The sequence below is a fragment of the Grus americana genome, chromosome 21 (assembly GCF_028858705.1).
Source record: "Grus americana isolate bGruAme1 chromosome 21, bGruAme1.mat, whole genome shotgun sequence".
Taxonomy (NCBI): Eukaryota; Metazoa; Chordata; class Aves; order Gruiformes; family Gruidae; genus Grus; species Grus americana.
In genome coordinates, this window is record NC_072872.1 from 787,331 (window position 1) to 925,103 (window position 137,773).

Here is a 137,773-nt window from a genome sequence, read left to right on the forward strand (position 1 = left end):
GGGCAGCCCAGCTTCAGCAGCACATTTTCACCCTCCAAACGGCTTCAACCGTACGTGACCCCACAGGAATCAGGTGCACAACTGCTGCAGATCCTATAGCATGCCAAGACATCGGCAAGAAGGCTGTAGCACATGGGATCTGCTGCCTGGCCCCGTCTCCTGACATTACTTGCTGGCATCTCTCCACGGTCCCTCTGGGGAAGGGGGGACCAACGAAGAGGCAGCTCAAAGGGACAGAAGGCAAAATGGGGGCAGAAAGCTGTGATGGAAGGGATGGATGGGGAACAATTGCAGAGGATATGAGACAGGTGAAAGGAGTTAGAGGTACAACAAAGAAGAGGAAAAGGGTCAGAGAATACTGGGAAGACACATGGGGAACCAAGACATGGGAGAAGACTGCCAGGGGAAGAAGGAAAGGCAGCGGAAAGTCAGCAGGAGCTTTCCCTTCCTCTTCTCCAGCTTCCCAGGGACAGCTTGTTGCAGCTCAGGGCTCACTTGGGATTAGCTGGAGCAGTGGCACCCCCCTTTGGAAACACCTGGCTGGTGTTAACTGCTCCTTTCAGGTCACCAAAGATTTGCCAACTAGCCCACAAGGAGCAGGCAATAAGCATCCACAGAAAAGAAGGGGTACCTACCCCTGCAACCCCATAACTAACCCAGATGTAACACCCCTGTGGTTTATCCCACCAGGATCTACTCGCATCAGAGGCCAGGCTTGCACCACCTCCCTCGGACACCGCTGCCCCGAGTCCCTTCCAGCTTCACCCTCAGCTCTGGCAATGGTGCCGCAGCCACCCCACATGCAACAGGAACACGCAAAACCTCCATCCCAGATGCTGGGTTTGATCCCAGGGAAAAGCCACCATGAACACAGAGGAAGGGGACAGCACCATGGTTGATGGGACACCACAGTGAGGTCAGCTGCATGGGCCCTAACAACCCATGTGCCGAGCACCAGTAAGAAATTCCAGATTATTTCTTGCAGCCAACTCCGTCCCTGCACATTCCCCCACTGCACGTAGGTGACAAATTACCATCTTTGTTATTCGAGCACATACCAAATTAGGGTGATCAGTATTTGTCAAATAAGGGAAGAAAAATATATTGTGCAAAACATTTCAAGGTTTATTTTAACAGGGCTTTAAATATCAGTCAGTGCCAGGTTCATAAGCACCTCTTGGGACAGTTGGCCCTGGTTTGCCATAATAGCCTTATTTTTCTTCTCCCCCCCCCCCCCCCGCCCTTTTAATTCAAAGAAAATTTTAAAAAAGCCTGCTGCCTCCAGGGGCAGCAACAAGGATGCCTAACCACACGGCCTGCCCTGGCCTCCACACAAGCCTGATACAGGCAGCAAAGGTCAAATCCCTGCCTGTACATGGAAGGCAACACTTCTCAATCCCCAAACAACAGGGCTGGCCTTGCCTTGCCTCACCCTGCACTAGCGGGCAGAGCTCCCAAGAGATGCCACTTTGCACCGCAGATGCTCTCTATGCCTGTCAAAAGCTACAGACGCTGGGAAACCTCACCCACATCTCCCACTGGTGTCAGGTGTACTCGCAGCGCTCACAGAGCTTGGGTACCACCAGCAGAACCAGTGCAGCAGCCTAGATTTATCTGCCTCAGATAAACGTGCAGCTGGCCATCCTCAGAAGAGGCTGGTGGGCTCATTTCTTTGCCCTCAATCCAATAACTGCCACAAGCGCTCCCCAGTCCTGCAAAAACCATGTCCGCAGCAAGTTATCCCTGCCTGGTTTACACCAGAGCCCCACTCCTGATGCGGAACATGAGCAGAGAAATGCAGTGTCATGGAAAAAAACTTATTCTTGTGCTTCAGAGCTGGATCTTTGGGTCTAGAAAGCTGCAATTGCTGTCACATGCTCTGGTTAGATTGGATGAAGGCAATGCAATACAGGAGAAGCTTCAGAGCTACCCACAGGCAAATCCTGACAGCGAGCAAAGGCTGCAGTGCCACATTATGCCGATTATATCTCATTTACTCTACAGAAGCCACTGAGTGTCCAGTTCCTGCTACGCAGCAATGCACTGTGCCTGGAGAATTGAGCGGACCCCATCCTCTGCCAGGATGTGACCCAGGGCCAGGACAAACTCATAGCTGAATCAGTCCCTGTTAGCTCATCCTTTGCTGGCACAGGAGGCTCCTACTCCTAAGCAGGGCTAGGATCTGCCATAACCGCCTCCTGGGTTGCCGAGTATCCCCTGCTGTCAGTGGTGGCCTCAACAGCCACCACTTTGGAAGACGACATGGATGTTGTGCTCCAGGCTGGGCCAGCCAACACCTCTTAAAACCAAACTTTGGATAAAAACAGAGAGCAGCAGCCACACAAGCGTATCGTAGCCCCCCTCCCACCTGCCAGCCCTTCTGCCTCCTCCCACTTCCGCTTTTCAGAAAGCAGAGTGGCTTTTCCTCCGCATCCCCATTGCTCGGACACAGCCAGAGCTCCCCGTCAGCGCAGGAGCGTACCAGAGACCTTGCATCTCCTTGCAGGAAAATGAGCAAGAGCCTCTTGGCTGCCAGGACGATGCCTCAGCAGTTTCTAAAAGCAGTACCCAAGTCAGACGCTCCCCAGGAGAAAGGGAGAAGCCAGACGATACTTACAGGGCAAGCCCGTCGCATGGTGTTAGCTCCTACGTATATTCAAGCATTCCCTCTACGCCCAGCACAACCTGCACTGCACACATACAAGGCATGAAGGGAGGAGCTGCCTGTGCTGGAGAAGGATGAAATGCTCCTCAAGGGCCAAAGCAGTCACTTACCTCACTTGGGAGACATCAGATCTCAACTCGCATGTGAAGGCAATGAGACTGCGAGCTTCCAACCATCATTTGATGTTTCTGGTTTTGCCTGCGTTAGCCCTGCTCTGTGCCCATGGTTGCATTTAAAAGGAATTGCTTCTCACCCTACACCAACCCTTGGATGCAAGGAAGGTACAGAGCCCAGAACTGGGACAGGCAGGTGAAAGACAGCTTCAGAAACCATTGAGAAGTAGCAGACCGCTCTGGTGAGAGCTCTGGGAAGCATGCCGCTCTGTGCTGGCATCTCAAGTTGTGAAAGGTGGGAGGGAGGAGACTTGGGACACAAATGACCCAAACTAGGACTAGCCACAGAGCAGGGGTGCAGGGCTTTTTGAAGGCTCCCACCTGATGGGAAGGGGAAGAGAATCGCCTTCAAACCAGCACAGCATCATGAAGGAGGTGGCAAGATACCTACCTGCTTCACTCACGCAGCAGCTGTTGGCAAGGGGAACCTCCCCACCTATCTGGTGCTCCCAAAACATTCAGGAAGGGACAAGAGCTGTGAGTTTCTCCTGGGTAAACGTCCTCCAGCTGTGACCACATCATTGGGAGCACAGGGAGGTCACCTCTGTGTGAGAAATAGGATCTAGAGTTTAGGGTGCTATGCTAATTAAAGGAAGACGCATGCAGCACTTTGCTTACTACCCGTCCATCTTTCCAGGGCTCTCTGTCAGATAAAGTAACCGTTCCCCTCTGTGCGAATGTGAGACATCCTCTCCCCTCCCCATGCAATCACAGGTATGCTTTGGTGAGCACCATCACCCCAAAATAAGAGATGCTGATGTCCTCCCACACGTTGAGTGTTGGCAGGTCAGTGTCCCGGACTTGTGCAGAAACCACTTTTATTCAGCAAAGAGAAGAGCTGGACTTTTCAGCAGCAACATTTGCTGAGATGTCCGCACAGTACCTGCAGATACCCCACATTTTTATACAGCTCATCCACTGTAACTGCTACCAGGGAAATACCATCCCATAAGACAACAGGCAGACATATCCGGAGTCAGCCTGGCACGAATAAGCCACACAAACCTGCACAGTGTTCATCCAACTCTGACCAGTGTCTCCAGTGACTGTACAGACAGGGACCAGTACACTCCTGGTACTGCAGGGTTTAGACTTTTTGCTCGCACGCTTACAACTATCTTTCACACAGGCACTTCTCTGGCTTGAGAGGTGCAGCAAGTAGAGGCACAGGAGCGAACAGATGCACATCCCATATGTGCAGGCAGTAACCCCAGGCTGTGCTACACAACCCTCGGCAGGGTCCTGATTTCTTCAAGACCAAGGAAAAGCTGAAAATTCAAACCTAACCAATATTTTCACATATGCATAACGTCTAGAAGTCAGGAACTTAGTAAATATCTAGTTCAATTTTATGTTTATGTAGTTTATCCCAGGACAAATACTGATGGCAAGGGATTAAAGGTAATAGTAAATCTGTGCTTCATAGCTCCAGCCCATTTCTTATCAGAGAGCCCATGAAGAAGCTGCTGTAAGGCCTTCAGCCTGCGTTTTCCTGCTCCAGTTCCCCACCACCTCACCCTGAAACATCCAGTCGCCTCCCATGCAGATACCACGCTGTGTGACCCTTACAGCCCATTCGTTTAGTCCCTCATCAGGCTCTATCAGCAGCATAGATGACCAGGACACCGCTGCAGGCCATCCAGGATGCCCGGAGGACTGCCGGAGTTGCACCCACCATGTCCCACCCTGCCAGCTCCTGCTCTGAGCATTGCTCAGCTCCAGAAGCTCCCTGGGTGTGGTGCCGAGAGCGCTCAGTCCAATTTGCTGCAGAGGCTCTTACGAGTGGCTGACGTCAATACCACAAGCTGATTTTTCATCTCAGTCCTTCCGTCCAAAGCCACCAGAGGGCAGTTTGAAACATAACCATTTACGGGCTGGGCAGTGTTAAATACTCCGTTTCTGAGCACTTAAACCTGCTCGCCCAGCTACTGCCCCACAGTACCTTAAGAGACACCTCACCACACCCTCTCTGCCCTTTTAGGTGGGCTTCAGGCATGATGAGTGTTAACTTCTCGGGGAAGCCCTCTTCCCTGCTGCAAAGCAGTCCCAGTGGCCTGCCAGCACACATGGCAGAGGGTCTGTGTCGATTCGGTCTTTAGCAGTACGCTCTCAAGGCTAACATTGACAATTCAGGCCCAAAACCTCCTTGGGGTAAGGAAAAGACTTTGCTAATTTCTAGGGACCACTAGATTAGGGGTGATCAGACAAATACACTGTCTTCATTACTCTCAACCTCTGAGAATCTGAGAAGGCAGAGGGCAGCAGCATCAGGCTAGGTCTAAAAACATACAGAATCTATACCCAAGAGAGTCCTCAAAATCAGACAGGAGCCCTGCTGCGACATCAGGAGTTTCCTTCCCCTGCCACTCCTCTGAGCTAAAGCCAGTTTCTTTTTTATCCAGGCTTTTTATCCTCATCCAAGCCTGTGATGATATTCTTATCTCACCTCACTATAGCAAGGAGTTGGTGGGTTGGCACCAGCTTACCAGGGAGAAGGTCCGGGACTTGCCGGTGTGTTTATGACAGGGCAGCAGCTCTAGGGAAGATAACCTCGCCACCAAGCTCAAGCCTGTGCCCTGCTACCGGTTTCTTGCGCAATCCTGGACAAGTCATTTAAGGCAGGAGTTCACAGGAGAGCTCCAGCCAACCAACAACTCCCTGCCTACCGTTTTTTTTTTTCCCCAGACTAGGTTTCAGGAACTGATTCAGCTCATGAAAGGGACAGACCACCACCGGGACTAAGGTAACAGAGTCAGCAGAAATGCACCCTCAGGAGCAGGGGCCTGTTCCTTTCACCAGCTAGAACTAATTTATTCTTAGTTTAACCACTTCAGGATTCTTCTTCATAGTTTTTGAAGTAGTACTTTCCTCTTTCATGCTTGATCTTCTCTATTTGTTTTACTACTCAGTAGCAGGAAGGTCTCTGGGCACCCAAACAGTGACTTGCAGTCATCAGACAGGAGACCAGGGGTTGAAGAGGAACAACAGTGAGGAATGTTTCTCAAAGGAAGTAGAGAAGAGTATGGGCAGCAAGGGAAAGCAAAACAGCGCACCTCCCCAGCACAGGACCCCAGAAGAACCCCACATAAAATAGCTGCATGGAGAGAGAGAGGCTGGTTCGTGTAAGTTAACAGGAAGGCTGCGTCAGGGGCAGTGCTGACACAACAGCTCTCGCAAATCCCACTCAAAGTCTGTTTTTAAAAGGAGGCAGCTGCTACCAGCTGCAAAATGAGACCTAGATGGTGGCCAAGTAACAGAGGACATTGCTGCCTCTTGGGAACATGCCAAAATCATCAGTCTGTTTTTAGCTGTGTCTACAGCAGCAAACAGCAGAGGCAGCAGCAGCAGATCTGCCAAGTGAAACCATACCCAACAGCAACACTGCACGCTTTTCAGGGGGCCCTGCAAACCAACTCTAGCTGGATCCCAAAGACCCAAACTCCAATATCCATTTAGACTTTACCTAGTACAAATCCAACTACCGCACTACAAAAAACACTCTGGGATGTAAAATAGAGCACATCAAGTACAGACCACTTGCAGACTTGCACAGCGATCTGACATAACAATAAAGGAGCTGCACCTTATTGAATCTCCCTTCTGGGAGCCCCTTAAGAAAGGGCGAGCAGGCAGACATAACCCAAGCAGAGGGAGTAAATGATGAAGAGGACCATCCCCAGGTGAGATGAGATAGCACACTGTTTGGAAAGAGTTTCAGGCAATGGGCAGCATTTGCCTGGTGGTATACCACAGTTTGGGCAATACCATGAAAAAAAACTAAGGAGCCTGGGTGACTCAGTGATGCTGGTAAAGATGCAGTTGCTCCAAAAAAGCTCTTCTCTGAGAGGTCTTATCAAACATGCTCATCTTTCCTTACATGATACCCTACCTGTGTTTTAATAAAGGCCATACCTAGGTCAGTATAATGCACAGTGCTGACGGCAAGAACTAGTGCGTTACTGGGAAGGAGAGGAGTAAAGAACATGGCTGAGCAGAGGAACATCCTCCTGGGAAAGCTGCAGAGCTCAGCCTGTCTGTCTGATAAAAGCCATCTCTCCCACAGGCTTAAGAAAAGACGACCCCAGCTGGCATCTGTTGTTCAGCAGCACCATTTCTTTTAAGAAATAAGTTTCCCATTGTCCCACAGGGAAACTGGCAAGGGAGAGAAAAAGAAAGCTCACATCAACACATTCCCAATAGCATAGCACAGGGAAGCTTGGAAAGGGGAAAAAACCCCAGCCAGTTTGACACAATCTTAGCACCAGCCTGAGTTACAGCAGCCATGCAAAGACCATGCCTGCACCAGGAGCTACAGAAACAGCAGGGTTAGATCAGCTTATACACAGGGGGAAACTTCCACATATTAAGTAAATCAGCAAGGGAGGGACTGAGCATAAGGGTGTGCTTCAAGTTATCTGCTGCTTGGGAAAGCAACTGCTGCCCTGGAGCACTCTTCCCACCAGTAATCGACCCTGGAGTCCAACCTCTGGTTTTGGATTTCTGATGCAAGTACATCCCTTACAAGAGAGACGGGACTTTTCTCCACATTAAGTACTCGCCTATTTAGCCGACAGTCCTCAATTTCCATATTTCAACTCTGTTGACAACAGCACAGTGGGAAAACAAACTGATTCATGCTATTTGTCACCGTGACATACGTGTGTTTACCTAATACAGCTGAACTGGTCAGACTGTGTGGACATTCCCACCTCCTCCCTAAGCCTCTACTCGAGATCTGCTTTCCTACCTCCTCCCTTGCAGTCATTTTGGTAGAAGCTTGATCATCAAAAACAGGCAAATAGAGTCCACTAGTTCAGCAGGAAAGTATCCTGCAAGATGATACATTTCCATGCAATTAGTGAATGCAATTGTCTCCTTGGACAGCTGAATGGAACTAACATGAAGGATAGTGTGGGAACACGCAGCCAAGGCAGGGAAAGGGGATGATCACTGCTGCAGAGACAACAAGCAACTGCTAAAGATACAGAGCTGCTTATTTGGAGTAGCTAACAGAAGCAAGAGCTCCGCTCACTACCTGCTTTTAAGCAAAACTGATTTAGTATTAGGAACTAGAGGTGCACATGAGAGCCAACTGAAACCCAGAAATCACTAACCTAGTCTTTGTGCAGGGTAAGTGGCTGTTTAATAGAAGTTACATGAATAACAAAACATTTTATTAGGAGACTGCTGTGCGTCCCAGCTATTAAAACAGGCTGCTCTTCAGTGTCCATGCAGCCTTCAGTCCTTGAAGCAATTTTAATATGATTCTCAGATTCCTTCCCATCAGAGATTTCTGGTGCTTTACAAGAGACATCATTAACACGTGTAGTACACGAAGTCTGGGCTGGCTATCTGTGCTAGCAAGCTACTGCAGGTACCTCAAGAATCCTCGGATGTAAGAAGGAAGACAGCACTGAGCTGTGGGTGCAGCTTCAGATAGAGTCCTCTATTGTAAAAGCAGCACCATGAGGCAATCCCAGCTCATACCACATACTAGCTTGCCACACCAGAATCAAGGGAAGTGCCAAGTACTCCCACCTGCCTCCAAAACCTTTGCTTTCAAACCTGCTAGCTGAAAACAGCACTCCCAGAAAGGGAAGAAAGTGGTGGGGTTTGCCCGCTTTTGCCCGTTTTCCATGCCTTCACACAGGGAGACAGTCACTGAGTTGCTCTTGTGCTCGTATAACCAGCACGCATCTCGCACACCTGGCTTGAGAGAGACCTCACCACTGAGCTCCAGAGAAAAAGAGCATGGTGCTATCAGCCCACAAGCTAAGCTGTTTGAGCTTGTCTAACCAAATCCAGCATCTCCTCCTCTCTCTGGACTGGGACAGCTATGTCCTTAGCAGATTCATGGAGCTGTCAGACTTTTGCAAAGCTAATGCAACACAGAGGAAGGAAGCAGCACTGCTCCGTGAAAAGGATGTTTTTCCATCATCCAGTGCCTTCAGGATTCCCTCCAGAGCCAAATTTAACCTCATGGCACCAATTTAACAGAAAATTTTTTTTGCTTAGCCAAACGGGCCTACATTAAAGGACTGGCACAGGTCACTGCTGGAAAACATATGAAGAGAGACCAGATAGCTATAGGCAACCCGCATGTAAGGATGCATCCAAGACAGAAAAAGCTTGACAGGGTAACCCTGCTACTTAAGGCAGAAGTCCTAAAGGGTTCTCCCTCCACTTCAGAGGCAGTTTCCTGCCTGATCTCATGCAGACAATCCCTTGGTCACCAGTCTTGCTGCTGGCTTTAGACATATGAATTAGGTTTAGCTACTGGAAGGTGCAGAAGCCTATTTTGGTCTGCTCTAAGCACATGGAGCAGCCACCAACGCTCAACTGTCACCAAGCATTACAAGTACCAGCAGTACTTTCAACTGGGAGAACCAGACCTACAGCCAAGCCTCCTGACAGAGGACAGCAATTAAAAACTGAACTGCAAAGTTGAACAGCAGCACTAATCACCACAAAAAGTGAAAACCCACACATTTTACACTAAGCTTTTAGATTACAGTACCCACAAGTCAGCTTCTTAAAATAAGTGACCTTTAATGAGGCTCTTTGGAATGTGTTTTAATAAAGAATACAAATTACACATCAACAGTGTAAGACCTCACCATTTCTTTGGAGAATTAACAAAAAAGTGTAATAAATCCTGTGTGGTTTTGGGAGGGAGACAGGCATGTGATGTCATTTGTCCCTTTAGGGTTTTTGCTATCTGCCCATGAACAGGGAGCAATGGGAAGCTTCCACAAAGATTGGCTTCTTGACAGAAGAGGTACAAAAGCCCAATAACCCCCAAAAGCCAACTTTTAATATTTGGGAACATGCACAACGACGAGTATTCCTTTCGTTAAGAACCACCATGCCCCTCTCTTCAGAGCTGGGGATGATGGCGAGGACATAGCATCAAAGATTAGAGCAATCTTGACAGAGCTGAGGCCAGCAGCGGAGATGAGGGAAGACATGAACTGACAGGATTAAGCATTAAGGAAGGACCCAAACTAACTTGCAAGTTGGGGAGTGGGGATCACAAGGAATAAAAGCGATATTTACAAGTCCTTTGCACTCAAGAGAAAGACAAGGGAAATAACTACCCTCAGGCAGGCTTGTGAAGATACTTTGTTTAATACATCTGAAAAGAATGCATATACAAAGAACTTAGACATGAAAAAGCATTGGTTCAACACTAATGAGTCTACAAGAAATCGGAATTTTGGAAGATGGAGAAGATTCCCTAAGTCTTAAAAAACTTTGAATTTGCAAGCCAAAATATATTTTTGGTAAAATCCCTACGACACTGCAGTCAGTCTATGTAAAGACCCTGCACACAATCCTCAGCAGGCTGGAGCCCATCTTACAGGTTCAAGGTTACTTACAAGCAAACTGCAGAAAACAGGGATTCCCTTAACTGGTCCCTATATGGTGCCACACTAAACACTAGAAACCCCTCCCTGCAGTTCCTTCCTACTGACACAGGTCTACCTTTCCACCCTCCAAGCCATCCAGTAAGAGATGCACCACCAGGGCCAGCTCCAAAACTCGTCTTAACATACACCAGATCCTTTCAGAGTGTTCAAACAGCAGTGTAAACGCTGGTCATTGTAAGCGTTTCTCTAATAATTAAGGACTGGCAGAAGATGGGTTTGTTAAAAGCCAACTGAATCAGTTGGGCATGCTTAAAAAGGTGCAGTTATTTCTTCATCACAGGACAAAAGCTTATGATGTCAAAGATTAAGGAAGAGACTGGCAAGCTAGTTTCAAGCCTGATGGTGCATCCAGAGAGAAATATTCTCCTATTCCTAAGGCTTCATAACTTAGAGGATGGGGTAGAAATTTATGACCTGCACAATGGAAAGCCAAGGGAAGAGATACAAGGCAACTTCAGAGGAGATGCAGATACATTTTCTACACTCCTCCTTAGAGGAGCACCAACTTGGGACATTTTACTTTCCTGTATTTGTCTTCAGTACGAAAGTCTGCTCACACCCAGGCTGCTGGCTGGCTGCAGAACAGCCCTAGAAGTTCTTAGAACCAGAACCAAGTCTTGCCAGACTAGCGTAAGGGACAAGGCTTCAGTAAAACAGCCTAGAATTAGTCTGTTACAGAAAAAGTCATCACAAGCATGCCTGGATTTTAAACCAAAAAAAATTAGAAACAGTAAACAAAATAAAAAAACTAGTACTGATCAGTGTTTTCTGATAATACATAATTACTCAAAATTAACTAGTTTAACTGAATTGAGGGGGCACTGGGGAATAAACACTAACATTCTCATCTCACACAGGGATCGTGTGGGGGAGATGGGAGTGCAGGGCATTTGTCATTATTGCGAAAACAAATTTTAAAATTTGTATCTTTAGTTTGATTTAAACATTGCTTTTAGTATGACATCAAACACCAGCTTTGCAGAAGGGGCTCTGGAGGGACGTTCATAGCAGCACACACCTGCGAGTCTTCTTCGGCTCCGGAGGCTCCAGGGCAGCCAATATCGCTTCGTCAAATACATTCTTTAGGCCTTTCTGAAAAGGGGCAAAGAGAGAAAGGGGCAATCTCATTTTTGAGTTCACACAAACAAAACCACAGAAAGCCAAGTGGAAGGCAAATCCCTCTAACAACAAATCAAGGTTTGCCATCTACCACTCCCAGAGTCTCCTTTGCTCAGCTAGGCTCTGTCCAAGCCACGTTGCTGTGGTTAGCAGTTCCTCAGCACAGCATCTGATTTTTCTGAACAGGAACACGAATCCTTTGACACCAGACCAGTATACTTCACAAGAAGCAAAACACATGTACCAAAGTCATTTCCTTAAGGCAATTTTTATGATTAATTGGCTACTAGCACACCTCACATGCTAATGACAAAGCAGAAAGTGTTGCATTCAAATGGAAGAGCTCGAACTGGAGCACGCCAGGTACAGCAGTGCAGACACCCGTGTGTCAGGAGAGAAGAGACAAGGCAAGCATGCAATGATAAATCAGTCCGGTACACGCTCTGGTCAGGCTTCTGGCCCCAAACACCCGACGGTTAGAAGCAGCCAGGTGGAGCCCAGAAGCTGTGCATGGTATCAGAGAAGTCAAGAAGGGAGGAGTACGAAGCGGGTACTGTATGCTGCGTTAAGTGTTAAGTGAAGCCAGGAAGTGCAAATCAGAATAAAGCTTCATCAGTCATTTATACAAACAACTGCAATTTTTAATTTCAAAATTTAAAGACAAGCTACAATTGATGTTTTCTCCTTAAAACAATAAAAATCAGAAGCATGAGAGTAAGAAGCAGCTTTACATCTTACAGTAACAGGCTTTAAGGATCTATTATCGAAATGAAGAGGTCTACCATGTTAGTGAAAGCAAGAATTTTAACAGTTCATAAAGCAGTAGCAAGTACATCGATATTTCCTTCCCCCCAAGGACTGACAAATACTCCACTACAGCACAGACAGCCAAAGCAATAGCAACAGAAAAACATCTCACTGCACAAAGGAGAACCAGAAAACCCTTCACATTACAGCGTAACTTGCAGATCACTGTTTCATGTACTTTTGTCATGCAAATACAGTTAACAAGAGTCACAAGTAGAAATTGAAAAAACACACATCGCTTCTTCCAGCTGGATTCAGGAAGATCCAACATCACGTCTTATTCGTTTGATCTTTCTTTAATAATGATGTAACCAGATCCTTTCCCCCAACAGCCTGAATTATAAAGCTACCCACATCTGGCAACCCAAGCAGCAGAGAGTTAAGCGAGTCCAGTTCGTGTTCCACGGTCACAATGTTTTACTAAAGATCTTAAGTATTGTTTTCAGTCCAAGAGCTAATACAGAGGTTGCTCTAAGATGGTAAGCAGACACAACAGCTTTCAATCAAGGTGGTTTTATTCTTTTTTTTTTTTTTTTTAACCAGGTTTCTACAGTAGTGGGACAGAGGAAGCAGCAGCAAGAGGGGAAGGAGAAAGTTTAGAATATACAGCACTTCCTTTTGGGCTGAGTTTCCGGAGGCTCGAGGGCAGCTAGGATAGCCTCATCAAACACATTCTTCAGACCTCTCTACAAGACAGAGGGGAGGAGAAAAAACAGCAGCCAGGTTAGAGGATTAGAGAAAAACAAGCAGATACAAAGAGCATTCAGGATAGACCAGGCTGAATTCACAGAGGCAGTAAACAGATTTACTTTGAAAAAAAAAAAAAAAAAAAAAAAAAAAAAAAAAAAAAAAAACAAAGTAGATCCCAGGAGAAAATCTCATTTAGATGACCCAGAAGTCAATGTCAGAGACAGACAGAACATGTGACAGACCGAGTTAGACAAAATGAACACCCAGAAGGGCAGAGGCACAAACACAGCAGCAACTGGCAAGAACACAGGAGCAGGAGGGGCCGCACAAAAGACGGTGGTTTCCACTCAAATGCTGAAGATACACTTAGGGAGTTTACAGGGGAATAAACACAGCAAGAGCAGCTTGCCCCACCACAGGGATCGAAAAGGTCAGGGAAACCTTTTTTAGTCACCCCTGTGGATAAGCAAGCACATCAGATGCACGGACTTACTGCTCCCAACCACCCCAGCAGCAGCTAAGTCCAGAGCAAAGGTTCCCAACAACTCCTCTGCTTTGTGAATTCAGCCCCTGAATAACTGAAGATCCCCAGACAGCTGGGAAAACAGGCTCTGGCATTGAAGCAGTACCTCTCTGGTAAGCCATCGTCACCTTCAGTCTTTTAAGAAGCAATGCAATACCTTACCAGTGCTGCTATTCTGACACTGAGAGCCAGCATGGAAATGGTGCATTTCAGTTATTCAGTTTAGTTACCAAAGCAAATATAACCACTCAAGTCACGGGAAGACAGATATGGTGTTAGGAGTGGAATAACTGAGATCCAACAAGCAGTCACAGAGCTGCGAGGAGTCTGCAGGGATTACACCGGAGCATGAAGCATGCATTGCATTTGCTATAAGCACAACAGGAACACTGCAGTCTGATACCACTCCCACACAACTCTGCCAAGTTACACGTCACACCAGAAGTGAAACCTGGCTCAGTTTATGCTAACTGGACTCGCCTAAATCTACTGTCATGAGTGCAACCTTCAAATTCAGAAGAACTACTTTATCCCAGCTAAAGACAAAGAGAAAACCTTAAATTACTTTCTGTAAACAACTGTAGTCTTTGCAAAATAAAGATTTTTTTAAAATCATTCAAATATAACCGGTTTCTCCCTCACAGGTTAGACTGGATATATCCCTTTTAGAAAGTCTTTAATCTTGTTTTACTGAAGCACATATATGGAAGATCTCTAAGGCAATTCCATCTGGAAGCATTTAAGTCCATCATGTTACATGCAAGATTATACTTGAAAGAACAGAAGTTAAGGAAATTACCATGTACAATCATTCTGTACATCCTCCCCAGCAACTTTTTTTTAACAAGTTGCAACCCCGGCTGACAAAAGAGCTAGAGACTTCAAATAAATAATGCCTATGTGAAGTCTGAGTACTAATTAGATTTTCCTCCTCTGCAAGAATAAGGCTGTAGTATAAACTCAATTATGTACTGTTAGACAGATTAAGAACCCAGGCAGGGCAAGAGTCAAGAAAACACGCTTCCTTAATTCTCCTACTCAGGGACTCTTCATTTGTTTTCCTGTTGCACAGGAGAAATTAATTTGTTCAAGACAACAGAATTTGGGATTTGTTTTGAAGGACCTAGCAAAAAATTGGGATAAGGGAAGAGGAGAAAAAAGACGAGACAGGGACAAAATTGTTGTGAAAATGGAAGTGGGGTGAAAAGCCTGGATGATACAAGAGTAACCACGTAAAGGGAGCTGTGTTTGGTACCACTGCACACAGGCCTCCATATGCTATTAAAGTAACATGGCTCCTGTGCTGCACTGGGAAGAGGTTGAGCTCAGGCTCCCTTTACCCTCTCCACTCATGGACAGTTTAAGACATTTTATAAACCTGACTGCATCAAAACTGCCAACCCAGCATCCAGGGGCGGGGGGGAGGAACTGAATTCACTCTTGTGTTAGGTACTAAACTCGTAAGTGTAACAGAAGCAACAATCACTTTAGTTGTAATCTGTTTCAGTCACCCTTTGTTATCCACTTTTTACAGGTACTGGGTACTATTTTGTAGAGAAGGGTTGAAGACAGACATTGAAAGTGCCTTCATCACAAAAAGGGATTCCACAACCTCAGGAAAGGGGGAATGGAACAACTGCAGTACTGAGCTGTCAGTTCTAACTCAGGGAGAAGATATTCTGTCTTCACAGCCAAGACTCAAACTCAGCCTCTTACTACTCACCTAGTACTTTCAGAACATCAACTCTTCCAGAGAGACAAGCAAATTCTTCCTCCCAGGGAAAAAAAAAAAAAAACCATACATGCTCTGGCTCCATCATTTTATGATTATTGCTACTGTGGTGTCAAAGTAATTTCTAAATTAATTGGGAAAGAAAAAAACACCCTAGACTACTGAGGTGAACTGTGTAGACAGAAGCCAAGGTAAAGAGAGACTGAACTACCCAGTTGAGTCTGGCTTCAGTTGAAATCAGCTCCTACAACATTGCCTTGCAGGTAGGAAAACAACCCTCCGGGCTAGGAAAGCCAGCCGACTGTGTTTAGCAAGCAGCCAGCTAGATCACTGCCAGGAACTTCAAACAACCCTTCACAGATAGCCTGTGTTTTTTTGGCAGCTGTTACTGAAAGACTGAGAAAAAAAGGTGTTGCGGGGGGTCAACAACAAATGAAGGAAGAAGAGTAGAGCAGATGCAAACCGACTCATCTTCCAGGTGAGAAGGCTTCTGAACCCTCCTCCCAGGTTACTCTTGATTCCTAAAACTATCAATGGATACACAAGCACTAGTGCTCTGGAAGAAAGTCAGGCTGAGCTTCCAAGTGCACAAAGCTGTTCTCTGCAACAGATACAGTTTAGTCTATATCCATTCTTTTTATTTCCAGAAACACTGAAACTTCTAATCATATCAACTCGTACTCTGGTAATTCTAAGTGCTTCTGTCCAATGTGAGCAGACTAAACAAGGCAAGTTTAAAGCTACAGAGGAAAGGGTCTCGGTGAGCGATACAGGACAGAAAGTCCTGGTATGTATTTAACCAGCTAGCAGGTTCTACAGCCTAGTTAGCAGCAGCATTCAGGGTGTGTCAGACATCATCTAAAATGGTATTTCAGAACTGAATGGATCTAAGAGAATTACAGCTCAAGCACAAATAACCCTGAGCTTGCATGTAAGGAAGCACAGCCAAGACCACCTTTTGATCAGGGATTCCCAGGATGAACTGCAGCGTGCCTCGCCACACCACCTCCAGTGCCAGCATCCTGCACAATTCCATCAAAAGCCTCATCCTTCTCAGCAAACACTCAGGCAAAGCTTTGTTACAAAGAGTCTCAGGATCCCAAATGGAAGAGCCAACATGCAATCTGAGCAAAAGGTGCAAGATAAGTAGAACTTCAGGCTTCATGAAGTTTAGCTATAAAGCTTTGTGCTCAAGATACTAGAGATGAATGCACAACAAAACTGAAAAGAGTGAGGGACTTGATACTGTGCACCCCTACTTCCATGAACATTGGATAGGGACAAATTCTTTACAGAGCAGCATTATGGAAATGGTTAAAGAGTTGTAGTAAATTCTGCAAGAGTAGGCAGGCACACAAGATTAAGTTCCCAGGGCATCCGAAGTCAAGGCAACAGGCCAGCAAGCCAGACAGTGGTTCCCATCCACCCCACCCTAGTGTTCCTACCTTAAAGGGAAAGGATAATCAGGTTTCCTGGCCTCAAATCACCTATTTTAGTTGGCTTTAGACTCACGTTCGGAAGTTAGTTCACACAATATCATTATGTTTATGTCTGAAGAACTATTTCACTGTTATTTGCTGTTTCAACAGAACTTCCATCTTAAGGCGGACACAGGAAACATAGCTCACCACCAACTGCGCAGGAAGAGAAAGCAGCTTTCACAATACAAAGGCTTCTAGTCTTAGAAGTACCAGAACTGACTTTTCTGACAAGTTTTTTCTTCGCCTGCTCTCTTCAGTAGTGATATGCATTCTGTGTCCTAACCCACTTATTGTCCGTAGCATGCCTTCTAAGTTTTCGATAGCTGTTTTCCTCCAACACAAAAGCAAACACAGCAAGCACATCCTCCTCCATAACCCCTCTACACTACACCTGATCTTTACAGCCTGACTTTCTTTGTACCACTGCCAACTCCTTGTGCCTTAGAACAACAGGACAAAGAGAAACCTACAGTGTCAACAGCAGAAACAGACCTCATACCCTTTCACATTGATATTCAGCTGGTTTTTCCTGTAACTGAAAAAAATGTATAAGCTAAGATGGTCAAAGACCAACCCTCACCTGCGTAAGTGCAGAGCATTCCACGTATTTGACAGCCTTCAGGTCCCGGGCCAGTTTTTCAGCTGTCTCTGGAGTTATGGGCTTCTGCTTGTTCTTGGCAAGTTTCTCAATTGTTGAGGGATCATCTCTAAGATCAATTTGGGTCCCAACAAGCAGGAAAGGAGTCTTTGGACAGTGGTGAGTGATTTCAGGTACCCACTAAAGACAGAGAAGACACAATATTTGTGATATTGCCATTTAAGATAACTCCTGACCTGTTTCCAAAATCACTGCAGCTGCCCCCTTTTTTTAGGCAGAGTTCAACCAACCTTTTCTTTCACATTTTCAAATGAAGAAGGAGACACCACTGAAAAACAGACCAGAAATACATCTGTCTGGGGATAGCTGAGGGGTCGTAATCTATCATAATCTTCCTGACCTGGAAGAACAAAAATTAACACAGTATTAGACCCAGACAATGAAATACTGCCCTTTACAGGTGGTTAGAATGCACATGCCAGCACAATAGCATTATTGTGATTAATCCTGACTGTTAAGCAAACACCCATGCCCTGAACCCAAACATTCAAAGATCCTAGTTTTCAAATACAGAATTCATTTAGTTGCTGTGTAACAATGAGCTACTTAAAGTCACAGGACAGCCGGGAAATCTGATAGGAGTACCCTCTAATAAATGTTTAGATTTAATACCCTCAGACTGCATAACACTTTCCTCAATTATAACAAAAGTTGCAGAACATGGATCTGGTTATAGATGAGGTCTTCTGCCCCTAGGGCACTTCTGCCCCTAGCCCATTCATTAAAAGTATTATGCCACCAAGTTTCATCACCCTGCACTTTGAGGAGGGGCGGGGGAAAAGCAGTTTTGTTCACTAGAACATTCTGATTTATACTCATGAATACTTAGTGAAGTGTCCTCCAAGCAGTAAGAGAATGCTGCTGTTACCGGGGAGTGTGTTCAGGCAGTAAGCGTGCTTCAGAGGAAGCCAGCCTCTTCCCTTTGGATCCCTAAGAGAGCAGGCAGTCCCTGCAGGCCACCACCAGCACTGACCCACAGCCCGACTCTGCCTGAGCTCATTCTTAAAACTTCCTCCTGCTCAATTCAGTAGCACTCTGTTTTTAGAGAGCAAACCTGGCACTAAAGGAGCTGCTGTACTTGCTGGCAAACAAATCAGAAAGACTTGCTCAAAATGCCTCAGATTTCAGCTGATGCTCCCTCACTTATCATACAAGACAGAGACCTCTGAGATCTCAAAGGAGGGTACTCAACACCTGGGACAGCTCAATGGAGGAAGACCTACAGTTTGAAGACAGAGGTCTAAACAGCTTGTTACAGCTCTCATGCTTGGCTGGACACAGGGGAGCTAAGCACTGACCAAAATACATTGTTGTGATTAACAGACTACTCCAAAGAGCTTTGTCTTTGTTTTGAACTTGTACTATGAAGACTTTTTTTTTTTTAATTTGACAGTTAGTAATAGGGGGTTTATCCATTATTAAGTTCTGTAACTTGTGCTGGCTACTATTTAGCAAAAAGCAGGTGACCTTTAAAGAACAAAAAGCCTCCCACTTAGAAGCCCAGCTCTGAAAGGAAAGCCTGATTTTCTACACGTGCGTAGAGTCACCTACATGCACTAAAGCCACTTGGTAAGTTTTCAAGTTTTCAAGTTTTCAGAATTACTCACTGGATTACTGCTCTCATGTTGATAGACAGTACATGGATATTCATATCTACACACGCAACAGTTTCCAGAGGGCTGAACCCAGAGGATGTCAGCAGGAACACAGGCAGAGAAGGACCAAACACAGCTTTTACCCATGCAGCTACCAGACTGCTGTAGTTGAGACCCACGTGAGTACGGTCCCTCCAGCAGCCTACACAGTGTGTGCCAGGAACTCTCCCTAACTCCTTATCCATGAAGTAGGGAGTTTGCAATAACTAACACACAAATCACATTTGGGAAAAGAATGTGAGAGCTAATTGAAGCTATAACGTTTAATTGAAAGCCTAAGATTGTTTTGTTAATCAAATTAGACACAAATGATGCATCTGTAAGATTACAACTGGAAACAGTCAGATTAAGTTCTATCCAGACAATTTTAGATAACAGCTTATCAACTAAGCTCTCTGGAAGGACTCTCTTGAAGGAGAGTTTACAATACCAGGTGCTGCTATACCACTTTGCTATTATTATGGGTTGGGGATGGGGTAACTAGCAGTTGAACCAGTTTCTACCCTTTCTTGCTAAGTTTTCACACATGCAAAGTGATGTGTGTAGCTGTTTAATCACTGTACATTTCTCCAGCCAGAAACTGAGATACAGTCTAATAACAACAAAGAAGCCTACAGATTTATTTTTAATTTTATAAAAGCCCACAGTTAGAGGGCTTATGAAACTCCACACAACATCCTGATTTCATCCATGCTAAGAACACAAACACATGCCACATGCACATTTGGTCAAAAAATATGCTATTTACTAAACAAAAACCACATACAACCCATAAATTTTATTCAATACAATTTTCTCCTTTAATTTTGTTTAAAAACGTAGAAACCCCTTATCCTTCAGGTATCACCTGGATTAGAGGTGAGAGTTTGAAACCTGTCATGTGGTGTCACAAAATAAAACAGCTCTAAAAGTGGAAGGTTTTCTTGTTTTGTTTTGGGTTTGTTTGGTTTTTTGGTTTTTTTTAAATAAACTCAATTTAGCAACTCACCAAAAAGGTTAGGAAAAGAGAATCAAGAAAGATTTTTCCCTTTCATTTAAAAAACTGTATGTCTTCACATTCAACATCATCTGAACTAAATCTTGGGCAGGTACAATAACACAAGCACTTGATTTCTCACCCGCAGTATCAAAGAGGCCTAGGGTGTAAGGCTCTCCTCCAATCATCACTGTTACAGCATAGTTATCAAAAACCTGGAAAGAAAAGAGAAACACATTTAAAAGGATGTGAATAAGCCATCTTTCAAACCATCATCCTACACACCTTGCCAGACCACCTCCGATTTGTACAAGAGTCATCTGCGCAGGATAACAGAAGCCATTAGGCTTACAGTGCTATTACCATTAAGACTGTTAATAGGACAATTCAATTTTGAATAGGGATGCAAGGGCTGTTTCCATGAGGTATCCAGAGCAAAGGCATACTGGGTATACCACTCATATAACAGGGTAGAAGCCACTGAGCAAAACATCTGCAACAGCCCTTGCCTGTAATTGCAAAGAGGCTTCCCACATTGCTACAGAAATTTCAACCTTCACACTTAGTCTGACACAGTAAACATGTCCCCACAAGGACAGAACTGATAAACTTCAGCCTTGCCCTTCAGGACACAGAGCTATGGGACTTCTCACAGGTCTGGAGTCCTCTGAAGTTCATCTTTCTGAACGTCTAGGGAATTCAATACAGAGTCCATCTTTTCAACAGGAATTTATCCTCCATCTTTGGAGGAAGCAATATAGTCAGTCAAAATCAGTCTGTGTCAAATTCACTCTCAATCTAAATGGAGAATCTAGCTCCAGAAGACCAAGTTATACTGTCTCTGTACAGCATCTGGCACAACAGTCCTGTCCTCAAGGGCAGGCCTGCTACACAGGTCAAAAGCTAACACTACCAAAAATGTTTCACCCAGTTACTTGTTTACAACACAACTGAGCACAAGGACCTACCAAAAGCCTTCTTGTCAACACCCACATACTCAGCAATAAGGATACTGTCTGAGGTCAGTATCCTTAATTTCAATAACTGTTTTATCTTCAGAACTGCAATACACAGTATTTCGGAAAGTACCTTTAGCAAAAAATCCTTCCCACTGTAAAAAATCCCCACACCTGTCCCTCCATACTGTGCTGCAAGGTTACTCAGAGACAGCCGAGATCTCCAAGTAAGAACAGGGAAGCTCTGCTTCAACACGAAACTGAGGTTGAGCAGCTCCTGCAGCTGAAGTAAACTGCAATATTAAAGAGGCCAGCAGTCATTGCAAAAACTTTTCATGGAAGTGAGGAGGGAGGGACATGGAGAAATAAGCAGTCACATGCATCTATTAACAGGGCTTTAGTAAGAGCTTAGATCCTTGAAAAAATCCCACTAAAAATTGAGATAAGACCAGCAAGACAGCACTTCAAAGCTGAACTTCCAAGAGTTCAGATCTGTCTCCTTTCCAACTGACTGTTCTCATTAAAGCAATACCTGACACCACACTAATTTTTTCAGCTTTTCACAACTCACAGTGATTGAGAAAGCAGTTATGGCCACAGCATGCTGCATATCCCCAGGAACATCAGCTAGAAGCAGAAGTCCACCTCTCATACTGTTTTGGATTAGCATTCAAGCTTTGAAATTACTGCAAGAGATTTCAACACTCATCTCCATTACCCGCAGCCCAATCCTTTACACATTGCACTGAGTTTGCCTTACTGAACACCCCAGAAAGCATCCACCTACAAATAAGACCTTCAAGCCGGAGGAGGGCAGAAGGCATTTCACAGGGCATATTCGATATGCCACGACTACTACTTCAAGACTCATCCTGACCTGTCCTTTGGAGAACTCATCCATTGCTAGGCACAGAACAAGAAATTTCAATGCTCAACGCTGAAGGTCAGAGCATTTGCTCTTTCAGATGTCAGAAGATGGTTTGCAGCTTAATCCCCTAAAGATAGCCCCTCATTTTCACCCAGTGAACAGCAAGTCAATAATACTACTTGTAGGTGCCCTTTAGGGGGATTAGCATGCATGGTCCCTCATCATGATTTTTTTCCCTTAAGCTCCCTATCTGCAAAATGGGACTTTTTTTTTCCCCAAGGTACAGCCACTATTGAAAAGGTCTGGGGTTCAGTCCTAAGGAGGCCAGGGCTACAAGGCTAGCCTTCAGACAACTGGCAACTACAGTCTCATAGCATAATCCACAGACAATTTCATCCTCAGTTGTGCCAAACAGGCTAAAAACCAGAGCAACAATTAGCCCAACAGAAGTTTCAATTCCTGCCAGTGCCAGACAGCCCATTGCAGCAGGTGGCACAAGCTTTCGTGTTACAGGACTCCCACCTGATCTACCACTGCCTTTCCACAGACATGCCCCTCACTGCCTTTTTTGACAATGGCAGTGACACCAAAAACATGCAGGTGACAAAGCATGTGCAGCACCAGTATGAAACCCATCTCCCACCGAGAAATAGCCTCAAAAAAGAGAAAGCTGCAGAACAAAGAGCCAAGAGAAAGAAACTAATCTCTCAGAACTGGTGCATTCTCCATTGATGTTTTGGCCATGCAGCTGCATGAGTACAGCTACACAGGGCAACAGCACAGGCAGTTTACAGCAGCCACTCCAGTGCCTGCTCGCACACAGAGCAGCTCAGTTTGAAGCCAGAGTGTTACTACTTCGCTAAAACACCCCTACCTTCTACTAATTGCTTTGTGCTCTGTACCCCTGGACACTATCAGGGAAGAAGGGTGCCACCTTCCTCTCAAGTGGGACTTTGCAGTAGCTGCTGCAGCTGGATTCACGGTGTTTGTTGGTACACTGGCCTTGAGCTACCTCCAGTACTTACCATGTTCTCAAGGTCAGAAATTTATCTCCAGGTTCTTTTCCTGCTTAAACGTTTTTTGTTAAGCAGTTTGAATCCTACCCACTTTGTTCTAGGGTCCTTCCTATTCAGCCACAAACATTCGGGAGACATTAAAGCTTGTCGACCTTCAGACAGCTTGCTTTCATTTTGGGAACAGTGCTATCTGTTCTATTTCTTTGCCCATTTATTACTAGAAGTATTAGCTGGAATATGAGAGGTTACTTACCAGTTTTCAGAGTATGCAATATGCCTCCAGGCCACCTACAGAATTAGGAATAGGCCTGTGATATCCCCAGAACAGTGAGTTCCTCAAGCCATGAGGTTCAGAGGTAAATACTATTCCAGAAACATGGGACAGTTTTAAAAGATAGTATAAATAAGCCTTAGCACATATTAAGCACACTTTACTGGCAAGTAACGTTGTTTCTCCGAGTAGCTTTTCCACATTGCTTGTCAGCAGGGATTTATAGACAGTACTACCATCTGCAAGATAGCAGACAAACTTGCAAGCTTTCAAAATACATTTTAAGATTATAACATTTTCCAACAAAATTAAGGGTCATTTCACTAGGGACAAGTATAGAAATGCTCACTGCCTGAACTCACTGACCACTTTCATTTTGTCTTGACCATACAGAACAGCTTAAATAGGGCAAGCAGGCTTCCACAGGTTCAGCATGGGAGGTGACTGTCCTAGAAGCATCACAGCAGGATACTTAACACCACTCTCAAGAACTTGAGAATGGCAAAACACAGTTTCAAACCCAACTTCTTCCCTACCAGTCCACAATGAGAGGACCTCCATGACATGAACTTAGGTCTCCTCCATGTCTACAGTATAACCCTCAGGTTCCTAACAGTGGTCACTGCATCCAACCTGAACACTCTCAGGTTTGGGAGGCCTTTCATCTTAAGTTCCAGATCTACAACTGAACACAAACATTTTCGTTCTGTGGAAGTCTGTCCTATTCTTAACAAACCTCAAATTTGGCAAGTTGAAGATCTCCAGATAGTGTACAAAGCCAGTACCTCAAAAGGAGGCAATGAAGTTCACTGCAATTTCTTTTCCACAAAGAGAGGACATTTTTATAAAGAAGTAGCTAGTCTAAAAGAGCTCTCAGGCAGAGCTACCTGGCTTCTCAGAGGAGCTACCTGTTCTTTTAAGTTGCTTTATAATAACAGAAAATATCATTAGCCCTTTCACCAACAGGCATTCAACCTCTTTGCAATGCATTTCCAGATCCACATTTGTTTGGGGGATCTGGATAAACTCTTCAATTTGTGTATGTGTAGAAGGTGGCCTTTTCAGGTCCATAACAGAAAACTAACAAAAAGAGCATCCAGATGTCAAAGTCTCTTGCAGCAGCCTCACTAAAAAACTGAACCAGCTCAGTGTCAGCACACTGATCTTGCATATGCAATATTAACAAGAAAAGCACTTTTCTGTTAGAAAGATAACACGCATGTGCCTCACTGGCAAACTGCTCCCAACTGATCTTTAGATAAGCCAAGGGATTCAGTATCTGAGAAAACTGAGCCCATAAAACTCAAAAAGGTTACTTCGAAATAGTCAAGGACTATTCAAAAGTTGACAAATGTTTGAAAGTAGAACTTGAATGAGATTGCAGTCTAGATCCAAACATGACTTCAGCTAAGCATGAGAAATATCTAGCAACACTCCATAGTTCATTGCATGACCTCTGGATCTTTCAGAGTTGCAAAGCAAAAATGACCATCAGAAAATGTTAGTTGTTGTCACTTACTACTCACTTTACAACATAAAATACTATACTACTTTCCGTAAAAACGAAGATGTGGCAAAAACTGAGAACACAAGCTGGAGAGCAGGTGTTCCTGCTGCTTGCCCTCCACAGTCCTAACAACTGCAATCTTGTTCACAGGACTCAAATGGCAGCCACCAAACAGAACTGACCAGACACAGGAAAGGCATCCCAACACTACCAGGTAATGCAAGAGATAGGTAGCAGCACTGTACCAAACACACTGATCATTACTTTTCCACGACGTATTAGTTAGTCTCCAACAGGAAAGCAGGCTGTAAGAACAAACATTATGGCGTACATGCCACAAAGCTTAGTTAGGAAGGAAACTCGCACTGCCCCACCATGCCCAAAGAACAACTGGAACCATTCCCTCACTTACCGTTGGTACATATTCCGATGGGAATTTATTTGTTGTGTAAGAAATTAAGAGACAGGTTTTACCAACAGCACCATCACCCACAACTACACACTTGATCGTCTGCATAGCTGAAGTCTACTAGAATATCAACTCCAACGAGAACCTAGAAGGAAAAAAAAAAAGATATACATATATTTAGATGTTTCTCATTCTCACTGGATAGCAGTACATCATTGATGAGCTTCAACCAGAGCCCAAACCGCTAACAGCATGTACGGGATCTGAAAACAAGACATTCCTAGATGAGTTGGTAGATCCGTTCTCCCCATCACACACACAGGATGGGAAGCTGCTTATTTTCATAAATGCAAATACCTCCTCCCTACAGCTAGACCGCTCCCACTGCATTCAACTGCCAAACACCACCTAAAACTATGTTTGCCTATAGTCGCTTTTCTACACTGGGCAGAAGGACTAGGTAAATACAGTGCAATTTTTACCTAGTTACCTAGAGGTGGGCAAAAAAAGATTTTAGGCTTTTCCAGACCATTTTTAATGCATGGAAGCATCCAGCCTTAAATGCACTGAAAGCTGAAAGTGCAAGCTTGGGTCTTGATAGCTGCTAAGTAACATATATGCCTCCCAAGAGATCTTCCCTCTGGAGAACACCTCAGTAAAAGCTCAGCAGTATGAGCTTTGAAACAAGTTTATGGGATAAATATAAGCAGGTACAGACAGAAGTAAACACAATTAATTCCTCCTCCCCCTGCCTTTTTTTTTTTTTTTTTTTGAAAGCCTAAGTACAGTTCTACTGTCTTTTGGTTACTGTTGCTACTTAACACATACTTTTATCCCCACTTTGAAGTGGCTAACAGCACTGAAGCTCAGCAGAGCATCAGGTTCCCAAAGAATAACATTGGTCTCCAGACATTACAAAAGTCACAATGCACCCAGCTACGTCAACGTTGCCCCAGCACAGACTTTAGCACATGAACTAAATCAATACTTGCCATCCATACCTCCTCCAATTATTTAGCTACCTCCAGTGCCAGACACAGCTGCCCTTCACTAATATATTAGTTTTAATTAGAAAAGTACCAGGCCTTTGCCCATTCAGTCACATATAGGTGTGAAATCCTGACCCCAGCAATCCTACTGACAAAAGCTCCCACTGACTTTCAACATTTCCATGTTATTGGAAATACTTTCATATACAGCAGCAAAGAGTTGCAAACTGAGTTACCCTCTGCCAGGGTGTGGGGGAGAGGACAAGAAGAGACATCCACTGCAGCAAATTTACTGTCAGAATGGTGGCAATGCTTTAGCCCAGCAAGGATGTTGCCATGGCACTCTGTGGTGGGTTGAACCTGGCTGGGGGCCAGGTGCCCACCAGAGCCGCTCTCTCACTCCCCTCATTCACTAAACAGGGGAGAAAAGGCATAACGAAATGCTTGCAGGTCGAGATAAGGACAGGGAGAGATCACTCACTAATTATCGTCACGAGCAAAACAGACCAAACTTAGAGAGGGAATTCATCTAATTTATTACTAGGCAAAACAGAGTAGAGGAATGAGAAAATAAAATCAACTCTTAAAACACTTCCCCCCACCCCTCCCATCTTCCCGGGCTCAACTTCACTCCCGGCTTCAACCTTCCCCCCCCTCAGCGGCACAGGGGGACGGGGAGTGGGGGTTACGGTCAGTTCATCTCACGGTGTTTCTGCCGCTTCTTCATCCTCAGGGGGAGGACTCCTCTCATCGTTCCCCTGCTCCAGCATGGAGTCCCTCTCACAGGGTGCAGACCTTCAGGAGCAAACTGCTCCAGCGTGGGGTCCCCCACGGGGCCACAAGTCCTGCCAGCAAACCTGCCCTGGCGTGGGCTCCCCTCTTCACGGGTCCACCAGTCCGGCCTGGAACTTGCTCCAGCGTGGGCTTCCCACGGGCCGCAGCTTCCTTCAGGTGTCTCCACCTGCTCCGGCGTGGGGTCCTCCACGGGCTGCAGGTGGAATCGCTACACCCCCTCATCCTTCCTCCATGGGCTGCAGGGGGACAGCCTGCTTCACCATGGCCTTCACCACGGGCTGCAGGGGGATCTCTGCTCCGGCGCCTGGAGCTCCTCCTCCCCCTCCATCTGCACTGACCTTGGTGTCTGCAGAGTTTCTTACATCTTCTCACTCCTCTCTCCGGCTGCAAAAGTTCTCTCTCCCAGTGTTTTTCTACTTCTTAAATATGTTATCACAGAGGCGCTGATTGGCTTGGCCTTGGCCAGCGGCGGGCCCGTCTTAGAGCCGGCTGGCATTGGCTCTATCAGACACAGGGGGAGCTTCTAGCAGCTTCTCACAGAAGCCACCCCTGTAGCCCCCCCGCTGCCAAAACCCTGCCACGCAAACCCAACACACACTCATATCTGGGTAGCTGCATTAAAGAACTGAACCAATCCCTACTGAACTATGCATTTGGGCACTTCCTGGGGATTTCACTTCTCAGAGTGATCTGGAAGAAATACAATGCAATTCCAGGTTTTTGAGTGTTCTGGTCATAGCTAGCAATATGATTTGATACTGCATATCACATCGCCACGCCTGCAAGGAAAGGTAATTGCTAGTGACTCAAAACCGACCTTATACCACTAGCTTTTCTTCAGATGCTGCAGGGATGCTCAATAATTTGCACACAGCCAGCTACCTTCATAATGAACATCCTCAACAGTTCCTAAAAAGAGAACTTGTAGGGAAATACTAATCACCACCGTTCCCAGAAGCCACGGAAAGATCCACAAGCAGTCGATTTTAGGAAACGGCAAAGACTCCTTCTCAGAGCAGCACATCAGCCAGCATCTGGTACGTCACACACTCACAACGCTGCTATCTATACATCTTCTTTCAACATATACAGAGACAATGACGGATTGGCATAGGCATCAGGTGTTATCACCAGTCCTGCACTTGGTGCCGTATTTCAAAAATCAAAATAATAAAGTCTGTTGATTTATGCAGCAGACCTCAGTTTCACACAGGATGATCAGCAGCATGCACAGCAAAGCCGTATCAACAGGCCCTTCATTAATATTACAAAAAGCTCTGAAATTTGGCCCAGTAGCAAACACATTTACTCAGAAGGACAAAGCAATCATTTCCATTTCAAAAGGCATTTTCGGTGTTCAGGTCAGCTCAACTGTTTGTATCTAAGTAACATTAGTCAACATTGCCTCAACTGCTAAGGTGCTCACACAGTTCTGCCTTACCACGCTGGTGGCACTGATCACAAAGTCACACTTTTAGAATAAAAAAAGTCACCAGAAAAACCAGGCAATGGAGCAGAGTAGCTCAATCCCAAATTAAGAAAGGCTCCATGCTCAAAACAAACGTGGAAAGGTATGAATCACTTGTTAAACAGATTTATTTTAAAAGGAAAACAGATCAAAACAAGTATCAGGGCTCGCTAAGAAACTCAAGCACACTCAAACTAAAACCAGCTTAAATTACCAGCACGCCTCACTAGCTTGCCAGCCTCACCCATGCAATAAGGCACCATCATCAGCCTTTTGTTTTGGGATTTGCCCAAACACAGCCATTCAGCTGTGTCGCTGCACAGCACAGGTAACAACCTTTGTGAATTCCTTTCAGAATTAATAAGTTTAATACAAAACAACTCTCCACACTGGGTTTCCCAGCCACTACTTGTATGCTTTTTCAGTTTCAACTGGAATTCCTTATGCTGTCCACCCAGACTTGGGAAATCCCTGCTTCAGCTGCCCTTGCTCACCCCACGTTCTATCACAAGAGGATAAGCCCAGGTTAACAGCAGCCACCCCTGAAGAGGAACCTAATCTCACTTTCCACCCTGCCTTCCCCCAGCAGACACCTCCTTCACTCTGTATTCCTCCCTTCCTGCTCTACCTCCTCTTCCACCTTCTTGCCCCACATATTTGTATTTCCGTGTTTACTCATAATTTGCAGGTTACATATGTGCTTCAAGACAGTGTTTCCAGAAACAGGAAAGCACTCTAGAGGAAGAATCCAAACTCTGAAGCACTTCCTATGCATTGCAACATACCAATCCTGTAAATCTTAAAATGTATATGCACTCATACAAGAAAAGCTCACATATGCCTTTTTTTTAAAAAAAAAAAAAAAAGATGTGTCTAAAACTCATTACTCCAGAGAGCATCAAGCAAGCAACAAAATAAAACCATGGTATCAGAAAGCACATCAGATCACACGGCTGTACTGCAAACCTCCATTTTTTCCTGTCCCCAGACACAGCTACATCCCCATGCTGGCTCTGGGAGAGAAGCTGCTATACTCTGCTAAGGGCTCAGGTCAAAGGCTCCAGCTAAGACAAAGCACAAGCTATACACACACGCCTTGCACGCAGACTGCATCATTCCTGCAACAGTCAGTGCCGACTCTTGCAGTGAACAAGCAACTATCTACATAATTACTCTCGTACAGTAGAGAACACCAGCAGTTCAAATTAAGAGTATTTCCCATAAAAGCACTGCTTACTCTTACCCTGCACCTCAAATTCACTTAAATTCACAGACTTGGTATGATCCACATCACTGATTCAAATGTGTACCACCCTACACTGGGTGTGAGGCAAAGGCTCCAAACTCAAACCAGGCACCAGCTTTTCCTACCAGGTGACCCAATCCTTTCAGTTTTCTGGCAGTGGGAACAAAATAGAGTGCAAATAACCTAAGGCCTCACTCTGGAGCATAAAGCAGAACCTGAACTGCACAACAGGGGACCTGGAAAAGCCTGCGATGGATGGTGGGTTTTGGTTTTTTCTTTCTAAAATGAAGTAATTAATAAAACTTACCATGAAAAATATTGAACTGGCCCACTAGAAGTTCTCTATGTGCCAAGCAACTACCACTTCTCTCACGCAGCTCTTTAACTGCCCACCACCTTACATTAGACACTTCAGGATCAGAGCTTTAAAGGCCTAAAATCATTCAAGCACATATTTAGGTAAAGGGATCCCCTCACCCCTTTTTTTTTTTTTTTAAATGAATATATAGCTTTATCCTTAAATGCTGAAATAAGATAGTCTAAGTTTTAAACAGATTTAGAGTCTTAGGCATAATCCTCCAAAGCCTTTCTTACCAGTAGGAAAGTGGAGTTGTTGAATAAGTTATTTTACTTGGATTAGTAGGCTTTCTAGGTTAGCTGGATGAGCTACTTTGTTTTCCACTTCTAAGAGGTCCACAGAATACAACTGAAAACAAGCTGATTTTTCCATAGGAAAAGCTTTAAAGACACATACATCATTGACTTGTGGTTTAAAAGTAACTTAGTCCAGTATGAGATATGACTAGAGAATAACTCACCCCTGGAGTGCAGTGCCAAGGGAGGGAGAAACAAGGAAGTTAAAGAGGTTTGGGTTTGTTCCCCCTACAAAGTAGCCTAATAAAAGGAAGTCTACATATACAACACCCAGCAGGACTAAAGGCACTCCAAGTAGTTTTAACTATCTGAGGGAACTGAAACAGACTGGAAAGCGCTGAAGTCATCCCAGTTTGAGTGCAGTGCATGGATTTTGAGCCATGTAATTGTGAGCCATCTGGCCAAGCCCAGAGAGGAGAGCTGATTGACTTGCATTACATTCCCAGTCTATAAGACTTAGTTCTGTTCAACAAGATCTAAAGACTTAAAAAAAAAAAGCAACAGTGAATTGATTTAATTTCTCAAACCTCTCTGTATTGTAATCAAAAACTTCAGTGCATCAATACACATTAACTGACCATACTTCTAATATTTTTTGATTTTATCCTGTTTAGCACATGATCGCACCAGCGGGATTTCACAGAACTCAACACTATCCTGGAGCATCCTGGAAGCTGTGGATTACAAAGCCTTGTAAACTACTTCGTCAAATTCATCAGATGGCCCTATTCCAGACTGAATAGGCCCATTTTACAGAATTTTGCTTTAAATCTCGGTCACACTTTTATGAAAGACAGCTGATCTGCATTTAAGATTAATCTCAAAAAAGTGGTAAGACAGATGCAAGTGTTGCAATGAACAGTTCACAGAAGTCTCCAGTGGGATGTTGTATAGATAGGTAATCCTTCCTAGGGCAAACAAAAATAGGGAATTATGCACTTTCTTCACACAGCCCTGTGCACATATACCAAAAGACAATGACAGATGACAAAAGGCTGAAGAAATCCATGGTACCTATGGCAGGTTCCCATTTACTAAGCACAAGTTGCAAGAAATGCTGTCCCAAACACACCCCGACACCAAGGGCCACAACCCCCAAGCCTAATTTTCCCATTTTAATGGCAAGCACATGAAATGTTACTATGGGAGCTCTTTAGTTTTTAAAACTGCCTGTAACGCAAAGTAGTTGCAATATATTTTAGCAGCTGTACGAAGTACTGCCTGTGAAGAATTAAGTGATGTTTTGCGGGTCTTTGTACACAATCAGTGTTCCATTCTAAACCAAGAGGTAATGATCTGCATGATCTTGTCTTCACTCTTGCTGTACGAGCAATGTGAAGTAGAAACCACAAGCCTTCAAGCTTGCTAAGATTCCTTTTATTTTTAAGCTAGTGAAGTCTGTTTTCAGGTTAAAAACGTGTACATTCTCCTAACCAAAGGAAACGGAGCGGTCAAATCTGTCTACACATCCTGCACTAGTTTCCTGTCGAGCCTCAGCAGCATGACGACTTCCTCTTTCAGGCAGGACTGAAACTGCTGCCATTTCATCGCAGGTACCAGCTAAACTCAGCATGCTGCAAGCAACTGCCAGCTGATGACCAAGAACCATTTCACGATGCTCTTTAGTACACACCATTAACTCACGAGCCTAAGCTTAAGCAGCCCGTCACAGCTTCCAGATCCTGTTTGACAGCCAGCTACACGTTACAAGAAAACAGAACCATTTCTGAAGACTAAGACCATTCCCCCCTCCCCCAATATAACTGTACAGTAAACAGGTTATTCATCTAACTCCTGCAGGCACAAAGCACTCAGGAGTCCACAATGAAAAGAACAGTATCCACAGGATTTTACTCATGCTGATCTGTTAACCACTTTCACCCTTCCACCTTACTTTCATTTCCTATCTTATAAAAAGGCCCACATTTCTAAAAGTATTTGTTTGCATTTGATAATTTGTTCCTTGATTAAATCACAGCCACTTCAAGGCACCCTTGCCCTACCATTTCAAGGTACTTGCCCTCTCCCACCTCCTCTATCCCTACTACAAACTAACACTTTTAATTTTCAAACTGACAAGTCTCCCAAATCAGGGGCACCAAAGAGAGAGAATCAGCTACTACGATGCAAACAATCAGGTTTTCCCCACCAGATACCTACCAGCATTATACGGAGAAGGTACTAATTGCATGCCTGTATTACAAACCTGGCGCAGTAAACGCTTCATCACAAAGACCACCACGTACAACACACCAGTTCTCTGCAAAGATCACAAAGCACTAATGAAGAGACTGTACAAGTTCAGCTCTCAACCATAGAATTAAAAGACCCTGGACTTCCCGGTACACTGATAGTGTTGCAAACCCATGATGCAAAACAGAAGCCACTCTCTGATTAACAGCTGAACTCCAGAAAGACTAATTGGCACAGAAGGCAAAACTGGTTTCAAGAGCAGTATTGCCATGGCCAGTATTCTCCCAGGTGTACAGCAGCCATTTACAAAAGTTATCTAAACCTTCCAGCCCAAAGCCCACCTTTCAGCCTGCTAGGAATCATCTTCTTAATGGAGATCTCACCCCAGAGCTAAACACATCTGCCACTTCTACACTAATAATGAGGTAAATGAAATTTAAAAGAATATATTATGCTCTAAACCACCTGGCGCACAAGATCACCTGCCTGTCTTCCCCACAGCTCAGACTGCTGCAGGCACACAAGCTATACACAGAAATGCATTTGCTCCCAAAGGTTTCAAGTTGAGCTTAAGGCCTGGGTATTTAATTTCTTAAACAGAGCTTAAAGAGGCTGTCAAACCACAAACCAGCACAGGAGTTAGACTCCCTTAGAACAAGGCAAATCCTCAAGTCCAAGGCAAACCCTGCAAAAAGCAGAAGGGACAGACTGAAGAAACAATCTTGTATCATATCAGTTCAGGATCTTGAAAAAGATATTCTTTTTAAGCATCGGTTGTTTGTTTGGGTTTTTAACCGCCACTAACAAGTCAGACAATTCTTTAAATACTATCTCAGAATTTGTGCTCCACAAGGGAGAACTGTCTCCAAAAAACAGCGTTGCTATTTGGTTTATATGGAAGGTGTCTAATTATGAGACACAGTGCCAAAAAAGCTCAGTTGCACTAAGCTGGTGTCAAGCCAAACACAAGGATTTGGGCAAAGATCCAGATCTGCAACCCATGGGTCTCAATCTGAAGCTGAAGAGACTTCACAGTAGCAGAGCCCACTGGCGGGCTCCATCTCACATGCCTGCCCACACTCACTCTCAACCTGGTGATGGACACGAGAATGGAAAACATACAGGCAGGCCCACAAAAACAAGCTGTCTGAAGAGACACAGGATCACCAACGTAGCTGGACCTAATTGAGCTCTCGGGCTGATGTTGTTCTTGAAACCCATGAAGTTTGCTATCATTATGGGAACCTCTGTTTGAGCTAGGGGTGCTCCAAGATCCCAGGTGCATACTCTAAGTCTGCCACTCAACGGAGCTTGTGTATCCCAATGTCTCTGTCATTTTGAAGCACCCGTTTCTGGACAAGTTACTGCAAATTACCAAGGAAGACGAGATCTCTTCTCAAAATGCAACTAAGATCAACTGGTATTTTCTAAACTTAATGCAACTTTCTTTGTCTAATTATGTAAGAATTGACAGCCACCTTGCACATCTTCCTAAAGGCTCCTTACAACAAACTGCTGAAGCAGAGACATACACAAGATACGAAGTGAAGACATCTGGGCGGGGGAATTTTACAAGCCTGAACCTAAGCTACCACCTGTAACATGTGTCAAGTTCTGTAACTTCAAAAAAAGAAGGGGAAAGCCTTGTCGTCCCATTTTAGTCCTAAACTCAAAACAAGAACGCTGCCCATGCAGCCTGGTCAGAGTATGACTCAGTGGGCTCTTTGCTACCACACCAGTTAGACTGCAGTGCCCACCTGCCTTTAGCGCTGGCGTTGCCTGTCTATCCCACTTCACCACTCAAAACAACCACCTAACTTAACTTTATCATGAACTCAACAGAAAAAAGCAAAAGCAGCAACTTCTGTTATCACTCTGGTTAAGGTTACATTGTCAAAACCAGCCGTCAGCACTGGGAAAACCTGCCCCAGATTAAACACTGGGAAGTATGTGGGCTTACATTGCCCTTTTCTGTAAAAGGCATTTTAATCTTACCTTATTGCTCTTCCCTTTCATATTCTACAGGAAGCTGTTTTACTCTGCCATGTAGCAAAATCCTGTTCAGTATTTTAGTACTGCATTAAAAGCCCCATCTTTTTTAGCTTAGTTTCATACTGTTAATATTTAAAAAATACGAGCTGTACCTATACTCCTATTCACACATACTACCAAAACATGGCACACACTGGCCTCGATATTTCTCTCCCCATACCCACGGCCAACTACATTTAACAGTGGTAAAACAGACACTGGCAGAAGTTCCTCTATTTTAAGGCATATTTTTGCATAATGGGAAGCACCCTGCATGCACATCAGTTGCAACAGATCACCCCTCATTCCTGTTATGCTCAGGGAATGGGCCAATTGTGGGGGCTCCATGCGCACAGCCTGAAGGGTGCAGTGTGTTCAGGGGGAATAGCTCAGGCTGAATAGCAACATACTGTCCGAAGACTAAAGAGATAAAGCTTTGTTTTTAAAAAAAAATAAAATAAAATTGCAAAAGCGACTTTTCCCAGCCATTGAGCTACCTTGGTGTTTCTGTTAAAACTAATGAAGTAGCTGAAAAGCTCACAAACAGCAGGACAAAGCAGGAGAGGTTGCTCTGCACTCACCTAACCAGAGGAAGGAACCAGAGCAGCCAGAACCACCCTCCCTGACCATGGCGGAAAGATCAAGAGCCTGTTGGGCAACTGGCAGCTTCTCAGTGGTAGGTAAATGCAGAAGACACTCACTCAAGAAGAAGTAACAGCCCCCACTCCAGGACATGGAAGAGGATCCTTCTGAGAGGAACTAAGCCTTTAGCTCAGCAACAGCTCACAAGCACTAAAAAAAGTCACTAAGCTCAAGCAACTGCTCAAACACACCAAGGTGAACCACAACCAGAGCACGCCCGCTGTCAAATCCAAGCCCAGTACATCGCCCTCCCACAACAAGTCCTTTTGCATTCAGCTGTTTACCAGCCACAGCTGGCCCAACACAAACAGCTCCACCAGTTTATGAAGTGGCAGATGCTTTCTTTCCTTACATCCCAAGCTGCAGGAGCATTTTTGGGTTTGTTTTTGGTTTGTTTTTTTCCCCCAAAACAGAACGCTCATCATTGGCCAAAAACACAGCACAGCATCTTTCAATTCGAGAAGAGCTGAGCAATTCAAAACAGCCTGTTACAAACCAAGACAATTCTGGCAGCCTTAGCTATTGCTGGGAGTCTGGCACCACAAGCGACAGCAATCCTCTCCCGTTGCATGGTCTGCCTCTGGGCCTCAACTACTCCCACTCCACAGTTTAAGGTTTGCTCTAACACTGTATTAGCTTGGTAAAACCTTCACCCTGCCATAGTTTAGTCTACACTTAGAAAACACGCACTGATACCACGCAATCTGATCACAGGCAAAGAAGTCTTGATACAGATGAGGGCTCTCTCAGTGCAGACAGAAAGGCTCAAAGCAAGCTCCTGCACTGCCATATTAAAAAAGGCTTTGTTTTTTTCAAGAGATAAGAGAACAGTGCATGGAACAACTCTCCTGCTAAGAATTATGCCATAACATTCAAAAGTAATGGGGTGAATTAGCAGCACAAGAGCTTAAAATAGAACAATTTTTTAAAAGCTTTTGCAAAACTAACTCTTTGTTTTCTCTTTATAAAGTGTCATTTATTTAGAAGAAAAGTCAATATATCAAGAAAAGAACAATTCTCTCACGGCTGAGAAAACAGGCCAAACAGTAATTTGAATTTTTAAAACTCTTTAAAACAGAAGTCACTATCTGAAACTCAAAGGGAAGATTATAAAGATCAATTACATGACAGCAACATTGAAACTCTGCTTCTCATATTCACTATTTTCACTTTACTGCACACCTAGGACTGGATAAACAAACCCAGTTCTTCCACCCAACAACAATCCACCACCAGAAGCTGGGAATACCTTGCCTTAATGCCATTTTGGTCACTTACCTCAGGCATTTACATGCACACCATCACAAAGATGCACCAGGGGCTGCAAGAGGCAGCTAATCACCACCTATGCAGGGCCATACATACTCAGGGAGGGATAACTTTGCGCCAGGCTTTAGCCCTAGGAGATACTCTGGTGAAAGGGGTTTACCTACCATTTCTATGGGTAGTCCTTTCTGCTGGATACCCTTGGCTAGTACAGTGTAAGCTATTTTAAACAAGGCTTGAAGGAAGCCACCTAGTTAAATTATAATAGGCTGCAGAAGTGTAAAGATACCTTAATTTCTTTAAAACTTCAGCATAAAAGCTTATCTAGTCAATACATTGTTTTATTTGTCATATATTAAATACTAAAAATAAGGGGGGGTTCACTTGCATTTAGCATAATGGGGTGAGAGGAGCCAAGGGAGAAGTCTACAACATGCTAAGCAGTTAAAGAGAGCTTCTTACTACCTGGAGTACCAGAAACCAATTTCACTTCCATTTAATTTGACAACACCTTCATCATCTACAAAAAAGGTGGTGTTCTTTCCTCAGGAACGGAGCGTCAAGAGCGAGGATAACTACCTCCTCCTACAAGTCCTCCTTACAGGCTATTACTCTAGAAGCTCGGATTATTGAAATTCATATGATCGAGCCTAATGACAGCGTGAAAGCTTGGCTGACCACAAAAAGCTGGCAGAGGAAATAGAGGGCAAAGATACACAAGCCCATGGATGACTTTTAAAAGCTGTGAGCGCTCACATTAGCGTAAAACAGATTACACACACCTCAACTGCAATGATGCATATTCATTTATTGTACAAGTTCTCAGGAGCCAGATGCGGGGTTGGAACCCAGCTACATCATATGCTGCATTAACTTTGAAGCTTGTAGGGCAACAGATAGCTGTTGAAAAGATTTTAATTAAGATGTCCGGCTGTCTATGCTCATAAGACTTGGAAATTTATTTTACTACTACAGCTGGATTTTAACCAGAAGGAACTTTTGCATCAGGATTAGCGGTCAGTTTCATGGTGCACTTCACATAGGCCTTTCACATGCTTTACAGGAAAGTAAGAAAAGCACGTTGCACACTCATCAAGGAAATCCCTAGGAGTTTCAGATGGGCTCCATTTCTGTTTACTATTGTTCTTTTAGTAGAAGATCTACAGTTTCCATTTCATACACTCCAGTCACCCTAGGACTTCCAGAGCATTTCTATTCAACAGTGTAAACATCATAAACTTCCCAAAACTTGCCGTCAGTTTCAGGCAAACAACCAACCCCAAAGCAGTGCATACAATGAACTAAGAGCATCGGTTGCAGGCCATGAATAACCAAGTTCAAAGTATGCAAATCTAATGATTAAAATTTCTGCCCAGAACACGTTACCAAACTGCAAACATGTTTTATCTTGCATCACAGTAGTTTTTATTCCTTGCCAAGACTTAAAAATCCTTTTCCTCATTGTTAGTGAAGCACACAAGTGAACAGTTTAAACACAAAATCATTTCTACAGTTAGCAATATGCTGATTCAAGACTTACATGCATCCACAAGACCTGTTTCAAATACACATCTGCCTATACTGCCTTCCCTGTAATCCTACGCTAACAAGAAGGAACAATTTACAAAGCAGAACAACAGATTTTCCATGTATAGCTAGCTGAATACAAAGGCTTTCTATCTAAAGTTGGTTTTGCATAAGACCCTTTTGCTAACTGAAAGAGAGAAGCTTTAAGTGCTTTACTGAGTTATTCCGATTAGCAATAGGAGGAGCTTGATTCAGGTTTTAAATATCCTTCCAAAAAAAAGGATATTTGGAGCACTGCAATTTAACACTTTGAATAAAGACAGCTAGCACCTCTTTTCCTAGGAGAGAAGCAGCACAGATGAACACAAGACAAAGACAATCACAGATGGCCAGACCGAACTACTTCTGACTACACAGTTGTCATCTAACATGGCCTCCTCGTTAAGGCCTTGTCTTCCCCGTGCTTTTGTCAAAAGAGGGTAGCAAAGCCGCTCTGGCTCCACCAGTTGCAGTGCCCACACAGACAGGGCAACAGGAATTCTGACCATTTTGCAATTCTTCATTAAGCACAGGTTTCAAAACGTCGGTTGCTGAGTTCACAGCTACCTGTCTGTTGCCACCAGCTGCAAGTTCTACCCGTTTATAGGAAAATGCACTACTCAAGTCCAGATCACTAAAACAAACCTTTAAGACGCAGCTAGGTGACATGGCACTGTAGTACATGCATCTTGATGACATTTCAAAGGAGAAAAAGAAATGCATGCCAACAGCAACCCTCGAAGTAGCAGTGGCTCCTACCCTAGCCAAAACCAGCGACATCACTGGCACTCTATAAGGACAGCTACGAGACAGTCTTCAGGTAAGCCAATGACCGCACACCTAGGGAAGCAAACGTGAAAAAGCGCCTCCAACTCCTTTACGTGTAGGAACTGACTTTTTTGCAGTGCATACAGCTTAGGCTAAGCCTTTCACAGTGCACTGCACCCCCGCTACGGTTCAGAGCACTCTGGTGCCCGGCGCCGTTCGCCTGAAACAAGCCAAAGAGCCCAACCTGCAGCCCACAAGCAGCAAGCTGACCCTCGGGGCTTTTCCCTACAGCCCCCGAGCGCAGCCAAGCTGCACGGAGGAGCAGGAAGCCGCCGCCACAGCCAGGGCAGGGCAGTCCCCGCGGGGAGCGAGGCCCGGGCCCCCCGCGATCGCCGATACACCCAGCCCAGGAGCGGGAGCGCTTCCTGCCGCCGCTCCCGACGGCCGAGGGTCCGGCCCCCGCCCGCCGCTCCAGGAAGCGGGGGAGGGGAAGAGAAGGCCTGGCACCGCCGCCCCCCGGCAGACCCGACCCCACAAAGGCCGAGCCCCCCACAGCCGGCACCGGAGGGGAGCTCAGCGTGAGACCGCAATCCCCCCCACCACCACCCTGCCCCGCGGCGTTGGGAAAGGCCCCCCACACCCCGCTGGCGGCTGCCCGGGGAGGCCCCGCACAGGCATCGCAGGCCCCAGAAGGGCGGCTCCCACACGACGGGCGCACCGGCCGGCTGTGCGGGGCCGGACGATGGGGAAGAGGGGATGGGGGGAAGGGGGGGGGGTCACGGCGGTACCGTGCCCGCCCAGGCGCCGCCGCTCACCTCAGAATCTCCGCCGGGCGTTGGCAGCTCGCTGCGGGGTCTCCTCGGCTCAGGCACAGGGGCACGTCGCCGTGACGTCACCACGCACCAGACGCCGGGCGGGGCGGTGGCGAGGGGCGCGGCCGCCAGGGGAGGGGAAGGACGCGGCCGGCAGGGGGCGCTGCTCGGCTGGCACGCCCCACCCCACCGCGGGCACGCGCCGCCTCCGAGGGGCGCGCGCGCCGGTGCCTGGGGGTCCGTGCTGTGCATGGGGGGGGGGGGGGGGCGGGGAGCACGGCTGCCGGTCTGCCCGCACCCGGGGACCCCGTCCACCCCGGGGCCGTGCCCGCAGCAGCCTCCGTGACAAGCACGCGCCGCCGTGCGTGCACCCAGGGGCTGCGGGAGCACGCGGAGGGCATAAAGTCTCCCCTACAGGGTGCATCCCTGCATCACCGTTTCCAAATTCCCTCAATTTTTTCTTTTTTTTTTTTTTTTTTTTTTCTCCTGCCTGGAGCTGAAGCTGAAACAAAAAGGGCCAAAAAGCCACAACTGCTCTTGTTGGGAGACTCCTCCTGGCTGGGAGACTCAGGGGGTGTTACAACCCCTAAACCCCACAGATAAAATAAAAACTACCCTTCAGGAAGAAGGGCACAAGAAGAAAATCTCCAGGCGCTGCCAAGTGGAAAAGCAGGAGCCAAAATCTGGCCTGAAACAGAAAATCTGTTTAGACTTAATTCAATTTTTAAAAGCCAAGAAGACCTGTGAGTCTTGTAGTGCAGCACAAGAAGGTGATGTGGAAGCAGCAGAAAGCCTGTGGTTAAAAATCCCTGCTCTGGGCAGCTGAAAACCATCTGAAAAAGACTGGAAAAAAAAAAACCAAAACCCTCTATATCTTTTTTAATTTTGCCTGCAGTGCCCGGCCCTGGCTCAGTGCCTCCTGCAATTTTAGCACATCCGAGAGATGTTTTCCTTCACTCAGTTATTGTTCTCACCATCGAGCCATTAATAAATCCATCTCTCAGGACCAGAAGAAGACAAGGCAGCTCATGGCAGCCCTAAGAGTCAGCAAACGTCAGCTCCGGGGAGCACCCAGGGGCAGATCAGACGTTAAGAGCATCTCTCTGCCAGCCCTTCTAAACGAGCCCTGGTTTATCTGCACGTCCAAAGATGGAGCAAAACCCGCTCTGCCCAATGTTAATGGTGTCAGAAGCCCATCTCTGTCTTCTCCTGTAAATATTGCCCATCCCTGGGGATTTTGGAGCAAGCCATTGCCTTCAGACCAGGTTCACTGCTGTCCTGAGTGCTCACAGAGAGGAGAGGAATATTTTCAAAATGAATTTTCAAGATGAAGCCATGAACTGAAACAAAGCCTTGCAGGAGACAGCTGATTTTTAACCTTTTTATCTGGGAAATGCATTCTGTACTGCAGCAGGAACAGAACATCACTGCCCCGTCCAGTCAAAAACCCAGAAATGCAACAGCTTGGTAGAGGGTGAGCCGAGTAGACGAGATCGTGAGCCTTGAGTGACTCAGGGAATCCTCCACCAAGCACCAGCTCCTTGGCTCTCCAGAAACTCATCCTCGCTGCAAGCATTACAGGAGGCTCCAGCTCATCTTTCTGCCACCAGCTCCATCCTTGCCTGGCTACTCAGGTCTGCAGCAGCACCTTCCAGTATTTCTGATGTTGCCTCAGCTCTTTGGGTTTAATTAGATCAAAAAACAACCAAGATGGCAATGCTGGGCAAGCTGTTTTGGAGGAACGGTTCCCCCTTTCCAGCATCACCTCCCTGCATCGCAGTGGGACCATTCAGCAGCCGTATCTCCGCTTCCTGCAGTGCGGACAGCATCGAGCATGAGCCCACCATCATCTCCATGTCCTACCTCTTCATACCTTCTGTGTATTTTCATACAAAGCTGGTGGGTTTTTGGGGGAGAAATCCAAGAAAAAGACTTGCCAGCACCCAGAGGAACTGCAGGATGCTGGAGAGTTACAGGGTACAGAGGGTCAGGGGTGTTTGCTGGAGATGTAGGAAAGTACGCGTGGAATCCCACCAAAGGCCAGCATATGAAATCACAAGCTACAAAGGTCTACAGACATCACCTTGATCCCCTCACACATGTCATTGTACAGATTTTAATGATGGGAAACAGAGATAAAACTGGGGCAGGAATCCCCTCTTCCCAGAGGAGCATAAATCAACACATGTGAACATCTCTGATGTTGCTGTAATTAGCACCATGGCAAAGCCCATGCAGTAATTAACTTTCTCCCTTCCAATTTAAGATTTAATAACATGCAGTAAAATAAGACCGGGGCGATGAAACAAGCAGGAGGAAAAACCCATCAAATTAGACACTTGTGACTCGATAAGGAATTAATTATACCCTGGTCTAATAATAATAATACTACATTGCTTTTAACCTGCCCTTGCACTCCAAGTGAGGGAGGGGGAGCTGGGAAAAAGTGCTTGAAACGTCCCGCATTGTCTCCAAGGAACAGGAGGCTGAACCATGCTGGGATGGGGCTGAGCCACGAGAAGAAAATCCAGGACAAAAAAAACAACCTTGGGCTGCCAGAGAGCTGTCTCAAACCTCCCATCCTAGCAGGGAACGGGTCTTCCCATGGGGAATCGGTGCTGCCAGCAGCCCCAAGCATCTCTGAAGGCAAGTCCCCAGGGTGTGCCAGGGTTATGGGAACCAGAAGAGAGGGAGGCTGGAGGAGAGGGAATAAATTACAGCAATGGCAAGCCCCAGTGATGGTGCTGGTCCCCAAGGGCTCAACTACAAGTGTGGGTGGAGGTGGTGCTTCTCGGTGGAGCCCAACCTGCTGTTGTGGTTGGGCTCCACCGAGAAGCACCACCTCCACCCTTGGTAGACCCAGACCCCCAGGTCACAATTCCCCTTCCACAAATGGTCCCCAACCTTCACACATCACCAGAGGAGGAGGCGGCTAAGGCCAGCGTGCACATGCAATGCCTTGAGCGGCAGATAAGGTCGCCATCTCATCATCTCAGGGAGGTGAACAAGTCATAGATTTGATGTTACATGCCAGGATCCAACCTGGACATCTTCTCCATCAGTACATTCCCACCTTGGCGAGCTCCTGGAGGAGCCCTGTCCGGCAGGGAGGACATCTCCTGAGCAGCTCTGATCTTTGCCTCTCCCCAGTTCTTGCTGGAAAAAAGAGAAGCTGGACATGTCCTACCAGTCCCACCGAGTCTCCCTGGTAAAGCCAAAGGGATGCTTGCCGTGCAGACAGGACACAGGGCCTGTCCCAGAGGTACATCTGAGATCAAGACTGATTTATCTTATTTCCTCCACCGCTCTGGCACAGAGACATTCAGTGTCCCTGCACGTTCCTGGCAGCCAAACCACTCGAAGCCAAGGGGAACACACCAGGACTGTGAAACACCCACCTTCTGAAGAGCACCTGAAGCCTGCGTGGCACTTCTGAGGATGCTCTTCCCAGAGAAGAGAGCTCCAGGTCACCCTGTGTGCCACACTCTGGGGTTCGGACCAGCTGGGACACAGACCAACAGACTCAAGTCACAACAGACAGGGTTTCAGCCGCTCTTCCCAGGCCACAGAGCTTCCTGAATACCGGCATTTTAACGAGGGGCAACATCCAGCCCTGAAATCATTACCTGCCACAGGCAGTCACAGTGAGGCACACCAGAGCCAGACAGATAGGACATATTTTATAGCATTATCACATCTACCCCAAGGATTTTTACTTTTTGCCCCAAGCCCTCTTGGAACTGACTCCACCTGATGTTATCTGCCTCTCGCTACAGCTTGGCATCAGTCAAAGAAATAAATTACTCAATTACTAGAAAATCCAGTAAGGCTGAATGCAGAATTAGTCTCATTAAAGCACAGAGCAAGTACTGGCAGCATCAGCACTTTTGTTTCTTGGTCTCGTTCCTTGCTCTGCCTTTGGCAGCGTGCAGGCACCGCGTGTCCTCACACAGGGACTCTGCTCGGGGGTCCCCTGTGGTCACTTGTGTCACTTGGTCAGGCCCTGGAAGTTGGGCTCTGTACACGGCGGCAGTGCAGCTTGCCGGCTCAGCAGCTTATCCAGGATGTTTATTTCAGCATCTCGTCTCTCAATGTCCTCAAATGGAGTCCAGGACATGTCGTGCTGGAGCTTATAGGCACCGAGAAATTCATGGGGACTGGTCCCCCATTCCTGGAAGAGAAAGGAAAGGTTCACGTGGCTGCTCAGTTTCCCTTGGAGCTGGGCTGTGCTGTCCCTCAGCCCAACCTCTGCCCACGCTGGATAGCCCTACTACCTTTGAAGAAGACCCAGCTACGTGATTATCCCTTTTTCTAACCTAAAAATAAGCTCAACTATCCCAAGTCTAAGACCAGGTGCTGCTGACACAGGCAGGCTTGGGGATACAAGATCTCCCTGACCTGCACAGAGCTCCTCTGCATGCTCCATGCTTTGCTCTAAAGCCTTCACCCTACACCTAATAAAACAGGTGGCCTGGAAGGAGGATACCTCCAAGACCACAAACTCACTCCCTAGCCTGAAGCCCCTGAGAAGACCGTGCTGCCAGACAGCCACAGAGGACAGGGAAGGCCCAGGGCAGGTTCGCAGTTCTTCCAGAGAAAGAACTGCAGGGACCAAGAGGCAGAATTCAGGTCCACGCACCAAAGGTCGTCTTGCCCACCATCCACCAAGAGCTAAGAGAACTTCATAATATGGTTCTTACACCAGCAGAGTATCTCAGACCAAGGACAAACGCCAGCTGAGCAGGAGCCAACAAATGCCTCCATCAAGTTGGTGCTTTTGTCTGAGGTCCAGAAGTGCCCAAGCACTACAAACATGTTTTTTTTCCCCTCCCTGCTTCCTCAAGGGCTGCTACCACCCACCTTGGGAGACAGGATGGAGAAGTATCGCTGGCCGCTCTCCCGCCTGTACATGTAGTAAATGTTTCCTGGCTTCTTCACAAGGTTGCAGGCCACGTGGTGCAGATCAGCATCTCTGTTAGCTTCATCCAAGACCTGAAAATCAAATTTAAAATTTCCACACTTGAAATAAAATGACAGCACACTGTCACCTCTCAGCCAGAGGCCCAGATACATCGTTTGGCACACCGCTTGCAAGGCCTTGTCCTCCTCGGCGCACATCTGGCTTCACGCAGCCCATTTTCACTTGCCCCAGGAAGCAGATATTTTCCAAAGAGAGAAAGTTTTCTCCAGGTTTTCCCTGTCAGTTGGACCTCAGAGCTCCAGCCCCCCTCCACAGAGGCAGAGATACCACCAAGCATCAAGGACATCTTCACCACAGCCCCAGGTTCACCTCTGTGCCTGACCCCACCACGTGCAGGACTCGTTCCTCATCTCACAGCTGCCAGACCCTGGGGACTTCCCCACTGCAGTCCCCCAGGGAAGGGACAGCAAACAAAGGGGAATTCATCTCCCCAGCTTGACCAGCTGACAGCTCCACCAGTTAACGATTACATGACGTAGTGGCCTTGATGGCAGCGGGCCAGTCGCACTGACTGGCAGATCCTTTCCCACTCAGGCTCTGAGATTTCATCCCCAGGGTGAAGTCTGAATTGAAGAAGACAGCCAACTCCCCTGGGCTTGCTGCTGGGGCCACCTGCTCCAGCAAATGAGCTGGGACAGACTGGAAAGCCAAGCCCGTCATCAGCTAACAGCTCATCTTCTCCCAGGCACTCAGATCCAGCCAGAACCACGTCGTCACCCCACTGCGCCGAGTCCTCCCATGAGCACAGCCCACACGCTGCGGTGACAAGTCGCCTGTCCCAAAAACCAGCATCATCCCTCTGTCCTTCCTGACACCCGAGCTGCTTTTGACTGGCCACTCTCGCTCCTCCACCTTAACAGGAGTCCTCCCTGATGTGCAGAGGACTCGGGGAAAGCACCAAAACCAACCCTCCCCCATCCCCAGCTGATACCAGACAACAAACCCTCGCTATTTTCCCACTGAATCTTCTCTACTTGGCTCCTGGCCACGATTGACATCCAGGCCCCAGCTCTCCCCGAATGTCTTGCAGTTAAGACAGATGTTAACCTCCCTCACAAGCACAAGACGACAAGCCTTCTGCCCAGCTCGCAGAGGCGTCCTCACCTTCCGAGCCTGCTCCTGCAAGTACCGGATCTGCTCGGCAATGACGGTCAATTTATTGCAAGCGTTCGCTCGGATGAAGTCGTCCGCCTGCGAGGAAGAACAAGGATTAGTCAGAACGGGGAAGAGCCACGGCCCTTCGGACCACACTGGACGTGGCCTCGCTCAGGGCTTTACCGGGGCCGTGGTGGTGCAGGAGCTGCCCCATGCGCAGCTGGGGGGCGGCCGTGGCACCCCCGGACATTGGGGTGACAGCCGTGGAGCAGGGACTGGGCGCTGGGAGCTGCCTCACACGCTGGGCGGCAGTGGAAGGGAGCACCGGAACGGACGGGGAGGCACCGGGACAGACGGGGAGGCACCGTCGGGGGAACAGGAGCTCTCGGGGGGTGCTGGGACGGACCAGGAGAGGCACGTGGGCATAGCGGGTGGACTGAAGGCAGCGGGACGTGTCGGGAGGCAGCAGGGCGTACCGGGATGTTCCGGGAGTCACCGCGGGGCTGCCAGGCACAGCGGGAGGCGTTGAGGGGCCGCGGGAGGTACCAGGGCGTAACCGGTGTGGGCCAGGAACACGGGAAGGTACGGGGGCGTACGGGGAGGGAGCACCGGGACACCAGAGAGCAGCGAGACGTGCAGGGAGGCCCCGGGCCCGCCGGCGGCTGAGGACGGCGGGGCGACGGCGGGGCGACAGCGGGGCCCGACCCTCACCTGCTGCACCTGCCGGGCCAGGGCCACCAGGTCCCCGGGGTCGGCGACGCGGGCGGCGCGGCCCGTACTGCCCTCCACCAAGGCCAGAGCCAAGGCCGGGCCCGCTCCGCCGCCGCCGCCGCCGCCGCCGAGCTCCGCGCCGCCCTCCGCCGCCATTACCGGCCCGCCGCGCCACGCCCCTTCCGCCCAGCGGGGCGGAGCTTCCGCCGCGGGGCGTGACTACGAACGGTAGCGGGGCGGGGCTACAGGCGTCGCGGCTGCGGGCGCTGATTGGTCGACGGGCGGGGCGAGGCGGGAGGGGCGGGGCATGGTGCGCTCCGGTGCCCGGTTCGGGGGCGGGGCGTCCGCGCGCGCGGGGCGGGACGGGTGGCGCGCGGGCGCGGCCCCGAGGCTCGGCCATGGCGCTGCGCGCGCTGCTGCCGCTGCTCGTGCTGCTGGCGCGGGCGGCGACGCCACCGGAGCCGGGACCGGGGTCGGTACCGGTCGACCCCCCCGCTGCCTGCCCAGCCACCGGATGCTCTGTTCGCCGCCGGCGCCGAGGCGTACTCTCGGGGCGACTGGCCCGCCGTGGTGCTGCAGATGGAGCGGGCGCTGCGGGCCCGGGCCGCCGTGCGGTCCCGGTTGGTGCGGTGCCGCCTGCGCTGTGCCAACGCCACGGCCGGACCGGCGGAGGGGGCCGAGCCCCAGCCCGAACCGGTGCTCCGCGACCTGCTCTTCTTCCGGGGGCTGCTGCGCCGTGCCGCCTGCCTGCGGGGCTGCGGGCCCGCCGCGCCCTCCCGGTACCGACTGGGCGACGAGCTGGACCGCGAGTTCATCAAGCGCAGCCCCTACAACTACCTCCAGGTCGCCTATTTCAAGGTGCGGGACCGGCGGCGGGACCGGGGGCGTGGGGGGGGTGTCTGGGGGCGGCGGGACCGGCAGCGACCCCGGGAAGGGTAGGGGGGGGGTGTTCCGGTGCGGGGCGGGGGGTGGGGATCCGGGATGGGCGGGATGCCCGGGGGGGATCCCGGAGCCGGAGGGGGGTGATGGTGGGGTGAGACCGAGAGAACCAGATGTGGGTGATCCGGGGAGGGGGGGGTCCCCGGGACCCGGGAGGGGTCCGATTGTCCGCCCCGGTGGGGTGGGGGGTGTCGGACGGCGGCCCCGGGCCCTGCCCGTCCCTCCCCTGCCCCCCCCTCCCCCCGCAGTGCCACGTCGGAGCTCGCCGGAGCCGCCCCCCGTCACCGCCCTCCATCCGGGCTGCGGGGACCCCCGGCCACCGTGACGCCCCGGGGACGGGGGTCCCCTCCGTACCCCGCGGGGGGTCTGCGCCGCGGGGCGGGCGCTGTCTCCCCCCCCCCCCCCCCCATCCCGCCTAGATGAACCGGCCGGCGCAGGCGGCAGCGGCCGCACACACCTTCTTCGTGGCCAACCCCGGGCACCAGGAGATGAGGCAGAACCTGGAGTACTACCAAGCCATGGCGGGCGTCCGCGAGGATGATTTCACCGACCTGGAGGCCAAACCTCACCTGGTGAGACACCCCCCCCCCCGCCTTGGGCAACCCCTCCCAAAACACCCATCCACTGCTGGACCTGGGGGGGGTCGCACCACGGCTGTTGGCTCAGCAAGCTCATGAGATGCCACCTTGGTGCTGGAGGTCCATCCCCACCCCATGGGGACAAGGTGCCCCAGGCGCTTCATCACAGGGAGCGGGGCGTTGAGCCCCCACCATCACTTCTCATCCCTCCGCAGAGCGAGTTTCGGCTGGGTGTCCGGTTTTACACGGAGGAGCAGCCGGCTGCTGCCATCCTGCACCTGGAGAAGGCACTGGAAGAGTATTTTGTGGCGGACACTGAGTGCCGCGCGCTCTGCGAGGGACCCTACGACTACGAGGGCTACAACTACCTGGAGTACAATGCGGACCTTTTCCAGGCCATCACAGGTGGGAGCCACCCGTGCTGCGTCCCTTCTCAAGAGCTGGGGACAGTCCTGGGGTGGGGGGGTGGTAGTCCCCAAAGACCAGGGGGAGTGGGTCCCCAAAGAGGGCAAACCCCATCCTAGGTTTTGCTAGGAGTGTGGCCAGTAAGTGGCTGGAGGTGTTTGCCTGTGCTCAGCACTGGGAGTGATGCCCAGGAACCACCCCAAATTCCAGAGAGATGTGGGGAAGCAGGAGAGGGACCAGCAGAGGGTCACCACGACACAAGGGTGGGAGGCTGAGGATGGTCACTCCTTCCCCAGAGAGCAGCACAGAGGTGGACAACCACCATCCTTGAGGGTTTCCACCACCAAAAAGCTGTCAACAGCCGTGTGGCAAGCAGGAGGTTGGAGTGGAGACCCCTCAAGGTCCACCAGCCCTTGGGTGACCACAAGCAGTGACATGGGGTTTTTCTCTCCCAGATCACTACATGCAGGTGCTGAGCTGCAAGCAGGGCTGCGTTACGGAGCTGGCCTCGCAGCCCGGCCGGGAGAAGCCTTTGGAGGATTTCCTGCCCTCACACTTCAACTACCTGCAATTTGCCTACTACAACAGTAAGCAGCTCATTGCCCTGTCCTCTGTTGGCCATCAGCGCTGGACATCGTGCTCTGCATGGGCCATTATTCACAGGCAGAAATCATAGACTCATAGAATGGTTTGGGTTGGAAGGGACCTTCAAAGATCATCTAGTCCAACCCAAGATGCAGGGACATTTTCCATGAGACCAGGTTGCTCAAAGCCCCATCCAGCCTGGCCTTGAACACTGCCAGGGAGCCAGGGGCAGCCACAGCTTCTCTGGGCAACCTGTGCCAGGGCCTCAGCACCCTCACAGGCAAGAATCTCTTCCTCAGATCTCATCTCCATCTCCCTTCCTGCAGCTTCAGGCCGTTCCCCTTGTCCTGTCACTCCCTGCCCTTGTCACCAGCCCCTCTCCAGCTTTCCTGGAGCCCCTTCAGGGACTGGAAGGGGCTCTAAGGTCTCCCCGGAGCCTTCTCTTCTCCAGGCTGAACAACCCCAACTCTCTCAGCCTGTCTCCACGGCAGAGGTGCTCCAGCCCTCGCATCATCTCCGTGGCCTCCTCTGGACTCACTCCAACAGCTCCATGTCCTTCTTGTCCTGGGGACCCCCGAGCTGGACTCAGTACTGCAGGGGGGGTCTCACCAGAGTGGAGCAGAGGGGCAGAATCCCCTTCCTCGACCTGCTGGTCACGCTGCTGGGGATGCAGCCCAGGACACGGTTGGCTTTCTAGGCTGCAAGCACACACTGCCGGCTCATGTCCAATTCTTCATCCACTGCTATCTCCAAGTCCTTCTCCATAGGGCTGCTCTAAACCCATCCATTCCCCAGTCTTCACTGATACTGGTGGAGGACCTTCCATCTGACGTTGTTGAACTTCATGAGGTCCACACAGGCGTGCTTCTCCAGCATGAAATGTTCCCCAGGAGGTCTGGATCTCGCTGTGCCTGGCTGCAGTAATCCTCCATGTCACTTCAGATGCCCAACTCCTGGGCAGCTTCACTTTCCAAGTAAAATAACAGCCTGCAGAAGCATTTTTTTTTTTCTCTTTCCACCTCTTGCTCCAAACCTCAGAGGCACCCTCCCTCTCCAGAACAGTTAGTTATAACCCAGGCAAATATGCCTAATTTTATTTTAGTTTTTAATCACCTCCTTAGAAAATTCTAAACTGTTACTGTGCAAATTTCTCCAAAAGGAGGAAAAAAATATATGAAGTCCAAGAAGATCAAAAAGCTGCCATCCTGTAGATGAAAGTGGGTCAGGGTGCTCAAGTGGCTGAAAATTGCAGGTTAGGCTGGAAATGGTTGGGTCTTGCTGTCTGGAAATAGGCTTCAAGATGTTTTCCAAGCCATAAAACTACCCAAGCAGTGGCCCTGATTTCTGGTGAGGTGATTTCTGGAGGCAGGAGAGCACCCTGGGCTCTTAATTTTGCCGTTGTGGCAGCAGTTATCTTTGCTCCAGGGTATCTGCCCTACTTAGGAGATCCTTTGGAGAACAACAAGGTCTTTCTCTCGTTTCTCCTCCATATCCGTGTTTGCCTTGTCTCTGATGCTCTTGGTCGTGCCATAACGTAACGTTTCTCTTTGCAGATGGGAATTACGAAAAAGCCATTGAATGTGCCAAAACGTATTTGCTCTTCTTCCCAAACGATGAGGTGATGAACCAGAATTTGGCCTATTACACTGCCGTCCTGGGGGAAAACCTGGCAGGACCCATCCAACCCCGAGAGGTGAGCGGCCAGCGGGGATGAGCCATCCAAGGGACATCTTCTGCCCTCCTTGGGGACCTTTGCAGAGGTTGTGGCGTCTGCTCTGGATGGGTCTGCTCTGGTCCAGCCGCCCTTTGGTGGCAAGGTGGAGAGGAATGGATGGATGCAAGAGCCAACAAGCTGGAAAATAGCTGAGAGACTGAAAAACATCACTGGCAAAATATCTTTGGCCAAGTGAAGGCTTGATGGCTTGCACAAATGGACCAGCTCTTGTGGGAGAGGTCTGCGAGAGGCAGACGGACAGACTTTTTAGGAGGATCTGAGCCCACCTCTGCTACAGACTTCTACAACTGAAGTGAAATTGCTTAAAAGGGGAGGATGTGGCTTCAAAATAGCTGGATCCAGATGCTTGGGTGCTGCCTGGGAGGTGGTAGGCAGGGATGGAGATCTCTGCCCCATGTCAGCTGGAGCAGGGAAGGGAATCTGCTTCTAAAGAGCTTCCTGCAGGAGGGACGTGCCTGTGCCTCTGTCTCCCCCGTCCTCTCCCCAGGGCTCATCCACACGGGACAGGGAAGGTCATGCATGATGGGGAAAGCCACTTGCTTCCCAGCTGCCGGAGGGACCGGGAAACCAGGGCTGCGGGTCCGGCGCAAGGACCATGGGAATGATGTAAACCCAGCACCCTCCTGCCCTTGCTTGGGGTCTTTCCAGAGCCCTCGTGCCGTGCCCTCACCTGGTCCCTCTGCCCTTCGCCACAGGAGATCCAGGCGTACCGCCAGCAAAGCCTGATGGAGAAGGAGCTGCTCTTCTTCAGCTATGACGTCTTCGGCATCCCCTTCGTGGACCCGGTGAGTGGTGGTTTACCAGGCTGGACGCAGTGGTGATGGAAAGGGGATGAGGGGTCTGCATCCCAGCCAGATCCTGATCCAACTTCTGATGATGTTGTTCTTCTGGTTGCAGGACACGTGGACACCCGAAGAAGTGATACCAAAAAGGCTGCGAGAGAAACAAAAGTGAGTGTTCTCCCAAGCTGATGGCCAAGACTACCCAATGGGGGGACCAATGGGACGTACCCCTCTTCCACTGTGGTGTTTGGGCCAAAGGCCGTGGCCATGGAGCTACTGCCATGGAGGGTTTTTTGGTGTTGGGGCTGGAAGAGGCTGCTGGAGGGCAGAACTTAGCTCCCCATCAGCCCTTGGGGTGATGGGGATGGGTCAGTCATCCTGAGCAGCTCGGGGTGAGGGATGTGTTGAGATGACTCTGTCCAGCCTTGAGCTTTGTCACCAGCCCCTGGAGACAACTCATCCTGTCCTTTCCCTGGTGCCCCTTGTTCCCAACATGGGAACAATGGGGCAGTGGAGCTGATGGCTGCTGCACACACAGGGTGGAACGGGAGACAGCGGCACGCATCTCGGAGGAGATCGGCAACCTCATGAAGGAGATCGAGACGCTGGTGGAGGAGAAGGCCAAGGAGTCTGCAGATATGAGCAAGTTCATCCGAGAAGGTACAGGGAGCCAGGAGGGGAGGTGGGATGGGGACCTTCATGTCCCTGCTGCCAGCCCACAGTCCCTCCACGCGGGTGGTGGCAGGACCACAGCTTCTCCCAGTGCTGTACCCCAGGGTTGGTGGCACCCATCCCTGCATCCTCCTGATCCCTTTTGTGCCACAGGTGGCCCCTTGGTGTACAAAGGAGCCAGTGTCACCATGAACTCCAAGACCCTGAACGGCTCCCAGCGGGTCGTGGTGGACGGAGTCCTCTCTGCTGAGGAGTGCCGGGAGCTGCAGAGACTCACCAACGTGAGCATGGGGACGGGAGGAGCGAGCAGGGATGGGGCAGGGGCTGCTGAAGGGTCCCATCCTGTGGCGCAGAAGTCAGACCGGTAACACCAATTGGGTTTTGCAGGCAGCTGCCTCGGCCGGGGATGGCTATCGTGGGAAGACATCTCCTCACACCCCCAGTGAGACCTTCTACGGCGTAACTGTCCTCAAGGCCCTCAAGGTTAGGGTGGCTGCAGGGGGAGAAACAGGCTGCAGACACAAGGGAGGGGGGTTTGAAGGCAGGCAGCTGCCCGTGCTTGCCCAACCTGCCTAAGGTTGAGCATGCGTCCTGTTCGTCCCTCACAGCTGGGCCAGGAGGGCAAGGTGCCACTGCGGAGCGCCTACCTCTACTACAATGTGACAGAGAAGGTGCGGCATATGATGGAGTCCTACTTCCGCCTGGAGGTCCCGCTCCACTTCTCCTACTCCCACCTGGTGTGCCGCACAGCCATCGATGGTGAGCATGGCCTCGGAGGAGCACAACCCAAGGACAAGAAAGTCTCCTTCAGCCTCTTGTCCTGTCTGGGTCCCCTCCAACAGCTGGGGTGTTCTGGTCTTGGACCTTTCCTTGGAGACCTCCTTGCTGCTCCCTAACCTGCTCCTTTTCCCAAAAGGAAGGTGTGGGAAGCTTGTCCCTAAGCCTGGTTTGGGAAGATGAGCAGCTCTGTTGGTTGCCTCCAACGGGGCAGGTGGCTTCATACCATACAGGATTTCAGCACTCAGAGGCACTTGGGATCAGGTGCTGGGAGAGGCTGTGTCTGGAGGGCCATGGAGATTCACAGTTTCACAGATGGGAAAGGGTGGGTTGGAAGGGATCATCTAGTCCAACCCCCCTGCTAGAGCAGGATCACCCAGAGCATGTTGCACAGGATTGCATCCAGGTGGGTTTGGAATCTCTCCAGAGAAGGAGACTCCACAACCTCTCTGGGCAGCCTGTCCCAGTCCTCAGTCACCCTCAGAGGGAAGAAGTTTCTCCTCATATTCAGATGGAACTTCCTGTGTTCCAGTTTGTGTCCATTGCCCCTTGTCCTGTCACTGGGCACCACTGAAAAGAGTCTGGCCCCTTCCTCTAGACACCCACCCTTTAGATATTGATAAGTGTTGATCAGATCCCCTCTCAGTCTTCTCTTCTCCAGGCTAACCAGCCCCAGCTCTCTCAGCCTTTCCTCATACAGGAGATGCTCCAGGCCCCTCATCATCCTCGCAGCCCTCTGCTGGACTCTCCCCGGTAGTTCCCGTCTGTCTTGAACTGGGGAGCCCAGCACTGGACACACAACTCCAGATGTGGCCTCACCAAGGCAGAGTAGAGGGGGAGAACTTCCCTCAGCCTGCTGTCCGCACTCTTCTTAATGCACACCATTGGCCTTCTTGGCCATGAGGGCACACTGCTGGTCATGGAGAGCTGCTTGTCCACCAGGACTCCCAGGTCCTTCCCTGCAGCACTGCTTCCCAGCAGGTCAACCCCTAACCTGTACTGGTGCTTGGGGTTGTTCTTCCCTAGGTGCAGGACCCTACACTTGCCCTTACTGAATTTCATTTGGTTCCTCTCTGCCCAGCTCTCCAGCCTGTCCAGATCTCACTGAATGGCAGCACAGCCTTCTGTGTGGCGGCCACTCCTCCTGGCATAGTGTCATCAGCGAATTTGCTGAGGGTACGCTCTGTCCCGTAGTCCAGGTCATTGATGAATATGTTGAATAGGACCAGACCAAGCACTGACCGTTTGGGCACACCACTAGATACCGGCCTCCAACTAGACTCTGCGCCGCTTACCACAACCTTCTGGGCTCTGCCATTCAGTCAGTTCTCAACCCATCTCAGACCCCTCATCCAACCCACACTGCCTAAGCTTGCTAACAAGGATGTTATGAGAGACAGTATCAAAAGCCTTGCTGAAGTCAGGGTATACAACATCCACTGCTTTCCCTTCATCCACCCAGCTGGTCATGCCACCATAGAAGGCTATCAGATAGGTCAGGCATGATTTCCCCTTGGTGAATCCATGTTAACCATTCCCAATAACCTTCTTCTCCTCCACGTGCTTATTGATAACCCCCAGAATAAGTTGCTCCATCCTCTTTCCAGTGATGGAGGTGAGGCTGGCTGGCCTGTAGTTCCCTGAGTCCTCCTTCTTGCCCTTTTTGAAGACCAGAGTGACATTGGCTTTCCTCCAGTCCTCAGGCACCTCTCCTGTTCTCCATGACCTTTCAAAGATGATTGAGAGTGGCCTAGCAATAACTGCTGACTCCCTGGGCACTTGTGGGTGCATCCCATCAGGGCCCATAGATTTGTGGATGCTGAGTTTGCCTAGGTGTTCTCTAACTCAATCCTCCTTGACCAAGGGAAGGTCTTCCTTTCTCAAGACTTTCTGTCCTACCTCCAGGGTTTGGGTTTCCTGAGGGCCGACCTTAGCACTAAAAACTGAAGCAAAGGTGGCATTCAGTAACTCTGTCTTCTCTGTAAGGGACAGAGAAGGCCATGGGACAAGGCAACAGAGGCTTGTGCCACCCAAATGGCCTTTCATGGTCTGCGCTCCAGTGAGTGGAAGGGTTTTAGGCTACAGGTGACTTTCTTGTCACTTCCAAGCATGTGACACTGTGGGACAGACCCTGGTCCTGCAGGGACAAAGGGGTCCTGACATGCCAGGTCTCATTCCACCCTAGAGAAGCAAGAAGGCCGGAGTGACAACAGTCACGAGGTGCACGTGGACAACTGCATCCTCAACGCAGAGGCACTGGTGTGCGTGAAGGAACCTCCAGCCTACACCTTCCGGGATTACAGGTATTGGTGGTGTCTATCAGCCAGAGCTTCCCCACCTGAGGGCACCATGGCTTGGTGGCACCTGAGTTGGGAGGAGCAGGGTGCGGTGCACGGACAACCCAACCTGGGCTCTCCTGCCTCTGGCTCTTGCCATGGTGTTGGGGGAGCTCCAGACTCGCCTGCTTGCTGGAGCTGCAGTGATGGTTGTCACCTCTGCTTGTCCCCTGCTTCCTTTAGTGCCATCCTCTACCTCAATGGGGACTTTGAAGGAGGAGCTTTCTACTTCACTGAGCTGGATGCCAAGACTGAGACCGTAAGTAGCTTGGCTCCCTGAGGATCCACGTGCAGCACCAACCCCAGCTCCTGCCTGCTGGCCCCATCCCCTGTGCCACCCCAAGGGATGAAGTTGGGTTGGGGGAGGACCAACTCATCCCCTCACCCACCGGGCGCATCCTCACCGGGGTCTCCCATCCATTGCAGGCGGAGGTTCAGCCGCAGTGCGGCCGTGCCGTGGGCTTCTCCTCTGGCTCGGAGAACCCCCATGGGGTGAAAGCCGTGACCAAGGGCCAACGCTGCGCCATCGCCCTCTGGTTCACCCTGGACCCTCGGCACAGCGAGCGGGTAAGCTCCCTCCCCGGGCAGCGGGTGGGTTTTTTGGGGGGGACAGCGGCCATACTTATCCCCGTGGGTCTGCCCCACAGGAGCGCGTGCAGGCGGACGACCTGGTGAAGATCCTTTTCGGTGCAGAAGAGGGAGATTTGCTGCAGGAGCCGGAGCAGGAACCACCAGCTGCCATCGCGGTAGGGAAGGACGAGTTGTGACGTCCCACGGGGACCAGGACGTCCCTGCCGGGACCAGTGACACCAGCGTTGTGGCTTCAGGCTGCTCAGCCATGGGTCTGCCGGATGGGACCCCCTCCTGTCCCCACCCCACATGGGATGGGGAATTGGGGGATGCCCTGCACCACCCCTGTGGCATCCAGCATCCCCCCTGCAGAGCTGACCTGGGGGGGTCACAGAGACTCTGGGGGGTGACATGGGGGACAAGGGAGGGATGCTCTTTTAGGGGTGAGGACCCGGTGCCATGGTAGCAGACATGTGCCTTTCCGCTCACTTGAACCTGCGGCTATTTAAGTGCCTTCTGCAGAAAATGGGTAAATAAAGGTGTTTTTTTTCTAAGCTGTTGCTTGCTGGGGGTGGGGGGCTGGAGGCTGCTGTGTCCCCCTGCCCTTTGGCTGTCATCTGGTGTTGGGACGCGTCCTTCCCTCCTTGCAAACATTTAACCAAGGGTTTTGCAGCTGTGCAACCCCTCAAAGGTGTTTGTGGGGACAAGAGTGACTTTTTGGGGGGGCCAGCAGGTCCCATGGGTGCCAGGGGATTTTTAGCAGGGGCAATGCAACCCCCAGCATCTTGGAGCATCCCCTGGACCCTGCTTGTGCTGCGTGGGAAGGGACCCATGATTTTGGGGAGGAGGGAACTGTCCTTGAACAAGAAGGACATTGAGTACTGTGGCACCCCCGAACAGGGCATCGAATTGTTCCTGCCGGTGTCCAGCCCCGGCCATTTCCATAACCATCCGGGGAATGTGAGTAAATAAATCCTGCCCCACGCCGCCGGAGCCGGACACCCCCATAATATTTGGAGAGGGCGTAGGGCAGGTCCCGTTCAGCATTGGGGTGGGATAGGGGGGGTCCTGGGGGACGGTGTCTCTGGGATGAATGGCTGGTCCCGCCAGCGGCTGCCCACCATCCCGGTGTCCGACCCCGGCTGGCCAAGCGCGTGAGCAGACTGCTGATGAGGCCAGGGCGGTTAACGATTGCCAGGTCCCGGGGCTGCCGCTTGTTTGGTGTCACCGGGGCAGTGGCACGTGTCCCCCCCACACCCCGTGTCCCCCTCCTGCAGGGGGGACACCGCCATCAATGCCGGCTCTTGTTGACGCCGTGGCGGCGTGCCCAGGTCCCCCTGCGGAGAGGCAAGGGTCAGGCCCGGCGGCGTGGGGGGCACAACCCCCTTCCCCGCTCCCCTGCTAAATTCCTGGAGCCACCCCCGGGGCCTCTGTGGCCGCGGCAGGGGGTCCTGGCCACTGCGGGGGTGCAGGCAGTCATGGATGGGGTGGGGGCTCACCTCCCCCAGTCCCCCCTCCCTGCCTCCCTTGGGGACCCCCATTTTCCCATCTCCCTCCACTGTCACTTGGGGGTTCCCCATCTCCCTCAAGACCCAAATCCCCCCCAGTCCCCAAATCTCCTCCCAAGGACCCAAATCACCCCCCTCAACCCTCCCCGCCCCCCTCCATCTCCCGGGGGGCGTGGCCGGGGGCGTGGCCTGGAGGGCCGTGGCCGCGGCGGGCCGTGGCGGGGCAGCGCGGCGCGGCCAGGCGCGAAGCGGCGGCGATGGGCGGTGGGGCGCGGGAGCTGGCCGGGTACCTGGCGGCGCTGGGCGGGTGGGCGGCGGCGCTGGCGGCGGCCGTGCTGCCGCAGTGGAGGCAGAGCTCGTACGCCGGGGACGCCATCATCACGGCCGTGGGGCTTCACGAGGGGCTGTGGATGAGCTGCGCCGCGCAGAGCACCGGGCAGGTCCAGTGCCGCCTCCGCGACTCGCTCCTCTCCCTCGACGGTGGGTACGGGCGGGGGGGGGGCCCGTGGGGATGAGCCCCGCTTCCTTCCGTGGCATAGAGCCGCCCCTCCGTGGGTCTGAGCTCCCCTATGTTTCTGAGCTGCCCTCACGCCCCTGCAGGTCTGAGCCCCTCTGTGGGTTTGACCTCCCCCCGAAATGGGTCTGAGCCCCTCTGTGGGTTTGACCTCCCCCCATTATGAGTCTGAGCCCCTCTGTGGGTTTGAGTCCCCCCCGCAAACAGGTCTGTACCCTCTCCATGGCTGAGCCCCTCGTGGGTCTGCACTCCCCCGCCCCCTCCAGTGGTCTGAGCCCTCGGCAGGTCTGAGCCCTTCTTGCATCCCCTCAGCCATGGGTCTGAGCCCCTCTAATGCGCCTGAGCCCCCCTCAAAAGTGTCTGAACCCCTTTTGCCCCTCCATTGATCAGAGCACAGTATGGGTCCAAGCTCCCCCCCCTCCAACCCGCGGGTCTGAGCCCCTCTGGGCCCCTCTTGGCCCCCAAGCCTCCCTGTGTCTGAGCCCCCCCCCCATGGGTCTGAGCCCCTTTGTGTGTCTGAGACCCCCCTGCCCCTGTGGGTTTGAGCTCCAGGGTGGGCATCACGTTTGGGGACCGACAGTGCCCCATGGGGACATCACAACCCCCGAGGCTGTGCATCACCCCCGGGGCATTTGGGCACTGCGGTGCCGCTGTGGGTGAGGTGTTTCCCAGCCCGGGAAATCATGGCGAGGATGAGTGTGGCAGGGAGGAAGGTCAGGGAAGGGATTGGGAGCGGTGCCTTGGGTCGAGGCTGAGGTCTCCCCATCAGCCGCGTGGGGAAGAAGTGACACAGGAGCCATGCAGCAAGAACAGGGTTAAGGACGGGTTCATCCCCAGCGTGGGACGAGGTGACCTTGCTTTCGGAGACCGGCTTTGGCTGAAAGCACACGCTGGCGAGTGGCTTTTCTTCCCCCTGCCCCCGCCTTGCAGCTTACATACAGACCTCCCGGGCTCTCATGGTGATTTCCCTCCTCCTGGGCTTCTTTGGCATCATCGTGAGCGTGGTGGGCATGAAATGCACCAAAGTTGGGGACGAGGATCCCGTTACCAAGAGCCGCATTGCTGTTGCTGGAGGTGTCCTCTTCATCCTCTCCGGTAAGGCAGCTCCAGCCTTTGCATCTCTCTCATGCAGGAGACCTCAAACACATTTTAAAAGCTGTTTGATGGAGGAAGGGGAAAGGTTTGGTGATGGACTGGGTGTTGCTGCTGTTCAACATTTGATGTCTAATTCAAGTTGTCCCTGCTCATTGCGGGGGCGGGGGTTGGACAAGTTAACCTGTAAAGGTCTCTTCCAACCCAACCATTCTATGATTCTATGTCCAGGTCTGTGCACGTTGGCTGCCGTGTCTTTGTATGCAACACAGGTGACCTACGAGTTCTTCAAAACCAGCAAGGTCCCCATCAACGCCAGGTAAGAGCCCAGCTCAGGAGATGCTCTTTATTTGAATCCCAGATTGTCCCTGTTCTTCCCACAGGACCTTCCCTTGCCGGTTTTGGCAGCGTGCAGGTTCGTAGGCAGATGTGCCACACGGGGTGGGACCTATGCCACCCCACAGCTGCCACGTTGCAGAAGATCTCCCCGATGCTAAAGCTTTAGTTGGTATCACTGCCGACTTTGCGCTGGGACAGAGTACGAACGTTCACATGGAGTTTCAGCCCAAGGGACGATTGAAGTGGGGGGAAGCCTAGTAGCTGGATCTGGCCAACATGAAAGGTGGGGATGGCTGGAGAGAAGAAGATCCAACATTTGCCTCAACATCACCCGTAGCCTCATCAGGGCTTTAAGCATCCTTGTGCCCACCTCAGTTTGCACCTCTGCCTTTGCTACCCTCCTCCCTGATGCTCTCCTCTATTGCCGTAGGTACGAATTCGGCTCGGCTCTCTTCATCGGCTGGGGGGCCGCCAGCCTCATGCTGCTGGGGGGCTCCCTCCTGTGCTGCTCCTGCCCTGCCAAGGACCGGCGAGGACAGCAGTACTACCGGCAGTCGCAGCCTTCGACGGCTCGGGAGTACGTCTGACCCCTAATCCTGCCCTCCTGCCACCCAGCGCCTCCCTCCCCTCCCAAAAACAGGCAAGACCCTGGCGGTCCCACCCTGTGTGGTCACCGGATGCCCCACGAGACCTTTCTTCTCCTCCTCATCTTCCAGGTTTCAGCATCGTTTGCAGCGCCAGTCTCTAAAATAGGGGTTTTTTTGGGGTCATGGCTCTGTATCCGTCATTGCCGGCCCCCCCCACCCCAGCCAGGCGGGTCGGCCTCCCTGGGGACCGTGGGTGGCTGGACCGCGTCCGTCTGTCACGCGGATGCTGCAGAGCGACGGGGCGATGCCGGTCCCATGGGGGCATGGTGCTGGTCCTGCGGGGGTGTGCCGCACAGAGGCGCTTTGTGCTGTGACCCCCCCACTCTGCCTCCTTTTTTTGGGAGCAAGCGGGGAGTGAAGCTGGCGCTTGGTTCTCCCAGGATAAAGCTGCTGCCCACCCCCATCAGACCCAGCCCAACCCCGGGCTCGAGCATCCCTGTGTCCCGCTTTTGTGGGCAGAGGGATGCTTTCAGGGTGCAAGTGTACCCCTGCCTCATTGCTACCCAAAAGCAACATTTTTTTAATTAGTATTAATTCTTAATTCGAGCCCGGTTGCTGGTGCTCCAGCTGAGCTTTGCCAGCTAAAATCAGCCCTGGGCTTATTTCTCACCAGGCACAAATATGTGGCCTTGTTAAGCAGAAGAACAAATGGCGTTGTGCAAATTAAAGCAGGCAAAAAGGGGGCTTTGAACACAAAGCAGTGGTTTGTTTTTATTTTTGGTGCCCAGCACAGCTATTTTGGGTAGCAGATGGACAGACCCGTGAATTTTGATGCCTCCCCGCTGTGTCCAAATCCCTCTTCCCCTGACAGGATCCCCTGGAGCAGGCGGTGAAGTCTTCAGACGCGACATGCTAATTGCCTCCGCCTCCCTGTACCTCGTCTGGACCGTTACTAACTGCTCTGCAAACGCCGTAGCTCCAATTTCATCTGTAAATCCCCCAAACCTCCCCGTACCTCCATCCGTCCATCCGTATTGCATGTGCTATGCCAGCTAACCTGCGGGAAAAAATAGTAGAAATCAACCAAAAAGAGCTTGATTATATATTTTTTATTATTATTTTAATTTTTGTAATCCCAATTAGCTGAAGGAGCTGATTTTTTTAAATTTTATTTTACTCCATTTTATTTTATTTTGCTCTATTTTATTTTATTTCCCTGTATTTTATTTAGCTTTCCTCCATTATTTTTTATGCCCATGTGCTGCTTTGGGTCCTGGTCCGTGCTGGAGGGGAAGCGATGCTATTTTTGCTTTGGGGGGGGGGTGTGTGATTTTTCTCTCTCTCTCTCTGTCATGTGGGACTAACAGCCCTCTTTCTCTTTTAAATTGCAGACCCCCTGTAAAAATGTCTTCTTCACCCATCAGGGGAGAGCAGTGCTTATAGTCTGTCTTCACCCATCAGGTGCTTGGTTGGCTGAACCCAACTTACGGGGTTCCCTTCCAAAAATACACACCAAAAGCTACTGCAGTGAGGATTGAAAAGGAAACACGTGCTTTAAAAAAAAAAAATCAATCAAAAAGGCGTTTTTATATCAAGAGCACAGCATTGTGTAGAAGAATTTTTTTTATTCTTTTAATATAAAATTGCATTAACTTTTCTATGGGATGCATGGCTGTGGGAATGGGACCAGCTGGGATTTTTAAATGCATTTTTTTGCTGATTGTTTGTACTAAAAATTGTGACTCAGTGGTATTAAAATATTTCCTATCATGGGCATCTTTCTAAAATCGTCTCTTTGTTCTTCCCCTTTCCAAATCTGCACCCGTCCCCTGCAAGTGACTCCTTTGCTGGGACAAAACAACTTCTGCAGCGTGGTCCAGGCAGGAGATTCTCCCCCATGCTGAACGTTTTTTTGCCCTCCTGGGCAGGTGCCGGCTAAATATCTCAAGTTTTTTGCCATGTGTCACTCTCGAAGGAGATGTGGCCTTAAAAATTGCCTTCTCTGACCAGGTGACCCTTAGTGGACGAGGGAAAGGCTGTGGATGTTATTGACCTGGACTTCAGCAAAGCCTTTGACATGGTCTCCCACAGCATTCTCCTGGAGAAGCCGGTGGCTCAGGGCTTGGACAGGTGTGCTCGTCGCTGAGTAAAACACCGGCTGGAAGGCCGAGCCCAGAGAGTTGTGGTGAACGGAGTTAAACCCAGTTGGCGGCCGGTCACAAGCGGTGTTCCCCAGGGCTCCATCTTGGGGCCACTTGTGTTTAATATCTGTATCAATGATCTGGACGAGGAGATAGGGTGCATCATCAGTCAGTTTGCAGATGACACCAAGTTGGGCAGGAGTGTCGATCTGCTCGAGGGCAGGAAGGCTCTGCAGAGGGATCTGGACAGGCTGGATCCATGGGCCGAGGTTTAACAAGGCCAAGTGCCAGGTCCTGCTCTTGGGTCACACCAACCCCAGGCAACACCACAGGACTGGGGCAGAGTGGCTGGAAAGCTGCCCAGCAGGAAAGGACCTGGGGGTGCTGGTTGACAACCGGCTGAACATGAGCCAGCGGTGTGCCCAGGTGGCCAAGAAGGCCAACAGCATCCTGGCTTGTGTCAGGAGTAATGTGGCCAGCAGGAGTAGGGACGTGATTGTGCCCTTGTACTTGGCACTGGTGAGGCCACACCTCGAGTGCTGGGTTCAGTTTTGGGCCCCTCACTACAGGAAGGACATTGAGGTGCTGCAGCATGTTCAGAGAAGGGCAATGGACGTGGTGAAGGGTCTGGAGCACAAGTCTGTTGAGGAGCGGCTGAGGGAACTGGGGGTGGTCAGCCTGGAGAAAAGGAGGCTGAGGGGAGACCTTATCACTCTCTACAGCTGCCTGAAAGGACGTTGTAGCCAGGTGAATGTTGGTCTCTTCTCCCAAGTAACTAGCGATAGGACAAGAGAAAACCGCCTCAAGTTGCATCAGGGGAGGTTTACATTGGATATTAGGAAGAATTTCTTCACCAAAAGAGTGATCAGGCATTGGAACAGGCTGCCCAGAGAGGTGGTGGAGTCACCATCCCTAGAGGTGTTCAAAAACCATGTAGACGTGGCACTTTGGGACATGGTTTAGTAGACATGGTGGTGTTGGGTTGATGGTTGGACTTGATGATCTTAGAGGTCTTTTCCAGCCTTAATGATTCTATGATTCTAATTCAGGGCTAAACCCATGGAAAATCCCAGATGTCCCATGCAGGAGGGGTGTGTCCAGCATTGCGTGCCTGCAGCCACCACTTGATTCCTCTGCAGGGCTCTTCCCAAGGCTGAAATGCCACCAGCATCCTCCTCTTATGGACCCTTCAAGGCTGGGCTCTCCTTTATTTTCTCCCATTTTCCATTCATTCAGAGCTGGCTTGTGCCTAATGGGGCACTTTGCTCATTTAAGCTGATTTGTGCTTTCCCCACGGAGGGGCAGGACCCCTCGCCCCATGACGCCGTGCCTGGTTTTCCTTCGGGAACACTGCTTTCCATCCAGGTTTTTGCACAACCAGTGTCTTATCTCAGCATCCTCATCCTGCCCGCAGCACCTGGTCCACAAATACACTCCATCCCACCTCCAAAAGCAGGGATTTGGGGTCCTTGGTGGCTCCCGTGACATCTCCAAGGGTCATCCAAGGGCTCCCTGCGGATGGCTGCCTGGGCTGGAAGCACATCAAAGGGGGGGGGGGGGGTGGGAAAATAGCTGAGCGGTGATAATGGGTTCAGGGGTATAAAGAACCCCACTGTCCTCCGGACAATCCCTCATGTGTTTTGCATAGGGCAAAGCAGGATAAAATACGGGAATGGGACGCTGCGCTTGCTGCGATACGTGGGATCTGCGCCCGTCCACATCACATCCAGGCTAAAACATGGGGTTTTTTCCCCCCCAACACGCTTCTTTTATTTAATAAAACTGGTATGAGGAACAATATTTAGGTTTCTGGTCATATCGCTTGCATCTAAAACCCTACAAAATAGTATTCATTTTTAAATAGGCAGAAATGAGGGAAAAGGGAAAATGACCCCCCCAGATGCCAAGATCACAGCAAATCTCACCAAATTGCCACGGCACCAAAATTCCATATAAATAATAGAGTAGAAAAAAAAAAATCACATTTTTTCTTTAAAAAAAAATTATTAAAACAATTTTTAAATCCATTTCAGCGCCCATTGTTATATTTAGCACAAAGATGTTTCTGTGGCAATGCTGCCCTTGGCCGGGGCCCCGCAGCCGGTCCACACGCAGAGGGGTTTTTCTCACGCCTCTGAGCCGTGACTGTTTTAATTGTTTTAATTTTTTCATTTTTATTCATTGGCCTGCCCCAACGGCATCTACAGAGTCCTCTCTCTCCACTTCTATGAGATGGTCCCATAAAAGAAAACATCTTTATTTCTCCTTTTTTTTCCTTTCAGCCATAGCAGGTTTATGCTGCACAACATGTGCTAAAACGCAAAGATTTGGGTCTCGTCAGCACCATTTTTTTAACACATGGGTTTTACAAACGTAGTGGGACACAAGATCTGATTTTCACCTTCATTAACCAGGGAAATTATCTTAATTATTCAACGATTGATAGATCTACCCCCTGCCTGTATCTTTTTAACCCTCCAAAAGGTTTCAATTGAGAATCGACAAGGCAGATTAGTTTGATATATAATAAACTGACTGTTTAGATGAGCAGAAAATAAAAATAAATCTATTTTGTAGGTGTCACCAGGGCATGCAGCTGCAGTTTTATATTGTAGAATTTCACCTATCATGGATGTCCAAGTACCATAAATTTTTGAGATATAAATGTTGGAAAATGAAGGTACACAAACTCTCCTGGACGTTTTCAGCACTAATTCACCACTACATGCCCAAGCGTTGGACCTGCCATGGGTCGAAATCCTGGGGAAACAGGAAAACCCGAAACAGAGCCTCAGCAATAGCAGACACCAAGCACCTCGGTGCCTCCGTGGGGCTGAAGCTCAAGATTTGCCAAGAGCCTGGTGCGTTCCCAAAATCCCCACAGTTCGACGCTGTAGAGGATTATCTAGAGGAAAAAAAAACCCAACCAAACACCAAAATAAACCTAAAAAACCCAAGTGCATCTCTTAAATATAACCCATGAAATGGAAATACGGATGTGTTTTCCACGGGTGCAGGAGATGAGGGCGTAGTGACGTCTGGGAGCCACAGGGCACAGCTGAGCCCAGGGATGCTCAGAGGATGCCGCAACATGATGCTTCGCAAGAAAGTGAGAGCAAAAAGGGGTTTTTTTTCTAAATAGCAGGGGATCAGGGAACAAACCTGCAGTTTTTAGTGCAGCTCCAAGTGCCAGACAGCTGGGGTACGACTTTCCAGGGCCACAAAAAACCTCCTCGGGCGCTGACCAGGCACGTTGTCTGAACCATAACCACTGCAACCATTATCACTTGTTTTCCACTTAATGGGGGAAAAAAAAAAAAAAGAGCTTAATTATTGGCTGCATGCCTGGCCAAAGGGTTTTAATTATCCTTCTTGTATTTTAGCTTTTTTCTCTGGCCACCTCCACCCCTCTGTTTCTCTTGCACAAGTCCTGGGGACCCAATATGTCTTAGGCCACTCACTCCAAGGCAGTAATTAAAAGGTCTAATTAAAAAACATGGGATATTGGCCCAGGACACAGAGTTCCCCACCTGGGGAGTGTTCCCAGTGGGTTCCCACAGGTTTCCCCACGTGATATTTTTTTGGGAGGCTCTGTTTCCAACCTATTACCGTTTTAACCGCAGGGATGCCCATCATGCCGCGGAGCACAAAGCCCATCTGACATGTCGTGGAAAAACCTTAAATAGCCCAGCACGGCTCCGGCAGGCGTTGCATTTCCCCGACTCCATCAGGTGGGTCAGGATCGAATCCCATCAGCACTCGAAAACCTTCATACCCACATCCCCAGCCCCAGTCATCGGTGACAAAGAGCTTTTGCCATCATCCCACCCCAGCAAGGATGAGCCTGCAGTGAAGGTAATGCTCCCCCCCCAAAATTTTTGTTGCTAACAGGGTTCAGAACTAGTTTTTGCCGCGGTTAAGGATTTCTTTCTTTTTTTTTTTTTCTTGCTCATATAACTCAAATGGCTGAACAGATTTTCTTCAAAGGCTCCAAAACAGCCAGGGTCTAGCAGAAAAAAAAAAAAAAAGGTTATGGAGAGTTAGCTCAGAAGGGAGCCTGGGAAATTGAAAAAATACTATAAATTGGGGTCTGAGAGACTGCCTGTTAATAACATATGCTCTCAGAGCAAAGCTGATGGAAGCGGTCAGAGACAGGGTGAGGGGCACCTCTGCTCCCAGCGACATCCAAGAGAGGATGTCATGGGAGATGTTGCTCACTGGGTGTGGGGATCATGACCGTCCTCCCGCCTCTGCCCAGTGGGAAGCCTGTGCCATGCCAGGGTGGGTAGCATCTGGCTGAAGGTCTCAGATCTTGCCATGGTGAAGAGTCATCACCCTACGATAATTAACCCATGCAGCTGAGACACCCATCCGGTCTCATTAATTAACCCAATCATGGGAACTCCTCTGCCCAAAGGGCTGTTTAACTTCAGGCACTAAACCATTTAGCAACCCGGGTTGCAAAACACAGCGAAGTGAGATTCCTGGCCAGGCTGTGGAGATACCATGTCCTCTGCTCCATCCCTTGGGCACAGCTCCCCTCTCTGCAAAGTCCCTCCATCTCTGGCTAGGATGGAAAACAGATGGTCCCACCTCCTCTGGTCTTTGGAAAGCCTTTGGCAGCACTCAAGGGCACCCACATCCAGCCCCAGCAGCCGTCATCCATCTCCATAAAGGGAGATGCTTTCTTTGAGCTCATTGTTTGAGATCAGGACACCTCCATGGGACACTTGCTTGTGCTCCAGCCTGGATGTTTCAGCACTTCATCGCTTTTCTGGGGGAAAAAAAAAATCAAGAAAAGGTGGGTGATCTTCCCACCAAATCACATGGATGCAGGGATGGAGGCATCAAGAAAATGGTTATCATATCTCAGGACATCAAGAGACACATGCTCAGATCACAGGCCTTGACAATAGTAGTTGTTTGACAACAGTTTCCAGCAGCTTTTGATTCCTAAAGGGCAAGTACTAATGGTTGGCAACCTCAGATGTTCTATTTGGAAGAGAGGACATCTAGAGAGCAATCTGATGGGGGTATACCTCCACTGCAAATTTAATATGCCCCTGAAGGCCATGTCTGCATGCAAACCTGGTGGCCCAACCTCGGCTAAGGGTATTAGAGCACTTTGGCAGCTCTCAGGACCATGAGATGGGCCCCAGATGACTCATAGGGATCCAGAGGACCCCCTGGCCTAGGTGGCACTTTGTCCTTGGTGGATCAGGTACCTGGGAAGTGGCCAGAGCAGAGGTGGCAGACATCTCTATGCCCTTGCAGGTAACCCCATGAGCGCAGCCTTGCAGATGACAGCATTCGGTCTTGCTCTTCTCTCAACCCTCTTCCTGCTCCTTGCAACATGCACCGACTGCTGGATGGTGAACGCTGATGACAGCTTGGAGGTGAGCAGAGCAACCATCTTCATGGTTAGCAGAGCAACCACGTTCAAGGTTAGCAGCTGGGAGCAAGGTGGGTGCCTTGACATCTATGGGGTTGCATCCCATACAGGCTATGGGCTTGGAAAGGGGACATGGTGGGACAACCCCCCTGATTTCTGCATGAGTTGGAGGGTTAGACGATTAGAGAGAGAGAGAGAAATGCTGGAGCAGAAGGAGGACACAGAGAACAAGGCATGGGTAGGGAGTCACTGGGACATGCCCAGCTGTGGTGGTGAAAGCCTGAAGATCTGCATTGCTGGGCTGGGATATTCCTGGGGAGCTGGGGTGCTTTGTGGTGCTTTTTGCTCGAGTGTCTTCCTCCTGCTTCCAGGTAAGTCACAAATGCCGGGGGCTTTGGAGGGAGTGTGTCACCAACATGCAGGACGGGGTCAGGACCTGTGACCAGTATGACTCCATTTTGGCTGACCATCCAGGTAAGATGGCGTGGCCTGGAGGCATTTTTAAAGTTCACAGCTAAAAGTTTTTCCTCTTCCCTTTTCAAGATGATCCTCGTTCCAAAGGGTTGACCTTCAACAGTTAGCAATGCAGGCCCAGGGCTTCTCTTGGTCTCCTGACCCATCAGCACAGCCTGAACAGCAACCCGTGGTTCAGCCAGATCTGCCATGGGTTCACCAAGCAGGGGAGAGGCCATGAAGCTGTGTCACCTCACAACAAAGGTGTTTTGGCACACAAAGCCCAGGTGCAGCTCCTGCCCTCCATTGCATGGTGGGATGTTGCATGCCGGGGTGAGGACCATTCCCACTGGCCAAGGACTTGCGTCCTCAACTCGTGGACAGTCATATCATGGTATGGAGACTTCTCCTGACCTGCACAGGGCACATCAGGCCCTGCACAGAAGAACCCTTGTACGAGGTGATGACATGGGTCAACACAGATTCGGGCAGTGGAGAAGGGAACAAGAAGTCAGCACAGACTAAGTGGGCTGTTGTGCTGCTCTGGGGAAAAAGGTTTGTAGGGAGAAGTCACATTGCACACAGCTGGTGATGTGACCTGTGCCAGCTCTCATATTTTTCACTGCTGTGTTGACATTTGCTGTTCAAAACACCAACTACACAACTTGGTGGAAAAAACCAGACAGTCTGGACAGCAGCATCTTCTGTTTAAGCCTGTGCAAGAGGGTCTTGAGTAGGTGACCACATCCCAGCTGCTGATTGGTGCACCTTAAGTCGTTTGGTTTCTTGAGCTGGTCGAATAATGGGCTTATGAAGTTCTGTTGCAAGATTTCAGATGAGCCTGGTGAGCACCTTGCCTACAGCACATGGCAGGCATGGGGTTAGTGGGTCCCGATGTAGGTATCTCCTATGGACATGCCCACCGGTGAGCTGGATGACTCTAGCAGGGACACAGGCAGCAATCTGGACTGGGGAGACCAGTTCCTCTGACCATTCCTCAGTCCCCTTTCTGGTTTGGTTTTTTTTTTTTTTTTCCCTGCCTAGTGAAGATTGTGGTGACACGGACCCTGCTGATCACAGCGGACCTCCTGGCTGGCCTGGCTTTGGCTACGTTGCTCCTTGGGCTTGACTGCATCAAGTTCCTCAAGGAAGAGCCTCATGTCAAACTGAAGATGTGCTACGGGGCCGGTGTCATCCTCAGCATTGGGAGTGCGTGGCTGGGAGAGCTCAGGGGCCAGATGGACCTTGTGGCCCATGGGAAGCTGGGGAGATGCCGGGAGCCAGGGGCACCTCCTCAGAGGTGTGGGGGGTCGAAAGGGTTGTGTGGCTCTTTTTTAACTGGCCCTGTTCCTTCTAGGCATCCTGGGTCTTGTGGGCTCTGTGTGGTATGCAGTGGATGTCTACATGGAGAGGGCCATGCTGGTGTCACACAATATATTTCTGGGAGTCCACTACGACTTCGGGTGGTCGTGCTGGCTGGGGATGGCTGGCTCGATGGGCTGCTTCGTGGCATCTGTCTTGCTGACCTGCTGCCTCTATGCCTGTGCAGGTCAGTCTGCCCTGTCCCACCCCATCCCACCTCAAATAGCTTTTGATCAGGGATGTATGTGGAGTGAAGGACCAGCTCTGACGGTGCAGGGACTTCTTGTTGGGTCCAGCCAAATCGAGGGGAACCCCTTTGCAGTTTGCCCGTGCCCCTTGGCTGGGGAGGCTGGGTCATGCCAGGCAGGACTGGGCTGAGTGAGGACCCCATAAGCCCCGTAAGGGCAGGGAGGGGGTGCAGAAACACTCCATCCACATCTGTGGGATCTTGAGGTCCTGGTGAAGGTGTGTTGATGTCTACCCAAGACAGTGGCCGTGCTGGAGCTGTGACCAGCCAAAGCCCGAGCTGGTGGCTACAAGGACATGCCGGTGGCAATCTGGCCATCCGACCATCAGGGCCATGGGGCAGGTGATGTCTTGCCAGACATCATCTCTGTCCCTTATGCCTGGTCTCACGGGGTGGAAGTGAACCCCTGCCACGTCCCCATGCTGTGGCACCCCCGAGCCTCTCCTGCTACTGCCAGCCGTGACACAACCCCAACTCTCTCCTGCCAGACTCCAGCAGCAGCTGGCAACCCCAGAGGCTTCCCCAGCCCCAGGGCCGAACAGCCACCGGCAAGATGTACACCATGGACTCCCGCGTGTGATGGGCAGCAGCACCTCCCACACCTGGCCCCACTGCAGGATGCTCTCCCCCCCCAGCCTGACCCCATTAAAGCACCATCACCTACACTGGGACATCTCTGCAATTGCTTTCAGGCTCTGTTTGCAGGGTCCATGCGAGCTGGAGCATCAGCAGCTGCAAAAAAGCAAGGGTGCTGCAGAAGTCACCCACAGAGGAGGTGTTTTTTCTTTTCCCACTTCCAGCCAGGTTTCATAAAAATAAACCCCAAAAAAGCGTTGCTTTCAAAAAAGACACCCCCAAGTCCCCTGGGGAAGCTGTTGGGACACTGAGGGAGGAATTTAGTGGAAAGCCTTTTCTGCACGGAGCAACACTGACTCCACGTGGCTGGTGGCCCTGGTCGCTCACACACCCGGCTGCTGGAAGCTGCCCCTGCACTTGGAAGTGGCAGCACAAGGTTTGTAGCTAAAAACTGGGTACACCTAATGGCCTGGAGCATTAATTAACATTACTATGGGGTGATCATCGGAGGAACTTTGGAGGAGGTGGGTCAGTTTGAAGCCTAGTGGAGTTGCTCTACCTGCAAAGGTGGGTTTCGAGTCCACGTGAAAAGGGAATTCTGTTTTCCAAGTGAATGATCATCTTTCTTCACTTACAAACCATTATAAAAACAAACCAGAACCCAAAACCACCATCGACTCCCCCCAAAATTGATGACTGCTTAGTTTTTGTCCTTAATCCCTCGCTTCCCACCCTGAGATCAGCACACAAACTGTGCAGAAAGCTCCCTGGCACAGGCTTTGCAGCCCCAAAAGGCAGCAGACCAAGCCCACAGCCCGAGCAGACATTACAGCCACTCCCCGCAACGGAACAGATGTGCAGTCGCTTCTGTAGCCCAGGCAGGCTGCAAAACACCCGCAGCCCAAACCAGAGGGGCTGCAAGGGCCCTTCCATGACATCATTTCTAGTCTCACCCACAGCAGAAAGAAACCTCTTGCTTTCTTGCACAGCTCCCCGCTGTGGGTGCTGCACAGAAACACCACTGGCCGACTGCTCCCATGCTGCAGGATACAGCAAGTCTGGCACTGGTATTAGCACAGGGTAATTTATTAAATGACATTGGGTTTTTTTTTTTTAGAAAGGACCTAAAAAAACCCAAAAAAACAAAAGGAAGCCGCATGATAGAAATAAAGAGCACGACTGACAGGCTGGGTGGAACAGCAGGACAGCAGTGATCCAAAGGATGGATGGCTGATGCAGCTAGAAGGGTTAGAGTGCGAGCAACAGCCCTGGGGCAGACAGGAGAGCAATTAGAAAGAGCAGCATTTCCATGACAGCGAGGTGGGGCTCAGGCTCCTTCACCCCACAGGACAGCAGAGCCACCACAGGGACACAAGGAACCCACCACACCTGAAAACAGCTCAAACCACTGCCAAGCAGTGGTCTGGGGTCTCCAACATGCAGCTGCTGTCGGATGCTCCGGATTTCAAACCCAGCCAGGAACCCGCTTTTTCTGTTTTCCCCTCGATTCCTATCCCATGCACCAGCAGCTCTTGCAGTGACTCAGCTGTGAGGACATCACTCCTGTGATGTAACAAGTCAAGAACAGCAGCTGTGCTCTGTACAGCTCCAGCAACAACTTTTAGGGGGTTTGGTGTTTTGGGGGTTTTTTTCCCCCTCCGTTTTCGGCACCCTCACACCATCCCAGTTTCGTGACAGCCATATTCCAGCAGAGACACAGCTGAGCTGCTCCAGTTAAATTACTTTTTTTTTTTTAATGCATTTTACCCCAACAGTCTGTATGCTGAAGAAATAAAGCAGTCTTTTTTTCCCCCCCAAACCTTTTATGGACACTGAATTTCAACCCTTTTACATCCAGAAGTAGGTTTAAAACAGCCAAGCACACAAGGTAATTCTTTAAGACCTTTATTAACAGATGCTTGCAGTTTGACTTGAAAAAATCAGGTGTATATTTCATACAAATTAAAAATGAGGTTCTTAAAAATCTCAACTTGACCAGATATGAAACAATTTAAAAACCTTTAAAGGTATATTGAGAAAAAACAGGCTTTTAAAAAACGTGTTTATCGTTTCCAAAAGGAGACTTCTTTAGGTAAAAATAATAAAAACCCCATGCTGCATAGATAATGCAGATAGTTCTAGTAATCTGGTCAACAGCAAAAAGCAAGCACTTAAGGTCTTCAGTTCCAATTCTTTTGTTCATTTCTTATTGCTGGAATTTCATTTTCTTTTCTTCTTCATTTCTTAAGTCTTTTCTTTGATGACTAAACTGAAAAAGAGAACAAAGAGGATGATCAGACAAGGGTCAGAGGTTTACAAAGGTGTTTTGTCCACCACGCCCCCACCACCAGCCCACTCCCAGTGACCAAAACAGGCACAGGACTACCGAAGGAGAAGACACTAAATCTGAATGCAAAGGAGTCCCACCTGCGCCAGCGACAGCCTCCTGGGGAGCGCTGCTCACACTGGGCCCTGCGGACACACAGCTGGAAACGCAGCTGGAGAACCCTGAGCAACCCCCAGGAAGGCCTGAGGGCCACTGAAGATCTCCAGAAGGCGGCTGAAGAGCAATTTCTACCTGTGCCTAACAGGCAGCATGGCTTCAGCAAGCCACTGCCCAGACCACAGAAACCACAACTCTCATTCCCCAATATCATCAACAGACACAAAGAGCAACCCAACGTCCTCTTGGGGTTTCTCAAAGCCTGTGATGTTAAGAATTCATTTGGTTTGTGTTAACCATTAAGATGAACACCAGGATAAAACAGGTTCGCAAGCACACAGAAAACGCTGCGGTGAAGCCTGAAGAGGCATCAAATCATCCAACTGCATGAGGAATCCCGCGGCACCCCAGCCCTTGAAGAACAAGTCCCTCAGCACTCAGAGCTGGGAGGCGTCTGCGGCTACTGCCAGCACCAAGCTACTCGCCACAGCCAGCTCCTGCATTCCCTGTTCATCCCATTAATGTCACCGTTACTGTCACCACTCCCACCAGAGCCTAAACGCCCCTTTGTCTTTGCCTGCCCTCCAGGCAAGGAGCAAGAGGAAACAGAGGAGAGAGAGGAAGAACCAACAAGGAGGTGCCAGAAAAAAGCAGAGCAAGTAGAAAGACCTAGCAATGAAAATACTGCCAAATTAGCAAAACTGGCCATCAGAAGACAGCACCAAGCAAGCGCCAAATCACAGCCAGTCTACCTTGCCACGAAAGAACATTTTAAGATGGACCTTTACACGGTCCACACCAGCACTGCAGGACCTCAACAGTCAGACACTTGCAGAGCTGAGTGTTTCCCCTAGCTACTCTCAAGCCACAATACCAGCACTGCTGGAATTACTATTTCTGGGTGGACGAGGACTGTCGTGAGCTGAACTGCTGAGCACAGCCAAGATTTTAAGATTGGCAGTATTCTAGGGAGTGACTCCATCAATGAAAATTAAAGCCTGGTAACCGAACCCTCCCAATTAATCGGCATTTGTTCAGCAAAGTCTCACAGCTCAGTTTGGCAAACATTAGTGAGCATGCTTACAAGTGCAGCACATTTGATCACCTGAACAAGAATAGTCCAAACTTCGTAAGGCAAAAATTAAAGGAAAGCGTCAAAAGAAAAAGGTCACTCATCGCACTGTATCGTCAAGAACCTTTGGACACGCACCCGGATGATGGTAGAGATGGTAAGCCGGTATTTACTCAGCCCCGCCCTGCTCGGCCTCGGGAGCGGACGTGTTCTCAGCTGGTGGTTCGGCTGTCTTCGTCTCTTTGCCATCTTGTGGTTTAGGGTTCTCTGGGCGTCTGCGTCGGTAGTTGAAGTTACGACGGTACCGACGTTGAGGTGGCTGCTGACTTTGGGTCTCATCCCCTTGGTTCTCTTTATCTTCTTCGTTCCCATCCTCTCTAGGCTGTCTTTGACGAGGAGGACCCCTGAAAGTCAAGCTAGGCTTTAACAATGCAGCATCTGACCATCGCCATGTTCTGTCTCTGTTGCTAAAAGGTTAAAAAAAAAAAGTTGATCTGCAGCATACCTGCGAAATCGTGGTCTATAACCTCGATACATGTTCTGCCTGACTGGTCTGCCTTGTTCTCCTGCACCCTGGTTGTCAGCACCCTGGAAGACATTGGGCAACAAACCATCTTAGCCACACGCAAAAGCCCATTAACACCACAACTAGCCCAGCTGTAAGGGGCTGTCAGGTCAAGTCTGCGGTGCACAACAAGGTGGACATCAATCCTGGGGCACGTGAGTACGCACCATTAGAATGTGTGTTTCATCCAGTTAATCATACAGGAAGTTACACAAATTCGAACACACTCTGGATTTTTAAAAGCTTCAGCTTATCAACATCTGCTCCAACATTTCATCCTACTGCCAAACCTTACCAAAAACCATCCTCAGTATCTACAAGAAGTGGCAAAAAGCTGCATCCCATCACCCTGCTCCAAAGCAATCAAGCCAGTTTAGCAAACGTTACCTCCACTATCTCTCCCTGCACGGGAGGGTTGGAATATTGTGGTCGACGCCCGTAGGGCCTACGCATATAGTAAGGTGGGTACCGCCGCCTGCGATAGGGACGGCGTTGCTGGGCTTGACCTTCTGGTATGTTCTCTGCTCCTTCATTCTTTTCCCCACTCTCACTATTCTGGTAGTTTTGCTGGTAGTTGCGTGGAGGACCCCTACGACGTGGATATCGTCTGTAATGGTTACGGTCTGCTGCGTATTTACTGCCTTGCACTGGAACTCCACCAGGACCTGTAACATTAGCTGCCTCCGCACCCTAAAGAGCAGGGATAGCCATAGGTCAGTCAGCATCAAATCACTTACAGCATAATATAATCTAGTACTGAGCAACTATTTACATCCACATTGTAAAGCAATGAAAAACCATTCATCTCCTTGGATGTCATCAGGCATCGACTCAAACCACAGGCACCACACCAAAGCCTGCAGACCATGTTTTCCGTGCGTACTCTAACACCAGAGAAATGTATTTACCTTTTCTCCCTCGACCACATCAAATTCCACGGTCTCTCCATCTCCTACGCTGCGGAGGTACTTCCTGGGGTTATTCTTCTTTATGGCAGTCTAACAATATAACATTGCAGAATTACATTTACAGGCACAGCATGAGAATGCTACTTAGCATATCTAAAGACTATTTTTTTTTTTAAGATTAAGGAATTTGAGTATTTAATATCTTAGGAGGAAGACCTGTACTCTTGAAAAAACAATGAAAACACTGAAAATCCAGGTAGCCATAAAATTTACCTGTATTACTATAGTTCTGGCCTATTTGAAGTGTGCAACAGCTTTACCATTGACTGAAAAAGTCCATCAACATGCTGCCTGCTAGCTGAAAAAGCAGTTTGAAAAACAAACCAACCCACAATACACACTGGCCATAGTATTCCTAACCAGAGTTTAGCATTAAACACCCCCACAGTATTTATACATTCCTCTGAGTTATATACATCAATACATCAGCCTTTCCAATCATGCACTCGGATTTCCAGCCCTCTACCGTTTCCCACACCACTACAGCGTGCAGCAGCCTACATAAACACATCGATGGCCAGAAATGAAGATTTTTCCTTCTCCGAGGCTTCCAATGCCATTGCTTCAGCCACGGCATTTACCAATTAATCACACATCTACTCTAGCTGTGTATGATACGCCAAGGATTAGCCCTTCTAAGGCATCAGCACCAGACAAGCCTTTATATTGGTACCTGCACATTAAATGACGTTACTAGAAAATACTGAATTTTCTGTGCTATTCAGTAGTGGATTAAATTTTTGACAGATGAGTTAATACTCAATATGCACCACCCTCAGCCACATTCTGCTTATCAAACACCCTCACTGAACAGTAATACAAGCATAACAACTTTACAAAAAATACCAGCAACAGAATTTGACTAGATTTTTTTCCCCTAAATGAACAAGACCTATGAAAAAACATGCCCACAAGTCTCAGGCTATAAAGCAGAGATTTTAGGAAAAGACAGGAAGCCTTATTACAACAGCAGCCAAGCGTAACAGCTGTTCCTGAGACCCAAGCTTGATATTGGGGACAGGAAAAAGCACACAGAGTTGTAACTCCTAAAAGGAGCTGATTTCTTTCAGATTAGACCTCTAAAACTGTTTTATAATGAAAATTATTTCATTAAAGCAAATCACTGTCAAACTGTGCTTTTAGGAACACAGACAGTAGTTACAGGACAAGTCCTGAAATCTGACATCAAGTCAAGGTCACTTACAGGTTACCCTACTTGCAAATGGAGTAATGAAAAAGCTTTCCTCCAGGGTGTATATTCCTGCCTCGGTACACAGAAACACAGTAGAGTTGCTTGGCCTTTCTCCACTGCCCATTACAGAATAACCTTTTATAAACAAATGCCTCTACACTTTAATAACAGGTAATTCAGACATAGCACGAGCAAGAAGCTGAGAGCTGGCAAATCAAACTCAAGTCAAAACACTTTCCAGGGGTTACTTTTTCCTCCCTTTGTTTACAACATCAGCAGTATATGCCTAACTTAAAACAAAAGAACAATCCACTGGCTCCTAAATGCCAGATGTAAGACACACTCCACCAAGAACTCTTTGTGGGCTGCTTCACAACAAGAGATCCTAAGACAGAAAGGGTAAAAACACATTGCTGATCACACGGACTTACAAGTCAGACACCAAGGACTAATCTAAGGCCAACCTGCTCCATGAAATAAGCCACAGGTGTGGTGTGCAGTCTCACTCTGGTCTAGTTTCCAGAGGTTTACATGCTCCCCAGCGACAATATTTAAGTCTATGTATCTGTTTAATTGAAAAAAAAGTATCTATTAAAATGTTTACAGGCTTTCATTGAAAGCCTGGAGCCATAAATTCTATAAAAGTTTTGCAAAAAAGGAAGTCTTCACTGGTACTTCGGCCCTATTACAGCCCAATTAGTTTCTCTCCCTGCTGCCAGCTTTTCATTTAACCTTATTTCCATACGCTTACTAACAACTATATGAATCCACAAGGCAACTTAACTGGGCTTCAAACGGTTATCCTCAAGTCAAGAGTGTACTTGCAGACAGTGCAATTTCCATCACTGTAAGTATCAGCCTGCTCAACCCCACATATCTCCTGCCCTCATGATGGACATACGTGGATGTGCAAAACCCCCAGCTGCAAGCAGGCTCTACTTGCAATCCAATAGTGAGAAACAGTTGTTTGTGTTCAAGTAACAGTTCTTGGAAAACGTGAGGCACTCTCACAACTCCAATCCTACTCATGTAGGTCATGCACAGCAAGTTTCAGAGAGGTAACATGTTTCAGTTTCAAGGAAATCTTACCTGATGGACAAACACATCTTCCTTGGTGTCATTCCTGCAAGACAACAGGAAATGGAAATTCATGTATGAAACACACACTAAGTTAGGCCAGTTTAAATATTCCATCGTTTGGGGTGGGGACAGAACAGGGAACTGTCAAGACAACTAGCTTTCAGCATCAGCTCCTCAACCTGCTCTCAACTAGTTCCCTAGTAGCTTACTGCTCAAAGCAAAGAGAATGTCAGGTAGTCCATGCAAGGTTCAGAGCACGCACTGACGTCCAGTAAGCCGCATGTGAAAGCTCCCTCTTGCACACTTCACTAGGATGTGAAGGAGATGTCTGCAGAAGAACAAACACCTGACAGCGACTGGTCAATCATTTCTGACAGGGGTCTGTTTGGATTTCTCCCATCACAGGAATCAGGAAACACCTCAAGTCTGTACCTACAAGAATCCAAAAGCGTCCTTCAGCACGATGGTGATACAGTTCGCACCATTACCATGCCGAATGAGGCTAGACAAGCACAATATGGTGCCAACTGAAATCAGTAAAGTTTCTGTTCTGCAATTAAGAGGCACAGCTGAAACAGGCTCTGTGCTGGTTTGAGCGCTGTACATGCCGTTTCCACCACCCATAACAAACTTTCAGCCATACATACAGACTGAACCTCGCTGTGGTAGTTTCATTAGTCTGTAGAACAGTTTGAATCAGTAGCAAAGTGGCTTTCATTTCCTAAAATGACTGGTTAAAGACATTGCAAAGCAAGCTTGTGGGAAAGTGTGCTCAGAACTGGAGAGCTTGCAAGTATGGGTGACAGAATCCAGAATTTATTTTTCTTCTTTTAAGATAAAGACAGGTCTTCCTCACTACTGGCTTTAAAACAGGAGGATGATGAGACTTTTCCAAAAACTAAATCCAAGATATGGCTATTCTGTCAGCACCAGTAAAAATAAGTCACTTTGTTTCCTCATGGAACTGATGCCTACAAGCCTCAAAGGTCACTGGGAAAAGATGGTCAAAAGGCAACATGGCATAGCTGGTCTGACCATCATGAGGCACCTTATCTCCAGAGCCCCATGATGCAGCATCCAGAAGCCCTTGCAAAGCCTGAGCCTAAATACTTCCTTCTTCGCAATGTAAGATCTCTTACCAGATGCTCCAAAAGCTGAAAACCTTCAGAAGAGCCCAGAACAGGTTTCCAGTCAAAAAAAAAAAAAAAAATTTAAAAAATGCTTAGCACATTCCTTCACTCTCAACTGAAAAATGGCAGTAGGAAGTGCTCGTCGTCTGTGCTCTGGAAGCATGGACGCTCCACAGCTCTTGCCCAAGTTCAATTCTGGGCAACCATACCAGGTGCTTATTTTTAAAGTCCTTTTGAAAACACAGTTTCCATTTAAGAGAACATTGATGTCTGAGATCAATGAATGACTCTGTTACACAGATATAATTAAGGTGTATGCACAGTTAGTTAAAAAAATACACTGGTCAGTGTTGAAGCTCAGTGCCTGCCATGTGGTTCCTGACAGTGTTTTCCAGCAAGCACATCTAGAAACTGCAAGCGTACTGCCGCTTGGATGGTGTAATAGTAATAGCCATCACTTTCTCAAAGAAAACTTGAAATGGCACAAGAGAAACCCCCACTCAAGGCCTAACAAGCTTATCTTTGCACTAAACAATTCTCCCCTCAACATCTTTAACCCCTAAAATTAAAAAAAAAAAGGCATCAGACAAGCAGACAGATGAAAAGAACACCACCGTTACGTCCAGCAGAGCACAAAATACAAAGCCAGATATCAACATGCAGCTCCAATTATGGTAAGAGGACCAAGCCAGTGGCCTGCATATCCATTTATTATTTTGACTAACTGTGAGAAACAATTGACAGACACTCAGAATTCAAACTAATACTTCAGAACAGAAAGACACTTTTAACATTAAAAGAACACAGGAAATACTGGAAGTCAACGTGCGCCTACATCAAAGCTAAATTTTAGTTCCAAAGCTAATTTTAGCTGCAAGCAGACCCGGCTGAAGCAAAGACAAGCAAGGGCAGGAGCTCCCACGAAGTTTCCCTTGCAGCAAGCCAGAGAGATTCCAGAGTTGAGGAAATGTCCTCCAGTTTGGTTCTCAGGCTGCAGCTCTAATCTCTTGATAACACGAGATCACGCTGGGTTTCTCATTAAAAATGGCAACCTCAGGGATTAAACAGCTGCCAAATTAATGGCTGGGGAAGCCATTCGGATGTCTTAAGTAGCTGCTGTTGCTTCCTTGCTTGACTCACATCACTGAGCATTTCCACTACTGAGGGAAACAGGAAAAAGCCTTCCCTAGAGGTAGGGTTTGTGGCCTATGATTTTATAGGCATTTACAAAAGCCAAAAGACGCTAAAGCTTACAGCAGCGAGGACTATACAACGTTTAACATTAAAACGCTACGTGAAGAACACAAACCGGGCAGACTCAGCGTCAAGTTTTTAAAGTTGCAGAGGCAAAACCAATTAAGGAGCTTGGCAGACACTTAAGATTGGGTCATAAGGTAACAGATAGGTTTAAAAAAAGAAGCAATATTTAAACCAAACCTAAATAAAAAGCCCACTAAAAGTACCAGTATCTACACTTGAAATGGTTTGCAGAGCAATTCCAGGATTCCTCTACTACTGGATGGCTTCCCTGATAGGCCAATTTTAAGTACTGACACAACTCTTAAGTTTTCAATTTTTTCTTTAAAACCAACTACTGTCATTAAAAGAATCTTCTAGGCACTTGTTTCTTGAGACCCCTTTACACACTCCAGTCTTGCAATATAAACCCAACCCAATATTCATATTGCTCATTTCCCTGTACATTTAGGGTTTCCTCAACAGAATGCGCTTTTAATTACCAGGCACTCAAAGCAATTTGTGCTTGCATTCATGTGACTGAACTTCATGCAGGAGTTTAAACAAATATTTTGTGTGTGCTAACAATCAGCAGACTTTTATACCCTGAAGAGCAAAAAACAAAAAAAACCCCCAACAACCCACAAACCAACCCCCAAAACCCAACCCACCATGAAAAAAATAACGTTAACGTAAGAAATACCGCCATGAAAGTCAATTCACTAGGAGAGCAAGGCCAGGAGTCCAGCAGTAAAAGACCAACCGGATACAAGCTGGCGGTAAGGGATCCTGGGCGGGGGCAGGACACATCTTACCAGTTTCTCCTGCCAAGTGTCACCACGGAGGGTGACAGCGGTGACCAGGGCCACCTGCCCCGCTCCCAGCGGCACATGTCACCCTCAGCCGCGCTCCATCTGGGCTCCGACGTCCGCCAGGCCCGAGCCCAGCCGCCCCCCTCCCCCCGCCGGGCCCTCACCTGTTGATGAAGCCGTAACCGTTCCTCACGTTGAACCATTTCACTGTTCCCAAAACCTTCGTTGCTGGGGGGGGGGGAAGGAGGGGGGGAAGAGGGAGAGAAGCAGCGGCGTCAGGGCGGCACGTGGCGGGGCGGCGCACACAAAGGCCCCGCGTGGCGGACATTTTGAGCCGCCCCGCCCCCACCCGCCGACACGCGGGGCCCGGCGGCGCGCGCGGGAGGGGGGGGGCGGGGGAGGGCGCCCAACGGCCGCCGCGGGCGCGAGCGAGGGGGCGCGCGCGCCGCGAGGAGGAGGAGGAAGCGGCGCGCGCCGCCCCTCAGTGAGGGGGAGCTCGCGCCGCCCCTCGGCGATGGCGGGGGGGGGGGTGGTGGGGGTAAAGCTCGCGCCGCCGCCGAGGCCTCCCAACCGCCGCGGACACCCCCTCCCCTCACCGATGACCTTCTTGTCCCCGCCGGCGGGAGGCGCCGCCGAGGCCAGGCCGCTGCCCCCGTTCCCGGTCCCGCCGTTAGGCTTGGAGTCGGCGGGGGCGGCGGGGGCCGCCGCGGGGACGGGGGCGGCGGGCGGCTGGGTCTCGGCCTCGCTGCTCATGGCGGCGGCTGTTCGGTGCGGACGGTGGTGGTGACTGGCTGTTTGCGCCGCCTCCCGCGGTGTGATGGTGACTGAGGCCGGCCGTGGGGGGGGCTGCTCCCTGCTCCGGGCTCGCTGAGCTCCGCTCTCCGCTCCCGATACCGATCGAACTGGCCACAATGGCGGCCCGCACCGGCTAGCCACTCCGCGCGCCCCGCCCGCACGCGACGCTATTCGCCGTTCGGCCCGCCCGTTAAGCGGCGAGCGAACCTATTGGCTCTTCCACTCCCGGCCACCACCCCTCGCGGAACGCCTATTGGCAGGAACACCTGCCTTTCCTCAGAAACGCGCGCCCATTGGTTGCTGAGGCCGCGGCTACCAGGCTCTCCTCTTACCGGCCTATCCCGGAGTCCTCGCCCCCGCCCCCTGATTGGCCGCCGCCGCCACTCCCGCCCCCAACGGGCCCGACCGGGGAAGTGCCCGCGACCATGTGGCGGCGGCTGCTGGGGCCGCTCCGTGCCGTCCGTCCCGTCGTGTGGTTTCCCCCCCCGCCCCGGGGGCACCGCGACCCCCCGAGTCCTCCCGCCGGGCCCTCTCGATCCCTCTCACCCCAGTTGAGCGGTCGCCCCCGGCCCGGTATTACCGGGACGCGCTGCCGGCGTTTCCTCTCTCTCTCGAGACGCGGGGCAGAGCGATCGTGCGGGCAGCCCCCGCCTCCGGCCCCGTTACGAGGGCTGGGTATAGCACCCCCCCGGGCGCGCGGCTCCCATTATGAAAAATAATGATCGGAAGGAGCCGGCGAGTGTTAATTAACGGTGGGAAATGACGGGTCTGGAGACATGGCGGAGCTGCTTAACGTCTGTAATCCGTGCAGCTGAAGCGCTGTCATCAACGCAGAAACGGCGGGGAGGGCTGCGCGGGCGGGCAACGAATCGGCCTAAGTACCGCAGCTGGGCTTGAAGTGCGGTGGGGGATCTGGTCTAAGCCCCCAGGACAGCCTAGTCTTACCCCCCCCCCCTTGCCGGGGAGCAGGCAGCCTGGCCTAAGCCCCCAGCCCAGGGTGCAGGCAGCACGCAGAGGTCCTGAGCCCTGTGTCAGGCCTCCCGGTGAGGAGGGGAAAGGGTCTGGGCTTTGCCTACAGAAATGTGGGGCCACCCCCCCGCCCTGCAGACCCACCGGGCTCTGCTCTGCCTGCCCCCCCCCGTTTGCATTGCTCCCCAAGGAGCTCCTCTGCTTGTACCTGCCTGGGAAGTTACTCAAGATAAATGCCTCCTAATTGAGCCATTTAAGAGCCAGGCTGTAGCCCCGGGTCAGAGATCTCTTAAAAGTCTTGTCTTTAATTAGTCTTTTCCTAAGCATCCCATCCTGCCTTCCCAAAGGAGCTTCTCTGCCAGTGCCAGAGGGGTGGGGGAGGCGGTGGGGAGCAGCTCGCCTTGCCCTCAGCCCTTCTCCCCACCGGGGAAAGCGTCTCTGCTGGGTTCTTTATCTGGATGGAGCCCTTTAACGACCACCGTTCACCTCCTCCTTGCCTCCATCCCCTGTGTCTTCACCTTACAGCGGCTCAGAGAGATCCAAGATCTCTGCTGGGTTCCCCAGAAGGAAGGTCCAGGGGAAACCCATCACTCCAGCATCTTTGCGAACAACGAGTATCCCCTTGGGATAAGCCCTTCCAACATCGCACACAAATCACTGCCGATTCCTCCCATCCTAGTGTGAAAAACAGAAGCCAGGGACCTGGTTTCCCATGTTACACTGTGGCCAGGTGAGGGGCTCAGATGGGGCCGAGGTCAACCCACCACAACAGCCAATGTGGGTTTACAGACATCGGTCTTGTCAGGCTCTCTTGGTAACTTTTCCATGAGATCTCCAACACGGGTAACAAAGGAAAGAGCTTTAAAACAATAATCCCACAAGGGATCTGCATCAGAATTCTGATCTTGATGAAGAAACTAGAATGATATCAAAACTGGATGATGCTCAGTAAGTCAATTGAAAAACAAATCTTAAAATAGAATGGCAAATAGGGAATCTACCATGCAAGAGACCCTAGAGGGAGTAAATTGGGGAGAAAACTTCAAATCTCCGTGATGAAGCCTGTTAGATGTCATGGCCACTCAACAGCTAAAGGTGTCTTTTGGGGGGGCAACACTGCAGGGCCCACAGGCTCATCTGATGCTCAGGTGAACAAAGAGGCAATCAGAAACACTGTCACCACTTGCAGCATCCACAGGTGGTGGAAGACGCTGAAGCTCAGAGAGAGAAGATCCATGATCTGCTCCACAGCAAGAGATTCCAGGACTTGCTACATACAACAGAACCGAAGGGGGAACTTCATCATCTGGGAATAAAACCCCAAAATGTGGTCTATGAGAAACTCAGCCAGCGGACAAGGAACAAGAAGATATATAAGCTGGAAAGCTGAAACTCTGCAAATTCAGCGTCAAAGAAAAACGTAAGGGGATACAATTAGCCATTGGAACAACTGTCAAAGAGGTTGTAATGGATTTGCTGCTGTTAATTAATTTGGGGAAGCTCTGTGACCCCTGCTACGTGGGAAGCGAGACTAGCTGATCGCATTAATACATCAGGCTGAGAAAGTGCTGCTGAGCCTGAGCCCAGAAATAAGCTGGTTTCCCTGGTGAAAAAGTTGGATGAAGTTGGGTACCTGCCGCCGGAACCGCAAACCTCAGCCCTGCAGCCAGCCCACAGAGCTCCCTCCAGCTGCCTGGAGCCAAGCTCCTGCCTAAACCCCAGCTCCTGCCTAAACCCCGCAGGGAAGGGCCGCCTGGACATGTTTCCTGAGCAGGACCAGCTGCCAACTTTCTCTCTTTTTGGTCACCTCTATTTCACAGCTGCCCTCCCAGCCCGTTTTTCTCCACCCTACTGGGAATCCTCAACCCTCCCCTCCCCTCATCCGGAGGGGATGAAGCGCCTACACATGAAAGAACAGACTCAGTCCCAATTCCTTTGCATTTAATCTGCTAGATGAAAAAACTCACGCTGCAGCCCAGCGCCCACGAGAGGTTCTTTATATCCTTGCAACCCTGCTCTGGGAGAGGAAAGTCAGTTTTCCCATCAACCTGCACCCTCAGCTACACTCTTTGTAACCACGCAGGATAAGGAACCCTGTCTCTACTCCTACAGCATCATTGTTCTCTGCTTCCCAGCCCAAAGCCCTGCTCCAACACCCTCACAGCACCCACGTGAAGTCCTGTGACACCCATGGCACGTAACGGCCCAATGGACTAGTGCTGTGAGGTGCCAGGGGAGGTTTTACAAACGCTCGCTTACAACATAACTCATGTCAGAGCTCAGCAAACGGATGGCGATGGAAGTCTTTGTGCCATACCAATTTCTTGCACTTCAGTAAGGCCGCACGTAGAAAGGTTCTGGAGATTCCCCCTCTGGAGATTTCCTCTGCCAGGCAGCCTTATTCACCTGCCACAAAAGCAGCTGGTGGAACACGGCACTGCCACGCTCCTTCCACCCCTTCTTTCCCATTTTGCAAACGCCAGCAGTGACGCCCCTTAATACCACGCACAGTAAATGTTCCCTACTGAACCGGCTAGGATAACACACGTTGCTGAAGAGCCTACAGCCCTTCTCGCCTGAAGAACCTGTTCCCACGCACGTGAACTGATGTGCGCTGCACGCATATTTAACAAAACTCTTTATTTACATTTCAAAATATATATATATAAAAAAAAAAGATAGATGCCAATTATTAAATAATTTCAGGAGGACGTCAAGAGCGTGGATCTGGCCTGCGGAGAGGACTGGGGCAGCGGGGGAACTGGCTGGAGCTGGAACTGCACAGAGCCAGCACAGCCTAACCACCGGTGGAGGAACACTGAAACGAAGAAGAAACAGGTCCAAATTGCCGGACAGCCATTCCCAACTCATCCCACAACAGCAAGACTGTGCAGTGACACTGGGTGCCGCTACAGCGATTTTCAAGCGAGCGCTACTTGCTGCATGCACCAGCTCTCGTCAACCCTGAGCTAGAGAACTCCGGAGTCCTCCCGGGTCTCCACACCAGGCATCTGCAACTATCTCCAAACTTAAAACCAGCAGTGCCTGTTTCTCCTGGCTGATTTTCAAGGATCTGGACAAGTAACGGATTTCACTGTCTGACATTGGGCGAGATGAACGCTGTTCTTGTCTACAGGCAGCTGAGGGGCAGCAGGGTGCAGACAGTTCCTAAGACCTGGCTGGGAAGTAAGGAAGGTGGCACCAGCCTCATACCCAGAAATGAAAAACTTCCAGTCTCAAGTTGGACGCTGCCCAGAGAACACGTACTCCAAACAGAAAGGATCAACGAAGTTGCTGAGGACAACCCTAAAGGGGACCTGACCCATCAGCACGGGTCTGCCAGAAAAGCCTATTAACAAGATCGTCCCTATCTTCAAAAGCCCATAAATGCCACCAGAAGTACCAGGGAAAGGAAAGAATGATTCCATTCCCTGTTGTCCCTTCATCAAACAGGAGGAGCTCCCAAGAATCTGAAGTGCTGCAGAGCTGAAAGCCTTTATTATGGAAGTGGGGACACGTCTGTGGGCAGTTCCAGATGTCTCTGGAAATCATTCAATGGAAGGTCAAAAATTGTGGGGATTTGCTTTTGCCAGTGCCTGCCTGCCTGCTGAAATTTGAAAAATCGGCAACCAAAAGGCTAATACAGCAGATTTTTGACAAGCTGCAGCCCGACACATTGAAATCGAGACAGATTTGTTTAAACGCTTGTGGTTTTTACCGTGAAGTGGGCGGACAAATGGAAACAGAATACTGTACGTTAGCCTGAGCTCTATCTTGAGCCTATTGATTAACCAAAATGAAGCCTGAGTAATCATAAAATGCTGGAAACATCTCCCTTCGGATGAGGACGGTGCTATTTTTTGGAGTAAAAGTAAGACTATGTAACATGGTAATTCCTTGGCCCTTCAGTGGTGGCACTCCTGTGGCTGTACTGAGCAAGGAGGCTCAAGTCCTCTCTTCCTCCTCTTCTCTTCTTGATCCCCGCCTGCCCCGCACATGGATGCTCTGCTTTCTGGAGCCATCGCAGAGTTCACCAACCCGCAGGTGAAAGCAAAGCCTCCCATCCCACCCCCCAGACCGTCTGGGCAATACCAGCTGGATTCCTGCTGCCGTTCCCTTTCATCCGCTGGTTTCTAACGCCCCTCGGCCCCAAGGCAGCCTCACCCCATCCGAGGCACAGCTCCCACAACCCCAACTTCCCCTTGATGGCAGCTGCAAAATCTTGTCCCTCTAGCGCTGCCTTTGATGCTTGTGTAGCTCGGAGGGAAGCCAGTTCAGGGAGTTGAGCTGGCAAAACACTAACGCTGTTAGAGAAGCATCTTCTGGTGTTTCACTGAGCTGAGTCAGCTCTCTGCAGACTCGAATGAATGTGAAAGTAAGTCAAGAGAAAAGCACGGAGCAGAGCAGCCCAACGTTCAGTTGCACTGGGTGCCTGTGAAGACTGAGACTTACCATGTTTCTGTTTCATTGGTTTACATTTCCCCACACTGAGAGATCACAACTGGCAGCTTGGGTTTGTTATTTGGACCCGTAGGCACATTCTGGGGGACGAACAAATATATAACGTTAAACCTTATAAAAGCACAGCAAATCCAGGGAGTGACAGGTACTTGAAGACTGGCTACGAGGTGTCTGTGCAACATCAGGAACAGGCAAATCTAGACGCAGCTCTGAGTAACACAGAAGCACCATCACTTATTTTAGCAACAGACCCGGCCGCAAGCCCGTGAACTCTCTCTCTGCGCGGAGGTTCGGGATACAGACCAGACGGCTTTGAACGGGAGGGAAGGAACAGAGCAAAAACTGGAGAGCTCCTGGTGAGATACAGCAGGCATCGTGTCACTGGAGGCTGCTCTGGCTGAAATCTTTAAAATTACTCATTACGGCTGCAACAAGCAAAGCAAACTTGTATTTGTACAGAAGGGGAATCCAAGTACCAGAGAGTCACAAAGCAACCCCCGTTCTGAACCTCTCGTTCTGCTGGACTCGGCTGCTCTTCCATGAGTCTCTTACTCCTTCCCTTTAATTTGCCCCTCGCTGCAGCCACGCACAAAGCAGGCACACCCCAACCCTTCCACCAGCGCTTCTGGCGAAGAGGACTGCCAACACATGGATTGTATCGTGCTGTACGGTTCCCTGCACGTCACCTTTTCTCAACACCAAGCAGCTGTCAGCTCTGTGTTTGCCCCACTTGTTAGGTTCTCTCACGGCAAAGGCCCTTGTGCACATTATCCCAGGCGCGTGCCATGAAGTTAGCTTCGGCAGTCTCGAAGAACCCACTGTTATTTGTTAAATCTACTCATTATCCTGCCGTCACACCCAGTCACAACGTTGGCAGCGACCACCCCACCCCCCGAGCATATTTATCTTCGGCTCCTGGAAGCCCATCAGAAGATTCGCTTAATTTTTCTTATTAAACATGCTGATGACAGACCAGCAGAACTGATGATTTAGCACCCACTGAATAATCCCAGGCAATGGCACAGAAGTGATCTGCGTTACACTCTTGTCTGAGCTGCTGATGGAACAGATTTTCGATTCTGCTTCCTGAACAAATGCAAAGCATTGCAAATAAAGCCACAAGAACACAATCCCCGCTCAAAGACTAACCAGCAACCATGAGCGCATAGCATTTCTAAAGTCAATCTATATGACAGCCTTTGCCTCAACAGATTTCCTGCTATTTTATAATGATGACCACCAATAATACCAGTTATCAACACTGGTATTCCCTGCTATCCTGTAAACAGACAGCAGGAGAGAACAGAACAACCCTTGGTAATCCTCTACATGATTTTCCAACGTGGACATTCACAGAGGAATAGGCAAGTTCGACTTACTTCAATTTTTCTCATCACCAACAGCCCATCGACAATTTTACCTAGAAGGAGAAAAAGCATCCACTTCAATGGGGCTGGTTTTCACCCCCCACTCATCACAGGTACACGCATTTTTGTCCCTCCTGAAAAGTCTCGTGCAGCGTATAGCTATCGGGCACTTTGGGGTTTCTTACCGATCTCTAAACTGATAAAGGAAACAGTCCCTCTTAAAACATTTCCCACATTCTGAACAGATTAAGGGCATTTTCCCATCGCAGGGGTGGCATGTTTGGAGACCTACCTCCACCAGCTGTGCAAGAATACAGCGTGAACGCTATCAACGCAACCTTTGTAATGATGCAAAAACGGCAATGAACGGTATCCATGTTACTTAAGAACTGGAGGAAGCAGTAAGTAGGCTATCAGCTTAAAGGCTGGCCTTGAAATCCTACAGCTCAAGCGGCAGCACGTGAACAGTCAGGAATTCCATGAAACCACATCTGCTATCTAAAAACTCAAAGATCTAAAAACTGAGCTGAAAGCTCAGTCCTACTCTCTGACAGTGGAGAAGAAAGGTATTCCTTCGCTCATCCGTCTGTCCCTTCTGCACTGGCGCAAGGATTTACGTAGTAACACGATACACCGATCAAGGAACTGATCCGGATTGAAGCTAACCTGGGAAAAAAATGTTTCATTTCCACAGTGATCCATCTCGGTATCTGGCTGCACAGACACCTCTGCTGGCACAAGCCAGGGGGGAAGAGCAAGCAGTTCGTGGCTGTTTATTTTAGCAGCTGCGCCACAGGGAGTGTCCGTGAGCTGGTATGCCAGGCCTCCGCCGCAGGTACTCACCAAAAACAACGTGTTTTCCATCCAGCCAGTCACATTTGGAGCACGTAATGAAAAACTGACAGCCGTTGGTACTTGGACCACTGTTTGCCTGGGGGTTGAGAATGGCAAGATACGAAAAGTGTACAAATGAAGACTTCCCAAAACTGAAGGCAGAGCATCTCACGTAGGAAAGAGCTGTTGCTCTAGACCTAGCCTAGCTTATTTTTAGCTTATTGCTACACAAACCAAAGGAAGCAAGATAAACATCTGCAGGAGAGTTCCCTGTGCTGGGATGTGGCACACCACCGAGTCTGGCCGTGCCAGCACACGCAAGAGCCACGCCACCAACTTTTTATTATACTTCTACGAAGGCACATTCAGCACAAGACTGCGCTGAAATCGGGGCTCTAGAGCACGCTCCTGAAAACAGGCTGAACGTTTTGGTGATGAGTACTTACTGCTGCAGTATTGTCCTGGGGAAAACTGAAAGCCAGGAAGCAGGGCAGGGGAAAAAAAAGCAGCTGATTTCTGCTATTTGAAAGGTTTCCTCAAAACAACAACAACAAAAAAAAGGGGTCTGTTCTGATGATCAGGATGAGAAAGGTAACGATCATATTGGCACAGGGTTCACAGCAACGGTGTCATGCAGACGTGAAATTTAATTCATACCCAAGCACAACACCCAGAGCATTTGCGCTCTGCTAAGAAAACATCCCTGCAACGCTTAAGTCCATTTCAATTTTTCAAAGCTCTACTGACAACCAGGAGCTACTAAAGCCTGTTTCTGGGCTGACAATGAACTGGGCAAGTTTTGCAGCCGCACGACTGCACAGGACACGGTCACATCGGATTTTTACTTATCGCCAACCAGCTTTGGAAGGATCCAGCTGGGATGGACCATGGTTTGGCCCAGCAGAACGACTCCAGAGCCACACCACTTTAACACGAAGCTGCAATACCAGCTTGGATCCCTTCTCCTGCACCACGGGACACTTAGCTGTGTCATGACACCTTTCTGGGCCATGTTTTGAACTGGATGAATAGCTAATCCAAATGGTGAATGCCCAAAGCAAGTGGTTTTAAGGGCAGGGCAGCTGAAAAAGCTGGGGAAGAAGCAGTTGTGGGTAGGAACACTGAAGCACCGGCTCCACTTGCCCTCTATTGCAAAAGTCAGCGTATTGTTCCTATCAGGCAACATGCAACGGTTGCAGTTTTACCTACAATGTTGAGCAGGAAGCCTATGTTATAAAAGATACCATGGTAACGCTGCTAGGGCTTTGAAACTCCCAAATCTCTTTGTTTCACCCTTGCTGAGGTCAGTGTTTGATAACAGTACGAGGGAAGAAAAAAAACCCAAAACCCCACCACCACTGGCCACTGTATGAAAACTGTAAGAATCGAGCTATTCTGAAAGCTGATCAAAGCCTGCCCCAGCACTCCAACAGGTAACAAAGAAAGGATGCTGCAGGATCAGGACTTCTGTGGTACTCAACACATTAACCCACGAGTAGCCTTCTGACTCGTAGTTACAAAGCAGGTCTTTCAGACCTTGTATCCAATGGTGGAGATTTCTGTTGTCTGGCAAATAATTTATACACTCAGGAAAAGGGTACGGAGAAAGAACCAAAAGCTTCTTAGTCTTAGAACGTCTTTATTTTATACTCACCATAGAGAGCAGCCCAGGAGCAGAGTGTTTCAGCTTGAAGTTTTCATCTGCAAAAGGACCCCTATATATACTGGCTACTCCAGTGCCGTCTCCCTGTGCGAGAGAGGTGCCCAGTCAGCCACAGCAATTGCTACAGAACAGTTCCCTTTAAAAATTAAATTTAAAACCCCCAAGCAAAGGGACAGGGTTACACTCAGCCCAAAACTGACGCTCTACTGCCATTTATATACACCAGCAGCCAACACAGTCAGATGTTTCATTGCTGAAGAGGAACAGCAACTGGTTTCTAACTACACAGAACATCGTTTGCCATCCATATGTTGGCAGAAACCCGTGGAGATGGTAAGGATTAAGTCCAGGCCTCCCAGAGTGAGACGGAGCCTATAGATCGCTTGCACTTGGCAGGGTAAAGGCTGGGGACGTGGAAGGGTGGGCTGGTGTGACAAGGAAAGCAGAAGTGCTTGTGTGGAAAAAGTTGGCTGACGGTACGCTGACTTTACTGGAAACCGGGAAGACATTTCTCTGTTCAGCAAGGACAGTTTCTAAAATACAGAGTTTCTAATTTTTGCTGTACTTGCTACCAAGTTGAGACGCCTTGTCCTTACTACAAGCCCTAGCACTCGGATCTCAAGACGCTGATAAACGAAAGCAGCAAGGCCCGTAACAGCTGCAGACTGCAAGCTTTGACCGCTTGCGAGTTTGGAACTTTGCGGAAGCCTGACGCGTGGCTCACGTTGAGACACGTAACCTGTGGGACCGCTGAAAGGCCACCCTGCCCTTTGGTCCAGCGCTGCAGAGACACTCCGTATGATGCCAAAAGGACCGAGCAAGGACCCTTCAATAGAATGGCCTTAAAGATGCTGCAGCGAGGAACCCTCCAGGGAAAGCTGCAGAAGCAATGCAAACAGGTGTCCCTGGCATGCTCAGTTAAATTGACCATTCTGACAGTAATTTCCCTTTCTGTGTCCATTTCTCTGTTGATTTTCCCTTTCTGTGTCACTTCAGTACCCTTTCTTCTGCCTTGCTGCAACCTGTCTCCCTTCATTGCCTTTCTACTTAACAGATACATCTTTATCAGGCCAAATTAACAGGTAAACAAGACGCCGTTAGCATACCATGTGCAGCTCCACGTCTTTTGCTCTGCTTGCCTAGCCCTCGCTTCTTCTCCTCCTATTCTCCGTGGTTTACTTCATCTGTCAGCTCTGAGACAGGAACATATACCCTGCCCTGCGGGTCAGTGTGACCGTTCTTGCTCCCCAAGTGGCTTTGTAATAAATGTAACTTATATATTACGCATACTGGTGCGATCTGTAATGCTTGTTGAGCTTCAGCGGAAGTAATGAAACCCTCCGAATAATAGATTTGGTACTACATACAGGGCTACGGCTCGATATATCCTCACTAGACAATTGAGCAGCATCACAATTAACACCATTAGCTTTTTCACCCCCCTCATATTTTGAAACACTTCCAGAAATGAAATGATTTTACTGGGTCCTAGGACAGTGAAGAGACCCTGTGGTCCTCCAGCCTTCCCCACATACTCTGCTTATCCCCGAGTCAGAGCCTGACCACCACTGCGGCCACAAGGTCACTTCTATTCTGAGACAATTCACTAACAAAGAACTAATTTTGATTTCAACTCTCTCTTGCACTAGATACTTGGTTCTCTACTTAGGGTCTCTCTCCACAAAGCTAATAGAAATTCACAGGGTTTCTCGTTTGGGGCGACAGGAGAAGGGGGAAGGAATGACAGGGGGAAAAAAAAAAAAATCTTTGCAAGTTTGAAAAGCCTCTAGCTGTACTGCCGTGCTGTTTTTAGAGAGGAGATATCTGGGGAAGGAGAAGGCACGTTCACCCCAAGACTCCAGATTTGTTTTCAAGTACATTATAGTCTGGTGCAGGAAGACGGCAGCAACTCTATGAGGAAACCTCCAGTTACTACTGGGTACCTCAAAAAGAGAGCCCACAGATCCCACAAATCAGCATGGACCCTTGGAAACAGTCGCGTATTATACCACCTAGGAAAAGTACAAAAGGAGTACATACGTTTACAAAGTCCCCTCCTTGGATCATGAAATCCTTTATTACCCTAAGGAGGTAAAACAATACTTAGTTCTCAGTAGAAAAACGCCTCAGGCAGCTTAATGTGCAATAAAAAGGAGTTCTGCCTCGCAGCACAACAAAAGGTATCAGGGTCTATATGCTACAGTCTAAAATCTACAATAAATATCAACGACTGGTTGCCATCAGGTGATTTGGGACCCATCGCTGTCGGACCAGGGATCGTAATTAGGTGACAGATGCCAGGAAATGATCTCTGACCTGGCACACCAGGGACGGGGGATCCCTCCCAGTGAGCCCAGCGCACACATCTGACAGCACCCCCGGATCCCCCAAAGCTACAGGAGGACAATGTCAGCTGTGACCTACAAGCACCTCTCAGACCACGAATGCCTTCGAGGCAGGTCTCAACACCACATCTAGCTCAGATTGCTATTGAAGCGCCTAAATAAAAGCGGATGAATTACCTGTGGAAAGTGCTGCCTTTATAACCTATAGGGACACCATCTTTCCTGCAAGGAAATAAAAAGGAAAATCATTGCAGCTTACTGGATATGCCAACACAAAACCCTCCCTGGAGTTCAGCCCTACACGTTAGGAGCTGCCTTGAGCTCGTACAACCGAGCGCTGGAGCCTGGCTCTCAGCTGGTGCTGTCAGAGGCCAAGGGAAACCTCGAGTGGGCTCTGCCCGTTAAAGGACACGGTTCCCTACAACATCCATCCCGTCATCTTTACGGGATCCCACTGCAATTTGCAGCACGAGCAGGTGGGAGTTGCAGACAGGGCTTTTTAGAGCAACCTGACCATGAACACAGTCGTGCCCAAAAGGGAAAGTCTGCGATCTCAGCGACCGACTGAGCCTCTCACAACTTCTTCAGAGCAGACTTCCGTAACTCTTTCCTTTTGTACTGGTACAGTAAGGAAAACTTCCAAGTGAGCCTTCTTCCTACTCACCCGGCCCTGTTTCTCTGAGAAGGTAACTTAAAAGGACACTGTAACCCACTTACCTGAATTCACCCGTACAAAACTGCCTGGAAAACAAAAACAAAACAAAATAAAACAAAAAACCCCAAAAACAAACAAAAAAAAGAGCAGAGCGTGAGCCACATGTGAACTCTGAGGACAAAGAGGGCAGCTTTCAGCCAACACGCACTGACTCTTGTGCAGGATTTTCCTTACTGCACCCGGGATATCCCCAGTGAAGCGGGAACCGGCAGTAACTCCTTCCCACTTCTGCTTCAAAACAGACTTGCATGCTTTCTGGGGTTCAGGAGGTCAGATATTTAACACCGAGGTTGTATGAGACTGAACGCGGAGCAGGCACTGTGTTTCACAGAGAACAGGATATATCCATTTCTCCCGTGGAAGCAGGACATCCTTCCGCCAGTGGCGGAGAGCTCTAACGTGGCATTAAGGTACTGCCTTTTATAAATGCACCAAGCGTATCAGAAGCTCCACGGTGGGAGCAGAGAGGGACTGCAGTCCTTCACCCTCCAGGCAGATGGGTTCCCCTGAGGGATCAGGATGCTGCACGGTCACATCCCTCTAGGAACAGAGAGAGGAGCAAGGCAGGCGCAGCGGTTCTGGGAGGCAGGTGGGCACTCTGCCACCGGAGACATCCCCGCACCGTGAAGCCTTTGCAGCCCGGGTCCAGGCAGCGCTGCAGGAATGCCGGCTGCTCCTTACCTGAAGTTCTCCGCCGTTTTGGGTACAACGTCGGCAAACAGCTCGATCTTCATGCGGCCGACCTCCTGGGGAGGCAGTGACCAGATCACCCTTCCACGCCCCGCTCGCACACACCCGCCCCCCCATCTCCGCACCCAGGGAACTCCCCAAATTCACCCTCCTGCTGCATCCCCCATCCCTCCTGATGCAACCCTGCACCCTCCCCAACGCGCCCCGTAACCCTACAGCCCCACTGCTCCCCTGCAACTCCCGCTGCGCCCTCCAAGCGCTTTGTTGCGACCCTGCAAACCCCACGATGCGCCCTTGATCCCCCCCTCCGCTGCACCCCCATTGCGCTCCTACACCCCCACCAAGCCCTGCAGGCCCCCCCGCCGTGCACCCCTGACAAAACCCTCCCGGAGCACCCCTGGGTGCCCCCCACCCGCTGCCCCCTTACCACCTCCCCCGCAGTGCTCCCCTCAAGTCTGGCTGGCTGGCTGGCTGGCTGCCGTCTTCCCTTCCCCTTCCCCTTCCCCTTCCCTTCCCCTCCTCTCCCCTCCCCTCCCCTCCCGGTGCAGCCCGCAACCCCGGGGCCGGGGAGCGGCAGCGCCTTCGCCCACCTGCCCGCCGATGGTGACATCGAAGAAGACCACGGGGTTGTTGGGGTTGGACGCCAGCACCGCCATCGCGGCCGCCTCTCCCGGAAGCGGAAGTGGCACAGGAAGCCCCCCCCCAGCGGGGCCGGAAGCGGAAGCGGGGCGGGGCTCAGGCCTTCCTTCAGTTGCTCCGCCTGGCGCTGAGAGCGGGTCGCGGCATTCGCGATCCCGTTTCCGGGAGCTGGTGACCCAAGAGCACCTTGTCTCTGGGCCCAGCCGTCCCTGGAGTGAGTCCTGCGGCAGTTACTGAGCTGTGACGCCAGGCGACGCCAGGAGGGTGTCAGAGATGTGTCAGCATTGGTTTGGGATTGTGGTGAGTTGACCCTGGCTGGGGGCCAGGTGCCCACCAGAGCCGCTCTCTCACTCCCCTCATTCACTAGGCAGGGGAGAAGAAGTGTAACGAAAAGCTTGTGGGTCGAGATAAGGACAGGGAGAGATCACTCACTAATTGTCATCACGAGCAAAACAGACTGAACTTAGGAGATTCATCTAATTTATCACTAAGCAAAACAGTAGAGGAATGAGAAATAAAATCTTAAAACACCTGCCCCCACCCCTCCCATCTTCCCGGGTTCAACTTCACTCCCGGCTTCAACCTCTGCCCCCCTCAGCAGCACAGGGGGACGGGGAATGGGGGTTGCGGTCAGTTCATCACACGGTGCCACTTCTTCATCCTCAGGGGGAGGACTCCTCTCATCGTTCCACTGCTCCAGCATGGAGTCCCTCTCACGGGAGACAGTCCTTCACGAACTTCTCCAATGTGAGTCTCTCCCACGGGCTACAGTCCTTCATGAACTACTCCAGCGTGGGTCTCTCCCATGGGGTGCAGACCTTCAGGAGCAAACTGCTCCAGCGTGGGGTCCCCCACGGGGTCACAAGTCCTGCCAGCAAACCTGCTCTGGCGTGGGCTCCTCTCTCCACGGGTCCACAAGTCCTGCCAGGAGCTTGCTCCAGCATGGGCTTCCCATGGGCCACAGCCTCCTTCAGGTGCCTCCACCTGCTCTGGCGTGGGGTCCTCCACGGGCTGCAGGTAGAATCTCTACACCCCCTCATCCTTCCTCCATGGGCTGCAGGGGGATAGCCTGCTTCACCATGGTCTTCACCACGGGCTGCAGGTGGATCTCTGCTCCGGCGCCTGGAGCACCTCCTCCCCCTCCTTTTGCACTGACCTTGGTGTCTGCAGAGTTTCTTACATCTTCTCACTCCTCTCTCCAGCTGCAAAAGCTCTCTCTAACTGTTTTTTTTTCCTTCTTAACTATGTTATCACAGAGGCGCTGATTGGCTTGGGCTTGGCCAGCGGCGGGCCCGTCTTAGAGCTGGCTGGCATTGGCTCTATCAGACACAGGGGAAGCTTCTAGCAGCTTCTCACAGAAGCCACCCCTGTAGCCCCCCCTGCTACCAAAACCTTGCCATGCAAACCCAACACAGGGATACTGGTGTTACCCTGGTCGTCCAGGGGTATCCTTGATCCGTCATGGACAGCTCTGACCTTCCCAGAAGCCAAGCCCATATCCCCATGCCTGGGCTGCTGCACTCCGTCCCGTGGTGCTGGCCCTGCCAGGGGAGCCCCTGTTGTGCTCCCTCCGAGGGCTTCTCTGCCGCCGGGGCTTTCCTTGCAGCTTGGCAGGGCCGAGCTTCAGCAGGGTTCAGGGCCTGGGCTTTGGGCATGCCTCCGCCGATTTCTGCAGACGTGCTGCAGTGCAGAGGGTAGACAGGAAATCTCTGATGCCCGGGCTGAGATTTCCATGGGCTCCGGCAAGCGGCACCTGAGGAGAAGGTGCTGACGTGCGTCAAGGCGACCATGAAAGTCATTCTGCAGGCCTTGACCGAAGGCAAGGACTTTGAATTTTTATTCAGGAAGATCAGCATCCTGGTGTGCCGAGGAAGGAGAAGGGTCATGAGGTTCTTCGAAGACCTGCTCTGAGACATGGATGAGACAGGGATCCTGCCTAATGCTTTTCGCCATCGACGTTTGGCATGTTTTCAGAGCTCCCTCTAACTCCTTTGCAGCTGGGTCAAAGCCATGGCTTTGGGCAGGTTTCCCACAGACTTTGCGGCTGTGCACAATGTGAAGCTCAGGCAGTGCTGACGTGCGCACTGTGGGATGTGGGGACAAGACAAAAGGCACATCCTAGGGCTGTGACACACTGAAAATCACATGCAGAGATGCCGTGCACCCTGGAAGGCACGTTGAGGGGTGCGGGGAGACCCCAGAGGCACACGCAGGGGTCCTGGGCACACCAAAAGACACGCACGGGGGGACTGGGCACACCAGAAAGCAAACCAAGGTGTAGGGGCGTCCCGGAATGGACACCAGGGGCTTGGGGTGCCCTCAGAGGGACGCTCAGGGCTCCAGGGATGCGGAGAGAGGCACACCAAGGGGTCCAGGGTGCCCCAGAACTCACGCCGGGAGCCCAGGAAGCACAAAAAGACAGATGGGGGAGTCCAGCCACCATCTCTTCTGGTTCTGAAGGATTTCGGGTGCAATGAAAGGCACATCAAGAGATGCCATGCACCCTGAAAACGCATAGGGGTTTGAGGAGTCTGTGACCCCGTGGGTCACAGGCTTTGGGGGGCACCTGGCCTTCAGCCAGGTGTAGGTGGGTACCAGCACTACCTGGAGGGGAGAAGAGTCCTGCCGCAATAAACTTCCAAATCCACCTGTTTTATTTGAAGAGTTGTTGAAACACATTCTTTGACTTTCCTGGATTTTTTTTCTCCATTTCTCACCCCAGAGTTCTTCATTAACTTGGTCAAGCCAAAACTGAGTTGTTAGGTAAGGCATATCTTCATTCAGGTCAATGTAGTTGATATTATCGGTCAGCTTGGTCTGAGGTTTTTTGGCTCACAGGAGTACCATTCCCAACCACATAGCTCTGGGTTATTTCTCCTGATTTTAGAGCTAACTTTAAAACTAAGGTCTTTTAACAACTCTAAATCTGCAAAAGAACCAAAGTGAGAAAGGATCTCATGGTGCAGCAGCTCAGGGATGGAGCAGTATGGCAAGTGCACTGAGCTTTCAACTCCCCACAAAGTCCCTCCTTGCCGACGAAGCCATTGCAATCTGCTGTGTGTTTGGTGTCCCTTTCCATCCCAACCGAAGGATTGATTCAGCTCATCTCCAGCACCCTCAGCTGCAGCTACAAACACCAACCCTCATTCAAGAGTTCAAGGAGTGTCTGGACGACCCTCATAGTCATACGTTTTAATTTTAGGAAGTCCTGCAAGGCGCAGGGAGTTGGACTTGATGATCCTTATGGGTCCCTTCAAACTTGAGATACTCTATGCGTCTGTGATTCATTTGCAGGAGACATCAGTTCCTGCAGTCTGTCTGCTGAGACCAAGCCCTCAGAGTCTCACCTCTGTGTTGGGAGCGTGGATGCTCCTCAGTGCGCGCTGTGAGGTGGGCACGAGGCCAGGGAGCTGGAGTTTGCTCTCGTGCAGCTGCACGTTGTCCTCGTCCAGGATCTTCACTCTGAGCACGTCACACATACAAGGCACAAGTTATTTTCCTTCCGGCCACACTATGTTTTCAAAGGGGCATCTTCTTCTTCACCCTCAGACCCCTTGGCCTCAGCTGTATGGCAAGGGCTTTGATGGGGAAAGGAGCTAATTATATTCCACAGCAATTAAAAGCCACAGCACTAATGACAGGGGCACAGTTCAGGTTTTCCTCTGGATTTCTCAGGAGAAACCATAGAATCGTAGAATCACAGAATAGTTTGGGTTGGAAAGGACCTCATAGCCCGTCTAGTTCCACCCCTCTGCCATGGGCAGGGACACCCTCCACAGACCAGGTTGCCCAAAGCCCCATCCAGCCTGGCCTTGAACACTGCCAGGGAGCCAGGGGCAGCCACAGCTTCACTGGGCAACCTGTGCCAGGGCCTCACCACCCTCACAGGCAAGAATCTCTTCCTCAGATCTCATCTCCATCTCCCCTCCTGCAGCTTCAGGCCATTCCCCCTTGGCCTGTCACTCCCTGCCCTTGTCACCAGCCCCTCTCCAGCTTTCCTGGAGCCCCTTCAGGGACTGGAAGGGGCTCTAAGGTCTCCCCGGAGCCTTCTCTTCTCCAGGCTGAACAACTCCAACTCTCTCAGCCTGTCTTCACGGCAGAGGTGCTCCAGCCCTCGGATCATCTCCATGGCTTCCTCTGGACTCGCTCCAACAGCTCCATGTCCTTCTTGTCCTGGGGAGCCCCGAGCTGGACTCAGTACTGCAGGGGGGGTCTCACCAGAGTGGAGCAGAGGGGCAGAATCCCCTTCCTCGACCTGCTGGTCACGCTGCTGGGGATGCAGCCCAGGACACGGTTGGCTTTCTGGGCTGCAAGTGCAAGCTGACGGCTCATGTTGAGCTTCTCGTCCCTCAAAACCCCCAAGTCCTTCTCCTTGGGGCTGCTCTCAATCCATTCTCCACCCAGCCTGTAGTTGTGCCTGGGAGTGCCCCAACCCATGTGCAGGACCTTGCACTTGGCGTTGCTGAACATGATGTTTACAGGTCCACCTCTCAAGCCTCTCCATGTTCCTTTTTTCCCTGTTTAAAATGGGGGTTCTGTTTCCCCTTTTCCAGTCAGTGGGAACTTCACCGGACTGCCACGACTTCTCAGATATGATGGAGAGTGGCTGAGCAACTTCATCCACCAGTTCCCTCAGGACCCGCGGATGCATCTGATCAGGTCCCATGGACTTGTGCACCTTCAGGTTCCTTAGATATTCTCAAACCTGATCTTCTCCTAGAGTGGGCAGATTCTATGATTCCATAGTATTTAAATTTCTTTGAGAGGTAACTTCTAATTTCTAGGTCAACCAAATAATGCTTTTTGGAGCATTTTCTTTCTGCCTGCACACATGCCAATTGCCATGTACTCCCACACCCAGAGCTTTTGATCACCGTGACGGGTTCTAGATGCAGCTTGTCGCAGCCCCCTGGCAGAAGCTCATTGCCACTGCTGCTCCTGGAGGACACAGGCCCCAGCTGCTGAGACAACCTCTTGTTGGTTTCCATCATGTGAGACACATGCGTATGTATACTGAGCCGATGGTCACGTTCTCTCAGAAACAACTCTAATACCCGATCGCTTCCAGCGCTCAGGCGGGAAGGGCAGGGATCCAGCCCTTCCATTGGTATTTGGGCTCTGACGTCTTCTGCCTGGTCCAAGTTAAAGAACGCAAACGGACACAACTGAGGAAATCAGCTCGAAACAGGAGATAGTGGCAGCATTTCATCTAGCCAGAAGAGGACTGTCACCAACTTGAAGTCAGATGATCAAAGAGTTTTCAACAACTCGGCATGAGACATTATTCATGGAAAAGTCTTATTTGGCTTTAGCATGCAATATAATCCTATAATGAAGATTCCAGTTAAAAATCTTTGGGTTTACATACCTCTCCACAAAGCTCTTGATCTCCTCGGTGGCTTCTTTATCTGCTTGCAACTTAGGCAAGGCGGACTCCAAGTATGCAGCAAGCTCGTCTATATTAAACCCAGATATTTTTGGAACCAGAGTGAGCTAATACAACTCCTTGATGCCTAGAGTGCTTTCCAAATCGTCATGCTTCCAGAGACAATCTTAGCACAAACGCAGGCCGCAAAGCCACGAAATCCTAGCGAGCGCCCTATCAAAATGCGGATTCAAAATCCATCTATTTTCCTGCTTGGGAATTCGTTTCCCCCAGTGTCCGCGCCTTTTCTGTGTGCCAGGGAGATCACTCAAAGTGAGCCCAAACGAGCCCAAAAGGAATCAGTCACTCGAGAATTCTGCTTTCCAGGGACAACGCCTGGCAGTGCATTTTTTTGCTGGATCATAAGCAACACCACATCGGCATTTCCAAATTTCCTGCCTCCACGGCAGCCTGCCGAAAGGGCAGGCCACAGGCCTTTTCCCCATCGCCTCCTCCACGCTGGAGAGTCCTACCTGCGCTCCACCAAGTGGGTGAAAGCAGCGTAGCTCCAGCAGCTCCTGCCCCGTGGGGAGTGCTGGATGCTGACACCTCTTTTGCTTGGCCCGGAGCAGATTCTCCGTTGCTTTCCTGCTCCCAGGGGTCCACTGGCCATGCACCGGGACTGTGCCTGGAAAGACAGAAAGCACATCCAGTTGTACACCCTGCTTATGGCAGTAATAACGGCCCCTTCCTATTCCACCTTTCCATATTGACCTCCCTTGAGAACGAGCACCCACAGGCACAAAGCTAAGCCCTGGGGGAGGAAAAAAGCCCAGGAGTCTCCCAAAGAGCACCCGCCTGCCGGGACCCCTTACCTGTCGTCCCTGTCCTGGCACTTGCTGTCGCACTGCTTCACCAGCGGCTGCACTGGGGACAAGTCGCTGGTGGTGGCCTCCCGGCACAGCTCGTCCCGGCCCTCCGGCCGCAGCTCATTGCCACCGCTGCTCCCTGAGGACACGGGCCCCCCCTGCGCCCTCCTGCCCCACAGGAACCGCCAGATCCTCTTCATGGCCCAGCAGGAATGGGCACTGCACCGCCTCACCTCACCTCTCCCCGGGGAGCGGCGGCAGGCAGGACTTGGCGGGCGCTGCCGGGTTCCAGACGCGAACAGAGGAGCTGAGCCCTGAGCTGGGGCACCCATCACCTCTCGCCTCCTGTATCGGCGGTACCCGCACTACCTGGAGGGGAGAAGAGTCCCGCCGCAGTAGGTGGGGACAGCCCAGAGCCATCTCCTCCCCATCGCGGCCGGCACTTCCTCGCTGCGGCTTTGGTGTCGAGGCTGCTGCTTCCCTGGAGCCACCTCTGCTGAAGGCTGCCAGAGGCTGCCCTTCCGTCGTGTTGCTCTTCCTTCGTTTCCACTCTGTCCTGTGGTGCTTTGGGGCAAACGGCCTTGAACGTTGTCGATGCTCCTGCTGGGTCTCCGTCTGCGTTGCTGCCGCTGCAGGCAGGGAGAGGCGATGGGCACTGGCGTGTCAGAGCTACCCCCTAAGAGCACGTCTGCAGTCAAAAGGGATCTGTTCAGTGCCTTGCCTTTGGGTTAGACTCTTCTTCTGAAGCGGGGATTAAGAAGAGGCCCAAGGAACGGCAGCCTCAAGGGGCCTGATGCTTTTCTTGGCTTCCCCGTGGGCTGAGGGGGTGAGCGCCGAGTGCTCTGTCGGAGGCTGAAGTCTGGATTCGGGGCCCCCTTGCCAGTACCCGGTGGAGACAGAGGATGGGGATGGGCTGGGAGCTGGGACTCGGGAAATGAGAGAGGGTCCCAGGTGGAGTCACCCGGGGTAAAGCCTTAAATGCTACATGCGTGCACGCAAGGACTCTTCCCTCCAGGTCAGGCAAATAATGCTATTTGGAGCTTTTTATTTCTGCCAGTTGCCGTGCGGTCTCCTCCTGCATGCTCCATGCTCTCTCCAGGTCCCATTTCAGAACTCTAATTGTCTGCATCAGTGGTTCTTTCCAAGAGGTGTCAGTGGTCTTGATCTCTTCTCTTCTGGCTTGAGCGGCTGCCTGTGTCTAAAGCAGAGGGTGCAACTTCAGGAAACAGGAAGAGAAAGACAACGCCCAGCCCTCTCAAAAAAACCTGCTCTTGCTGCCATTTTTATATTTTAACAGCCTACAACGCTGTATGGAGGAGGATGAGGAGAAGGCTGCGTATTCTTCAGGCACACGGGTCCCATGACGCGCACAGCAGCACTTTGATGCAGCCTTCTGCAGCTCCCCAGCTTCCCTACAGGAAAGCCAAACCCACCGCACTAACAAAGAGAACTAGATGCCCAAGACAAAACACCTAAAAGCCATGACCGCAGCCACAAGTGAACGCAACGCCGACTACACGTACAAATGGTCCGGGAACTGACCTGCAGACGTGGAGTGAGACCATGCATCTCTCCGTCTGCTTCTGGCGCTCGCTGCTCCCACTCTTCTCCATACAGCGCTGTTGTGGCATGACCCTCCTCAGGAGTCGCCAAGCGATGTGGCAGAAGAGCCGCCAGCTCTCGCAGCTCCTGATTTCTAGCTTTGAGCTGCAGAGATATTTCGGACTCCAACTCCAGCTGCGCGGAGAGCTCACACAGCTGTACGTGGGGAAAAAACAATCTGCCTTAGGCTCTCTGGGGCCGACAACCTCTGTGAAACTCCAGCAAATGTATGGACCGCGATCGTGGCTGTTATCCATCCTCTGCGTTTGCATTTCAGCCCAGGGAAAAGCCCCTTGGATGTCTGAACGTAAGCACGCCTTTCAGGCCCTTGCTGACAAGGCCGCTGCAGCTTCCATCCGTCCCTCCCTCCCAAAACGGCACCACGGCAAAGGCCCTCGTCTCCTTCTACAGCATCAGAAGGCCCCCGTGCCTGTGAAGATGCTCTTTTGCATTTCGTGGCATTCCCTGCATTTCCTTTTGCTTCCATCGCACTCCTGTTCTGCCCCGTTCCTTCTCATACCCACACCCCTGTGCTAATGCCAGGGGCGGGCAGCGTGGCGGGAGGAGACCAGAGGTTCAAGGCCTTACTTTCAGAGGGAGGGTGAAGCCTGGCTTACGAGGCAAAGGCAAACCAAAGGTTACTTTCCTTCCCCCAGAAACACCACTGCCAGGGAACTAGACGCCATCTTTGTGCGGAGGCCAAGAGAAGAAAAAACCGCGCAAAGAAAGCAGCCCGGCCCAGAGACGTTTGGGAGCGCGTGGCTTGCGATATCGCACCGTGGCCACAACCTTTGGATGGTGTCGGAAGAGTCTGGAAAGCGCACAGCTGCTTCGTTCTTCCCCACCCAGGTGCTGCCCCAGAACCCCCACTGCTTTGCCCCTCAGCCTCGACACAAGCTCCCTGAAGAGCCGGCTGAGTTTTACAGGGCGAGAGGGGAGGAGGCAGGAGCTAAAAGCACCCTGCGGTCTGGACAACAATTGTTAAGGATGTCGAAGCTCGTCACGGCCTCAGACAAATCTCTCCTGCATTCGTTCCCAGACTATTTTCTTCTCTCCTGGTCCGTGAAGGAAAGGAACAGCTTCCTATATGCTAACACGTTGACAGACTCGGTATACCTTGGCCTTAGCCTTGTCCAAGTCCTCTTGCAAGACGGAGTTTTCTTGCTTCAGGTAATCCCGTTGGCGTGTGCAAGCTTTCAGCGAACCTTCTGCTGTCAACAGCTTTCTGAAAGCATCGGCGAGCTCTCCTTGCAGCTGTGCCACTGTTCTCTAGGGCAACAACGTCACAGGAGTGTGAAGAAAGAGGTAAGAAGCCAAAATCTCTATTTTCACTGTCAGCTACTCGTTAGTTCATATACCGAGATCACTTTTCTAAGTGCATCGCAAAGCAGATTGTCCACGGGAAGAAGATGGCATCTGCACAGCTGACGATCTCTGCCATCCTTGGCAAGTGAAGACAACTAAAGAAATGTCATCTCTTAAGGAAGATTCCTGTTTCACAGCACGTTCTTCTCAGAAGATGCTGAGGCTGTGCCTTGGCGGGGTCGTGCTTGTTTCTTAAGATAATGCCAAAACCAAATCGGATGCCGATGCAAGCGCTGGAGTTGTCCCGCGGCCCTTTCTCCAGCGATCAGAGGCAAGGCTTCCTATAGCCAACTCTGCGTACCAGCCTTTACGCTCTTCTTCTGCTACGCAAACAAAAACCAATGCATGCCTAAGCATTTCTATGTACATACGTGTCCATAAGCACGTCTGAAGGCTTGCCAGGACCTTCCGCAATTGCCACAAAACCAGGACAAACCAGAACCGACCTGAGTGATGGACTCCCAGGCACCTACCTTGTACCTGGCGACTTTTAGAAGCGCCGGATAGCCTTGCTCCCCTTTAAGGCAGTGCTCACCTCACCTCTTTTCCTACTTTGTCAAAGGCATCACGGCATCACTCACCATTTGTTCCTGGGCGGTCTTGTTCTTCATGTCTTCCAGCTGCTGGCGGAGTAAAAGGTTTTCACTCTGGAGCTGGGCCAGTTCATTTGCCTGATTCTGGGCCTGATTTAATTCTCTTTCTCTCATTTCTAAAGCCAATGTCTTTTCTGAGAGAGTTTCTTTCAGGTTATCCACTTGCTTTTCCAGCCCGCTCGTCTTTCTTTCGGCTTTCCTCAGCTTCTGACGGAGTGAAAGGTTTTCACTCTGGAGCTGGGCCAGTTGTTGCTGCAGCCGTTCCGCCTTCTCGACGGCATCTTTTCTCTCTTGTTCTTTCTTAAAGTGTAGAGCATACTGCTTCTTTGCCTGCCTATGGGCTTGACTCAATTCTCTCTCGTGTGTAAAGCCAATGTCTTTTCCTGGAGAGTCTCTTTCAGTTGGCCCACTTCCTTTTCCAGCCTGCTCGCTTTTCTTTCGGCTTCGCTCAGCTGCTGAGACAACCTCTTGTTGGTTTCCATCATGTGAGACACATGCGTACGTATACTGAGCCGATGGTCACGTTCTCTCAGAAACAACTCTAATACCCGATCGCTTCCAGCGCTCAGGCGGGAAGGGCAGGGATCCAGCCCTTCCGTTGGTATTTGGGCTCTGACGTCTTCTGCCTGGTCCAAGTTAAAGAACGCAAACGGACACAACTGAGGAAATCAGCTCGAAACAGGAGATAGTGGCAGCATTTCATCTAGCCAGAAGAGGACTGTCACCAACTTGAAGTCAGATGATCAAAGAGTTTTCAACAACTCTGCATGAGACATTATTCATGGAAAAGTCTTATTTGGCTTTAGCATGCAATATAATCCTATAATGAAGATTCCAGTTAAAAATCTTTGGGTTTACATACCTCTCCACCAAAGCTCTCGACCTCCTCGGTGGCTTCTTCATCTGCTTGCAACTTAGGCAAGGCGGACTCCAAGTATGCGGCAAGCTCGTCTATATTAAACCCAGATATTTTTGGAACCAGAGTGAGCTAATACAACTCCTTGATGCCTAGAGTGCTTTCCAAATCGTCATGCTTCCAGAGACAATCTTAGCACAAACGCAGGCCGCAAAGCCACGAAATCCTAGTGAGCGCCCTATCAAAATGCGGATTCAAAATCCATCTATTTTCCTGCTTGGGAATTCGTTTCCCCCAGTGTCCGCGCCTTTTCTGTGTGCCAGGGAGATCACTCAAAGTGAGCCCAAACGAGCCCAAAAGGAATCAGTCACTCGAGAATTCTGCTTTCCAGGGACAACGCCTGGCAGTGCATTTTTTTGCTGGATCATAAGCAACACCACATCGGCATTTCCAAATTTCCTGCCTCCACGGCAGCCTGCCGAAAGGGCAGGCCACAGGCCTTTTCCCCATCGCCTCCTCCACGCTGGAGAGTCCTACCTGCGCTCCACCAAGTGGGTGAAAGCAGCGTAGCTCCAGCAGCTCCTGCCCCGTGGGGAGTGCTGGATGCTGACACCTCTTTTGCTTGGCCCGGAGCAGATTCTCCGTTGCTTTCCTGCTCCCAGGGGTCCACTGGCCATGCACCGGGACTGTGCCTGGAAAGACAGAAAGCACATCCAGTTGTACACCCTGCTTATGGCAGTAATAACGGCCCCTTCCTATTCCACCTTTCCATATTGACCTCCCTTGAGAACGAGCACCCACAGGCACAAAGCTAAGCCCTGGGGGAGGAAAAAAGCCCAGGAGTCTCCCAAAGAGCACCCGCCTGCCGGGACCCCTTACCTGTCGTCCCTGTCCTGGCACTTGCTGTCGCACTGCTTCACCAGCGGCTGCACTGGGGACAAGTCGCTGGTGGTGGCCTCCCGGCACAGCTCGTCCCGGCCCTCCGGCCGCAGCTCATTGCCACCGCTGCTCCCTGAGGACACGGGCCCCCCCTGCGCCCTCCTGCCCCACAGGAACCGCCAGATCCTCTTCATGGCCCAGCAGGAATGGGCACTGCACCGCCTCGCCTCACCTCTCCCCGGGGAGCGGCGGCAGGCAGGACTTGGCGGGCGCTGCCGGGTTCCAGACGCGAACAGAGGAGCTGAGCCCTGAGCTGGGGCACCCATCACCTCTCGCCTCCTGTATCGGCGGTACCCGCACTACCTGGAGGGGAGAAGAGTCCCGCCGCAGTAGGTGGGGACAGCCCAGAGCCATCTCCTCCCCATCGCGGCCGGCACTTCCTCGCTGCGGCTTTGGTGTCGAGGCTGCTGCTTCCCTGGAGCCACCTCTGCTGAAGGCTGCCAGAGGCTGCCCTTCCGTCGTGTTGCTCTTCCTTCGTTTCCACTCTGTCCTGTGGTGCTTTGGGGCAAACGGCCTTGAACGTTGTCGATGCTCCTGCTGGGTCTCCGTCTGCGTTGCTGCCGCTGCAGGCAGGGAGAGGCGATGGGCACTGGCGTGTCAGAGCTACCCCCTAAGAGCACGTCTGCAGTCAAAAGGGATCTGTTCAGTGCCTTGCCTTTGGGTTAGACTCTTCTTCTGAAGCGGGGATTAAGAAGAGGCCCAAGGAACGGCAGCCTCAAGGGGCCTGATGCTTTTCTTGGCTTCCCCGTGGGCTGAGGGGGTGAGCGCCGAGTGCTCTGTCGGAGGCTGAAGTCTGGATTCGGGGCCCCCTTGCCAGTACCCGGTGGAGACAGAGGATGGGGATGGGCTGGGAGCTGGGACTCGGGAAATGAGAGAGGGTCCCAGGTGGAGTCACCCGGGGTAAAGCCTTAAATGCTACATGCGTGCACGCAAGGACTCTTCCCTCCAGGTCAGGCAAATAATGCTATTTGGAGCTTTTTATTTCTGCCAGTTGCCGTGCGGTCTCCTCCTGCATGCTCCATGCTCTCTCCAGGTCCCGTTTCAGAACTCTAATTGTCTGCATCAGTGGTTCTTTCCAAGAGGTGTCAGTGGTCTTGATCTCTTCTCTTCTGGCTTGAGCGGCTGCCTGTGTCTAAAGCAGAGGGTGCAACTTCAGGAAACAGGAAGAGAAAGACAACGCCCAGCCCTCTCAAAAAAACCTGCTCTTGCTGCCATTTTTATATTTTAACAGCCTACAACGCTGTATGGAGGAGGATGAGGAGAAGGCTGCGTATTCTTCAGGCACACGGGTCCCATGACGCGCACAGCAGCACTTTGATGCAGCCTTCTGCAGCTCCCCAGCTTCCCTACAGGAAAGCCAAACCCACCGCACTAACAAAGAGAACTAGATGCCCAAGACAAAACACCTAAAAGCCATGACCGCAGCCACAAGTGAACGCAACGCCGACTACACGTACAAATGGTCCGGGAACTGACCTGCAGACGTGGAGTGAGACCATGCATCTCTCCGTCTGCTTCTGGCGCTCGCTGCTCCCACTCTTCTCCATACAGCGCTGTTGTGGCATGACCCTCCTCAGGAGTCGCCAAGCGATGTGGCAGAAGAGCCGCCAGCTCTCGCAGCTCCTGATTTCTAGCTTTGAGCTGCAGAGATATTTCGGACTCCAACTCCAGCTGCGCGGAGAGCTCACACAGCTGTACGTGGGGAAAAAACAATCTGCCTTAGGCTCTCTGGGGTCGACAACCTCTGTGAAACTCCAGCAAATGTATGGACCGCGATCGTGGCTGTTATCCATCCTCTGCGTTTGCATTTCAGCCCAGGGAAAAGCCCCTTGGATGTCTGAACGTAAGCACGCCTTTCAGGCCCTTGCTGACAAGGCCGCTGCAGCTTCCATCCGTCCCTCCCTCCCAAAACGGCACCACGGCAAAGGCCCTCGTCTCCTTCTACAGCATCAGAAGGCCCCCGTGCCTGTGAAGATGCTCTTTTGCATTTCGTGGCATTCCCTGCATTTCCTTTTGCTTCCATCGCACTCCTATTCTGCCCCGTTCCTTCTCATACCCACACCCCTGTGCTAATGCCAGGGGCGGGCAGCGTGGCGGGAGGAGACCAGAGGTTCAAGGCCTTACTTTCAGAGGGAGGGTGAAGCCTGGCTTACGAGGCAAAGGCAAACCAAAGGTTACTTTCCTTCCCCCAGAAACACCACTGCCAGGGAACTAGACGCCATCTTTGTGCGGAGGCCAAGAGAAGAAAAAACCGCGCAAAGAAAGCAGCCCGGCCCAGAGACGTTTGGGAGCGCGTGGCTTGCGATATCGCACCGTGGCCACAACCTTTGGATGGTGTCGGAAGAGTCTGGAAAGCGCACAGCTGCTTCGTTCTTCCCCACCCAGGTGCTGCCCCAGAACCCCCACTGCTTTGCCCCTCAGCCTCGACACAAGCTCCCTGAAGAGCCGGCTGAGTTTTACAGGGCGAGAGGGGAGGAGGCAGGAGCTAAAAGCACCCTGCGGTCTGGACAACAATTGTTAAGGATGTCGAAGCTCGTCACGGCCTCAGACAAATCTCTCCTGCATTCGTTCCCAGACTATTTTCTTCTCTCCTGGTCCGTGAAGGAAAGGAACAGCTTCCTATATGCTAACACGTTGACAGACTCGGTATACCTTGGCCTTAGCCTTGTCCAAGTCCTCTTGCAAGACGGAGTTTTCTTGCTTCAGGTAATCCCGTTGGCGTGTGCAAGCTTTCAGCGAACCTTCTGCTGTCAACAGCTTTCTGAAAGCATCGGCGAGCTCTCCTTGCAGCTGTGCCACTGTTCTCTAGGGCAACAACGTCACAGGAGTGTGAAGAAAGAGGTAAGAAGCCAAAATCTCTATTTTCACTGTCAGCTACTCGTTAGTTCATATACCGAGATCACTTTTCTAAGTGCATCGCAAAGCAGATTGTCCACGGGAAGAAGATGGCATCTGCACAGCTGACGATCTCTGCCATCCTTGGCAAGTGAAGACAACTAAAGAAATGTCATCTCTTAAGGAAGATTCCTGTTTCACAGCACGTTCTTCTCAGAAGATGCTGAGGCTGTGCCTTGGCGGGGTCGTGCTTGTTTCTTAAGATAATGCCAAAACCAAATCGGATGCCGATGCAAGCGCTGGAGTTGTCCCGCGGCCCTTTCTCCAGCGATCAGAGGCAAGGCTTCCTATAGCCAACTCTGCGTACCAGCCTTTACGCTCTTCTTCTGCTACGCAAACAAAAACCAATGCATGCCTAAGCATTTCTATGTACATACGTGTCCATAAGCACGTCTGAAGGCTTGCCAGGACCTTCCGCAATTGCCACAAAACCAGGACAAACCAGAACCGACCTGAGTGATGGACTCCCAGGCATGTACCTTGTACCTGGCGACTTTTAGAAGCGCCGGATAGCCTTGCTCCCCTTTAAGGCAGTGCTCACCTCACCTCTTTTCCTACTTTGTCAAAGGCATCACGGCATCACTCACCATTTGTTCCTGGGCGGTCTTGTTCTTCATGTCTTCCAGCTGCTGGCGGAGTAAAAGGTTTTCACTCTGGAGCTGGGCCAGTTCATTTGCCTGATTCTGGGCCTGATTTAATTCTCTTTCTCTCATTTCTAAAGCCAATGTCTTTTCTGAGAGAGTTTCTTTCAGGTTATCCACTTGCTTTTCCAGCCCGCTCGTCTTTCTTTCGGCTTTCCTCAGCTTCTGACGGAGTGAAAGGTTTTCACTCTGGAGCTGGGCCAGTTGTTGCTGCAGCCGTTCCGCCTTCTCGACGGCATCTTTTCTCTCTTGTTCTTTCTTAAAGTGTAGAGCATACTGCTTCTTTGCCTGCCTATGGGCTTGACTCAATTCTCTTTCTCTCGTGTGTAAAGCCAATGTCTTTTCCTGGAGAGTCTCTTTCAGTTGGCCCACTTCCTTTTCCAGCCTGCTCGCTTTTCTTTCGGCTTCGCTCAGCTGCTGAGACAACCTCTTGTTGGTTTCCATCATGTGAGACACATGCGTATGTATACTGAGCCGATGGTCACGTTCTCTCAGAAACAACTCTAATACCCGATCGCTTCCAGCGCTCAGGCGGGAAGGGCAGGGATCCAGCCCTTCCGTTGGTATTTGGGCTCTGACGTCTTCTGCCTGGTCCAAGTTAAAGAACGCAAACGGACACAACTGAGGAAATCAGCTCGAAACAGGAGATAGTGGCAGCATTTCATCGAACCAGAAGAGGACTGTCACCAACTTGAAGTCAGATGATCAAAGAGTTTTCAACAACTCGGCATGAGACATTATTCATGGAAAAGTCTTATTTGGCTTTAGCATGCAATATAATCCTATAATGAAGATTCCAGTTAAAAATCTTTGGGTTTACATACCTCTCCACCAAAGCTCTTGACCTCCTCGGTGGCTTCTTCATCTGCTTGCAACTTAGGCAAGGCGGACTCCAAGTATGCGGCAAGCTCGTCTATATTAAACCCAGATATTTTTGGAACCAGAGTGAGCTAATACAACTCCTTGATGCCTAGAGTGCTTTCCAAATCGTCATGCTTCCAGAGACAATCTTAGCACAAACGCAGGCCGCAAAGCCACGAAATCCTAGCGAGCGCCCTATCAAAATGCGGATTCAAAATCCATCTATTTTCCTGCTTGGGAATTCGTTTCCCCCAGTGTCCGCGCCTTTTCTGTGTGCCAGGGAGATCACTCAAAGTGAGCCCAAACGAGCCCAAAAGGAATCAGTCTCTCGAGAATTCTGCTTTCCAGGGACAACGCCTGGCAGTGCATTTTTTTGCTGGATCATAAGCAACACCACATCGGCATTTCCAAATTTCCTGCCTCCACGGCAGCCTGCCGAAAGGGCAGGCCACAGGCCTTTTCCCCATCGCCTCCTCCACGCTGGAGAGTCCTACCTGCGCTCCACCAAGTGGGTGAAAGCAGCGTAGCTCCAGCAGCTCCTGCCCCGTGGGGAGTGCTGGATGCTGACACCTCTTTTGCTTGGCCCGGAGCAGATTCTCCGTTGCTTTCCTGCTCCCAGGGGTCCACTGGCCATGCACCGGGACTGTGCCTGGAAAGACAGAAAGCACATCCAGTTGTACACCCTGCTTATGGCAGTAGTAACGGCCCCTTCCTATTCCACCTTTCCATATTGACCTCCCTTGAGAACGAGCACCCACAGGCACAAAGCTAAGCCCTGGGGGAGGAAAAAAGCCCAGGAGTCTCCCAAAGAGCACCTGCCTGCCGGGACCCCTTACCTGTCGTCCCTGTCCTGGCACTTGCTGTCGCACTGCTTCACCAGCGGCTGCACTGGGGACAAGTCGCTGGTGGTGGCCTCCCGGCACAGCTCGTCCCGGCCCTCCGGCCGCAGCTCATTGCCACCGCTGCTCCCTGAGGACACGGGCCCCCCCTGCGCCCTCCTGCCCCACAGGAACCGCCAGATCCTCTTCATGGCCCAGCAGGAATGGGCACTGCACCGCCTCGCCTCACCTCTCCCCGGGGAGCGGCGGCAGGCAGGACTTGGCGGGCGCTGCCGGGTTCCAGACGCGAACAGAGGAGCTGAGCCCTGAGCTGGGGCACCCATCACCTCTCGCCTCCTGTATCGGCGGTACCCGCACTACCTGGAGGGGAGAAGAGTCCCGCCGCAGTAGGTGGGGACAGCCCAGAGCCATCTCCTCCCCATCGCGGCCGGCACTTCCTCGCTGCGGCTTTGGTGTCGAGGCTGCTGCTTCCCTGGAGCCACCTCTGCTGAAGGCTGCCAGAGGCTGCCCTTCCGTCGTGTTGCTCTTCCTTCGTTTCCACTCTGTCCTGTGGTGCTTTGGGGCAAACGGCCTTGAACGTTGTCGATGCTCCTGCTGGGTCTCCGTCTGCGTTGCTGCCGCTGCAGGCAGGGAGAGGCGATGGGCACTGGCGTGTCAGAGCTACCCCCTAAGAGCACGTCTGCAGTCAAAAGGGATCTGTTCAGTGCCTTGCCTTTGGGTTAGACTCTTCTTCTGAAGCGGGGATTAAGAAGAGGCCCAAGGAACGGCAGCCTCAAGGGGCCTGATGCTTTTCTTGGCTTCCCCGTGGGCTGAGGGGGTGAGCGCCGAGTGCTCTGTCGGAGGCTGAAGTCTGGATTCGGGGCCCCCTTGCCAGTACCCGGTGGAGACAGAGGATGGGGATGGGCTGGGAGCTGGGACTCGGGAAATGAGAGAGGGTCCCAGGTGGAGTCACCCGGGGTAAAGCCTTAAATGCTACATGCGTGCACGCAAGGACTCTTCCCTCCAGGTCAGGCAAATAATGCTATTTGGAGCTTTTTATTTCTGCCAGTTGCCGTGCGGTCTCCTCCTGCATGCTCCATGCTCTCTCCAGGTCCCGTTTCAGAACTCTAATTGTCTGCATCAGTGGTTCTTTCCAAGAGGTGTCAGTGGTCTTGATCTCTTCTCTTCTGGCTTGAGCGGCTGCCTGTGTCTAAAGCAGAGGGTGCAACTTCAGGAAACAGGAAGAGAAAGACAACGCCCAGCCCTCTCAAAAAAACCTGCTCTTGCTGCCATTTTTATATTTTAACAGCCTACAACGCTGTATGGAGGAGGATGAGGAGAAGGCTGCGTATTCTTCAGGCACACGGGTCCCATGACGCGCACAGCAGCACTTTGATGCAGCCTTCTGCAGCTCCCCAGCTTCCCTACAGGAAAGCCAAACCCACCGCACTAACAAAGAGAACTAGATGCCCAAGACAAAACACCTAAAAGCCATGACCGCAGCCACAAGTGAACGCAACGCCGACTACACGTACAAATGGTCCGGGAACTGACCTGCAGACGTGGAGTGAGACCATGCATCTCTCCGTCTGCTTCTGGCGCTCGCTGCTCCCACTCTTCTCCATACAGCGCTGTTGTGGCATGACCCTCCTCAGGAGTCGCCAAGCGATGTGGCAGAAGAGCCGCCAGCTCTCGCAGCTCCTGATTTCTAGCTTTGAGCTGCAGAGATATTTCGGACTCCAACTCCAGCTGCGCGGAGAGCTCACACAGCTGTACGTGGGGAAAAAACAATCTGCCTTAGGCTCTCTGGGGCCGACAACCTCTGTGAAACTCCAGCAAATGTATGGACCGCGATCGTGGCTGTTATCCATCCTCTGCGTTTGCATTTCAGCCCAGGGAAAAGCCCCTTGGATGTCTGAACGTAAGCACGCCTTTCAGGCCCTTGCTGACAAGGCCGCTGCAGCTTCCATCCGTCCCTCCCTCCCAAAACGGCACCACGGCAAAGGCCCTCGTCTCCTTCTACAGCATCAGAAGGCCCCCGTGCCTGTGAAGATGCTCTTTTGCATTTCGTGGCATTCCCTGCATTTCCTTTTGCTTCCATCGCACTCCTGTTCTGCCCCGTTCCTTCTCATACCCACACCCCTGTGCTAATGCCAGGGGCGGGCAGCGTGGCGGGAGGAGACCAGAGGTTCAAGGCCTTACTTTCAGAGGGAGGGTGAAGCCTGGCTTACGAGGCAAAGGCAAACCAAAGGTTACTTTCCTTCCCCCAGAAACACCACTGCCAGGGAACTAGACGCCATCTTTGTGCGGAGGCCAAGAGAAGAAAAAAACCGCGCAAAGAAAGCAGCCCGGCCCAGAGACGTTTGGGAGCGCGTGGCTTGCGATATCGCACCGTGGCCACAACCTTTGGATGGTGTCGGAAGAGTCTGGAAAGCGCACAGCTGCTTCGTTCTTCCCCACCCAGGTGCTGCCCCAGAACCCCCACTGCTTTGCCCCTCAGCCTCGACACAAGCTCCCTGAAGAGCCGGCTGAGTTTTACAGGGCGAGAGGGGAGGAGGCAGGAGCTAAAAGCACCCTGCGGTCTGGACAACAATTGTTAAGGATGTCGAAGCTCGTCACGGCCTCAGACAAATCTCTCCTGCATTCGTTCCCAGACTATTTTCTTCTCTCCTGGTCCGTGAAGGAAAGGAACAGCTTCCTATATGCTAACACGTTGACAGACTCGGTATACCTTGGCCTTAGCCTTGTCCAAGTCCTCTTGCAAGACGGAGTTTTCTTGCTTCAGGTAATCCCGTTGGCGTGTGCAAGCTTTCAGCGAACCTTCTGCTGTCAACAGCTTTCTGAAAGCATCGGCGAGCTCTCCTTGCAGCTGTGCCACTGTTCTCTAGGGCAACAACGTCACAGGAGTGTGAAGAAAGAGGTAAGAAGCCAAAATCTCTATTTTCACTGTCAGCTACTCGTTAGTTCATATACCGAGATCACTTTTCTAAGTGCATCGCAAAGCAGATTGTCCACGGGAAGAAGATGGCATCTGCACAGCTGACGATCTCTGCCATCCTTGGCAAGTGAAGACAACTAAAGAAATGTCATCTCTTAAGGAAGATTCCTGTTTCACAGCACGTTCTTCTCAGAAGATGCTGAGGCTGTGCCTTGGCGGGGTCGTGCTTGTTTCTTAAGATAATGCCAAAACCAAATCGGATGCCGATGCAAGCGCTGGAGTTGTCCCGCGGCCCTTTCTCCAGCGATCAGAGGCAAGGCTTCCTATAGCCAACTCTGCGTACCAGCCTTTACGCTCTTCTTCTGCTACGCAAACAAAAACCAATGCATGCCTAAGCATTTCTATGTACATACGTGTCCATAAGCATGTCTGAAGGCTTGCCAGGACCTTCCGCAATTGCCACAAAACCAGGACAAACCAGAACCGACCTGAGTGATGGACTCCCAGGCACGTACCTTGTACCTGGCGACTTTTAGAAGCGCCGGATAGCCTTGCTCCCCTTTAAGGCAGTGCTCACCTCACCTCTTTTCCTACTTTGTCAAAGGCATCACGGCATCACTCACCATTTGTTCCTGGGCGGTCTTGTTCTTCATGTCTTCCAGCTGCTGGCGGAGTAAAAGGTTTTCACTCTGGAGCTGGGCCAGTTCATTTGCCTGATTCTGGGCCTGATTTAATTCTCTTTCTCTCATTTCTAAAGCCAATGTCTTTTCTGAGAGAGTTTCTTTCAGGTTATCCACTTGCTTTTCCAGCCCGCTCGTCTTTCTTTCGGCTTTCCTCAGCTTCTGACGGAGCGAAAGGTTTTCACTCTGGAGCTGGGCCAGTTGTTGCTGCAGCCGTTCCGCCTTCTCGACGGCATCTTTTCTCTCTTGTTCTTTCTTAAAGTGTAGAGCATACCGCTTCTTTGCCTGCCTATGGGCTTGACTCAATTCTCTTTCTCTCGTGTGTAAAGCCAATGTCTTTTCCTGGAGAGTCTCTTTCAGTTGGCCCACTTCCTTTTCCAGCCTGCTCGCTTTTCTTTCGGCTTCGCTCAGCTGCTGAGACAACCTCTTGTTGGTTTCCATCATGTGAGACACATGCGTACGTATACTGAGCCGATGGTCACGTTCTCTCAGAAACAACTCTAATACCCGATCGCTTCCAGCGCTCAGGCGGGAAGGGCAGGGATCCAGCCCTTCCGTTGGTATTTGGGCTCTGACGTCTTCTGCCTGGTCCAAGTTAAAGAACGCAAACGGACACAACTGAGGAAATCAGCTCGAAACAGGAGATAGTGGCAGCATTTCATCTAGCCAGAAGAGGACTGTCACCAACTTGAAGTCAGATGATCAAAGAGTTTTCAACAACTCGGCATGAGACATTATTCATGGAAAAGTCTTATTTGGCTTTAGCATGCAATATAATCCTATAATGAAGATTCCAGTTAAAAATCTTTGGGTTTACATACCTCTCCACCAAAGCTCTTGACCTCCTCGGTGGCTTCTTCATCTGCTTGCAACTTAGGGAAGACGGACTCCAAGTATGCGGCAAGCTCGTCTATATTAAACCCAGATATTTTTGGAACCAGAGTGAGCTAATACAACTCCTTGATGCCTAGAGTGCTTTCCAAATCGTCATGCTTCCAGAGACAATCTTAGCACAAACGCAGGCCGCAAAGCCACGAAATCCTAGCGAGCGCCCTATCAAAATGCGGATTCAAAATCCATCTATTTTCCTGCTTGGGAATTCGTTTCCCCCAGTGTCCGCGCCTTTTCTGTGTGCCAGGGAGATCACTCAAAGTGAGCCCAAACGAGCCCAAAAGGAATCAGTCTCTCGAGAATTCTGCTTTCCAGGGACAACGCCTGGCAGTGCATTTTTTTGCTGGATCATAAGCAACACCACATCGGCATTTCCAAATTTCCTGCCTCCACGGCAGCCTGCCGAAAGGGCAGGCCACAGGCCTTTTCCCCATCGCCTCCTCCACGCTGGAGAGTCCTACCTGCGCTCCACCAAGTGGGTGAAAGCAGCGTAGCTCCAGCAGCTCCTGCCCCGTGGGGAGTGCTGGATGCTGACACCTCTTTTGCTTGGCCCGGAGCAGATTCTCCGTTGCTTTCCTGCTCCCAGGGGTCCACTGGCCATGCACCGGGACTGTGCCTGGAAAGACAGAAAGCACATCCAGTTGTACACCCTGCTTATGGCAGTAATAACGGCCCCTTCCTATTCCACCTTTCCATATTGACCTCCCTTGAGAACGAGCACCCACAGGCACAAAGCTAAGCCCTGGGGGAGGAAAAAAGCCCAGGAGTCTCCCAAAGAGCACCCGCCTGCCGGGACCCCTTACCTGTCGTCCCTGTCCTGGCACTTGCTGTCGCACTGCTTCACCAGCGGCTGCACTGGGGACAAGTCGCTGGTGGTGGCCTCCCGGCACAGCTCGTCCCGGCCCTCCGGCCGCAGCTCATTGCCACCGCTGCTCCCTGAGGACACGGGCCCCCCCTGCGCCCTCCTGCCCCACAGGAACCGCCAGATCCTCTTCATGGCCCAGCAGGAATGGGCACTGCACCGCCTCGCCTCACCTCTCCCCGGGGAGCGGCGGCAGGCAGGACTTGGCGGGCGCTGCCGGGTTCCAGACGCGAACAGAGGAGCTGAGCCCTGAGCTGGGGCACCCATCACCTCTCGCCTCCTGTATCGGCGGTACCCGCACTACCTGGAGGGGAGAAGAGTCCCGCCGCAGTAGGTGGGGACAGCCCAGAGCCATCTCCTCCCCATCGCGGCCGGCACTTCCTCGCTGCGGCTTTGGTGTCGAGGCTGCTGCTTCCCTGGAGCCACCTCTGCTGAAGGCTGCCAGAGGCTGCCCTTCCGTCGTGTTGCTCTTCCTTCGTTTCCACTCTGTCCTGTGGTGCTTTGGGGCAAACGGCCTTGAACGTTGTCGATGCTCCTGCTGGGTCTCCGTCTGCGTTGCTGCCGCTGCAGGCAGGGAGAGGCGATGGGCACTGGCGTGTCAGAGCTACCCCCTAAGAGCACGTCTGCAGTCAAAAGGGATCTGTTCAGTGCCTTGCCTTTGGGTTAGACTCTTCTTCTGAAGCGGGGATTAAGAAGAGGCCCAAGGAACGGCAGCCTCAAGGGGCCTGATGCTTTTCTTGGCTTCCCCGTGGGCTGAGGGGGTGAGCGCCGAGTGCTCTGTCGGAGGCTGAAGTCTGGATTCGGGGCCCCCTTGCCAGTACCCGGTGGAGACAGAGGATGGGGATGGGCTGGGAGCTGGGACTCGGGAAATGAGAGAGGGTCCCAGGTGGAGTCACCCGGGGTAAAGCCTTAAATGCTACATGCGTGCACGCAAGGACTCTTCCCTCCAGGTCAGGCAAATAATGCTATTTGGAGCTTTTTATTTCTGCCAGTTGCCGTGCGGTCTCCTCCTGCATGCTCCATGCTCTCTCCAGGTCCCGTTTCAGAACTCTAATTGTCTGCATCAGTGGTTCTTTCCAAGAGGTGTCAGTGGTCTTGATCTCTTCTCTTCTGGCTTGAGCGGCTGCCTGTGTCTAAAGCAGAGGGTGCAACTTCAGGAAACAGGAAGAGAAAGACAACGCCCAGCCCTCTCAAAAAAACCTGCTCTTGCTGCCATTTTTATATTTTAACAGCCTACAACGCTGTATGGAGGAGGATGAGGAGAAGGCTGCGTATTCTTCAGGCACACGGGTCCCATGACGCGCACAGCAGCACTTTGATGCAGCCTTCTGCAGCTCCCCAGCTTCCCTACAGGAAAGCCAAACCCACCGCACTAACAAAGAGAACTAGATGCCCAAGACAAAACACCTAAAAGCCATGACCGCAGCCACAAGTGAACGCAACGCCGACTACACGTACAAATGGTCCGGGAACTGACCTGCAGACGTGGAGTGAGACCATGCATCTCTCCGTCTGCTTCTGGCGCTCGCTGCTCCCACTCTTCTCCATACAGCGCTGTTGTGGCATGACCCTCCTCAGGAGTCGCCAAGCGATGTGGCAGAAGAGCCGCCAGCTCTCGCAGCTCCTGATTTCTAGCTTTGAGCTGCAGAGATATTTCGGACTCCAACTCCAGCTGCGCGGAGAGCTCACACAGCTGTACGTGGGGAAAAAACAATCTGCCTTAGGCTCTCTGGGGCCGACAACCTCTGTGAAACTCCAGCAAATGTATGGACCGCGATCGTGGCTGTTATCCATCCTCTGCGTTTGCATTTCAGCCCAGGGAAAAGCCCCTTGGATGTCTGAACGTAAGCACGCCTTTCAGGCCCTTGCTGACAAGGCCGCTGCAGCTTCCATCCGTCCCTCCCTCCCAAAACGGCACCACGGCAAAGGCCCTCGTCTCCTTCTACAGCATCAGAAGGCCCCCGTGCCTGTGAAGATGCTCTTTTGCATTTCGTGGCATTCCCTGCATTTCCTTTTGCTTCCATCGCACTCCTGTTCTGCCCCGTTCCTTCTCATACCCACACCCCTGTGCTAATGCCAGGGGCGGGCAGCGTGGCGGGAGGAGACCAGAGGTTCAAGGCCTTACTTTCAGAGGGAGGGTGAAGCCTGGCTTACGAGGCAAAGGCAAACCAAAGGTTACTTTCCTTCCCCCAGAAACACCACCGCCAGGGAACTAGACGCCATCTTTGTGCGGAGGCCAAGAGAAGAAAAAAACCGCGCAAAGAAAGCAGCCCGGCCCAGAGACGTTTGGGAGCGCGTGGCTTGCGATATCGCACCGTGGCCACAACCTTTGGATGGTGTCGGAAGAGTCTGGAAAGCGCACAGCTGCTTCGTTCTTCCCCACCCAGGTGCTGCCCCAGAACCCCCACTGCTTTGCCCCTCAGCCTCGACACAAGCTCCCTGAAGAGCCGGCTGAGTTTTACAGGGCGAGAGGGGAGGAGGCAGGAGCTAAAAGCACCCTGCGGTCTGGACAACAATTGTTAAGGATGTCGAAGCTCGTCACGGCCTCAGACAAATCTCTCCTGCATTCGTTCCCAGACTATTTTCTTCTCTCCTGGTCCGTGAAGGAAAGGAACAGCTTCCTATATGCTAACACGTTGACAGACTCGGTATACCTTGGCCTTAGCCTTGTCCAAGTCCTCTTGCAAGACGGAGTTTTCTTGCTTCAGGTAATCCCGTTGGCGTGTGCAAGCTTTCAGCGAACCTTCTGCTGTCAACAGCTTTCTGAAAGCATCGGCGAGCTCTCCTTGCAGCTGTGCCACTGTTCTCTAGGGCAACAACGTCACAGGAGTGTGAAGAAAGAGGTAAGAAGCCAAAATCTCTATTTTCACTGTCAGCTACTCGTTAGTTCATATACCGAGATCACTTTTCTAAGTGCATCGCAAAGCAGATTGTCCACGGGAAGAAGATGGCATCTGCACAGCTGACGATCTCTGCCATCCTTGGCAAGTGAAGACAACTAAAGAAATGTCATCTCTTAAGGAAGATTCCTGTTTCACAGCACGTTCTTCTCAGAAGATGCTGAGGCTGTGCCTTGGCGGGGTCGTGCTTGTTTCTTAAGATAATGCCAAAACCAAATCGGATGCCGATGCAAGCGCTGGAGTTGTCCCGCGGCCCTTTCTCCAGCGATCAGAGGCAAGGCTTCCTATAGCCAACTCTGCGTACCAGCCTTTACGCTCTTCTTCTGCTACGCAAACAAAAACCAATGCATGCCTAAGCATTTCTATGTACATACGTGTCCATAAGCACGTCTGAAGGCTTGCCAGGACCTTCCGCAATTGCCACAAAACCAGGACAAACCAGAACCGACCTGAGTGATGGACTCCCAGGCACGTACCTTGTACCTGGCGACTTTTAGAAGCGCCGGATAGCCTTGCTCCCCTCTAAGGCAGTGCTCACCTCACCTCTTTTCCTACTTTGTCAAAGGCATCACGGCATCACTCACCATTTGTTCCTGGGCGGTCTTGTTCTTCATGTCTTCCAGCTGCTGGCGGAGTAAAAGGTTTTCACTCTGGAGCTGGGCCAGTTCATTTGCCTGATTCTGGGCCTGATTTAATTCTCTTTCTCTCATTTCTAAAGCCAATGTCTTTTCTGAGAGAGTTTCTTTCAGGTTATCCACTTGCTTTTCCAGCCCGCTCGTCTTTCTTTCGGCTTTCCTCAGCTTCTGACGGAGTGAAAGGTTTTCACTCTGGAGCTGGGCCAGTTGTTGCTGCAGCCGTTCCGCCTTCTCGACGGCATCTTTTCTCTCTTGTTCTTTCTTAAAGTGTAGAGCATACTGCTTCTTTGCCTGCCTATGGGCTTGACTCAATTCTCTTTCTCTCGTGTGTAAAGCCAATGTCTTTTCCTGGAGAGTCTCTTTCAGTTGGCCCACTTCCTTTTCCAGCCTGCTCGCTTTTCTTTCGGCTTCGCTCAGCTGCTGAGACAACCTCTTGTTGGTTTCCATCATGTGAGACACATGCGTACGTATACTGAGCCGATGGTCACGTTCTCTCAGAAACAACTCTAATACCCGATCGCTTCCAGCGCTCAGGCGGGAAGGGCAGGGATCCAGCCCTTCCGTTGGTATTTGGGCTCTGACGTCTTCTGCCTGGTCCAAGTTAAAGAACGCAAACGGACACAACTGAGGAAATCAGCTCGAAACAGGAGATAGTGGCAGCATTTCATCGAACCAGAAGAGGACTGTCACCAACTTGAAGTCAGATGATCAAAGAGTTTTCAACAACTCGGCATGAGACATTATTCATGGAAAAGTCTTATTTGGCTTTAGCATGCAATATAATCCTATAATGAAGATTCCAGTTAAAAATCTTTGGGTTTACATACCTCTCCACCAAAGCTCTTGATCTCCTCGGTGGCTTCTTCATCTGCTTGCAACTTAGGGAAGACGGACTCCAAGTATGCGGCAAGCTCGTCTATATTAAACCCAGATATTTTTGGAACCAGAGTGAGCTAATACAACTCCTTGATGCCTAGAGTGCTTTCCAAATCGTCATGCTTCCAGAGACAATCTTAGCACAAACGCAGGCCGCAAAGCCACGAAATCCTAGCGAGCGCCCTATCAAAATGCGGATTCAAAATCCATCTATTTTCCTGCTTGGGAATTCGTTTCCCCCAGTGTCCGCGCCTTTTCTGTGTGCCAGGGAGATCACTCAAAGTGAGCCCAAACGAGCCCAAAAGGAATCAGTCTCTCGAGAATTCTGCTTTCCAGGGACAACGCCTGGCAGTGCATTTTTTTGCTGGATCATAAGCAACACCACATCGGCATTTCCAAATTTCCTGCCTCCACGGCAGCCTGCCGAAAGGGCAGGCCACAGGCCTTTTCCCCATCGCCTCCTCCACGCTGGAGAGTCCTACCTGCGCTCCACCAAGTGGGTGAAAGCAGCGTAGCTCCAGCAGCTCCTGCCCCGTGGGGAGTGCTGGATGCTGACACCTCTTTTGCTTGGCCCGGAGCAGATTCTCCGTTGCTTTCCTGCTCCCAGGGGTCCACTGGCCATGCACCGGGACTGTGCCTGGAAAGACAGAAAGCACATCCAGTTGTACACCCTGCTTATGGCAGTAATAACGGCCCCTTCCTATTCCACCTTTCCATATTGACCTCCCTTGAGAACGAGCACCCACAGGCACAAAGCTAAGCCCTGGGGGAGGAAAAAAGCCCAGGAGTCTCCCAAAGAGCACCCGCCTGCCGGGACCCCTTACCTGTCGTCCCTGTCCTGGCACTTGCTGTCGCACTGCTTCACCAGCGGCTGCACTGGGGACAAGTCGCTGGTGGTGGCCTCCCGGCACAGCTCGTCCCGGCCCTCCGGCCGCAGCTCATTGCCACCGCTGCTCCCTGAGGACACGGGCCCCCCCTGCGCCCTCCTGCCCCACAGGAACCGCCAGATCCTCTTCATGGCCCAGCAGGAATGGGCACTGCACCGCCTCGCCTCACCTCTCCCCGGGGAGCGGCGGCAGGCAGGACTTGGCGGGCGCTGCCGGGTTCCAGACGCGAACAGAGGAGCTGAGCCCTGAGCTGGGGCACCCATCACCTCTCGCCTCCTGTATCGGCGGTACCCGCACTACCTGGAGGGGAGAAGAGTCCCGCCGCAGTAGGTGGGGACAGCCCAGAGCCATCTCCTCCCCATCGCGGCCGGCACTTCCTCGCTGCGGCTTTGGTGTCGAGGCTGCTGCTTCCCTGGAGCCACCTCTGCTGAAGGCTGCCAGAGGCTGCCCTTCCGTCGTGTTGCTCTTCCTTCGTTTCCACTCTGTCCTGTGGTGCTTTGGGGCAAACGGCCTTGAACGTTGTCGATGCTCCTGCTGGGTCTCCGTCTGCGTTGCTGCCGCTGCAGGCAGGGAGAGGCGATGGGCACTGGCGTGTCAGAGCTACCCCCTAAGAGCACGTCTGCAGTCAAAAGGGATCTGTTCAGTGCCTTGCCTTTGGGTTAGACTCTTCTTCTGAAGCGGGGATTAAGAAGAGGCCCAAGGAACGGCAGCCTCAAGGGGCCTGATGCTTTTCTTGGCTTCCCCGTGGGCTGAGGGGGTGAGCGCCGAGTGCTCTGTCGGAGGCTGAAGTCTGGATTCGGGGCCCCCTTGCCAGTACCCGGTGGAGACAGAGGATGGGGATGGGCTGGGAGCTGGGACTCGGGAAATGAGAGAGGGTCCCAGGTGGAGTCACCCGGGGTAAAGCCTTAAATGCTACATGCGTGCACGCAAGGACTCTTCCCTCCAGGTCAGGCAAATAATGCTATTTGGAGCTTTTTATTTCTGCCAGTTGCCGTGCGGTCTCCTCCTGCATGCTCCATGCTCTCTCCAGGTCCCGTTTCAGAACTCTAATTGTCTGCATCAGTGGTTCTTTCCAAGAGGTGTCAGTGGTCTTGATCTCTTCTCTTCTGGCTTGAGCGGCTGCCTGTGTCTAAAGCAGAGGGTGCAACTTCAGGAAACAGGAAGAGAAAGACAACGCCCAGCCCTCTCAAAAAAACCTGCTCTTGCTGCCATTTTTATATTTTAACAGCCTACAACGCTGTATGGAGGAGGATGAGGAGAAGGCTGCGTATTCTTCAGGCACACGGGTCCCATGACGCGCACAGCAGCACTTTGATGCAGCCTTCTGCAGCTCCCCAGCTTCCCTACAGGAAAGCCAAACCCACCGCACTAACAAAGAGAACTAGATGCCCAAGACAAAACACCTAAAAGCCATGACCGCAGCCACAAGTGAACGCAACGCCGACTACACGTACAAATGGTCCGGGAACTGACCTGCAGACGTGGAGTGAGACCATGCATCTCTCCGTCTGCTTCTGGCGCTCGCTGCTCCCACTCTTCTCCATACAGCGCTGTTGTGGCATGACCCTCCTCAGGAGTCGCCAAGCGATGTGGCAGAAGAGCCGCCAGCTCTCGCAGCTCCTGATTTCTAGCTTTGAGCTGCAGAGATATTTCGGACTCCAACTCCAGCTGCGCGGAGAGCTCACACAGCTGTACGTGGGGAAAAAACAATCTGCCTTAGGCTCTCTGGGGCCGACAACCTCTGTGAAACTCCAGCAAATGTATGGACCGCGATCGTGGCTGTTATCCATCCTCTGCGTTTGCATTTCAGCCCAGGGAAAAGCCCCTTGGATGTCTGAACGTAAGCACGCCTTTCAGGCCCTTGCTGACAAGGCCGCTGCAGCTTCCATCCGTCCCTCCCTCCCAAAACGGCACCACGGCAAAGGCCCTCGTCTCCTTCTACAGCATCAGAAGGCCCCCGTGCCTGTGAAGATGCTCTTTTGCATTTCGTGGCATTCCCTGCATTTCCTTTTGCTTCCATCGCACTCCTGTTCTGCCCCGTTCCTTCTCATACCCACACCCCTGTGCTAATGCCAGGGGCGGGCAGCGTGGCGGGAGGAGACCAGAGGTTCAAGGCCTTACTTTCAGAGGGAGGGTGAAGCCTGGCTTACGAGGCAAAGGCAAACCAAAGGTTACTTTCCTTCCCCCAGAAACACCACCGCCAGGGAACTAGACGCCATCTTTGTGCGGAGGCCAAGAGAAGAAAAAAACCGCGCAAAGAAAGCAGCCCGGCCCAGAGACGTTTGGGAGCGCGTGGCTTGCGATATCGCACCGTGGCCACAACCTTTGGATGGTGTCGGAAGAGTCTGGAAAGCGCACAGCTGCTTCGTTCTTCCCCACCCAGGTGCTGCCCCAGAACCCCCACTGCTTTGCCCCTCAGCCTCGACACAAGCTCCCTGAAGAGCCGGCTGAGTTTTACAGGGCGAGAGGGGAGGAGGCAGGAGCTAAAAGCACCCTGCGGTCTGGACAACAATTGTTAAGGATGTCGAAGCTCGTCACGGCCTCAGACAAATCTCTCCTGCATTCGTTCCCAGACTATTTTCTTCTCTCCTGGTCCGTGAAGGAAAGGAACAGCTTCCTATATGCTAACACGTTGACAGACTCGGTATACCTTGGCCTTAGCCTTGTCCAAGTCCTCTTGCAAGACGGAGTTTTCTTGCTTCAGGTAATCCCGTTGGCGTGTGCAAGCTTTCAGCGAACCTTCTGCTGTCAACAGCTTTCTGAAAGCATCGGCGAGCTCTCCTTGCAGCTGTGCCACTGTTCTCTAGGGCAACAACGTCACAGGAGTGTGAAGAAAGAGGTAAGAAGCCAAAATCTCTATTTTCACTGTCAGCTACTCGTTAGTTCATATACCGAGATCACTTTTCTAAGTGCATCGCAAAGCAGATTGTCCACGGGAAGAAGATGGCATCTGCACAGCTGACGATCTCTGCCATCCTTGGCAAGTGAAGACAACTAAAGAAATGTCATCTCTTAAGGAAGATTCCTGTTTCACAGCACGTTCTTCTCAGAAGATGCTGAGGCTGTGCCTTGGCGGGGTCGTGCTTGTTTCTTAAGATAATGCCAAAACCAAATCGGATGCCGATGCAAGCGCTGGAGTTGTCCCGCGGCCCTTTCTCCAGCGATCAGAGGCAAGGCTTCCTATAGCCAACTCTGCGTACCAGCCTTTACGCTCTTCTTCTGCTACGCAAACAAAAACCAATGCATGCCTAAGCATTTCTATGTACATACGTGTCCATAAGCACGTCTGAAGGCTTGCCAGGACCTTCCGCAATTGCCACAAAACCAGGACAAACCAGAACCGACCTGAGTGATGGACTCCCAGGCACCTACCTTGTACCTGGCGACTTTTAGAAGCGCCGGATAGCCTTGCTCCCCTCTAAGGCAGTGCTCACCTCACCTCTTTTCCTACTTTGTCAAAGGCATCACGGCATCACTCACCATTTGTTCCTGGGCGGTCTTGCTCTTCATGTCTTCCAGCTGCTGGCGGAGTAAAAGGTTTTCACTCTGGAGCTGGGCCAGTTCATTTGCCTGATTCTGGGCCTGATTTAATTCTCTTTCTCTCATTTCTAAAGCCAATGTCTTTTCTGAGAGAGTTTCTTTCAGGTTATCCACTTGCTTTTCCAGCCCGCTCGTCTTTCTTTCGGCTTTCCTCAGCTTCTGACGGAGTGAAAGGTTTTCACTCTGGAGCTGGGCCAGTTGTTGCTGCAGCCGCTCCGCCTTCTCGACGGCATCTTTTCTCTCTTGTTCTTTCTTAAAGTGTAGAGCATACCGCTTCTTTGCCTGCCTATGGGCTTGACTCAATTCTCTTTCTCTCGTGTGTAAAGCCAATGTCTTTTCCTGGAGAGTCTCTTTCAGTTGGCCCACTTCCTTTTCCAGCCTGCTCGCTTTTCTTTCGGCTTCGCTCAGCTGCTGAGACAACCTCTTGTTGGTTTCCATCATGTGAGACACATGCGTATGTATACTGAGCCGATGGTCACGTTCTCTCAGAAACAACTCTAATACCCGATCGCTTCCAGCGCTCAGGTGGGAAGGGCAGGGATCCAGCCCTTCCGTTGGTATTTGGGCTCTGACGTCTTCTGCCTGGTCCAAGTTAAAGAACGCAAACGGACACAACTGAGGAAATCAGCTCGAAACAGGAGATAGTGGCAGCATTTCATCGAACCAGAAGAGGACTGTCACCAACTTGAAGTCAGATGATCAAAGAGTTTTCAACAACTCGGCATGAGACATTATTCATGGAAAAGTCTTATTTGGCTTTAGCATGCAATATAATCCTATAATGAAGATTCCAATTAAAAATCTTTGGGTTTACATACCTCTCCACCAAAGCTCTTGATCTCCTCGGTGGCTTCTTCATCTGCTTGCAACTTAGGGAAGACGGACTCCAAGTATGCGGCAAGCTCGTCTATATTAAACCCAGATATTTTTGGAACCAGAGTGAGCTAATACAACTCCTTGATGCCTAGAGTGCTTTCCAAATCGTCATGCTTCCAGAGACAATCTTAGCACAAACGCAGGCCGCAAAGCCACGAAATCCTAGCGAGCGCCCTATCAAAATGCGGATTCAAAATCCATCTATTTTCCTGCTTGGGAATTCGTTTCCCCCAGTGTCCGCGCCTTTTCTGTGTGCCAGGGAGATCACTCAAAGTGAGCCCAAACGAGCCCAAAAGGAATCAGTCTCTCGAGAATTCTGCTTTCCAGGGACAACGCCTGGCAGTGCATTTTTTTGCTGGATCATAAGCAACACCACATCGGCATTTCCAAATTTCCTGCCTCCACGGCAGCCTGCCGAAAGGGCAGGCCACAGGCCTTTTCCCCATCGCCTCCTCCACGCTGGAGAGTCCTACCTGCGCTCCACCAAGTGGGTGAAAGCAGCGTAGCTCCAGCAGCTCCTGCCCCGTGGGGAGTGCTGGATGCTGACACCTCTTTTGCTTGGCCCGGAGCAGATTCTCCGTTGCTTTCCTGCTCCCAGGGGTCCACTGGCCATGCACCGGGACTGTGCCTGGAAAGACAGAAAGCACATCCAGTTGTACACCCTGCTTATGGCAGTAATAACGGCCCCTTCCTATTCCACCTTTCCATATTGACCTCCCTTGAGAACGAGCACCCACAGGCACAAAGCTAAGCCCTGGGGGAGGAAAAAAGCCCAGGAGTCTCCCAAAGAGCACCCGCCTGCCGGGACCCCTTACCTGTCGTCCCTGTCCTGGCACTTGCTGTCGCACTGCTTCACCAGCGGCTGCACTGGGGACAAGTCGCTGGTGGTGGCCTCCCGGCACAGCTCGTCCCGGCCCTCCGGCCGCAGCTCATTGCCACCGCTGCTCCCTGAGGACACGGGCCCCCCCTGCGCCCTCCTGCCCCACAGGAACCGCCAGATCCTCTTCATGGCCCAGCAGGAATGGGCACTGCACCGCCTCGCCTCACCTCTCCCCGGGGAGCGGCGGCAGGCAGGACTTGGCGGGCGCTGCCGGGTTCCAGACGCGAACAGAGGAGCTGAGCCCTGAGCTGGGGCACCCATCACCTCTCGCCTCCTGTATCGGCGGTACCCGCACTACCTGGAGGGGAGAAGAGTCCCGCCGCAGTAGGTGGGGACAGCCCAGAGCCATCTCCTCCCCATCGCGGCCGGCACTTCCTCGCTGCGGCTTTGGTGTCGAGGCTGCTGCTTCCCTGGAGCCACCTCTGCTGAAGGCTGCCAGAGGCTGCCCTTCCGTCGTGTTGCTCTTCCTTCGTTTCCACTCTGTCCTGTGGTGCTTTGGGGCAAACGGCCTTGAACGTTGTCGATGCTCCTGCTGGGTCTCCGTCTGCGTTGCTGCCGCTGCAGGCAGGGAGAGGCGATGGGCACTGGCGTGTCAGAGCTACCCCCTAAGAGCACGTCTGCAGTCAAAAGGGATCTGTTCAGTGCCTTGCCTTTGGGTTAGACTCTTCTTCTGAAGCGGGGATTAAGAAGAGGCCCAAGGAACGGCAGCCTCAAGGGGCCTGATGCTTTTCTTGGCTTCCCCGTGGGCTGAGGGGGTGAGCGCCGAGTGCTCTGTCGGAGGCTGAAGTCTGGATTCGGGGCCCCCTTGCCAGTACCCGGTGGAGACAGAGGATGGGGATGGGCTGGGAGCTGGGACTCGGGAAATGAGAGAGGGTCCCAGGTGGAGTCACCCGGGGTAAAGCCTTAAATGCTACATGCGTGCACGCAAGGACTCTTCCCTCCAGGTCAGGCAAATAATGCTATTTGGAGCTTTTTATTTCTGCCAGTTGCCGTGCGGTCTCCTCCTGCATGCTCCATGCTCTCTCCAGGTCCCGTTTCAGAACTCTAATTGTCTGCATCAGTGGTTCTTTCCAAGAGGTGTCAGTGGTCTTGATCTCTTCTCTTCTGGCTTGAGCGGCTGCCTGTGTCTAAAGCAGAGGGTGCAACTTCAGGAAACAGGAAGAGAAAGACAACGCCCAGCCCTCTCAAAAAAACCTGCTCTTGCTGCCATTTTTATATTTTAACAGCCTACAACGCTGTATGGAGGAGGATGAGGAGAAGGCTGCGTATTCTTCAGGCACACGGGTCCCATGACGCGCACAGCAGCACTTTGATGCAGCCTTCTGCAGCTCCCCAGCTTCCCTACAGGAAAGCCAAACCCACCGCACTAACAAAGAGAACTAGATGCCCAAGACAAAACACCTAAAAGCCATGACCGCAGCCACAAGTGAACGCAACGCCGACTACACGTACAAATGGTCCGGGAACTGACCTGCAGACGTGGAGTGAGACCATGCATCTCTCCGTCTGCTTCTGGCGCTCGCTGCTCCCACTCTTCTCCATACAGCGCTGTTGTGGCATGACCCTCCTCAGGAGTCGCCAAGCGATGTGGCAGAAGAGCCGCCAGCTCTCGCAGCTCCTGATTTCTAGCTTTGAGCTGCAGAGATATTTCGGACTCCAACTCCAGCTGCGCGGAGAGCTCACACAGCTGTACGTGGGGAAAAAACAATCTGCCTTAGGCTCTCTGGGGCCGACAACCTCTGTGAAACTCCAGCAAATGTATGGACCGCGATCGTGGCTGTTATCCATCCTCTGCGTTTGCATTTCAGCCCAGGGAAAAGCCCCTTGGATGTCTGAACGTAAGCACGCCTTTCAGGCCCTTGCTGACAAGGCCGCTGCAGCTTCCATCCGTCCCTCCCTCCCAAAACGGCACCACGGCAAAGGCCCTCGTCTCCTTCTACAGCATCAGAAGGCCCCCGTGCCTGTGAAGATGCTCTTTTGCATTTCGTGGCATTCCCTGCATTTCCTTTTGCTTCCATCGCACTCCTGTTCTGCCCCGTTCCTTCTCATACCCACACCCCTGTGCTAATGCCAGGGGCGGGCAGCGTGGCGGGAGGAGACCAGAGGTTCAAGGCCTTACTTTCAGAGGGAGGGTGAAGCCTGGCTTACGAGGCAAAGGCAAACCAAAGGTTACTTTCCTTCCCCCAGAAACACCACCGCCAGGGAACTAGACGCCATCTTTGTGCGGAGGCCAAGAGAAGAAAAAACCGCGCAAAGAAAGCAGCCCGGCCCAGAGACGTTTGGGAGCGCGTGGCTTGCGATATCGCACCGTGGCCACAACCTTTGGATGGTGTCGGAAGAGTCTGGAAAGCGCACAGCTGCTTCGTTCTTCCCCACCCAGGTGCTGCCCCAGAACCCCCACTGCTTTGCCCCTCAGCCTCGACACAAGCTCCCTGAAGAGCCGGCTGAGTTTTACAGGGCGAGAGGGGAGGAGGCAGGAGCTAAAAGCACCCTGCGGTCTGGACAACAATTGTTAAGGATGTCGAAGCTCGTCACGGCCTCAGACAAATCTCTCCTGCATTCGTTCCCAGACTATTTTCTTCTCTCCTGGTCCGTGAAGGAAAGGAACAGCTTCCTATATGCTAACACGTTGACAGACTCGGTATACCTTGGCCTTAGCCTTGTCCAAGTCCTCTTGCAAGACGGAGTTTTCTTGCTTCAGGTAATCCCGTTGGCGTGTGCAAGCTTTCAGCGAACCTTCTGCTGTCAACAGCTTTCTGAAAGCATCGGCGAGCTCTCCTTGCAGCTGTGCCACTGTTCTCTAGGGCAACAACGTCACAGGAGTGTGAAGAAAGAGGTAAGAAGCCAAAATCTCTATTTTCACTGTCAGCTACTCGTTAGTTCATATACCGAGATCACTTTTCTAAGTGCATCGCAAAGCAGATTGTCCACGGGAAGAAGATGGCATCTGCACAGCTGACGATCTCTGCCATCCTTGGCAAGTGAAGACAACTAAAGAAATGTCATCTCTTAAGGAAGATTCCTGTTTCACAGCACGTTCTTCTCAGAAGATGCTGAGGCTGTGCCTTGGCGGGGTCGTGCTTGTTTCTTAAGATAATGCCAAAACCAAATCGGATGCCGATGCAAGCGCTGGAGTTGTCCCGCGGCCCTTTCTCCAGCGATCAGAGGCAAGGCTTCCTATAGCCAACTCTGCGTACCAGCCTTTACGCTCTTCTTCTGCTACGCAAACAAAAACCAATGCATGCCTAAGCATTTCTATGTACATACGTGTCCATAAGCACGTCTGAAGGCTTGCCAGGACCTTCCGCAATTGCCACAAAACCAGGACAAACCAGAACCGACCTGAGTGATGGACTCCCAGGCACCTACCTTGTACCTGGCGACTTTTAGAAGCGCCGGATAGCCTTGCTCCCCTCTAAGGCAGTGCTCACCTCACCTCTTTTCCTACTTTGTCAAAGGCATCACGGCATCACTCACCATTTGTTCCTGGGCGGTCTTGCTCTTCATGTCTTCCAGCTGCTGGCGGAGTAAAAGGTTTTCACTCTGGAGCTGGGCCAGTTCATTTGCCTGATTCTGGGCCTGATTTAATTCTCTTTCTCTCATTTCTAAAGCCAATGTCTTTTCTGAGAGAGTTTCTTTCAGGTTATCCACTTGCTTTTCCAGCCCGCTCGTCTTTCTTTCGGCTTTCCTCAGCTTCTGACGGAGTGAAAGGTTTTCACTCTGGAGCTGGGCCAGTTGTTGCTGCAGCCGTTCCGCCTTCTCGACGGCATCTTTTCTCTCTTGTTCTTTCTTAAAGTGTAGAGCATACCGCTTCTTTGCCTGCCTATGGGCTTGACTCAATTCTCTTTCTCTCGTGTGTAAAGCCAATGTCTTTTCCTGGAGAGTCTCTTTCAGTTGGCCCACTTCCTTTTCCAGCCTGCTCGCTTTTCTTTCGGCTTCGCTCAGCTGCTGAGACAACCTCTTGTTGGTTTCCATCATGTGAGACACATGCGTACGTATACTGAGCCGATGGTCACGTTCTCTCAGAAACAACTCTAATACCCGATCGCTTCCAGCGCTCAGGCGGGAAGGGCAGGGATCCAGCCCTTCCGTTGGTATTTGGGCTCTGACGTCTTCTGCCTGGTCCAAGTTAAAGAACGCAAACGGACACAACTGAGGAAATCAGCTCGAAACAGGAGATAGTGGCAGCATTTCATCTAGCCAGAAGAGGACTGTCACCAACTTGAAGTCAGATGATCAAAGAGTTTTCAACAACTCGGCATGAGACATTATTCATGGAAAAGTCTTATTTGGCTTTAGCATGCAATATAATCCTATAATGAAGATTCCAATTAAAAATCTTTGGGTTTACATACCTCTCCACCAAAGCTCTTGATCTCCTCGGTGGCTTCTTCATCTGCTTGCAACTTAGGGAAGACGGACTCCAAGTATGCGGCAAGCTCGTCTATATTAAACCCAGATATTTTTGGAACCAGAGTGAGCTAATACAACTCCTTGATGCCTAGAGTGCTTTCCAAATCGTCATGCTTCCAGAGACAATCTTAGCACAAACGCAGGCCGCAAAGCCACGAAATCCTAGCGAGCGCCCTATCAAAATGCGGATTCAAAATCCATCTATTTTCCTGCTTGGGAATTCGTTTCCCCCAGTGTCCGCGCCTTTTCTGTGTGCCAGGGAGATCACTCAAAGTGAGCCCAAACGAGCCCAAAAGGAATCAGTCTCTCGAGAATTCTGCTTTCCAGGGACAACGCCTGGCAGTGCATTTTTTTGCTGGATCATAAGCAACACCACATCGGCATTTCCAAATTTCCTGCCTCCACGGCAGCCTGCCGAAAGGGCAGGCCACAGGCCTTTTCCCCATCGCCTCCTCCACGCTGGAGAGTCCTACCTGCGCTCCACCAAGTGGGTGAAAGCAGCGTAGCTCCAGCAGCTCCTGCCCCGTGGGGAGTGCTGGATGCTGACACCTCTTTTGCTTGGCCCGGAGCAGATTCTCCGTTGCTTTCCTGCTCCCAGGGGTCCACTGGCCATGCACCGGGACTGTGCCTGGAAAGACAGAAAGCACATCCAGTTGTACACCCTGCTTATGGCAGTAATAACGGCCCCTTCCTATTCCACCTTTCCATATTGACCTCCCTTGAGAACGAGCACCCACAGGCACAAAGCTAAGCCCTGGGGGAGGAAAAAAGCCCAGGAGTCTCCCAAAGAGCACCCGCCTGCCGGGACCCCTTACCTGTCGTCCCTGTCCTGGCACTTGCTGTCGCACTGCTTCACCAGCGGCTGCACTGGGGACAAGTCGCTGGTGGTGGCCTCCCGGCACAGCTCGTCCCGGCCCTCCGGCCGCAGCTCATTGCCACCGCTGCTCCCTGAGGACACGGGCCCCCCCTGCGCCCTCCTGCCCCACAGGAACCGCCAGATCCTCTTCATGGCCCAGCAGGAATGGGCACTGCACCGCCTCGCCTCACCTCTCCCCGGGGAGCGGCGGCAGGCAGGACTTGGCGGGCGCTGCCGGGTTCCAGACGCGAACAGAGGAGCTGAGCCCTGAGCTGGGGCACCCATCACCTCTCGCCTCCTGTATCGGCGGTACCCGCACTACCTGGAGGGGAGAAGAGTCCCGCCGCAGTAGGTGGGGACAGCCCAGAGCCATCTCCTCCCCATCGCGGCCGGCACTTCCTCGCTGCGGCTTTGGTGTCGAGGCTGCTGCTTCCCTGGAGCCACCTCTGCTGAAGGCTGCCAGAGGCTGCCCTTCCGTCGTGTTGCTCTTCCTTCGTTTCCACTCTGTCCTGTGGTGCTTTGGGGCAAACGGCCTTGAACGTTGTCGATGCTCCTGCTGGGTCTCCGTCTGCGTTGCTGCCGCTGCAGGCAGGGAGAGGCGATGGGCACTGGCGTGTCAGAGCTACCCCCTAAGAGCACGTCTGCAGTCAAAAGGGATCTGTTCAGTGCCTTGCCTTTGGGTTAGACTCTTCTTCTGAAGCGGGGATTAAGAAGAGGCCCAAGGAACGGCAGCCTCAAGGGGCCTGATGCTTTTCTTGGCTTCCCCGTGGGCTGAGGGGGTGAGCGCCGAGTGCTCTGTCGGAGGCTGAAGTCTGGATTCGGGGCCCCCTTGCCAGTACCCGGTGGAGACAGAGGATGGGGATGGGCTGGGAGCTGGGACTCGGGAAATGAGAGAGGGTCCCAGGTGGAGTCACCCGGGGTAAAGCCTTAAATGCTACATGCGTGCACGCAAGGACTCTTCCCTCCAGGTCAGGCAAATAATGCTATTTGGAGCTTTTTATTTCTGCCAGTTGCCGTGCGGTCTCCTCCTGCATGCTCCATGCTCTCTCCAGGTCCCGTTTCAGAACTCTAATTGTCTGCATCAGTGGTTCTTTCCAAGAGGTGTCAGTGGTCTTGATCTCTTCTCTTCTGGCTTGAGCGGCTGCCTGTGTCTAAAGCAGAGGGTGCAACTTCAGGAAACAGGAAGAGAAAGACAACGCCCAGCCCTCTCAAAAAAACCTGCTCTTGCTGCCATTTTTATATTTTAACAGCCTACAACGCTGTATGGAGGAGGATGAGGAGAAGGCTGCGTATTCTTCAGGCACACGGGTCCCATGACGCGCACAGCAGCACTTTGATGCAGCCTTCTGCAGCTCCCCAGCTTCCCTACAGGAAAGCCAAACCCACCGCACTAACAAAGAGAACTAGATGCCCAAGACAAAACACCTAAAAGCCATGACCGCAGCCACAAGTGAACGCAACGCCGACTACACGTACAAATGGTCCGGGAACTGACCTGCAGACGTGGAGTGAGACCATGCATCTCTCCGTCTGCTTCTGGCGCTCGCTGCTCCCACTCTTCTCCATACAGCGCTGTTGTGGCATGACCCTCCTCAGGAGTCGCCAAGCGATGTGGCAGAAGAGCCGCCAGCTCTCGCAGCTCCTGATTTCTAGCTTTGAGCTGCAGAGATATTTCGGACTCCAACTCCAGCTGCGCGGAGAGCTCACACAGCTGTACGTGGGGAAAAAACAATCTGCCTTAGGCTCTCTGGGGCCGACAACCTCTGTGAAACTCCAGCAAATGTATGGACCGCGATCGTGGCTGTTATCCATCCTCTGCGTTTGCATTTCAGCCCAGGGAAAAGCCCCTTGGATGTCTGAACGTAAGCACGCCTTTCAGGCCCTTGCTGACAAGGCCGCTGCAGCTTCCATCCGTCCCTCCCTCCCAAAACGGCACCACGGCAAAGGCCCTCGTCTCCTTCTACAGCATCAGAAGGCCCCCGTGCCTGTGAAGATGCTCTTTTGCATTTCGTGGCATTCCCTGCATTTCCTTTTGCTTCCATCGCACTCCTGTTCTGCCCCGTTCCTTCTCATACCCACACCCCTGTGCTAATGCCAGGGGCGGGCAGCGTGGCGGGAGGAGACCAGAGGTTCAAGGCCTTACTTTCAGAGGGAGGGTGAAGCCTGGCTTACGAGGCAAAGGCAAACCAAAGGTTACTTTCCTTCCCCCAGAAACACCACCGCCAGGGAACTAGACGCCATCTTTGTGCGGAGGCCAAGAGAAGAAAAAACCGCGCAAAGAAAGCAGCCCGGCCCAGAGACGTTTGGGAGCGCGTGGCTTGCGATATCGCACCGTGGCCACAACCTTTGGATGGTGTCGGAAGAGTCTGGAAAGCGCACAGCTGCTTCGTTCTTCCCCACCCAGGTGCTGCCCCAGAACCCCCACTGCTTTGCCCCTCAGCCTCGACACAAGCTCCCTGAAGAGCCGGCTGAGTTTTACAGGGCGAGAGGGGAGGAGGCAGGAGCTAAAAGCACCCTGCGGTCTGGACAACAATTGTTAAGGATGTCGAAGCTCGTCACGGCCTCAGACAAATCTCTCCTGCATTCGTTCCCAGACTATTTTCTTCTCTCCTGGTCCGTGAAGGAAAGGAACAGCTTCCTATATGCTAACACGTTGACAGACTCGGTATACCTTGGCCTTAGCCTTGTCCAAGTCCTCTTGCAAGACGGAGTTTTCTTGCTTCAGGTAATCCCGTTGGCGTGTGCAAGCTTTCAGCGAACCTTCTGCTGTCAACAGCTTTCTGAAAGCATCGGCGAGCTCTCCTTGCAGCTGTGCCACTGTTCTCTAGGGCAACAACGTCACAGGAGTGTGAAGAAAGAGGTAAGAAGCCAAAATCTCTATTTTCACTGTCAGCTACTCGTTAGTTCATATACCGAGATCACTTTTCTAAGTGCATCGCAAAGCAGATTGTCCACGGGAAGAAGATGGCATCTGCACAGCTGACGATCTCTGCCATCCTTGGCAAGTGAAGACAACTAAAGAAATGTCATCTCTTAAGGAAGATTCCTGTTTCACAGCACGTTCTTCTCAGAAGATGCTGAGGCTGTGCCTTGGCGGGGTCGTGCTTGTTTCTTAAGATAATGCCAAAACCAAATCGGATGCCGATGCAAGCGCTGGAGTTGTCCCGCGGCCCTTTCTCCAGCGATCAGAGGCAAGGCTTCCTATAGCCAACTCTGCGTACCAGCCTTTACGCTCTTCTTCTGCTACGCAAACAAAAACCAATGCATGCCTAAGCATTTCTATGTACATACGTGTCCATAAGCACGTCTGAAGGCTTGCCAGGACCTTCCGCAATTGCCACAAAACCAGGACAAACCAGAACCGACCTGAGTGATGGACTCCCAGGCACCTACCTTGTACCTGGCGACTTTTAGAAGCGCCGGATAGCCTTGCTCCCCTCTAAGGCAGTGCTCACCTCACCTCTTTTCCTACTTTGTCAAAGGCATCACGGCATCACTCACCATTTGTTCCTGGGCGGTCTTGCTCTTCATGTCTTCCAGCTGCTGGCGGAGTAAAAGGTTTTCACTCTGGAGCTGGGCCAGTTCATTTGCCTGATTCTGGGCCTGATTTAATTCTCTTTCTCTCATTTCTAAAGCCAATGTCTTTTCTGAGAGAGTTTCTTTCAGGTTATCCACTTGCTTTTCCAGCCCGCTCGTCTTTCTTTCGGCTTTCCTCAGCTTCTGACGGAGTGAAAGGTTTTCACTCTGGAGCTGGGCCAGTTGTTGCTGCAGCCGCTCCGCCTTCTCGACGGCATCTTTTCTCTCTTGTTCTTTCTTAAAGTGTAGAGCATACCGCTTCTTTGCCTGCCTATGGGCTTGACTCAATTCTCTTTCTCTCGTGTGTAAAGCCAATGTCTTTTCCTGGAGAGTCTCTTTCAGTTGGCCCACTTCCTTTTCCAGCCTGCTCGCTTTTCTTTCGGCTTCGCTCAGCTGCTGAGACAACCTCTTGTTGGTTTCCATCATGTGAGACACATGCGTATGTATACTGAGCCGATGGTCACGTTCTCTCAGAAACAACTCTAATACCCGATCGCTTCCAGCGCTCAGGCGGGAAGGGCAGGGATCCAGCCCTTCCGTTGGTATTTGGGCTCTGACGTCTTCTGCCTGGTCCAAGTTAAAGAACGCAAACGGACACAACTGAGGAAATCAGCTCGAAACAGGAGATAGTGGCAGCATTTCATCGAACCAGAAGAGGACTGTCACCAACTTGAAGTCAGATGATCAAAGAGTTTTCAACAACTCGGCATGAGACATTATTCATGGAAAAGTCTTATTTGGCTTTAGCATGCAATATAATCCTATAATGAAGATTCCAGTTAAAAATCTTTGGGTTTACATACCTCTCCACCAAAGCTCTTGATCTCCTCGGTGGCTTCTTCATCTGCTTGCAACTTAGGGAAGACGGACTCCAAGTATGCGGCAAGCTCGTCTATATTAAACCCAGATATTTTTGGAACCAGAGTGAGCTAATACAACTCCTTGATGCCTAGAGTGCTTTCCAAATCGTCATGCTTCCAGAGACAATCTTAGCACAAACGCAGGCCGCAAAGCCACGAAATCCTAGCGAGCGCCCTATCAAAATGCGGATTCAAAATCCATCTATTTTCCTGCTTGGGAATTCGTTTCCCCCAGTGTCCGCGCCTTTTCTGTGTGCCAGGGAGATCACTCAAAGTGAGCCCAAACGAGCCCAAAAGGAATCAGTCACTCGAGAATTCTGCTTTCCAGGGACAACGCCTGGCAGTGCATTTTTTTGCTGGATCATAAGCAACACCACATCGGCATTTCCAAATTTCCTGCCTCCACGGCAGCCTGCCGAAAGGGCAGGCCACAGGCCTTTTCCCCATCGCCTCCTCCACGCTGGAGAGTCCTACCTGCGCTCCACCAAGTGGGTGAAAGCAGCGTAGCTCCAGCAGCTCCTGCCCCGTGGGGAGTGCTGGATGCTGACACCTCTTTTGCTTGGCCCGGAGCAGATTCTCC

The 137,773-nt window shown here is 51.1% G+C and overlaps 8 protein-coding genes across 52 annotated transcripts in view; 3 read left to right on the forward strand and 5 right to left on the reverse strand.

Annotated features, from left to right (window-relative positions):
• Positions 1–9,947: 9,947 nt before the first annotated feature.
• On the reverse strand, positions 9,948–39,498 carry CDC42 (cell division cycle 42). 2 transcript variants are annotated; one of them, XM_054849435.1, is made up of 6 exons: positions 39,370–39,498; positions 24,940–25,081; positions 20,052–20,124; positions 17,509–17,618; positions 17,201–17,398; positions 9,948–11,360 (listed from the first exon to the last, which is right to left on the reverse strand). In XM_054849435.1, the coding sequence occupies exons 2-6, from the start codon at positions 25,042–25,044 to the stop codon at positions 11,271–11,273; spliced, it is 576 nt and encodes a 191-aa protein (XP_054705410.1). In that variant the 5' UTR covers positions 25,045–25,081; positions 39,370–39,498; the 3' UTR covers positions 9,948–11,270. The 2 variants fall into 2 exon arrangements, with proteins under 2 accessions (XP_054705410.1, XP_054705412.1); XM_054849437.1 differs by lacking the exon at positions 9,948–11,360 and adding an exon at positions 12,007–12,880.
• A 3,741-nt stretch (positions 39,499–43,239) lies between these two features.
• Positions 43,240–46,344, reverse strand: C21H1orf50 (chromosome 21 C1orf50 homolog). The gene is made up of 4 exons (XM_054849877.1): positions 46,154–46,344; positions 45,452–45,538; positions 44,227–44,358; positions 43,240–43,537 (listed from the first exon to the last, which is right to left on the reverse strand). Exons 1-4 carry the CDS (start codon positions 46,307–46,309, stop codon positions 43,355–43,357), a joined length of 558 nt encoding a protein of 185 aa, XP_054705852.1. The 5' UTR covers positions 46,310–46,344; the 3' UTR covers positions 43,240–43,354.
• A 192-nt stretch (positions 46,345–46,536) lies between these two features.
• P3H1 (prolyl 3-hydroxylase 1) lies at positions 46,537–56,086 on the forward strand. The gene is given in 16 exon segments (XM_054849876.1): positions 46,537–46,629; positions 46,631–47,011; positions 47,512–47,664; positions 47,886–48,075; positions 48,531–48,662; positions 50,214–50,353; positions 51,091–51,180; positions 51,293–51,345; positions 51,716–51,837; positions 52,003–52,130; positions 52,237–52,332; positions 52,458–52,608; positions 54,812–54,929; positions 55,146–55,221; positions 55,389–55,529; positions 55,610–56,086. Coding segments are annotated over 16 exon segments (2,169 nt in total). The 5' UTR covers positions 46,537–46,551; the 3' UTR covers positions 55,730–56,086.
• Positions 56,087–57,288: 1,202 nt separating this feature from the next.
• Positions 57,289–61,346, forward strand: CLDN19 (claudin 19). 5 transcript variants are annotated; one of them, XR_008580103.1, is made up of 6 exons: positions 57,289–57,520; positions 58,485–58,649; positions 58,878–58,965; positions 59,416–59,562; positions 60,444–60,562; positions 60,964–61,346. XR_008580103.1 is itself a non-coding variant. In XM_054849679.1 (5 exons), the coding sequence occupies exons 1-5, from the start codon at positions 57,298–57,300 to the stop codon at positions 59,736–59,738; spliced, it is 660 nt and encodes a 219-aa protein (XP_054705654.1). In that variant the 5' UTR covers positions 57,289–57,297; the 3' UTR covers positions 59,739–61,346. The 5 variants fall into 5 exon arrangements, 3 of the variants coding, with proteins under 3 accessions (XP_054705654.1, XP_054705655.1, XP_054705653.1); XR_008580104.1 differs by lacking the exon at positions 60,444–60,562 and having other exon boundaries at positions 59,416–59,625; XM_054849679.1 differs by having other exon boundaries at positions 59,702–61,346.
• A 4,108-nt stretch (positions 61,347–65,454) lies between these two features.
• LOC129215897 (claudin-16-like) lies at positions 65,455–69,789 on the forward strand. The gene is made up of 6 exons (XM_054849875.1): positions 65,455–65,568; positions 66,988–67,109; positions 67,477–67,579; positions 68,603–68,767; positions 68,916–69,107; positions 69,656–69,789. The coding sequence occupies exons 2-6, from the start codon at positions 66,996–66,998 to the stop codon at positions 69,745–69,747; spliced, it is 666 nt and encodes a 221-aa protein (XP_054705850.1). The 5' UTR covers positions 65,455–65,568; positions 66,988–66,995; the 3' UTR covers positions 69,748–69,789.
• A 1,843-nt stretch (positions 69,790–71,632) lies between these two features.
• Positions 71,633–81,222, reverse strand: YBX1 (Y-box binding protein 1). 3 transcript variants are annotated; one of them, XM_054849457.1, is made up of 8 exons: positions 80,838–81,222; positions 80,406–80,469; positions 77,073–77,106; positions 74,732–74,821; positions 74,211–74,513; positions 73,764–73,846; positions 73,397–73,662; positions 71,633–72,012 (listed from the first exon to the last, which is right to left on the reverse strand). In XM_054849457.1, exons 1-7 carry the CDS (start codon positions 80,992–80,994, stop codon positions 73,428–73,430), a joined length of 966 nt encoding a protein of 321 aa, XP_054705432.1. In that variant the 5' UTR covers positions 80,995–81,222; the 3' UTR covers positions 71,633–72,012; positions 73,397–73,427. The 3 variants fall into 3 exon arrangements, with proteins under 3 accessions (XP_054705432.1, XP_054705431.1, XP_054705429.1); XM_054849456.1 differs by having other exon boundaries at positions 71,633–72,007; positions 73,397–73,674; positions 80,838–81,149; XM_054849454.1 differs by having other exon boundaries at positions 73,397–73,674; positions 80,838–81,149.
• Positions 81,223–84,630: 3,408 nt separating this feature from the next.
• PPIH (peptidylprolyl isomerase H) lies at positions 84,631–94,946 on the reverse strand. The gene is made up of 10 exons (XM_054849500.1): positions 94,671–94,946; positions 94,072–94,136; positions 93,393–93,416; positions 92,853–92,897; positions 92,371–92,413; positions 90,322–90,414; positions 88,677–88,764; positions 87,846–87,886; positions 86,458–86,546; positions 84,631–84,823 (listed from the first exon to the last, which is right to left on the reverse strand). The coding sequence occupies exons 1-9, from the start codon at positions 94,734–94,736 to the stop codon at positions 86,478–86,480; spliced, it is 534 nt and encodes a 177-aa protein (XP_054705475.1). The 5' UTR covers positions 94,737–94,946; the 3' UTR covers positions 84,631–84,823; positions 86,458–86,477.
• A 5,524-nt stretch (positions 94,947–100,470) lies between these two features.
• LOC129215757 (hornerin-like) overlaps positions 100,471–137,773 on the reverse strand; it is a 56,917-nt gene continuing 19,614 nt past the window's right edge. For 9 of the 38 annotated variants that reach the window (XM_054849462.1, XM_054849469.1, XM_054849463.1 and 6 more), the window contains 13 exons: positions 137,668–137,773; positions 137,137–137,225; positions 132,375–132,529; positions 127,082–127,236; positions 126,551–126,639; positions 121,788–121,942; positions 121,257–121,345; positions 116,494–116,648; positions 111,200–111,354; positions 105,907–106,061; positions 102,496–102,711; positions 100,960–102,151; positions 100,640–100,772 (listed from right to left, as the gene is read on the reverse strand). The exon at positions 137,668–137,773 is cut by the window's right edge and continues 49 nt beyond it. In XM_054849462.1, coding sequence (XP_054705437.1) covers positions 101,984–102,151; positions 102,496–102,711; positions 105,907–106,061; positions 111,200–111,354; positions 116,494–116,648; positions 121,257–121,345; positions 121,788–121,942; positions 126,551–126,639; positions 127,082–127,236; positions 132,375–132,529; positions 137,137–137,225; positions 137,668–137,773 — 1,687 coding nt within the window. In that variant the 3' untranslated portion in view covers positions 100,640–100,772; positions 100,960–101,983. Of the gene's footprint in view, positions 100,773–100,959; positions 102,152–102,495; positions 102,712–105,906; positions 106,062–106,900; positions 107,441–107,784; positions 108,001–111,199; positions 111,355–112,193; positions 112,734–113,077; positions 113,294–116,493; positions 116,649–117,487; positions 118,028–118,371; positions 118,588–121,256; positions 121,346–121,787; positions 121,943–126,550; positions 126,640–127,081; positions 127,237–131,843; positions 131,933–132,374; positions 132,530–137,136; positions 137,226–137,667 lie in introns of those variants that run through there. The other 29 variants (XM_054849470.1, XM_054849464.1, XM_054849484.1 and 26 more) reach the window with 22 other exon arrangements.

Excerpts from the sequence above, each read along its gene's own strand:
- C21H1orf50 (XM_054849877.1), bottom strand. The coding sequence starts at position 46,309 with ATGGCGGCGGAGGGCGGCGCGGAGCTCGGCGGCGGCGGCGGCGGCGGC. Across the intron at positions 45,539-46,153 it reads TGGCCCGGCAGGTGCAGCAG|GCGGACGACTTCATCCGAGC; the intron begins GTGAGGGTCGGG and ends TCTTCCTCGCAG. Across the intron at positions 44,359-45,451 it reads TGCAGGAGCAGGCTCGGAAG|GTCTTGGATGAAGCTAACAG; the intron begins GTGAGGACGCCT and ends TTTGATTTTCAG.
- LOC129215897 (XM_054849875.1), top strand. The coding sequence starts at position 66,996 with ATGAGCGCAGCCTTGCAGATGACAGCATTCGGTCTTGCTCTTCTCTCA. Across the intron at positions 67,110-67,476 it reads ACGCTGATGACAGCTTGGAG|GTAAGTCACAAATGCCGGGG; the intron begins GTGAGCAGAGCA and ends TCCTGCTTCCAG. Across the intron at positions 68,768-68,915 it reads TGTCATCCTCAGCATTGGGA|GCATCCTGGGTCTTGTGGGC; the intron begins GTGCGTGGCTGG and ends TGTTCCTTCTAG.
- PPIH (XM_054849500.1), bottom strand. The coding sequence starts at position 94,736 with ATGGCGGTGCTGGCGTCCAACCCCAACAACCCCGTGGTCTTCTTCGAT. Across the intron at positions 93,417-94,071 it reads AAAACGGCGGAGAACTTCAG|GCAGTTTTGTACGGGTGAAT; the intron begins GTAAGGAGCAGC and ends TTTGTTTTCCAG. Across the intron at positions 92,898-93,392 it reads TTTTGTACGGGTGAATTCAG|GAAAGATGGTGTCCCTATAG; the intron begins GTAAGTGGGTTA and ends ATTTCCTTGCAG.
- YBX1 (XM_054849456.1), bottom strand. The coding sequence starts at position 80,994 with ATGAGCAGCGAGGCCGAGACCCAGCCGCCCGCCGCCCCCGTCCCCGCG. Across the intron at positions 80,470-80,837 it reads CGGGGACAAGAAGGTCATCG|CAACGAAGGTTTTGGGAACA; the intron begins GTGAGGGGAGGG and ends CCCCCCCCCCAG. Across the intron at positions 77,107-80,405 it reads GGTTACGGCTTCATCAACAG|GAATGACACCAAGGAAGATG; the intron begins GTGAGGGCCCGG and ends GTTGTCTTGCAG.
- CLDN19 (XM_054849678.1), top strand. The coding sequence starts at position 57,298 with ATGGGCGGTGGGGCGCGGGAGCTGGCCGGGTACCTGGCGGCGCTGGGC. Across the intron at positions 58,966-59,415 it reads AAGGTCCCCATCAACGCCAG|GTACGAATTCGGCTCGGCTC; the intron begins GTAAGAGCCCAG and ends CTATTGCCGTAG. Across the intron at positions 59,563-60,963 it reads CAGCCTTCGACGGCTCGGGA|ACCCCCTGTAAAAATGTCTT; the intron begins GTACGTCTGACC and ends TTTAAATTGCAG.
- CDC42 (XM_054849435.1), bottom strand. The coding sequence starts at position 25,044 with ATGCAGACGATCAAGTGTGTAGTTGTGGGTGATGGTGCTGTTGGTAAA. Across the intron at positions 20,125-24,939 it reads CATCGGAATATGTACCAACG|GTTTTTGATAACTATGCTGT; the intron begins GTAAGTGAGGGA and ends TTTTCTTTCCAG. Across the intron at positions 11,361-17,200 it reads AATGCTCTGCACTTACGCAG|AAAGGCCTAAAGAATGTATT; the intron begins GTGAGGGTTGGT and ends GCCCCTTTTCAG.